The 102,819-nt window shown below is 44.9% G+C and overlaps 1 protein-coding gene across 2 annotated transcripts; it reads left to right on the plus strand.

The window, feature by feature from the left end:
• The first annotated feature begins 13,171 nt into the window (after window positions 1-13,171).
• On the plus strand, window positions 13,172-87,685 carry FMOD (fibromodulin). Of its 2 annotated transcripts, none has more exons than XM_083508677.1 (3): window positions 13,172-13,314; window positions 76,332-77,343; window positions 85,608-87,685. In XM_083508677.1, the coding sequence occupies exons 1-3, from the start codon at window positions 13,312-13,314 to the stop codon at window positions 85,757-85,759; spliced, it is 1,167 nt and encodes a 388-aa protein (XP_083364803.1). In that variant the 5' UTR covers window positions 13,172-13,311; the 3' UTR covers window positions 85,760-87,685. The 2 variants fall into 2 exon arrangements, with proteins under 2 accessions (XP_083364803.1, XP_083364804.1); XM_083508678.1 differs by lacking the exon at window positions 13,172-13,314 and adding an exon at window positions 72,639-73,305.
• The last annotated feature ends 15,134 nt before the right edge of the window (window positions 87,686-102,819 follow it).

A 102,819-nucleotide genomic window follows, 5' to 3' on the forward strand; every position in this document is an offset into this window, starting at 1 on the left:
CTGCCCTGGGAGTTCAGAAGGGTGGCAATTTAATACTCCTAGAAGACCAGGATAAAGGCGCCAGGGCTAAACCACAGAAGCTGCAGGAAGTGCAAAATGCCACTGTAAAAATAAAGTCTAATATAGTTGGAGTGGAGGGGGTATCACGTTGCTCTTTCTGCTCATAGGAATCAGTTCAGACAACATGTCACCCACCATGTGCAGAGTGCAAAGTGAAATCCAGACAAGCTAAAAAAAAGAAAAGGAAAGGAAAAGCAGCCTGTTAGTTGGAACCAGATTTTAAAACAGTTGGCACACATTTATTACTGAATTTATATCCCACCTTTTCTCCTGAAGGAGCCTAGGGCAGCAAACAGAAAATGTGCAATTTGACAATAAAAAACCAAAGCAAAAACTTTCTAAAATAGTTACAACGTTCAATAAACAATTACAATTGAAACCATCTGAAAGCAGCTGCAGTTAAAAATGTTCTAGAAGCAGTTCAAAACATTATTCCATCCAGTGATCTGAGGGTTGCCAGGATCCGTATGCTTCAGCCACCAAAGCCTGGGTAAACAGGAATGTTTTCAAATCCTCCTGAAAGTTAATAATTATGGAGACAGGTGTATCTCCCTAGGGAAGGCATTCCACAACTGGGGAACCACCACTGAAAAGGCCCTGCAATGGGTCATTGCACTCTTTGGGAATGGGAATTGCACTCTTTCAGGTAATTGGGTCCCAAGCCAATCAGAGCTTTCTATAGAACCATAGAATCATACAATTGTAGAGTTGGAAGGGACCCTGATGCGAATACTAACACCTTAAATTGGGACCTTTCTTGCTGAATTCAATCCTTTGCATAGTAACTCAGCTGGTAGAGCCAGAGACTCTTAATCTCAGGGTTGTGGGTTCCAGCCCCACATCAGGCAAAAGATTCTTGCATTGCAGGGGGTTGATCCTAGTGGTCCCTTCCAACTCTGCAATTCTACAATTCTATAAAATCAAATGGCCGTACTTCTGAACAAACTTCTGTAGGGTTGCAAAGCACGGACCTGGAAAGTGTGGTGCAAAAGGAAGTTTGGATGAGCCTAGAGTTACCTGCTCCCCCCCCCCTTTAATGAAAAGCCGTGCTACTGGGAGTAGAAGTGCCATGGAGGAGGGCCTGCTAACCCCTTCTTCTTCCTGCCAATTGTTGCTCCGTATTGCCTCACTCCAGCTGCTTCTTCACCAATGCGGGGAAAGATCCTCACAGCGAGAAAAATGAGTTGGGGGTTCATTTTTAGCAGGTGAATAGCAGTAGGAGAAAGGATTAAGAAACAACTCCCTGCCACTTTTTCATTTCTATATGTAGTCTCCCAAGGCTGTTTTTCTTTTACAGGAAAAGGGGGAAAGGGACACGGACCATTGTGTCACACAGCTATTTTGGTCTTAAAGCCTAGCTGTCTTATTTTTCCCAGCACACGGGGTTCTAAATAAAGAGGTATCGGTAGCAGTAGAAGTTTCTGATCACAGTAATGTATCTATCCTTTTCGGGAAGCGAGAGGGATGGAAAAGCTGAAGGGATCCAGTTGCACTGCCACAGAAGTAAACACTTGTCAAGCCTAGAAACACAGTCAATTATTGATCTTGGCTTCTGCCAAATGGAAAAATGCAAAATCAGTAGGAAACTAAGATCCCATTTTGCAAGATGAATCTTTTAATTGATCCAAATACATCACTGTCAGAGCACCAAAAGAAAAAGTAATGAGGGTGAATCACCCACTAGCTTGCTCACTGAGTCTCTGTGCATGATGCTGTCCATAGAAAGGTAATGTAACATAAAGCCAGGAGCCAAAACTCCTTTTGCTTTTACCCGATAACATGGACTGCAAATGATGATTTCTGTATTAAAGCTCAGTCCAGAGTAACCTGTCCAGGCATTCAACTAATGTATCAAGCCAGGAAGTGCATAGAGGGCATGCGCTGTGCTGCCCACAACACCCTCGCTTGATCCACCCCAAACAGTCCACAGTAGGAAGATTTAGAGGGGGCTTTCAAGCATGTTTGGCTGAATGCATTTAGAAGTCTGCCCACAATCTGGAACCCTTATAATGTGATGCTGTCAGTCACAGGAAGCCTTCTGAGCACATTCAGCTGAACATGCTTAGAAATCTCCTTCACGTAGTGGAGCAGGCGCAGACAAGGACACCGGCGGTACAGGGGTGATGTATGTGCCCCAGCTTCCCTACATATGTTGAATGCCCATTTTGTCCATTGCAAAAGACTTCCAAGACCATAACACTCCACAAAATGGGCACCCTGCATTACAAAATTAGTTTTGAAATTGTGATACATCTGTCCAGGATCACCTCTAAGAATGTGATGTACTTATGTTAGCCTGTTAGAAACAGAGGAAGGAGAAATTAACTTAACAAAAATTAGGACAATCCAGAGCTTTGTGTCCCAGGATATGGATTCAGATCTTACTACATAAAACATAGCTTGGCAAACACACAAACTGATAGCTTAGCAAATATTTATTCCCCTTGATTAACCAGAAATATTAATAATATCCAGGTCCTAAAATATAGATCCTGGTGGTGCATGATTCAATTGAAGTTAAATATTTTGGGGTTCCATTGATTTCAGTAGGAAAGCACCCACGGTTTTATCAAGTTGGGAAAATTGAGCAGTAATTGCAGTTGTTTATTCACAAGGATGAGTTGCTGTTAAGGCATCCATTTTGTACACACAGAGAACTTCACTGCCAAAAGTGAATCATTCTCTGGACTCAAAAACATAGAAGGAACAGTTGTTGGGACACCCTGAACTCAGATGGAATAACGTACTGGCCCCTTTTGCCATTTTCGCACAATTCAGCATTTCTCTGGGGATTTCAATGGGTCTCATAAATATGAAGGGAAGAAGACAAGACTGAGAACAGGGAATGCTAGCTGGAGAGCCGGTATCAATATTTCTCCTCTTCTCTCACACTGTGATTCTTCTCTTTAGCAATCCCATAGCAAATATTCCTTTGTAGTGCAAATAGCCTTAAATAATTGGAATGGGAGAACATGGACTGGCTGGTAGTGAAAAGCAGCTAGCTCCCTAAGAAAAGTGATTGCTTTGTCAATGAGCTTTTTCTCCCTTTCTTTTACGCATCATGTTGAAATCTAGTTGCCCCTAATGAGTTCTTTGGCACCTTGTCCTCCAGGAAACTAAAATACATTCCTGTGGGATTGTCCTTGCAGCTTTATATAACTTGCGTCCCATTGGCTTTGATCATTTCCCCAAAGAACTGGCAAGATCTCCTTCTGTTGGCAACTTTCCCTTCCTCTCCTTTGGAACTAAGGCTGTCATCTAAGTCCCACATACGTGGGAGTAAGCCCCATTGAATTCAACAGGACTTACTTCTGAGTAGACATGCTTAGGATTGTGCTGTAAGCATGTTGCTGTAGGAGACAGTTCATACCAACCATTGGATCAAATTCTCCCTCTGAGCTTCTGCTAGCTAATGAAGTCTCTAATCCACAGTTGGGCAGACAACAGGCTTGTTGGTTCTACTACTTTATATTTGAACCCTAATATCTCCCAACCAGAGCCAGGGGCAAAAGACAGACAGTAGAACAGCATGCATGCATACATACCGTATTTTTTGCTCTATAATACTCACTTTTTCCCTCCTAAAAAGTAAGGGGAAATGTGTGTGCGTCTTATGGAGCGAATGCAGGCTCTGCAGCTATCCCAGAATAGCAAGAGGGGTTGCTGCTTTAACTGCGCAGCGATCCCTCTTGCTGTTCTGGCTTCTGAGATTCAGAATATTTTTCTTCTTCTTTTTCTCCTCCAAAAACTAGGTGCGTCTTGTGGTCTGGTGCATCTTATAGAGCGAAAAATACGGTGATTTCATTTGTATGCCACCTTTCCACAGTTCAAACCATGCTCAAGGCAGTTTACAAAATGAAAAAATACAAAACTTCAACATAACAAAAGCAGTCGTAAACAACAAATAAAACATTTAAAGAATACACAACCAAATTGAACAATTTCCATGCAAGTCACAACAAGATCTAAAACCAAGATATAAAATACTAACAGCAACAACAACACCAATCTCCTCAACCAAACAAAGAAATTCCAGCCCATCCAGCAGCCTTAGCTTTTGTAGCTGGAGTCAGTCAGGGCTTTGTGCTCCCAGGCCAGGGGGAGAAAGGCCTGTAAAGCAGGGAGCAGGTCTTCCAGGACTCACAGTCAAAATGGAATTAAAGAACAGTGTGCCTTTAAGCACCTTCTGACTGACTGACTGACTGAGCTAAGGAATTTGTTTTTAGTACCAGAACTGAAGTGAACTCGCAGAAAAATTCCTCTCCTGGTTAGCATTCTTCAGTTCAGCAGCCAAGCTGAGGTGGGAAAAGTCATTTTTGTTGGGAGCCAGAAACCCTGCAAATTATCAAGAGATCTACTAGTAGATCCTAATCCACCTTCTGCCTAACAGTGATCTAGCCCAACCCTTCTGATTACTGTAATTAGTACACGTGACTTGTTTGGTACATCTATTTCAAGTGTCCACCTCTCACACACTGAGTGTCAGTGAACTGAAAATGCCTTACACACAATGGAGAAATGGAGCTGTGCAATTATAATGTGTATGATATAATATATGAAAAGGGGGCTTGTACATTGATCTGATCTGAAGTGGAAGGTCTTCTGGCATCCCCATCATGTACATGGCATTTCCATTTCTTGACTCTGTGATCTGTGAACCTTGAGCTAGAATGGACATTTTGTTCACCCGCTGAATATTGGCTGAATATTTGGCCCATACATAGATCTCATTTCTCTCCCAATAAGCTGCTGGAGGAAACATGAAGTGCAAAAAGCCACAAAGAAAACTCTGAAGTTTTTTGTGTTTGTATAAATGACTTTCTGATTGCTTAGTCTACTGATAAATGTTAGGTGGTGGTGCTCCAAAATCTGGGTCACATACAAGTTCCTCCATTAGCTTCGCCTACAAGCTTCTCAGGAAATAACATTTTGTTTGCAAAATGTATTTGCCTTTTCAAAAAGCAATGCTTTCTCCAAAAGCTTTGGGACTGTAGTGAAAAACTGCTATTCAGAAAAAATTTATTCCAAGTGAAAAGATCAAATGTATAACTACCAAATTATTTATTTATAGTCTGTAACTGCTACTGATACAACTTTTACAGCTACTACTACTACTACTGTCAACTAAGATCCCAAATAACACCAATCACTGTATATATAACAGGTTAAAACCTCACTGTTGCTTGCCTGTTAACTATGTCTTTGAACTTCCAGCTTTTTTCACCCAAAGAATCACTTAAATGGCTATTCGTCTTTAGAAAATAAACAATTTGAAAGCAGAATAATGCAACACAGAGTTTAAAATAAATTTGTTATGTGTGGACCGGATTGGTTGAGCTGCTAAGTGGGAAAACAATAAACCTCCTGCTGTTTGTATTATTCTTTTTTTGGAGAGGGAAATATGGAGAGTAGCTGAGAGAATGAAGTGACCTAATTATATCAGAATTAGAGAAGGTTAACAACAAACAGATTTGTAGGGAAATGAGTGTTAGTTAGTTATTCAATATTGGAGTGCGAAGCATAATGATAATATCCTTTCCCTATGTGATTCTGGCTTGTATCTAAATAATAGTCACAGATATGCATCGCTACATAAATTATATTCTGCCAGCATTTCCTGATGAATAAAGCAAATCACCTACCTTCCCTTGAGACATCTAAAAATAAAGCATTGCATCTCAAGGCTCCACTAATTTACCATGGATTTCAAGAGAGTTCGGGTGTCACATACTGTAGGGGCCAATCTCTCACCAGGGCCAAGCCTTCTTAGGGAGAGAATGATAGACCTAGAGCAGCCTTTGCCAACCTGGTGCCTTGTAGATGTTTTAGACCACAAGTCCCACCTGGTGAACTGAACTGGGGCTGATGGGAGTTGTAGTCTTGAACATCTGGAGGGCCAGGCTGACCTGGACCTTTTTAGGGAAGGGCCTTCCCCAAGAAAACCATGTGTTCAAATTGATGGAAAAGATGAAAATATAGGTTGGAGGGGTATGCTGAGGTCACTTCCTGAAACGTAGTTCAGGCCAAGCAATTGGGTGCAGGAAGAGGAGCTGATATTCAGCCTGGCTGACGGGAACAAAAAATCAGGGTGAGGTTTGTAGGGCCAGAGAGCAACGAAGGAATTTGCAAGGGTAAAACAAGGGATGGAGCCTGTGATCAAGAGCTTTGCTGTAAAGAATAAGGTCTGCTAAAAATGAAGGGGAAGTAAGTTTATACAGTGACAGGGAAGGGCAGTGATCAGTTATAGTGGGGAGTAGTGGAGAAAAGCAGAGCCTAGCAAAGTTACTTGGACCCCAGGTGATCTATGGTTTTCTGCAGCAGCTCAGGGAGTAGATCTCTAGCTTAGCTCAAAAAAAAAAAAAAGAACTTTGGGACTACAAGGGGCTGGTGACCCTGCTAGAGGATCCCCATCTCAGTACACAATACAGTGACCTTTGACTGATGCTCTTCCTAGAAGGACAGCCATCTGACTTGGTTGAAACACTTATAACTATAGAGCATGTGAGGTGCAGGAGTACCATCATCCACTATCAGATGGATCATTGTGAAGCAGGAAAGAGCTTATGAGTTGCTCAGAGGGGATATTAAATAGCTTGTGGAAACACACATTCACTGTTCTGTACAACCACCACTGCTGGAATATAGAACAGGCACAGGCAGCTGAAATAAACATGCCAGAGTCATGCGGCAAGGTATGCCTCCCAGTGTGAACTACTCACTTCCCATATGTTCATACCTCCCCTTCTCATTCTTTCTCATCACAACCACAGTTGTGGCATGTGAATTCTGTAGCACTTCAGAAAGAACCCTAAAGCATCGCCAGTTTTTCCACTGGGCTCCCTAGAAGCTGCCCCATGGAGGTAGGCATCAAATTAATGCTTAATCTAGGCAAGGAAGCTGGCCCAGGATGACACCCACTGTGCCCACTCATGGCAACTGTGAATGCATCACATGCAAAGTATCATGTCCCTTCAGATTTTAAACTGATTTATCTGAAATTTGGGCACCCTGTATGCCTCACCCAAGAGGTCTTCCCTGCCCATGTCATATCAATAGGACAAAGCACCTTGATTTACACAAGAACTGCCATGGTTTCAGTAGAGACTGTGGCATGCATAACTGCCAAGCGACTTCCACCCACCCACATGTTCATGCACTCGCATTGATCCAGTTGGGAGTATATCTGTTTCATAAAGTAGGAACACATCTTGTAAGCAGAGCCATCACAGATAGTTTAATGAAGTGAAGGCGACAAAATCCATTCATTTGGTGACAGTGAGTCCCCAGATGAAAATATGCTCATACACACCCAACCTTTGTAGACTATTGCCCACTCTGTGTGACACCACATGTGATGTAATTATTACCACTTATACACAATTTTTGTTCAATCCAGGGATGCAGGGTCAAATCTGTCAATGAATTCCTCGTGTTCTACCCACCCACAAAACATCTGTTGCTAAGATATAAAGATTTGCAGGCTGGAAACAGACTGTCCCTAAAGGATGGCTATTCACCTACTGGCTTCTCTGTATTGCTATAACCAATTTATGTTCAGTTTGTCCTATGAAAACCATGACAGAAGAAGATTGTTGGTGAGTGAGGGGATCAATCAGCTTCCCTGGGCCCTGAGATCTTCAGATTAGCCCTTTATTGTTGTCCTACCAATGAACCTAGTCCTTTTGTGATGACACAAGAAAGGGCCTTTTCTGTGGTGGCACACCATTAATGGAACTCCCTCCCCCTTAGAAATGCAGACAATGCCCTCATAATTTGAAGTTTTGAAGAGCCACATTTTCATCCAGGCCCATGGGAAAAACTGAACATGTTTAGGCAATCCAAGAAGAAAGTAAAGCTATCAATCAGCTGCAGTATTATGATTTGTTTTAATTGCATAGTTGTATTAATTGTTTGAAGCATTGTTTAATTACTGGTTTTACTGTTGTTTAAATTTAACAAAAAAAACCCTGGAAACTTTAGTTCATTAAAGATGCTGGAAACTGTAGGCATGTGAGGTCTAAACTATACTTCCCATGATTTTTTGAGGTAAGATATGTGCTTTAAATGTGCTGCATTGAATGTGATTTAAATGTATAGTCCAGATGTGACCTGGGTCTAGTTGAGAAAGAGGAGCACCTGGAAGAGCTGGCAGGACAGTTCCTTCAGGTGTATGGATCTTCCAAGCTTTCTCTGAGGGCTCAGTAAAAATAAGAGCCAGCTCTTTCCCAATAATTCTCTGAGGAAGCTTGTAAGGCTAATTACAGCATTCACCAGTGAAACCTCGGCCATCCCTAAGTGCCTCATAGCCATAGAAACATGATTTCTTTCCCCTGCCTGCCTGCTTGCCTTAAGTGATGTCCCACAGAAACAGCTTTTGGTGGCTTCCACACATGGACTTCCATGTAAGAAAATATTATTATGGGACGCTCCTACTGTTGGGAGCCTTCAACAGAACATTCCATCAGCACAGAGGTTTGAATCGCAAAATTAAGTGGCTGTGACCAAGGGATGCTTCTGTGTTGCTTTTAATTTATTTCCATTGGCAACAGATTCCGTCATCTGAAAAATCAGAGCCAAGGCAAGGGAACGGCAGAGCAGAGGGGATGGGCCAATACATGAACTCGCCTCAAGTCTTTCTGCCCACTACAGAAGTCAGGCTCCTCTTGTTCCCCCATAATTGGCCCTGCCCATCACAAAGCACCTTGGTCAGGACAGTCCCAGCTTATAAATGTCCTTATTTCCCCTCCCCACCTCATCATGTGGCCTGGGATGTTCTGTTTTCCCTGTTCTTTACAGGACGGGGTGGGGAGTGGTGCTGCTTAAGGAACTGGAAAGAGTGAGGTCACACTGAGAGAATGCGACTTCTGCTTCTTGTTGGATCCAGCCAGGTGCTGAAAGCAACAAAGGGGAACACATGTTTTGAACGTTCCTTGGATACTTTGGTCATTAAATCCACGGACAAACTTCCCCCAGGAGAAATCAGAAAAATAGATGAGCCCTGTCCAGCGCTGGGGCAAATGAAGCAATGGAAAGAACTGGGCAAGCCCATCAAGGCTTATAAAGCTTGCACTCAATATACAGCTCATTCTCCTCTGCTTGGGTTATTACCTCCTTCTGGCACCTGCTGAAAGCCTTTTGGATCTGGCAACCCTAAAATAGAAGAGGAAAAACAAGGCAGGGCAAAGTAATTTCATACCAAAGTGGTGCTGCTCCCTTTCTTATAGTATTATTTTTGTTGTTGTTGTTTTTATTTGGGTAAAAAAAACCCATAGTTAACCATCTGCTCAGATCCCAGCAAAGATGGAAAGCAAATCCATCTGTCTCAGATCCTTGAACTTGTGTTGATGAGAACTAGATTATCTCTATGTGCTGCTTTTCCTATGTTCACATCCGCACTACACATTTAAACACATAGTTTCCTCAAAAGAATCCTGGGAAGTGTAGTTTGTTAAGAGCGTTGGGAACTGTAGCTCTGTGAGGGGTAAACTAAAGTTCCCAGGATCCTCTGGGAGAAGGCGTGCATTTTAAATATGCTTTATATTATTAGCAGAGCTCATGCACCCTGGGTTCTGTCACTTCATTGCATACGTGTCCAAGGTTTTTCAGAGTATGGCCCCAAGGAAATCTACTTAGAAAAACTGCTACAGACTGGACTGAATTGTATTGGCAAGTCACCATTAAGGAAAACACACAGTAAAATTCCTTTGATAGGGATTTTAATGGGCTTTCTCTCCATTGCTGTTACTCTACCCAGCTCCCACAATTCCTCTTGCACACTGATTGACTCTGCACTGGCATGGGAGCCAGAGTCTTTGTTAGACTCTCTCTTTCTCTCTGTGTGCCTTTGTGGTGTTGCAGAGACTGCTTGGGAGGTCTGGACTACAAGGGGATAATCTCATTTGCTATGGAGGCTGGAACACTCTGCTCCACCCACACATCCACGGCTGCTTTTGTGGCGCTTTTAAGTACAGAGAGAAAAGAAGTATTTTGCTAGGTTTCACATTTCTCCAGTATGAAATCATCCAAATAGTTATCTGAAGTTAAAACCGAATTTCACCATCAGTTGTTGTAGTAGGATTGGTGTTCCACACCCACATATTAGCTCTCGGCCTGCCATACTAAGCCCCTTTCAGACCTTCCACCTTTGGTGAATGAATGAACACGCAGGGGGAACAGGATTTATTCACCCCTCTGCACATCCATATGCAGGTCACAACAGAGCCCTGTGCACACATGTGTGTAAGTTCTGTTTCAGGGGCAGCCAACATGGTGCCATCCAGATGATGTAGGAAGCCAGCTGCCATCATCTCTGACCATTGGCCATGCTGGCTGGGTCTGATGAGAGTTGGAGTCCAGCAACATCTGGAGAGCATGCTGTTGGCTAGCCCTGCTCTGTTCTGACTTTTAAATGCATTCACATAGTTCAGTAGTGAGGTCTCCCATTGAGATCCTGCTTCCTCATCACCATATGTGTCTATTTGCCATACATTGTAAGTCTGAAAAGTGTGCTTTCCACTCAAAACCAAGGTCTCTGCTGGATACACCTCTTCTGGCTTATGATCAAATCCAGTGAGCTATACCACAAAGCCCACTCAAAACAAGGGCTAACAAGGCCATTTAAGGAAGAATGTATAAGTGACTGTATGTGCTCTAATACCAGAAGCAGAGACATCACCTTGCTAACAAAGGTCCGATAGTTAAAGCTATGGTTTTCCCAGTAGTGATGTATGGAAGTGAGAGCTGGACCATAAAGAAGGCTGATCGCCAAAGAATCAATGCTTTTGAATTATGGTGCCGGAGGAGACTCTTGAGACTGCAAGAAGATCCTATCCATTCTTAAGGAAATCAGCCCTGAGTGCTCACTGGAAGGACAGATCCTGAAGCTGAGGCTCCAATACTTTGGCCACCTCATGAGAAGAGAAGACTCCCTGGAAAAGCCCCTGATGTTGGGAAAGATTGAGGGCACAAGGAGAAGGGGACGACAGAGGATGAGATGGTTGGATAGTGTTCTTGAAGCTACCAGCATGAGTTTGACCAAACTGCGGGAGGCAGTGGAAGACAGGAGTGTCTGGCATGCTCTGGTCCATGGGGTTATGAAGAGTCGGACACGACTAAATGACTGAACAAACAAAGAAACAAACAAACAAACATGTGCTCTAATACCACCCTCTGGAATGCCATCACTTGTGCTCCAGTGAGATCAAAGTTTCAAAATAGATCTTGAGATTGAAAAAACAGTAGCTCCAATATTTCATACTGAGAATGCCCTGGAAGTGGTAGTTTATGGCGCAAGGATAGTTGTGCGCCATATGTACCATTGAAAAATGAGAGTGTGCCCCTTTAGAAGAGAATAGGGAGAAAGACATTCATGTAACAAAAGTTTTCTGAAGGATTCTAATGACTGCAGGTCTTTGGACAAGCTGGAGGGGGTGGGAAGTTTGCTGAAAGTATAGTGACTATGAATCCTTCCTATGGTAGATCTCATCACACAATCTTGATAAATCTTCTAGGATAAAACTGGGAAAAAATGAGTGGAACAGAGATTGTCTACATCTTTATGACCATCTTTATTTTGAAAACATCCATTTTTGGATAAGTCATGGGATAAAGTCCAGAGTAGTTTGTAGATATTCAGAACTCTGTCCGTCCTGAAGCAGCATCCAATAGGTGCAAGTGTCATGGTTTCAGCTGCCCTGCCAAGAGAACACATTATATATAAGTCTTGCCAGATCAACCAAATTTCCAGGGGGTTTAGTCTCCTGTTTCTCCACAATGGCCAATAAGATGCCTCTGCTAAACAGCAGCGCCCCTCCTTGAATCACAAAGCAGGCATGGGTAATACTTGGAAAGTGTGTCATGCCCTGACTGCTCTTAAACCTCCACAGCACAGCATTTTTCGTAATTGCCTGGTTAATAGGCAGGCACCTATGGTGGTCTGGATAAATGAGTTCAAAAGATGCTAGGCTTTTTATTCACCATCCCTTTAGTTTGTTAAAATGTTCTCCTATTTCTCAAGCTGCGATGTTGACAACTCATCGTGCTGGGGGTTGTCTTCTCAATTCCTTCTGCAAAACCACCCCCTTTTGCAATCCTTCCAAATGTGCCATCTCCAAGGATGTCTTGTCACTGCCGCACTGTGAGAAATAAAATGTTTACATTAATTAATAACAATTTGGATGACATGTTAAATGTAGCAACACAACAAAGCAATGCCAAATTATTGCCCCCAATGGCGTGGTGGGAAAGCAAGTGAGGGTTTGTGCTTATTTACATAAAAAGGGATCAAAGTCTTTCTGCAGACTGACAACTAGTCCTCAATTCTCCAAGCACATAGGGTACTTCATGAGGATACTAGGGTAAATAAAGAAGATCAGCCCATTCACAGGATTAGAAATCGGGTCCTCTGCCTCTTGAAAATAAAACCTTCAAAATTCAAGTGTAGCAAACACCAGAGCCTGAATTATGAGGGATACTTCATAGCCTGCTGAGTGTTTTGACATGTGAGTGGTACTTATTGCAGCATTCTTCATTGCCAGTGGATATGTTTTTCATATTCTTAACATCTACTGTGATTTAATGGGTTGTCTAATCCACTGGTATACTCTGTCAGTCAAGTGTTTAAAGCTTTTGGGATGGTCTTAAGGGAGGGATTTCCGTATCTTGTTCTGATAGCCTCAGTTGTTGTGAGTGCTCTCTGTCTCTCATGTGGGAATAATGATGTAGCTGGATAGATGCAGGGAATAGCTCACGGAATGAATGGAAAGCAGAGACCTAAATATTATCTGCTGATGTGTACAATGATACTTGCTCAGTGACATAACTCTGGTCTTTCAACTGCTGCTGGTGGGAAAATGCCTGGGATGATAACTGAGGCTGTGACTTCAGCTTCCTGCAGCCACTTATCATGTAGTGAGATGAGTCTAGCCATGAGTGTTTGGCTGCAGACTCTTTATGGTCCAGAGATAACTTCTGAATGAACTATTAGCAGGCTCTGATTCTCATTATAGACCTCTGGTTCTGATTTTGATTATCTGGAAAGTATCTTATCAATGCAAGGAGCTTACATAATACCCTTTTTTATGTACTGAATATCCCATTTCAATTCCAAATTTGAAAACAGCAATGTTGAAGCCCTTTTTCACTGCCACTGTTTCTCCTGCATTCTGCTCTTCTCTGGATTAGTCATGGTGATGTTGTGCAGAGCTAGAAAAGAGAGGTGTTTTCTGACAGAGCTGATAAGGTTCCTGAGAAATGGTAAGTAGATTTGGCTCAGCCACTATATACATTCCAATATTTCTTGGGGCCTTTCTGGTAGGTAAAAAGAATGTTAAGGAAAAAACAGAAATATGGGGGCATTTAAGTACAACCATTAATACCAGCATGTCCAAGGATCTCATGAGCTCCTGTCCTGCTCACATATGCAGAAATCAAATGATCTCCAGTCCCATGTGGTATAACTCCTGTAGGTGGGGGCAAATAAAACAGGTTTACTAAGGTGTGAGCCTGCTTCTGTTTCCTTGCCAGATTGATAGAACCCTCTACTGCAAGATGCTGTTTGGGGGGTGTCAAATTGGAGTAGTGAATGCAGGGGGAACTAATCCATTACATCACTCCCACTGTAACTGCACAGATTGTGAAGGGAAAATGCATTGCAACCTATATATTGGGTGTCATATAGCAAGGTAGCTTTAACACATGTTTGACAGAGTGCCATCCCTTATTCCTGCTCACACCTTACTTTGTGGCAGGAGGAGGTCTGCCATAGAATCCCATGCTTGGATGAAGGACACAGAACACATTTGTAGAACAGAAGCTTTTTCACACTGAATATTTTTTTCAAGGTGATGATTATATTGGTTGGCTTGCCAGCAACTTCATGCAACCACACAGAGCCTTTGATGAGAGCTATTACTGTGAAGCATTCACTAGAGCTATGGAAGTCATAGCTCAAACATGCTGCATCTGGTATTCATAGGGCTGAAGGAGTTCCAGAAGTCTCTGGAAAAATCAGTACCCAAAACCGTTTCCCAGGGTTTTTAAAGCTTCCAAAGCCAGTAAGTATGAAAAAGGATACATGTGACTATACACACCTCTCCATCCTCCATCAGTCAAGTGAGAGTGATTATCACAGTTCAGGAGGGTGTGGAGCAGTGCTGGTGAGGTGTGTGGCCTGGGGTGAGTCCTGAAGGCCATATAGAGAGTTCCAGTCCTCAGTCTAGGGACTCAGCTACACAGCTGCAAATAAAACGTTTTAAATGTGTTGTAAAGTGCAATATACAAATGTGACACTAGATGGCAACAGTGAGCTATGTAAAATTCAATGTATTTTTCAAAGTGTTTTAAAAAACCCATTTTTACAGTGTTTTTTTATATGTGTGTAGATTCCACCCAGGAGCCAAATTAGTCAACCTCTGAGAAAGGCTGCTTTCCAAAGCACTCTGGTTGGTACACACTCCCAGGTAAGTACCCTCTTAATGCTAAGTAGAAATGATGGAGAGATCCTCAACCCAAAGAGACTGAGCTGATCTATTTCTCTGTTGGACTTCTCTCTGACATCTTCTGATATAGCCCAATAGCTTCTTGGGGGCGATCCACGGGATTCTTTCAGACAGTGCTATTCTCCATTCCCCACAATATAAAGTTACCTTTCCTCCTTTCCAGGAGCTGGAGCTTTCCTGCTAGTCTGGAGGAAAGAGAGATCCCATCTGCTTAAAACATGAGAGCTCACTTTATCCTCTATAAAGTTATCTATGGTGGGAAAGGGGGCAGAGCATGATATTAATTAGCTCTGTGTTTCACAGAACCAGAATCAATGCTGGAAAGAATCCAACTTCTGTGATCCTACTGTGGAAATATGAGATAGTTCTTTATTCAAAGGCATTGTGTTTCTTTCCTCCCCATGTGTTCCTTCAGCTGCCTCCAAAACTGTGCCCTGGTGTAGTCAATTTCACATCTCCTTTGAATTTTGTGGTACTAAGGGTTGAGGCTGCAGTGAGGTAAACACAGCAAACTGGATCCCCACCTTCAGTGAAGCTCCACAGTTATCAGTGCTGGGTCATGACTGAAGAGGGAATTGTCCTTATTGCTCAAGAAGAAAAACAACCCATCTGTACACCACCCAACCCACAGCTGTTCTTATCTCCCACACATTCTTCAGATACTGTTTATTCACCACTGACATTAAGGCAGACTGGAAAAGGAAAGTAATCCTCTTCTTCTAGATTCATTCATATACAGTTAGTCCACATCCCCTGGCACTAATCCTAATGATCACCATCTTCCATTAAAGAATGAAGGCTGTGCCAGAAATGACAGCTGGTGCCACTTGTTGGAAATCTGTCTTATGGCCACATCAGCATAAGTGGATGAAACAGGGGCTGTGAGGTCCTTGCAATGTGATGGGCAGCCAGCACTGGCTCACACACAAACAACATGGATGTTTTTCAATGGAAATTCAAAGGTCACACACATCCCTAAAAGGAAAAGGTTGCTGACTCAATACCCTGGTGGTTCATCGGACTCATTGACACATGACATTACCAAGTCCAGGAGCTAAGGAGGGGTCTTTTTCAACTAAATTGTTATCACAGCAGAAGCCAGTGCAAAGATGCCTGTTAGGGCAACAGGACTTTCCATGCTGCCCTCCCCCCTGTGCCCCTGCCCCTCTAGGGTTGGGAGAACCCCCTGAATAGTGGAGGAGGGATGGAGATCATTCCACTAGGCAAGCAGAAATCTCCATGGTGCTATGCTGAATACAACTCAAAGACTGAACAATAGCAGTGAGTAGGTGTGCAAAATGAATGCCAAGCACATTAACAACTACAGTAATCATGACAATAAATGTACCGTATTTTTCGCCCTATAAGGCACACTTTTTCCCCTCCAAAAATGAAGGGGAAATGTGTGTGTGTCTTATGGGGCGAATGCAGGCTTTCGCTGAAGCCTGGAGAGCGAGGGGGGTCGGTACGCACCGACCCCTCTCGCTCTCCAGGCTTCAGGAAGCTATCCGCTAGCTGTGGGAGACCCAGCTCTCCCACGGCTAGCGGAGAGCTTGCCTGCACCCAGAAGCTTGGGGCGCGCTGAGCTCCGCACGCCCCAAGCTTCGGGATTAGCGCAGCGCTCCGCTAGCCCTGGGAGAGCCGCGGGGCTCTCCCACGGCTAGCGGAGACCTTGCCGGCACCCAGAAACTTGGGGCGCGCTGAGCTCCGCACGCCCCAAGCTTCAGGATTAGCGCATCACTCCGCTAGCCCTGGGAGAGCCGCGCGGCTCTCCCAGGGCTAGCGGACTGCTTGCCGGCACCCAGAAGCTTGGGGCGCGCTGAGCTCCGCACGCCCCAAGCTTCTGGATTAGCGCAGGGGTCCGCTAGCCCTGGGAGAGCCGCGCGGCTCTCCCAGGGCTAGCGGACTGCTTGCCGGCACCCAGAAGCTTGGGGCGCGCTGAGCTCTGCACGCCCCAAGCTTCGGGATTAGCGCAGCGGTCCGCTAGCCCTGGGAGAGCCGCGCGGCTCTCCCAGGGCTAGCGGACGGCTTGCCGGCACCCAGAAGCTTGGGGCGCGCTGAGCTCCGCACGCCCCAAGCTTCTGGATTAGTGCAGCGCACCTGGGGGGGGGAATAAATTTTTCCCCCTTTATTTCCCCCCCAAAAAACTAGGTGCTTCCTATGGGCCGGTGCGTCTTATGGGGCGAAAAATACGGTAGATTTCTTCCCTCCTTCTCTTTCCCTCCTTTATTTAACATGATATAAAGAACTATAACGAATATTACAAGCACCATACAAATCTCATCCATTCTGCAACACAGATGGCGTAAATACTTGTATTTCTGCTTTTTTATATACCTTATTTAAATTATTAATCATGATTGTTGGAAAGCCCATTGCATTTTTGGATATATTGAACTACTTTTATAATAACAAAACATAACAAAATTTCCTCTGGTTTATCTCATCCTTGATTTCCTTCTTCATTCTGTTTTGATTGATAGGAGCTTGAGATAGTGAGTTCATTTGATCCAAGTATGTTGCAAAGGTTTAGATTATCTCCTCTAGATCATCTCCTCTGCAATTGCTTTATAGGTCGTTAAAGAATCAAGTCCTTCCCACTGCCTGACAGTGCTTTCATATGAAGTAATATGAACAGGCCATGTAGCGTCTCCTTTGTTGTATTCATAGATACAACACTCATTTGAGCACATGCAATGAATGGATGGTGCAATGACTTAATGTTTTGATTACTGTCCAATAACTACATACCCTGAAGTGATGCGCTGAGTGACCTCTGTTCCTTTATTGTGGGGAAATGTTAATCCTAAAGTGTCCTGTGTCTAGCTTGCTTCTTGCTGACCTTGACCAGCACCTTGACTACATGTTGTGTGCTACGGTTTCCATGATGACTAACCTGCATTACTATCCATGCTGCCTAATAATATGTCCTAGTGAACAAAATGGGGACTACGCCTGTAGACATACATAGGATTGCATTGTTAGGCTGCAATCACTTGAGAGTAAATCATTTCTAATTCTAATTAGACATGTATTGTGCTGTTAACCTTTCAAGAGGAAGGTTCCAAACAAAAACAACCTTGGCAAGTTATTTCTGTATTGATTGTGCTAGTTATTAGTATGACCATATTTATTAAAATTTCACGTGTTGAGTAAACGCTTGCTGGCTGATTGTCTCCAAAATAAATGTTTTGTAATAATCTTCTCCGACTAAAGCAATATACCACTGCTGAGGCAGCCAAAAATAGTCCCTTGCCACCAATTAAAAAGCATTTCATTAGGTAATTTAATGAAACACTAATTATTAAACCCACATGGGTCTTTATGATCCTCTCCCAGAAACTTGTTTACAAAGAAAACTATAACCAGCCCAGTGATCTTTAATATTTCAGCCATTGGACTGAACTTCAGATTAAGTGACCCAGATCAAGAGTAATCACGTTCTTCCAGCTGAGATTATTTTACCATTATTTATTTTGGGTGTTTATAATATTTCTTTTGAGTCATTAAAAGAAAAGTGCAACTGGCATTTCATCTTGTGCTGCTGTTGCTTTCTACGTAGCTGTTGATGCGGGCAGATATTATCAGCTACAATCTCAGTTAAAGCATCCATGACTGATGGCTATTCAATCTCTGCTTAAAAACCTCCAAGGAAGGAGAGTCCACATGTGCATAAAACAAAAAACACCCCCCCCCAAAAAATGCACTCTTATTCCAAGGAAAACATGTCCAAGTAGCACTGCCCCCAAAAACCCCACTGCTCAGGGAAGTATCGGGCATGCAACTGTATTAGTTCAGTGGTGGCCAGACCAGATCTGGGTGAAAGTGAGCAAGACACTGTTCCCCAGCCCCTCATCCCAAATACGAACCATAACAAAGCTATCCACAGTTTGAGTGTTCTTATTCTGGCTCTAATTTGTTATTTGTCGGTCTTTTCCAACCTCAACCTCAATTCATCTGTGAAAAGAAAGAATGTCAAGCTCCAGAGCCATTCATAAAAAATGTTAATTGAGACCATACCTAAATATCCACCCATCCTAGCCCGCTAAACTTGGCTCGCATCAGTTCCATCTACTGCTGCATCCTGTGCCTCTCAGCTTGTGTTTCCAATCCACAGGATAACATCAATTTCCACACCAGCAGGAATTCATCTCAAAGGCAGAGCTTTTGCATGGCTTCCCAGTCTTAAAGCCCAATCAAATCGAAAATTTATAAGGGTATTTTAAATAACAGAAAACACCTCTTTGACAAAACAAAAGGCATCTGTTTAAAGGGACGCTTTATCCTCTTCCAGCTTTCAGTCAGAGGCACTATAAACTCAGCCAGGACATGCTTGTGTTCAGGTGATGGGGTGGAGGATGGAATAGTATGAATCAACCACACCTCCAGTTCAGCCATTTTAATAGCTTTTTTCAGTACAGTATTCCCACTCAGGGTTGGAGGGGGTCATTCTCTCTGTTTGAATTAACATGTCAGTAGTGATTTAGCAAGAGCATTTCTAAGGAGATCCTGTCTCAGCCACAGAGCAAATGGAGCACGCGGGGCACCTTTGTAGCACAGCTCCAGAGGCCCTCTTTGCTGTTATTGACATTTCTTTGAATTTAACAAAGCAGAGGTTAATAATGACTAAAGAGAATAGTTCAGACACAGGTTTGCATTTCGCTCTTTGCTTTTCTCTGCGTTTCCTTAGAGACGGGTAGGAAAGATCAAGAGATCCCTTTTGCTTGAATTGTCTTCCTTGTGCTTGCTGTAGCCTTAAATAATGACACCCGCCCCCGTTTCGTTAAGGTCCTGCTGTTGGAATTCGCAGAAACAGCAGCTTGGGGGGTATATTCTGCTTGGAACTGCTGCATTTTACAGCATGCAAGTAACTACTGCCTTAGCAAGGGAGACTGTTTAAGCACTGACATGCCTTCTCCTCAATATGGTCCTGAAAGTCTTTACTGGCCCCAAACTGTGCTTAGTGCTCTACAAATAAACTCTCTATAATCCTTTTCCCCAAAATGTAGGAGACTGCCTCCATCTAAAAGACTGCAAATGAAGAAATAAATGGTTACCAGGGGTGTCTGTGCCAAAAAAGGATGTCTAAATGGGATAGTATGTGTAAACATAATGGGCTGGATTCAACTAAAGAGCTGTGCTAACAGGAGCCAGCATGAGGCTTGCTAGTGCAGTGGGGTTTCCCTCTTTCTCCCTTCACAACTCCATGCCTCCTAAAATTGGCTTGTGGGGAAGGGGTCAGAAGAAACCCCGGAACATAGAATGATAGAATTGTAGAGTTGGAAGGGACCACAAGGTTCATCTAGTCTAACCTCTTTCAGTGCAGGAATCTTTTGCCCAATGTGGGGCTTAACCCACAATCGTGACATTAAGAGACTCATGTTCTACTTGAAAATGATTTACAGATGGTATTTAACTCCAAGCAGGCTTGGATGTATAAGACTGAAATAGATAAGTGCTGGAGATGCCAAGAGAGAGAGGGAACGTTCTATCATATGTGGTGGACTTGTAAAAGGGTAAAAGAATATTGGGAAATGATCCATAATGAATGGGGGGGAGGATGTTTAAAAGTACTTTCCCCACAAAAACAGAGTCCTTTCTGTTGGGGATTATTCAGACTGAAATTCCCAGGTATCAAAAAAGCTTATTTATGTATGCTACTACTACGGCCCATGTTTTGTTAGCCCCAAAATGGAAAACGAGTGAGGTCCCAACCAAAGAAGAATGGCAACTTAAGTTGACAGAATATACACATTGGTATAGTTTTTGTAAAATATGCAGGGATTTATGATATGTAAAATGAACCATGGAAAGAGAAGAAGGGAAGTCATTGACATCTTAAGGATGTATAAATATAAATGAGTACTTTAAATTGTAAAATAGAATATATATATATATATATATATATATATATATATATATATATATATACCGGTATATATATGAATGAGTCTCATGTTCTACTAACTGAGCTTGGGGAGAGGGGAGGCAAAAGCATTCCCTCATGCAAGCAGAAGTGATTGAGCTGACAGAGCCATTCATTTAGCACTCCTTTGCATTCCACCTTGGGTATTTTCCAGGGGCTCAATATGCTCTCTCTACACATCTAGCCCTGGTAATCCACAGGCTCCAGCACTTGCCCCATGACCATCAGAACTGCAGACACTGGCACTCGTGGACCCAACGTGCATCATCCAAAATGTCATGCTATCATAGTCATCTCCCATGCACCATTATTTAGTTTTTTTAAATTAAATGTATATCCCATCTTTCCTTCAAAAGGGGCCCCAGAATGGCAGACAACAAGTAACAAAAATAAACAGAAAACATCTCAAAAACAATTCCAGTACAGATGCAGGCTGGGAAAGAGCTCTGCTTAAAAGGCTTGGTGGAAGAGGACCGTCTTCAGTAGGCAGCAGAGACAACAAGGGATGGAACATGTCTAATGCTTAAGAGGAGGGTATTCCAAAGGGTAGATGCCACCACACTGAAGACCCAATTCCTACATTGTGTGGAACAGGCTTTCTGGTAAGATGGTGTCTGCAGGAGATTCTCCCCTGTAGAGCACAGTGATTGATTGGGTATAAAAGAGATGAGATCTTTCAGGTATTCTGACCGCAAGTTGTATACATCAAAACTTAAGTAGACATTTACCAGTAAGTCCAGTGTCTAATTGACAATCAGTGCAATTTTTTCAGCAGCCAGTGCAATACTTTCTTATCTAGAAGCAATGACTAATGGAGGGAAATGGCTTTGAAAATGAGGGTCTGGAAATCTTTGGGGTTAATGCTATAAACCTGCAAAAAAACAACCCAAAAATCGTACAGCTGTCCCATGAGTCATGCCACCGTCACATCTAGTCATAACCTGAATTGTGTCCATAAAGTGATAATAGAGCACAGATGGACATCTGTGGCCCTCCAGATGTTAATGGACTCCAGCTCCCATCAGTGTTGTTTGGCATGGCCAATGCTCAGAGATGAAGAGAGGTGAAGTCCAACAACAACTGGAGGTTCACAGGTTTCCCAGCCCTGTAACAGAGCATTTATAGTACAATACTCTTGGTGACTCATCAATTTCAGGAGGAAGGCACCTGTGTTTTATCCAGCCTGAATTTTCTGGACACTCCTGATCAGATATAGGAAACACAAGCTTTCAAATAATTTAAAGGCTATCTGGAGCTTCCCATCATGCAGAGAAGGTGGAGCATGAGAAAAGCACTACTGGCTGACTCTGCGCTGTGTGACCATAGGGAGACCTGCATCATGGTTGGGGAATGAACTGGGCTGCAGTTTATAATTCTGCCAAGCCTTTCACCTTCTCAAGCTCCAACATTCAATAACAAATCTTTTCTGAATTACACAGATGGAAAATAAATGCCTCTCCAAGTCTGAGGACTCCAGATATTTTAATTTTGAGAATTTATTTATTTTTTTGCTTTCAAAAGAAATGCACTGGAAGGAAAGAAGGAGGCAAACGAGAATCATTGCCAAGGTAGTAAAACCAGCTGTCAAAAGTATTCCCAGAACATACTGCAGGAGCACCAATCACGGCCGCCTGAGGCCACTGCTGTGTTTGTTGTGGAGAGTTTTACTGCGGGATTGGAGGCTGGCCAGTTCAGGCAACTCTGTGGGACAGGAGGCCCAGCATTTAGGGAACCTAAGACCAACCCTCTTCCAAAAAAACCCCTCGTATTAAACTTTCACCCCAGTCCTAGCCAGTATAGCAACTGTTAGCTCATATATCACTCTCCGTATTAAGAAGGGCATCCTATAAACTTTTCAGTAAAACTGAACAGCTGTTGCCATGGAAAGGGCTTGCCTTTTTTGTTGGAAAGAAGCAGCTTCCATCTCTGGGTTTACAAGCAGGAAAGAAATCTGTTAGAGCAGAGATGGGGAAGAGGCATCCTTCTAGATGTTGTTGGACTTGCCCTCCAACAAGTCTACAACCTTTGTCATGCTGGCTCATGCTGATGGAACCCATCAACAACTTATGATCATCCAGATGTTGCCAGACCACAACCTAGACCACCACTCTCATCTCACAAAGGCCGATCTAGGCACAGCACTGAAAGGAGAGCCTATCCTCTCCTCTTGCTTTTTCTTCTTGCTTTTTCTTACTGCAGTTCCTATTTTCTATATGTTTAAAATATTACAGAGCCAAGTGTGCCTGTTCAAGCCCTCTGACCTATTCTGTAATAAGCAATCTGTGTGATGAACCTGAGTTTCCACTTTTGCTTAGCAACAGAAGGGAAAACCATGTGGGATCAGAGCGAGGCCCACCTAATGTGGTATAGTGGTTAGTGTCAGACTAGGACCTGAGAGAGCAAGGTTCAAATCCCCACGAAGCTCACTGTACAGTGGTACCTCAGGTTAAGTACTTAATACGTTCTGGAGGTCTGTTTTTAACCTGAAACTGTTCTTAACCTGAAGCACCACTTTAGCTAATGGGGCCTCCTGCTGCTGCTGCGCCGCCGCACGATTTCTGTTCTTATCCTGAAGCAAAGTTCTTAACCTGAAGCACTATTTCTGGGATAGTGGAGTCTGTAACCTGAAGCGCATGTAACCTGAAGAGCATGTAACCTGAGGTACCACTGTACAGCTTTAGGTCGGTCTCTCTCTCTCTTAGTCTCACTACCTCTCAGGGCTGTAGTGAGGAAACATGAGGGGAGAATCGTGTATGCTACCGTGAGCATTCTAGAATATAAGGTAGGATATAAATATAATACAAAATAATAGTACAATAATAAAAAATAGCTTATTACCAGCTCCTTATCTCCAAGGTCCATGCACCATCTACAGCAATGAAAACACAACATTAAAAAGAGTTTAAAACAATTTGCACTATAGTCTAGCATTATTTGTGAGAATCTTAGCTAATCAGCAAGGGCTAAATAACCCACTAGAAACTGACCTGCAGTCCACCAGTGGAATATGGACTACATTTTGTCCAGCCTGGCTGTACATGATTCATAAGTGACATATGATATACACAGAGGAAAATCATCAGAGAATATGCTATATTCATTGCTGGGACTTCCAAACAAGTTAGAAGTTACTGTTTCGCAGCCTTTCCTCAGTTAGCAATCAGAGGTCTGCCCTCTGACCAAACTCTAAACACTGTGCCCTAAAATGGAAACTTGTCTGGGCTTGATAAAGCAGACAGAAACAATTTTGGGAGCCAAAAAAGACTTTGCCTTTAATCACAATTGTATGATTCAGCATCCCTGGTGCCCATAATTCATTGTAATATCTGGATAAGCACACACTATGAGAGAGGATTGTGGGGGTAAAGTAAAGGAATGAGAAGGAGGCAGTGTATGGGTGTCCACGCACAAAAGCTGAATAAATGGTTTATCTGTTGATGCAGGCTGGGCCTGGAAAGTTTATCTTTGTGAAAGAGTTCTGTTTTTCATAGAGGAAATGAGACAGCGAGAGTTTAATAGGAAATAAAAACACATAAAGAGAAACTAAGGAGGCCGGCCTGGAAAAATCCTATCCGTCCAGCTGTCTGGCCAGCTGTCCCAGACATGAGGAACAATTCCTGCAGCTGCTTTGCCATCACTGGTATCTCAAGTCTCCCTCCCCTCAACACGGAAAGGTGAAAATAAGGAGGTTTTGTATCACCATCTGCAATTGCATGCCTGTCTTGACAATCTCTCCTTTCTTGACAATCTGGTGTAGACAGAAAACAGCTGCTCTGATTCACACCAGAACTGGTTGTGGAATAGACAAGAACCATGACAAGAGCTCATCAGAGTTATATGGTTTCCAAATAGCGAAGCGAGACACAGAAGGCTCCTAAACCTTTAAGAGCAGTATAAAATAGAGGTGGGTAACCACTCTGTGCTGGGATCAAATAGTGAGGCATGGCAGGGTGATTTTATCCCTCCCTTCGGCTGAACTACAATATCAGCAAAGTGTCCTGAGTTAAGTCAGGGCGCCCACAAACCTGCTTTGCTACCCTACAAAATCTATCAGCTTTGCAAAACGAGGCTGTCTAAATGCTAGCTATAGAGGTCTGGATGAGAAAAGGGAAAGCTTTGTTTAACATTTAAAAAAATGGACACTGCTCTTATGTTACACACATAAGTAAGCATCATTCTGGTGAGAATTATCAAAGCCCTCCACTGGTAACACAGGCCACCTGCTAATGTGCAATAAAGTATTATCCTTTTAGCTGCATGAGTCTGTCTAAGGCAGGGATGGGGAATCTGTGGCTCTTCAGATGTTGCTGGATCTATCTATCTCTCTATCTATCATCTATCATCTATCATCTATCATCTATCATCTATCATCTATCATCATCTATCTAATCTATCTATCTATCTCAATAATAATAATAATAATAATAATAATAATAATAATAATAATAATTTATTATTTGTACCCCACCCATCTGGCTGGGTTTCCCCAGCCACTCTGGGCGGCTTCCATAGAAACCAAAAAACACTAAAATATCATACATTAAAAACTTCCCTGAACAGGGCTGCCTTAAGATGTCTTCTGAATGTCAGGTAGTTGTTTATCATTTTGACATCTGATGGGAGGGCGTTCCACAGGGCGGGCGCCACTACCGAAGGGCCCTCTGCCTGGTTCCCTGTAGCTTTGCTTCTCGCAATGAGGGAACCACCAGAAGGGCCTCGGCGCTGGACCTCAGCGTCCGGGCAGAACGATGGGGGTGGAGATGCTCCTTCAGGTATACTGGGCGGAAGCCGTTTAGGGCTTTAAAGGTCAACACCAGCACTTTGAATTGTGCTCGGAAACGTACTGGGAGCCAATGTAGGTCTTTCAAGACCGGTGTTATGTGGTCTCGGCAGCCGCCCCCAGTCACCAGTCTAGCTGCCACATTCTGGATTAGCTGTAGTTATCATCTATCTATCTATATATCTATCTATCTATCTATCTATCTATCATCTATCATCATCATCTATATTTATACACCACCTTTCCTTCCGAGAAGTTTAAGGTGATGTGCATTGTTATGTGCTGAAGATCTCACCCTGGGCCAGCAGGGGGATACTGTAGATACTTTTCACTCAGGTCCACATATGCAAATAAGGAATGGAAAGTGACGTTCAGTGATTGGATAGTTACAGAAAGTGGTTACTGTTGCTTTGTAGTCGACCTCTATATAAGCAGGTTGGCTGAACCCTTCAGCCCAGTTCTGTTCTGGCCTGTGAATAAACAAGAGCTGTTTGAAGAATTCCTGTGTTGTCTGATATGTTCACCCACAAGCTAACATGCATGGTTCTCCTCCTCCCCATTTTATCCCCACAGCAACCCTGTGAGTTAAGTTAGGCTGAGAGATGTTGACTGCCCCAAGGCCACCTATGGCTGAGTTGGGATTTGAACACTGGTCTCCACTCCCAAGTCCTAGTAAAACACGCTAACCATTACACCACACTGGCTTGTGTGCATGCTTGGCTGGGGCAGATGGGAGCTGGAGACCAACAACATCTAGAAGGTCACAAGTTCCCAATCTGTGCCAAAAAGATACATACTCTGGTGCTTTTTTGGGACATGGCCACCATGTTGCTATTTTTGGTAATGAACGTGCATTAAAGTAGGTTGGGGATACAATACAAAAACCTGGACTTCAGAAGTAAAAGTACAAACCTACAGACTTTTGAGTGTACTCTTGCTTAAGAACTCTATTATTAAACTTATTGTGCATTTAAACACATACACACACCAAACACCCTGTTTTTAAATACCAGCCATCTCTGAATATTTAGTTTACAATAATGAAGCAATTCCTTTAAAATGATGCAACACTAGAGAATAGACTTGTGCTAAGGAAAAACTTCCCGTGACTGAAATTGACTCAGAATTTCTGGCTTCTAAACACATACTTGGCACATATCAGCAAATCATCTATAGCAATTTTCCATTTGTATCTGTGAGAAAAATGTTGCGCTCTTCATTATGCTCCACATTTCAAATTGTCACTTTCCCTGGTGGGTGGGAGAAGGGTCACTGTTCCTCATTTCAACAGACAAGCTGTGCATATATATCTATGCAAAGCAGAGGTGGGAGAAGACAGCCTCTGAGAAATTTCATCAGCTCAAAAGTCAAAGAGCATCATTGGGCTGAAATCTGATAAGCTAATGAGTCTGAACACAAAGTGCGGTATTTTGTTTATATTTTCCACTACGCTCTTGCTTTTTCTTTCTGAGGGGGTAAACCAAGGCAGCTAACACAACACTATCAACAACAATTTGTAAGATGACAATTCAGACTCACAGAAACAGGATCAGGATGCCATATGATTACAATCTGGCAATTAGGCGCAAAATCTTTAATAGCTGGAAACACAGCTTAAAGCTAGCAGTACACTGGCCCAATTCACACTCATTGTAACCCATACTTAGTTGTTTACTGCTCTAGCTCTCAGAAGAAACAAGCATTTATCCCTATATTCTAATTGGGCCATGGTTTGTTTTGCTCAAACCGTTTTCAGTAAGCCAAGAACAAACTCTGGAAACCATCTAGAAGTTGTGGTTTGTTTGGAGTGTGACAAACCACAGTCCCCACTATGGTTAACCATGATGTGTGAATGAGGCCACTGTCTAATACTACAGCTGCCTTTTACTGAGCAAAACTATTGATCCAACCAACGGGATGTGTATAGATGCCAGAAGAGGATATATTTGTTAGATATTATCCTTCCTCCCTCATGTTTGTGAGTTCAGAGCCAGTGTGGTGTAGTGGTTAAGAGCGGTAGTCACGTAATCTGGGAAACCGGGTTCGCGTCTCCGCTCCTCCACATGCAGCTGCTGGGTGACCTTGGGCCAGTCACACTTCTGTGAAGTCTCTCAGCCCCACTCACCTCACAGAGTGTTTGTTGTGGGGGAGGAAGGGCAAGGAGAATGTTAGCCGCTTTGGGACTCCTGAAGGGGAGTGAAAGGCGGGATATCAAATCCAAACTCTTCTTCTTCTTCTTCTTCAACAGAGTGTCATCCCTTTGCAGCTTAAAGGGAAACTTAGATAGGTTAGTTTTAGCCTTTTTAGTTTAAGTAATCCAGAATGCTTTAAGGCAGACTGGATTTTCCTGTTATTTCCCCCTTTTCTTCCCCTTAAAACAATAATCACACAAACAATCTTGTGTGCCCAGGCAGGTAGAAGATTATAGGGTTGCCATATTTTGAAGACCAAAAAAGAGAGGACAGATTTGCCAGTGGGAGAGGGGCATGTCCAGGAAAACCAAGACGTTTGGCAATCCTAGTATATAGCTATGCCTTCCCGCTGTCGGGGCACAGTGGGAGTGTCTTTCAGAGAGTCCTCTCTAGCAATCTCACATGAAAACACTGGGAGCTTCACCTCTTATCATGTGCCTATCTAGCAAAACATGAATTGTTGGTTTGACTGCATTTACATATCCCACACTAAGCCAGATCTATCTTTGCCTATTCTGGTAGCTGTCAGACCAGTCTTTCCAGCCCTACCACTTGGGACTCTTAGCTGGCCATACCGGGATCTGAACCTAGGACCTTCTGCATACACAGTTTGCACTTTACCCATGACCCATGTACCTGCAGGTGTCCCACAGGCATCTGGTTGGCCACTGTGAGTCCAGGATGCTGGTTTGATGGCCTGATCCAGCAGATTCTTCTGATGTCCCTATGATTTACAAAACAAACCTTTACACGCTGAGCACAGTGTCCAAGCATCCCTATCTTCTGGTAAATTGCTGCCTCTCTTTTGTCCTTATTTTTGCCTGTAGGAGATAACATCTTGGAATTTTGTTAGTATGAGTTGCTAAAGTTGCCATTCTGCAGTGTTTGGCTCCCTCCCCAGGATCTCTGGAAGTTAAATTTCTGAGTGGGTATTGATAATAGAAGGCTCTTATCTCTATTTATATGCAGAAGCATATAAATGTGCGCACACAAACACTTAATCACCATTCAGTGCACAACCTGCTATTGCTAAAAGAAAAAGAAAAAAAGAGGTATATCGTAGATTACTCTAGGTAGCACAAACTGCATGACAAGTAAGTCTGTAGATTACATATGGCATGGCAATTTATCAGGGGGTCAGGAGGAAGGTGGAGGATCTTACCAGCATTTCCTTGTCATGATCAAAGCATCTCCCATTAAGATTAGGTTGACAGTGACTTCCACCCTCTGCAGAGGCTGGATCCACCAACCTTCAGAGCATGATGGATCCAGTTGCTTTCCAGACAGCACTGGGGACTTTTCCTGCTGACAGGTCTGGTAATTCTATTGAAGCCCTGTTTGCTCTGTAGAACATGGAAGTGTTCCATGGTAAAATTCAGTGACTGAATGTTCCACATGATAATAGGAGTTCTGCTTGCCAGATGGAACAATCTCCTCCCACCTGTGCACACTGTGCTGTGGGTTCTCCTGCCCCCCAGAATCACCTACAGTAGCACCACCTTGAGCACTTCTGCTGCCTTGGGAAGCTGCTTCTCCACACAAGTGGAGGAAGACTCTACTGACGCCTTGGTGTCTTGTTCAGCAGAGCCTCACAGGGGGATATCAGACTGTTTACATGCTGGTCCAAAGGAACTGATGGAACTTTTAGTAGCTCACCATGATTTATTACATAGCATTTTGAGGATAAAATTGCCTGTTGAAGGAGGTCAGTTTCCATCAGTGGTCAGAGTGCTGTGCTGTCTGGTCAGATTACATGGTGCTTTAATATGATTAATATATTGTCACAGTTACAGGTATTCACGGGCTGTACATGTTGCAAAGTTATTTTACAGCAGGGAAGTGACTCCTTAACAAAATGCAAAATTAGTGTATGTGGCAGCAAAACTGCTTACCGCAAATAGTTACATCACTGTAGTGAAGGAATTTACTGCATCCCTTAAAAAACACACACAAGAAAACAAAGAGGAATAAAAGGGGGTGAGAGAGCTATAGAGCTTAATGTCTAACCACATGACTTATTGAGATCTGAACAGTTTGTGTGATTAGACTGCAGTTAAGGCTTCAAACCTGTTTGCAGCATTTCTTCACTGAAAGCAAATTCCCCAGAATGTTACTTCTTGCAGAAGAGTGTAACAGGACAGTGTCTTGTCAAACTGTGTTTCAAGACATTGATTATGTTCATCTCCACAGCTGGGCTCCAAAAAAACTTTTTTGGTGTGCCAAAATTGTCTTCTCCCCTGTTTTGGAAAGAGGGCTCCTCAACCATGTCCCAAAATCTTTTTTTGGAAGTCCCCACCATATGGCAGTGAGGACTGTTGTTCGAGGAGCCCAACCCCTGACCCCCCCCCCCCATGGTCAGATCCAAATCTAGATCAGATCTAGAGTTGCATGGCTCTTTATTGCCCTACCAACATATATAACTAACGCTGCAATCCCATCAGAGGCATACTTAGGGGAGCACAACCAATTCACTCACACTAGGCGCCTAGCCAAGAGGATGCTGCAGCAGTGATGTAGAATGGAAGATGAGAGGTGGGAGGCACTGAATTTTAGAGTCACACAGGTTGCTGCTGAGATTTGAAAGCCCAAGATCCACCACTGATCCTATACCCATTTACCTGGGAGTAAGCACCACTCAACTAAGCAGAGCTTACTTTCAAGTAGACATGTATAAGCTTTCACTGACATACAAAGAGAAAAGCTGGCCTTTTCAGAAGTCCATTCATCTATCAAGCCTACCTCCCACTTTGGAGCTACGCTACTGTTGATCCCAAAACTGCCTCATGCCCAATTCATGTCTGCTGTTTGTTTTCCCCCTCTGTTATATTAGGGATCTTTTTTCAGTTGGTCATTTGACCTCCTTTACAAGTTTCTTTCTTTCTTCATCAGCGCTTAGTCCCATGGTGTCACACCCAGCTATGCTATGAGAGTGAAGGGAGGAGTGTGGCCAAGACCAGCGAACAGAGCAGGAAATGGCTTTGAGCCAGATGAAAATAAGAGCGGAAAAGGAAACTGGGAATGACTGAGAGATGATCATGCATCTGGCATAAAATCAAAGGCAGTGTTGCTGAAATCTAGACTCTGATCAAATCCCAGCATAATCCTTTTGATCAATGTGTAAGCTGTGACCCAGTCCTGTTCCTGGATTTATTGCCTCAGTTCCTCTGGGAAAGATTTTCAACTGCTCCGTATCCAAAATCAGAGTCAGATGTTGCTGAAGGATTTGGATTTTATTTAGGCACCAACCTATAGCATTTTCCACTGTTTCCATGGCTTGGGAAATTTGAGATCCATCCTGTTCCCTCTAGTCTATGCTGGATATGGCACCTTAGCAGGATCTTTGGGATTCCCTCCACCCATCAGTGGCATGAAATGAGGAGGAGACACAAGGCCACTTGGCTTATCTAGTCACCACAAAGCAACCCAGTGGCTCCAGATTAAAATGTTTCATTTGGGGTTACAGATAGGTTAAGCTGAAGCAGATATACAGAATGAAAACTTAAAAGTTTTAAGTTCTAAATAGTCGATGCAGAGTATTCTAAGCAACATGTTCATCTCAACTTTTTATTAAAACTAAACAAAATTAATTTTAACTGTTTGTTTTTAAATCAATGGGTGTACATCTTTTTTAAAAAGGAAGAAAAGAAACAAGAAAAACAACAAAATACACATCATGGTCATTGTAGGTATACAAAAGAAGAACAGCAGCATAGAGATTTTACAATTGTGTGTGTGTATCTGTGTGTAAATCAGTGAAAGAGCATTAACATCAAATTGTAAGGAAGCATTAGAGGGGAAATAGACAAATGAGGTAAGTCCTGGGTGAGGAAAACAAATGGGAAAAATACTAGTCAAAACGACTGCCAGGTGAATTCATAATTTGTGAGGACTATATTAACATAGGACTGATTCTTAAGGTCCATCATAAAGATCCATCAAATACCAACATAATCTTCAGGTTCTGCAGTTCCCTACAGCACACACAGATTATAAGTAATTTTTTTCAGTTGCTGGAATATATACTACCTTTTTGAGCCAATAACCAATTGTAAAATTTGAACCATCTTTCCACTCCTGGCCTATTTAATGGAAGGCTACCTCTAGCAGTGGTGTCCAAACTTTTTTCAAAGAGGGCCAGATCTGATGAAGTGAAGGGCCGTAAAGGCCGACCAAAGGGCCAACCAAAGTTGTTGACCTTTTTTTTAGAATTGAAGTTGTTGAGGGTTTTTTTTTTAGGATTTTACCCCAGGAAATAAACTGCCACAGGAGCTGGATTAAACTGACCAGCAGACCAGATTAGGCCCCCGAAACAGACTTTGGACATGTCTGCTACAGGATAAAGGACAAGTGGTTTTAATGTTACTGATGAGTTGATGTCTTGAAATACAGAGAGCCAGATCTGGCTGGATTCAGTTACCAAGACTGCTCCTAATTTCCCCCATAACTGCAGTCCAGAAAGTATGGGGCCAATAGGCAGGTCCACCATAGGTGCCAATAAGTCCCTATGGCTCCACAGTGCCACCATCAGGATTTATTCCACACAAGCAACAGGACTTTTCCCCTCTCCTCCTGCCAATCTGCATTAGGGGGTTGTGGGAAACCCCAGAACACATATGGGGACACCCACGAGATGTCCCATTTTGTGAGTGGACACTCTTCCCTTCATACATATGCCAATCAGCATTATGTTGCGTTCCAGCTTGAACAATTAGTATCCACTCTCACCACTAATAAATTGACAAGTTGCTGAAAAGCTCTGCCCAGAAACTCCGAAGGTTTATTTTGTGACTTTCACATTTTGACATTTTGTGTTCTGGTTGGATTTTCATTTGCATGTATTTATTATGTCTACGTTTGGGAAATGGCCCTGAAATAATTGCCGAAACTATTTCCTCGTTGTTGAACAGGCATGCTGTTATATCCACAAACTACTTGGATTCTTAGCAGATTTATTATCTAAGTGTTGCCAAACAGCTCTTTGATGACGAGGCCACAAGTGATCTTGGATGGATTTGAACTGGTAGCATAAAGCATTTCTGAGCATTGTTAGAGCCCTTTAGAGACTTTACTTTGATACACGGCAGGGTTTTAATGTGGCTTAGATGGTAAGCCTGCCACAAACCCGGCTCCATAAATCAGCCTCATTTTGTGCTTGCAGTGTGTTCCAGCTAGCTGATTCTATTCTACGACTGCTCATCCATTTCTGTTCCTTGCCCTTGTCTTGAAGTCTTTGCCTTTTGCTCCATCAAGCTGAGACCTCTGGGAGAGGCAGCTTTCTGCTTTTCTATGCTGTTTTTTGAGATCCGCTTATGCTCCCAGTTCTTTCTGCCCATCAAGCAAGTCTGGCATACTCCTTAAATTATGGATTCACTGGGATACAACTAGGACCAGAGTTTGATGTTCAGTTTTTTTGGGGGGAGGGGGTTTAAGCCAGTATGCTTTGACTGACCAAAATGCTTCCTGCCACACCCTAGCTCTGGCATGATTTAGGGTGTTCTAAGCAAACCACAAGAGTCTATATGTTAAAATGAGTAATATTACCATTTCATACATGGAAAAATATTCCATGGATATTGGCCTGAGCTTCAGACACTGTGAAGCTGCTATATACAAAACAAGTCTCTGGGAAATAAAAAAATGATATTTATAGGGGGAGCAGATAGAGAATACTGGTTGAGCCTTGAAAAAGTTACAGCTGCAATGAATCTGCTCCCAAAAATTCTCCACAATATTCTCCTTTGTGCATTAGCTGTTCTCCGGGTGCTCCGTGTATGCTTGAATTTTGTCTAAATATTTGCTGTCTGTAACTTGACATATGTTATTTCAATATTTAATGTCTGGCCATTTATATTTTGCAATATTTGAAAGCTGGATTGGTTTTAGCATTTGACAGGACGCAGTATAGATAGCTGATATGCAATCATATATCACAGTGGTTAGCAAATCATATACTTTCAGGGTACATATTCTACATTGGCATCTACCAAGAAACATCTGCATGGCTGCCACAGGATTCTGGAGCTTATTCTAGGGTCATTTTGATTTCATGGAGTAGTGGGGAGAAAGCAGTATAGAAGCTCCTCTCCATGTCCACTGTGACCTGAAAGTGTTCCAAAAACACATCCAACTTACTTTTTTAACGTGTGGCCATTGGGGAAGAACAGTAGCGGTTATCAAGCTGTCTTTCAGCTGTACTTCTCATAGTGGGACCCTTGATAAACTTCCGAAGAACCCAGGGTTCCCAAGAAGACAGCTTGCCAACTGCTGGCATGTCATGTTTGACAGCATTTGATGGCTGGCATGCAACAGAAGTTAATATTAGATGGCATTTGATAGTTAGCACATAGGAAAAATACAGCATTTGATGGATATACATGATCATTGACAGCTTATGATATTTCATATTCAAAGCCTCCATAAATCAAAGCAGCAATGAAATGTCAAGTAGTCTAAAGTTCTTCTATCTTAAAATCAGAGATTCAAACTTTGGGGGAGGAATTCAATGTAGTGCTAAGCAGATTGTTCCACCAGTGCAAGCATTTCTGTGCTCTGCCCTCTCCCCAGCACCCAACAAACACACACCTGGTCAATTTTTGTGGTCTTCTGATAATGGGGCTCATTAGTTGACATCCAGTGCTCATCAGCCCCAGGTGGTATGCATGTGCAGGAGTGCAGGATTTGGCTCTGCCAATGCATTTGCACTGCACCAACCTCCCCACCCAGTGAATTGTTTCTGTTTGGAGCACCCCAGATTTCCCATCTCTGCTTAAGACCATAGTGGGTATGTCAAAGAGATCTATCACATGGGAGAATATTTCCTGGGTGATCAAAACATGCAGCCATACTCTGTGGAGTAAGCAGAGGGGTTGACAGGAGGGGAAGTAATCTTCCAAGGTTTGACAAGTAGGCACCTGGAGATCAGCTACTGACACATTTCCAACTCAGGCAATTAGAAATAAACAGGTGACACAACTAAGAGGATTTTCACATTCCTTCTTGTTAAAATGTGTGGGTTTTGATGGATGCATAGCACCTGAGCAGTCTGCCAGCAGGAAACGGAGTAGGTACCGTAGCCCATTGGCAGATATAGGGATTCTTATAGTGGCAGGCTCAGCCCATTTCAACATAGAGGTACAGATGTGTTCCTAGAAAGGGAGTAGGGAAATACTAAAATTTTCAAACTTTGAGGCAAGAATCTCATCTATCCTGAAGATTATCTCACAAGCCACTGGCCTTCCCACCTCCACCGTTGTCTTGCACCTCAAAAAAATGTGCTGTCTGTATTTGATGCTCAATTATTATTCTGACTTGAGAATTTTTTTTTACTTAGGCAGATCAAATCCTTCTGTGGTCCCCTGCCCCATGCGAAGAAACCATCACATTTTTGCATGCAACTCAAACTCCACCTGCCTCTCTAGTTCTGGAGGATGACACAGCAGCTACAGAAGTAACATGGTGGGGAGGGTAAGACAGGTGCTTCTCATCTTTATGAGAAAAGGGGCCAGAGACCTGTCAGGGAAATAACCTGATAGTTCTGTGAAAGCCAGGCAGAAAGGGAAAGAACAGACCAAAGTAAAAAAACGATTCAGAAATGAACTTTGCAGCTGTCTTCCCCAACAAAAGCCCTTTAGTCCTTGGGCTCCAGGCTCTGCAAATGGAGCCAACGGCAACATTTGGGGATATGAGCTAGAAGCGAGTTATGTTTATTTTTTAGCACAGCCTCTGAAACAGTACACACATGTGAGCATAGCTGGGAGACACCCGAGCCAGAAGTACAGCTGGCATGCAAAAATGCAGAAAACCAAAAGGGAAAACTGTGTTGGAAGGAGAGAGGGGGGTTGATTTGCATCAGACTGAGGATCTAACCCAAGGAAACCTATGCAAGCTAACTTTCTTTCCCAAACTCTGAAATAATTCTGCAGGGCAGGGCAGGGCCATAGCTAGGGGGTGGTGAGGTGGGCTCCCGCCAGGGGCGCAGATAGGGAGGCGCAAAATTGGCTAAAATATGTCTATAAATAAAAATAACAATTATCACCTCATAAGAAAAGGTTTTGAATAGAGGGTCATTATATGATATGCAGGGGCCCTATTTTCCCTGGGGGGGTTTTCTGTACCACATTCCCTAGGGGGAGCAATCTGGACGGTTCTGCCAGGGGCGCAAGATCACTTAGCTACGACTCTGGAGCCGGGCCACATTTTGCAACACATTCAACATTTCTGGTGCCCTGTTCACCACCTCTCTTCTATCCTGGGGTGAGTTATTTGAATAGTAAAGTCTGGTTTGGTCATCAGCCTAAATAGCCGTCTAGCTCAGAAATCCTGTTTCCAACAGTTGGTATATCCAGATACCTCTGAGAATTCCACAAACAGGGCATGAAGGCTGTAAGCAGCAGGGTTGTGCTGCCCTCAGTCCCACTCACAAGCATTTGAGCAGGGCTGCTCATTTTTGTTAGCACCTCTAGATCAGGGGCGGAGGAAGGGGGTGCAGTGGAGGCGGTTTGCCCCAGGTGTCACCACTGAGGGGGTGACAAAATGCCAGGCAGCACTCACCGTGGGGCCTGCAGCATGCTGGAGCCACGCGTCTCTCCTGGGAGAGACGTGGTAGCTTATGTGCGCAGGCCCTGCGCTTCCCCCAAACGGTCCGCCTGCCGCCTCCCCCTCAGCTGTAGGGCGGCTGAGTGGGAGGAGGCAGGAAGACTCCTCGGAGGCCCCACGGAGCATCCTGCCCCGGCTTGCCCCACTCTGTGGGTGGCTGGCCCTGCCCCTAGGCACAGGGCATGCCCGCTGCCCCAGGCGCCCAATCGGCTTGCTCCGCCACTGCTCTGGATTGGCTCCAACAAGTCTCACAAGATCTGGACTTTTGCTATAGATGCACAGAGAATGGCACCGGGAAATAGGTTTGCATAAACATACTGACACATTGTTTATCATAGACCCATGAACTCTAAAGGGTTAGAATCCGGCCCCCCGCCCCAGTAAACTACCTGCATTTCACTCACCTACTATCACCTGTAAATATCAGCTGAAAGTTTTATTTTACAATTAGAGTGTTTCAAATAGTAATAAATTCCCTTTAAATGAAGAGAATATTTAAAATTCATTTGTTAATATAAAATAATCAATTAAAAATATATCTAGAACAACAAATGCAATATGTCAGAGGTGTTGTCAAGCAGGTGCTGGGTGGAACTGGAAGTATGTGGATGTTTTCTGGAAAAGTCTTGTAAACATTACGGAAGATATTAATGGGTACAAATGTAAATTAGATTCTATTATACTTCCAACATGCTGGAAGAATGAAGTTTTGGGGGGATTGACTGGAATCTACTAGCAAACTTATCAATTGCTGCCTATAACTTGCTTGCAAATTATTACTAATAAGTCCCATAACAGAAGACTGGACAAGGAGAAGTTGGCATACAATGTTGATGAATAGCCTCATGCGTTATATAAGACTCTGGAAAGGCTCAAGAAATGTAGGCGTGTTGCTTTTGGAACAGCGGTGCCCTTTTTTAGTTACTCTCTGTTCATGTAAGACAGGATGTTTGGCTTCTGCTTAACGTTCTACAGTATTGTATGTTAAATATAGTTTAACTGCAAAACAACATCTTTACTGAAGTATGATGACTATGATTCTTTAAAGAAAAGTTGTGATTATCACTGCCTTTAAAGGAATATTAGATAAATTCATGGATGTCAGGTTTATTAATAGGTTTTAGTGATAATAACAAAATGGAGCCCCTCTGTCAGCCTTCCCCAACATGGTGTCCTCCAGATGTTTTGGGACTAAAATTCCCAGCAGCCTCAGACAGCACGATACTGTTGACCTGTTCTAGCAGGGCTATTCTTATGAGCGTTATCTGCATTTTGCCCTCAGATCACTGCACCCAGTCACAAATATGTTTCCTGGGACTTGGCTCAGGCTCTACGTCACATCTGCAGGTGTAGCAGTGGATGTGATAGAACCTTCGTTGTCTTGCCTCGCTAATGGACTGGATGAGAGCCAACAAACTGAAGCTCAATACAGATAAGACTGAGGCACTTTTAGTGGGCAGTTCCCTAGACCAGATGGATGGGAGGTTACCTGCTCTTGGTGGGGTTATACTCCTTCTGAAGGAGCAGGTATGCAACTTGGAGTCCTTCTGTATCCTTGGCTGTCACTTGAGGCTCAAGCAGCCTCAGTGATGAGGAGTGCCTCCTTCCATCAGTTTTGGTTGTTGTCCCAGTTGCACCCCTATTTGAACAGGGATAGCCTAAATTCTGTTGTCTATGCTCTGGCAACCTCTAGGTTAGATTACTGCAACACGTTATACATAGGGCTGCCTCTGAAGACAGTTTGGAAATTTCAGCTGGCACAGAATTCAGCAGCCAGATTGCTAACTGGGGCAAGGTGGTTTGAACATTTTACACCAATCCTGGCCCAATTGCACTGGCTGCTGATTAGTTTCTGGGCCCAATTCAAAGTGCTGGGTTTGACCTATAAAGCTTTAAACAGCTCAGGACCTCAGGACCACAACACTTCAAAGTCCACCTCTCTCCATATGAACCTACCCAGACCCTGAGATCATCATCTGAGACCCTTCTTTGTGTGTCTCCTCCATGAGAGGTCCAGAGGGTGGCAACACAAGAATGGGCCTTGTCTGCAATGGCTCCCCATTTGTGGAATGCTTTCCCCAAGGAGGTTTGGCTGGCACCTTCATTATACACCTTCAGGCGCCAGGCAAAAACAGGCCTGCACCCAATCTTGTTTCTGTACATTCTTGCTTGTTCTCAGTAACCAAAAACATATTATCAACATATACAAGGGGGAAATTTTTCCTTCATTTGCAAGGAATCGTAAAAAACATAGTGGCACTAATAAAGAAAAGTTCCAGGGTGGCAACAGAAAGCAAATTAAAAATGCTTTTGCAGTTCATCAAAACTATCCAGCAATATCAAGTTATAGGAAAACTGGTGCTATTAACAGTAACCCTAGTTGGTTAATTGATTCGGCAACTTCCATGCACATGACGTCTGATGCTAATCCCCCCCCCCAAGAGTTAATTGAGATTCAGGTGAGGGTCATATGCCTTGTCAATCCCAGCAGGTATAGAACAGGAAGACCCGATGGCCTGCCCAGGCCAATAAGAAGGAGCTATTTTGGCAGCAGATTCTTGCTGCCAATTGGTTTGGAAAAAGTCAACAAGAGTGCCTGGCCTGTTCTGGACAACCTTTGAATCAAGATTATAGGCAGTATTTGGCAGAATAAGTTCATGAGCAGAGCAATTTCCACTTCTGCAGTGGGACTTTCCTTCCTCTCTTCCAACCCTGCACTGTCCCTGAATCTGGGTTTGGGGAAACCCATACAAAGGATTTAGGGGGATCACAGGGGGAAGAGAGGGAGGAAAGTCCCATTGTGGTCCTTGAAAAGCATAGCTGCAATGGCCGCTTGAAAAGCACAGCTACAATGCCTTGGGCAGAAGGTGGAATATTTCAAAATCATAGGCCATCCACAACCAGTAGCATTTGGTGGGGGGAGGCACTTAGCATATCTCCCAACGCTGACATCACTGTGGCTTACAAGAAGGTAGAGGAGAAAGGAGGTGAGGTTGATGTGGTGTGAACACACTGGCATGAGCACCAGTTTGGCTGCACCGGTGTGTTTGCACTGTGCCAACCTTACTCAACCCTGCCAGCACCAGCAATGTCAGTAGTGGGAGGTCGTGTAAGTGCCAGGACCTTACCCTGCCGACAGTGCTAGCTGCAACCCAACTTGGAAACCCTATGCATAATCCTACTAAATCTAGTTGGTTTAATAACAGTATTAAGCTAGCAAGATCTTGTGAGATCTTCCTGAAATCTCACAAGATCTCATGAGCTCTGTAAGATCTTGTGAGATCTTGCAAGATCTCACCAGAATCTGCCATTGCTGCTGCCAGGCACCACTGCACAATCCAGGTAAGGGAGGCTTGGGCGGTGGTGAAATTCTCAGCATGGTGTACGCTGAAAGAAAATTATATGAAAATGATGTACCGGTGGTATTTGACTCCTAGTAAGCTTGCATAAATATATAAGACAAGTGCAAATATCTGCTGGAAATGTAAGCAAGAGGAAGGCACCTTCTGTCATATGTGGTGGACCTGTAAGGTTTTAAAAGCATTCTGGGAAATGATATACCGGTATATGCCTTTGATTGAAGCAATGGAAACAGCAATGGCACCAAGCCCTTCTTGCGAGTAGCCTAGTAGCATCGGGCTGGTCACTGGTAGAGTGCTGTGCCAGGCAGGTCTTTGATCGGATCTTACAAAACTATTCTTAAATACCCAAGCTGGTTTGTGGTTGCATAATTTGAGGATGGAATTCAAGACTCTGTAGCTTCATTATTCTACTTTCTTTGTTGCTTCATGTTTGTTTGTTTGTTTGGGTTTTTTTTTTCTTGTTATTGAATTCCCCCTCTTCCTTCCTCACCCAGCTGGATCTTCACAGCTATTTGTTGTAGCCGCTAGGGGTCAAGCTTTCACATCTGTTCTTAATTGTCTACAGCTTTGGATAGAACATGACTTGCTTGCTGTCTCTTCTCCTCCCCTAGCAAATCATTATTTTAACCCATAGTATTCTGGCTTAGAGTCTGCTAGTTGTGATCCATAAGCTCTGGGGCTGAGGCTTCCCCTACCCCACCTTTAATACACACACACACACACACACACACACACACACACACACATGTTCTGATCAACATCAGGTAGCCAGATCAGGAAGTCCAATTTAAGTTTCCTCAACACCCATGACACAGCATCCTGGATGCAGCAAATCAGATCCTACTGTTGCTATGAGATCAGGTGAAAAAGCAGGTCTCTTGTACATTTGGGACATGGGTGGCGCTGTGGGTTAAACCACAGAGCCTAGGACTTGCCAATCAGAAGGTTGGCGGTTTGGATCCCCACGATGGGGTGAGCTCCCATTGCTCGGTCCCTGCTCCTGCCAACCTAGCAGTCTGAAAGCACGCTGGTTTGCCAGAAGCAGCTTAGTCATGCTGGCCACATGACCCGGAAGCTGTACGCCGGCTCCCTCGGCCAATAAAGCGAGATGGCCACCACTGGACCTAATGGTCAGGGGTCCCTTTACCTTTACTTGTACATTTATGATGGGAGGCGCAGATGAGAGAATTTCAGTTCATGCCAAACACTGTGCAGAGGGTGGCGGTTGTTTTTGTTTGTTACTATAGTGTGTGTTTTTGTGTTTTTTATATTGAAAACTGCCCTGTGATCCTTGGATGAAGGGCAGTTCATAAATTTAATAAATAATAATAAATGAATAGTGATACCTGCTGACATTCCCTTTTCCATACAACTATTACAGGTGCAGGAGGCAGTCTGGAGGCACCCATAGCTGTGCTTTAAAACAAATTAGGATGACACATCAAAGAAAGAAGTAAACAACACAGGATTGCAACGGTGTGAGAGAAACAGGGTGGGATCTCGGGAATAAGTTGTCAAAAGGTGTCACTGGCTGAAGTAAAGGCAAGTGTGGAAGTCCCAAAACAACAGCAGACACGACAGACCTCTGGACCACTGAAGAGCATCCTTTCTGGTTGGCTCCTTTGACCACCTCTGCCTCCTTGCTGCAAACTGAGACTGAAACTGCATCTGGGTTTTAAGGCAGATATTCCCCAAATAATAAAATGACCATTTTCTGTAGACTACTTAAATTTCAAAAACTGTGATCTCCTCCTGCATAAAGCAACAAAGGGGTGAGCACATTTCGGGGATATTTTTAATGTTTTAGGGGAGCTACCAAAGACTATTCCTTTTTGCTTGGGCCTTAAAACTTTGGGGCTTGTGTTTTACAGATATCGGGAGCCAATCAGATCATCTATTCTTGTGACAGAATTTAGAGTCTTTAATATATTGTCCTTTCCTTACATATCAGTTTCTAATGCCACTGTCTGGTGACAATGGATTCCCAAAGGGCCACCACCTTCCCACTTATATTTCCTCTCCATTCCTCACACTGTGAGATTAATATTCTCTGTCCCATTAATTTTGACATGCTTTTCTGTATCTGAAGAAAAATAAACCATTTCCATTCTTTTATAGGAGCCCATTTCAGTTTAACACACATAGGCTTGGCTCCTAAGATGAGTTTGTTTAAGGAACTTCAAGGCAGGGCGTTTCCTAACCTCTCCTCCTCTGGCACCTCACATCATTCAGGAAGAACCCCAACTCTCTAGAGAAGCTTTTCAGGGGTTGTAGAGAGTGGACAAGATGAGAAACTTTCCTTCCTTAAGTTCATTTATTTTAGGATCAAAACCCAATTTGGGGTGATTATTTCCTCTTTGTTGGGGCTGAGTGATGAGTAGCAGCCCAAATTGGGAACCAGGAGCTACAAAGTAGGTCAGATGTAATTAGAGAAGCAGGACAAACCTGGAAGCAGAACCAAAGAACAAGCCAACACAAAGGAACGCCCAAGGCTCAGAAAGACTTTGTTGCTCAGGCAAGGCTTAACTAAAGAAAATAGGTTCTTATGCTACTTCTTGTTCAGAAAAATCCAGGGGTCAGCCTGGATGGGCAGAGTTGGCATGGAAGGTACTTCATCAAGAAGGCTGTTATCTGCAGTTCAGTGGTTCATCACTTAGGAGTGGCCACATACATGTTCTAGGAGCTCCTGACATCTCGCCAGCAGACTCTCATTCCACATGACCCCTGAACCTCCATAAAGGAATCATACATAGCCCATACACGAAGTATATGCAGTGCAGAAGTTAAAACTTGATGCCTGTGGGCTGGCTTTGGTCCTGCAAATACAGCTTTAACTGCTCTTCGTGTTAAAGATTTCCATCCACTTTGGGTTGTTGTTTTTAATCAGGCCTGCATTCATTGCAGCATCTGTTTGCAGCATGGGATGAATAGAGGGAGGATGAAGGCAAAGGAGATGTGCTTTTTGACCTGAATAATAAGCCAGGGTTGTGTGAAGCACACTGGAAAGAGGACAAATCAACAGGAAATACTGATTGCTTTAAAGACAACCCAAACAACCAAGAGGATTCAGAATGTAGAATTAGGTCGCTACTGAAAGTATGTGAGCAAGAAAAGGAAAACAGTGTTTCTGAGATGGAGGACTTGGAATGCTCCTGGAAGGCCATCATCTTCTAAAAATAGAAGGAATGGAACATTGTAAACACCCAGCCTCCCTTCTCTCTGACGCCGACTGTGTCTCCGCCATGCTGTATTTAGTTACGGGGCCATGGCAGCAGACTGGACAGCAAGTGTGTAAGTAGAGAAGCTGAAGAGTAATGCAACCACTACTCTTCTCAAAGAGCTACAAACATATAGCCAGCCCAGAGCAGTAGGCGGCATAAGGCTTCAAGGGGAACAGAGTTTGCACAGTTCAACTCTTATTATAGAGTGGTATGCTCACAGTTTGGGGGCATCCATTTCACCTGTAACCTGCTCTTATGAAATATTTGGGGATCATGCAACCTCTCCTGCACTCTCATTGATTTATGACCTCTCTTTAAGAACACAAGAAGACCCCTGACGGATCAATCCAGTGGTCCATGTAGTCCAGTGTTTCCCAAACTTGAATTTCCAACTGTTTTTGGACTAAAATTCCCATCATCCTTGGCCACTGGTCTTGCTAGCTAGGGATGATCGGAGTTGCAGTCCCAAAACAGCTGGAGACCCAAGTCTGGGAAACACTGATCTAGTCCAACATCCTGTTCAACCAGGTGCCCGTGGGAAGCCCACAAGCAAGACCTGAGTTCAGGAGCAATTTCTCCACTTGTGATTCACAGAAACTGACATTCTGAGGCATGCTTCCTCCAATAGGGAAGCTAGATGACACACAACCAGCATGGCTAGTACCCACTGATAGTCTTATCTTATATGAATTTGTCTAATTTTCTTTTAAAGTCATTCACATTCGTAGCTATCTTTGCATCTCACACATTACATAGCTTAAGTATATACTGTGTGAAGAAATAGTTACTTTCATCTGTTCTGGATCTTCTATCATTGTATATTTACAACAAAGACAGGGAAGGTGTGGCACTCCAAATGTTGTCAGACTCCAACACACATCAACCTGACAATATTTGGAGGCCATGGGCCTTATACAGGGATTGGAATGCTCCTGGATGATGGGAGATGGAGCCCGCAAGACGAATGCCTCGCAAGACGGAAAACTCGCTAGACAAAAGAGTTTTCTGTTTTGGAGGTGCTTCGCAAAACGAATCTCCTATGGGCTTGCTTCGCAAGACGACAATGTCTTGCGAGTTCCTGCTGGTTTTTTTTCCTCCCCCCCCCCTTTTTCTAAGCCGCTAAGCCGCTTATCAGCTGATCCGATCAGCAGATAAGCCACTAAAAGCCTCTAAAAGCTGCTAATAGCGCTAATAGCGCTAATCCGCTAATCCTTCAATGGGCTTGCTTCGCAAGACGAAAAAAACCGCTAGACGAAGAGAATCACAGAACGGATTCTTTTCGTCTTGCGAGGCACCACTGTATACAAAATAAACAAGTTAACCAAGTAGGGCGCAGGCAGTCTTAAAGCAGCTTCAGTCAATCACCCTAAGATCCTATTTTTAAAAAACTTGTCAGAAATATCTCTTGGTATTTATTCTCAAAATGAAAGGCAGTATATAAAGCAGCAGCAGCATATATTAGAAAACATTCTCAAAACTCAAAAGAATTTTTGCTTTCTATAGCCAAATGCACATTGTACATAACTATTCCTTTTAGCCTGACCTAACATGGCTCCAGGTACAATAGGCTTTTAGAGAAAGATTAGCCTGATGAGTCATTTGTGGCTCAAAACTTCCTGGAAGGAAGAAAAATAAGTGAGGCTTGGTCAAAAGGGTCAGCCTCTTTTCTTTGGCCTTAGCCCCACCCTCGGCTGGCAGTCCATTGTCCTCTCTGGCTGAGGGCAGGTCAAAGGCTAACCCAAGCAGGTAGGAGGCACCCGTCCAGGTGAGCCCCTGCTCAGTGCCACAAACCCTGCCCACCTGTAGGGAAGGGAGGGTGGAAATTGTTCACCACAAAGAAGAACAACCTCCATTGTTTTCAGCAGGAATGGTCAAGGATGATGGGAGATGGAGCCCATTAACACTTGGAGGATCTGTGGAATAGGATTAATGAACAGTTGAACCTTTTTTTTTGCAAGTGGTGCTGAAAAGCCTTTGGGAACAGGAGGTGTTTTTGACACTGCTGAAAATGTTCCCAGGAAATGGTGATTCGCTTTGGCTCTGTCTAAAAAAACAAAAGGAATAAAACTGTTCTGGAGAGGACATACCATTGAAGGAAGTCTCCCCCTGTCACCCTAGAATGAAAGCAGCCTTGCTATTGCCTACAAATCAGCAAAGGGATGTGGAGACTTAGCACTGGCTACAGGACACACTTTTCCTCCTTGTTTTAAACTGGTTTCAGTTGTTTCAATTGCTGTTTAATTTGCTTGTTTTGTTGTGTATTTTAATTGATGATGTTTTAATTGACCGACTGAATTTTTATTATGAATTTTAATTATGTATGTATTTTTATAATTATTATTTAAAGAGGATTGGAGAAATTCATGAAGGATAAGGCCATTGATGGCTGTGAGATGACTTCATGGTTGGAGGCAATTATGCTTCTGAATACCCAGTTGCTGCAAACCATAAGGGAAGAGAGTGCCCTTGTCCTGCCTGTGAATTTCCCACAGGCATCTGGTTGGCCACTAGGAAAAGAGGATGCCAGACCAGATGGGCCATTGGCCTGATCCAGCAGGTTCTGCTTATGTTTCATCCTAAACTACTTAGAAGTCATTTTGGCATATAAGAAGTTCATTGTTGAGTTTTCCGAACTGAATCACCCATGAGCGAATCATTGGCAGAACCAAGATTTCTAGGACCCAGATAATACTGATGAATGTTTCTTCTCACTTTGGAGCTTGAGAATCAGGCTGTGATGAGTGCAAGATGAATGGGCGCAGGTGAGCTTAGCACACTGTGAAGAGTTCCCTTCCCAGGCATTCCCTTAAGCAATTCCACTTCTGTGCTTGTGTAGCTGAACAGGGCTTTAAAAAGAAAGATCTCATGCATCAGCCTTCAGGAATCATGCCAAGGACAGATGCAGTCACTAAGGAGCTCCATTTACTTTTGTATCTGTTTTCTCCCACCTCATCCCATAGATTCTCCCTGGACTGATAATTAGCTCCATTTCCTTGAATGGAGGAAGCCATTCAGCTGTGAAAGTGCTCAAAGGAAGCCCCTCCCCCCCAAGCTAACTCTCCTCTGACTGTGCTGCATCTATTATTATTTTATTTTAGACCATTGATTCCAATAAAGCCCTGCAGTGCTCCTTCTTTTCTTTCTCCCTCCCTCCCTCTCTCTCACATAAGCCAACAATGAGCATAGCAGAAATGTAAGTGCTGGATTCTATAGGAAACGCTGACATTCTTTTGCTGGCTGCTTGGGGTTTTTATTTCCAGCCATAGAGAACCTGGGGAGCCAAAGAGACCCAGAGTTTACACATCAGCACAGCACGGTCCTAATCCTTTTAATTCTTTCTGGTGCTCGGGAGGGGAGGAGGAAATCCAACCACATGCTTCCTCTTCCAAATTCGGTCCCACCCTTGTTCCAAAAAAAAAACCAGGAGTGGATGCTGTTGATAGGAGCTGGGTTTCATTAGCAGAGAAAGGGTGAGGGCCAATATGCACGCAGGAATAAATAGCACTCTTCCCTGATTTCTCAGAGGCAGAGGGAGGGTGATGGGTGGGAAGCACGAAGGAAGGAAAGCTGTGGACCTGTTCCTGAGCTGGTCTACTGGCATGCTTATGCTGTCACACAGACTAGCCTCGCAAAACTTCAGTGTATAGGCAAGGCAAAACTCCATGCTGCTTTGATTCAGTTAAAGTAAAAGGTCTGATGGTCAGAAGGAGGATAACCTCATCTCTCCTTTTCCAGATTCCCCAGACAATAAACCAGGAAGCTCTAGGTACCATCTCCAGCGCAGAAGCTACTGCATCACTTGTCTCTGTGTTATTATGCTGGCTAGTCAGCCATAGCAGGCACATATTTCCCTGTGCAGGCCCACTTGCCATCTGTGCATCAACAGAAGCTCTAATTATCAGCGCCTGAGGACAAACAGGTTGAGCAAGTGGGCAGCAATCTTCGTATCACCGAGGAGCTGCCTCTGAGCCAGCTGCCCACATGTCCTCCCCACTAACCCAGTGCAAGGACTGGCAGAGTAGAAGCCAGGAGGGGAGGCGGCTTCTCCACACTTTTTATTTGCTTTTAATATTGCTTCTCTATATTGATAGAGCTTCATCAGCTAAATTCCTACCTGTTCTGTGGGTGTTAAAGGCAATAGAAGCCCCGCACAATAGTTTGCTTATTTCTGTGTGCACACCTGTATATTTTGTGTGTGTGTGTCTTCCCTGGAAGTGGGATGCTCCTCTGTGGTATGCACCCATGCTGACATCGCCCTTGTACAATAGTCTCCTACAGGAAAGGTACTATTCAGAGCTGTGCACACCAGAGGTGGCATGCAAATTGAACTTGGTTTAAGTTCTCATGACAAATTGAAGCTGGATCAAAATGAAGTATTGCATTAGAAAGAACAGGATAGATATGGAATTAATTAATTTCATGTGTACTCTGCTTCTCAAAGCAGTGGTGGAAGCACACTGGAAGCACAGTAAAAAGGAGTGCATTTACAAGTAGGGTTTACATGCATTGAAGGTACATGAAATTAAGGCTTATGTGCTCTTTTATAGTGACTGAATGCAATATACTCTGTCAATTTAGTTCAGCAATTGCAGTTCTAACCTCTGATATCTTCCAGGCAGAAAACCTCCGCAGCAGCAGCAGCAGCTGACAGAGTGCTTTCACTTGTACTTGGCTGTGCTAGGGTTTCTGTTGGGGTTTTTTTAAGGCAAAGAGACAAATTACACTGACAGCTTGTACAGAGCTCTGAGGAGTGTAAAAAACACTTTAGTACAAGAAGGAAAAGAAGAAAAATAATAATAATAATAATAGAAGGCTACATTTTCCAGTTGTCCTCCATACAGGTGGATTAAAAATGGGCCTAGTTTTGAGTGAATGAAAGACATGATATTTGCAATGACGTGTGCTACATTTTGAGAGGAAGTGATAATTCTTTCCCAGATCAGGCAAGCTGCTGCCAATCTGAAGCAAATGTGATGAATCTGGGTGTGAATGCATTCAAGACAGTTGATAATGATAGTCCTGATTAGAGTTGCCACCTTATTAGAGAGGGAAGACCCATGCCCATAGAGCTGCCAAATAGGCTGGAACCAGTTGGTGAAGGTTTCTGAGCACAGAAATTTCATGAAGGGGAATGCTAGACTCGGAGAAGTTTTGCACAACATGCAGTTATGAAAGGTACAGAATCTGTGGTAGGAAAAAAAAGGGCTGGAACAAGATCTGCCTTCCAGTATTTATCAGGAAAAGAATCAATAATATATTTTGCTTACGTTGAGGAAGAGAGTAGCTGTTTGCAGTGCAAGGAAGACCAAGCCGTGTGAGCAAGCCAAAGGAGCCCCACCACCATGAGGCAAGATAAGAATAATTTGGGGCACCATTAAGGGCAGGAGATCCACATTGGAAAGGCAGAGCACATTATTTGCATTTGACTGGTCTCAAAGATTCCGCACTTCGTCTGAATCTGATGCCAAATGGTAAGACCCACTATCCCATTTCCAAAAATGTTTGATCAGGTGTGGAGGTATGGCAATGTTCTTCTCACCACCTAACAGCATAGTATAGACAACTCGCTTACCAAGTGGCTATGCGTCCACTATGGCAAATAAATATTTTGTCAAAACTAGTCATCTTATTCACCTAAATCAGAGAGATTGCAATGCACTTTGCCTGAGGTGCATTCCTCTGAAAAGAACTATTCTTGGCCCCTTATAGCAGATGTGAAACATCTGCTAAGAAGAAGAACAAAACATCAACAAAGTAGAAGCACTTTAGAAGATTGTCAATGCTATGTACAAAGGCTTTTTATGGGGGATTGTTAGACAGCCTTCCTAAGTTCCACCGGCATCCATTATTTAGAAATAGTTCCTAAAACTCCTATTTACTCTCCTGGTACAGTGGTACCTTGGTTTAAGAACTTAATTCTTTCTGGAGGTCCATTCTTAACCTGAAACTGTTCTTAACCTGAGGTACCACTTTAGCTAATGGGGCCTCCCGCTGCCGCCGCGCCGCTGCTGTTCTCATCCTGAAGCAAAGTTCTTAACCCAAGGTACTATTTCTGGGTTAGTGAAGTCTGTAACCTGAGGTACCACTGTATTGTGCTGCTGGAGAAAAGGTGGACAGCCTTATGCCTAGAGGCCAAATTCAGCCCTCCAGACTTTTCTCTCTGGCCTTCAGATTCTCCCCAGGCCATATCCTTCACTGGCCCTGCTTTGCATTTTGGGTAGCGGTGGCTGTTTGCCTGGCCAGCTGGCATATCCCTCTGATAATGCCTCTTGCTTGTCTAGCTAGAGGATAGAGGAGGGCGTACATAGAAACTACCATATAAACCGTATAAAGATAGAAATGTACATTCATTGCATTTTTGCATCTTGCCTCAACCACCATGGGCATATGGACCTCAGAAGGTTGTCTGGAAAGGTCTGGGGCCTTTAAGCTGTAAACAGTTCCCCACCACTATGCACAAGAGCACAGCCTGGTATAAATCTCTGCTTTCTTTCCCAGAACTGGATTCTGTTTAGTTTGTAGCACAGTTCTGCTGTTACACATTTTGTGGTTTTATCAGATGGGCATTTGCAGTCCCAGGTCTCAAAGCTGAGCACTGCGGTATTTCGCCAGCGTACTACCCTTGACACAAGAAGGCCCCCAGATTTATGTGTTTTCAAATTAAGTATCAAATTATCAGAGGAAATCTTCGTTAGAATAATAGGTATTGGCTTAATTCTTAAGGCTAGCAGTGCCTGCAATTAATGAATAGGTATGGACAACACCCCAGGATCTATGCCTTGGTACATAATTAATGGGAATATAGGCACAAGCTAGCCAATGTGTCTCTGAAGTATTGCCCTCTGTTGAGTGGAACCTCTCTTGGATCAAGCCATACCAGTCTTGTTGCTTCCAATCAAAACTCAATACAGTGCTGATATTTAAAGGGGAAATGTTATATGGAACAAGGCAAGATTTGGAGATGTTTCATCAGAAATGGCTGCTACACTACATGGTAGTTTTGATACACCTTGCTTATCCCAGAGGTTGTGCAAATGTTTGCATGCTCCTGTTGCTTGAGAGCCAGACAAACTATGGCACACAGTCATGTGTGACTTTCCCCAGATTCTTGTTTGTGAGTTTTAATGGTGGGGTAAGGGGAGTTGTTTAAGGCTTTGGCTATTTTCCTGCTTAAAATCACCCCCACAAGCTGATTTCCCACATAAGGGAGAATGGGATATTTTACCTTATAGGTAGAAAAACAGATAGGAAGGAGACACTTCTGAGCAGAAAATTCTTGTGTGAAGACTGACCTTACCATTTTGGGGTAGGTAAAGAACAAATCATGTAACCCCCCTTTAGTGTCTTGTGAGTTGTCCGAAAACTGGTGACATGAGGGGATGTCCCTGGGCAATAAGCCCACAACTTGCACACATGTAACTTGTGCACATTCAGCTTTCTGCACTTGGCAAAAATGAATAAATAAATAAATAAAATAAAAAGGGAGCAGGTGTCTGGGGGGGAAGACTTTGACAACCCCCCTCGCCATTGAATCCAATGTGTTTTGATTATGCACCTTTTTTTCAAGGTGCAATCTCCGGAACGTAACCCCCACATAAGTTTTGAGCTTACTGTAATAGGCTGGCAATGAGCAATGTGACTGGAAGCTGACTTAATGGACAATCAGGCTTAGTTGAAGGTAGAGGAAAGTACCAGACCTAAAGGGGAAAGGGATAAAACTTCAATAAAAATATAAATAATACTTGGCAGCAAGAATTCAGCATAATGAATCACAGGTACCCTGAAACTGAAAAGAGGCAAATGGGACTCTGAACAAGCAAACCAAAGCTGGGAGAAAAACAACTGGAAATGAAGAAAAGGCATCGCGTGCACACACTGCAAGTTTTCACATAGCTGGAAAAAAATAAGAGAAAACAAATAGAAGGAAAAACAAATAAATTAGGTGTTCGTCATTGGAAAACAGACAGGAATTAAAATGAAAGTAGCAAATAAATTGCACGAAAAGCCTTATTAGTGAACTGAAGGAGGGGGACAGTGGAGTAGCCCTTTCCTGAGCTCTCCTGAAAGTTTGAAGACTCAAAAGAAAACTAACACAAAGCAAAAGGAAATGAAAAACAAAAATCCCAGCAGAATGAAAACAAATTGACTGAAGTATTGATTTTGAGTGGTTTGTTAGGAAACAGAAAACAACTGGGAAAGATGCCAAGAGTCCACCTCTCTACTTTCCCAGGCAGAACTCACAAGAGAACAACCACGTGAAAAGTAAAAGCTTTCTATTCACTTCAACATCCCTCCCCCAAATTACTGAGACTGGAGTTCCCTGGGAAAATAATTCACTGTGATTAAAACCTAGACCTGCTCATCAGAACAAAAATCGCCCCCCACCTCTTGCCCACTCTCTTCCCCCCACTTGAGCACAGGCTGTTTCACCAGCCAGTTTGGTTTTTGCTTTAAAAAATAACAATGCAGAGGCCCCTTTATTTTAAATGGCAAAATAATGCAGCATTTTTGTGCACCCAGCACACAGAGTGACTCAGAACATTAGGCAGCCCCTGACTGAGATGCCCTGTGAATGGTGCAATCTGACCCCTGGCACATGAAAACTTCATCCAAATCATCCTTATCCACCTTGTAGTTTTGGCTGCATGCATAGCTGGTGCACAGCCCTTTGATATATCATGGAGCTCATGACTTTTTCCTATTTTAATGCCATTAACTGCCCTGAGATCTTTGGAGGAAAGGTGGTATACATATTAAATGAATGAATGAATGAATGAATGACTCAGTCAAAATCATGTAAGAACTACAAGCTTTGTGAGCAATGTGCATTAAACATTTGCTTGAGCTCTGCAACATTTTGCCACCATTCCATACTATGCAGACTATTTGGTGGATGTCAAAACAGCCAGAAGTGCTGGTGTCTCTAATCACAGAAGTAATGATCCACCCATTGAAAACCTTGTAATTCTGTGACTATGTTGGGGATGCAAACTCTTCAGTCTTCTGTAGCCCTATGATTATATGTGCTTGGATTTTGAATGCTCTCAACCTGAAACGTCTTTGCACACCACCACAAGGGCGCATTTAGGTGGCTTTGATGGAGGACAGAAATAGTCAGTGCCAACTGCTTCATCCTACTGGTCTGTTGAAAACAATGAGTTTCCATGTACTCAAGTTGAAAGTACCTACGGTGTGACAAAGAGTCAGGTAAATCGGTCCCCAAACAGTAGAGATTCTTTGTGGTCTTCCAGATCTTACTGGACAAGAAATCCCCCTTTTCAGGTCCTGAGAATCCTCGGAGCCCCAGAGACAGACTGGTGGAACCCTTACCACTAGGGCTTGGAATCCCTTTTCCTTATAGGGCTTTTCTACCTACACTGGTATCTATTTCTGTGCAGTGTATTGCTTTCCTTCACCCACCCACACTATGGTAGGATAAGGAGTGGTAACCTGGGAGTGGGCCTCAGTTATCCTGTGTGCTGAGGAATAAAGTTCTGAGCCAGGGATGAAACATTTTCCATCAGGATGCTTTTCAGGACACCAGAACCCTGTCTGAGGGAAAATCTGTTAAGTCTAATATGGCTGGAACCTAAATTTACTTAAGTATTTTGCAGTGAATTAGTGGAATCTTTGAGGCATAACCAGCTTTGAGGCTGAAAGCTTTACAGGAGAAACTTACTCTGTCAGCTGTCAACAAATCACATATTGCATAAATTGAAGAGGATTCATGTACTCCACACATGCAAACACACACAAACTTTGCAAGGGAAAAGTTTAATAAATACTTTACAAATAGGAACATAGGAAGCTGCCTTATACAAAGTCAGACCATTGGCTCATCTAGCCCAGTGTTGTCCATGTTGGCTGGCAGAAGTTCTCCAGGGTTTGAGGCAAGGTTCAATTCCTTGGGGAAACGGATATGTTGGGGATTGAACCTGTGAGCTTCTGCATGCAAAGCAGATGCTCAACCACTGAGCGACTGCCTTGCACCACTAGATTTGGTTTCCTTCGGATAACAGAGGAGTGGAGTCTTGCATATCAGAAGAAAGCAAACTCCTAGCACATCTGCTAACTCTGCATCAGATTCCCTCAGACAGCCCCTGAGCCCTGAGGGTGCTCCACCTTCAGCCAATCCACAAGCCTCTCTTGCCTGCTTCCTTATTCTGTCTGTAAAAACTAGTGCTAGGACAAAAATATTTTAACATTTTCCTTCTATTAAAGGGGAACTCAATTACATGCAAACATTATCAAAGTGGAGAGAAAATTTTGGTGAAATTCTCATGGGCAGGGTTGTTTGTTTGTTTGTTTGTTTTTGGTCTCAGTGGCTTTATTTTTGAGATGGCTGAGAGGTGTTTGTGAATGTCCTTTCTTTCATTCTAAGGTAAAAAGGTAGGTAAAGGACCCCTGGATGGTTAAGTCCAGTCGAAGGTGACTCTGGAGTTGCAGTGCTCATCTCGCTTTCAGGTCGAGGGAGCCAGTGTTTGTCCACAGACAGCTTTCCGGGTCATGTGGCCAGCAAGACTAAACCATTTCTGGCACAACAGAACACAGTGACGGAAACCAGAGCGCACAGAAACTCTGTTTACCTTCCCGCCGCAGCGGTACCTATTTATCTACTTGCACTGCCGTGCTTTCGAACTGCTAGGTTGGCAGGAGCTGGGACAGAGCAACAGGAGCTCACCCCATCGCAGGGATTCGAACCACCAATCTTCTGATCGGCAAGCCCAAGAGGCTCAGTGGTTTAGACCACAGCGCCACCCATGTCCCCCTCTTTCATTCTACAGATCATCTCACCAGTGGTGTGCACTCTGCAGCCTTCCCAGCTCCATGTGCTTCATTTAAAGCCCAGGGGAAGATGTAACCCATGAGGTAACGATTTCCTATAGAGCGCTTTGAGATCAGGAAGTGCAGTTAGGCAGAAAGGCTACAGAATGCTGAAAGAAAGAAAGGAGAGAGAGAGAGAGAGAGAGAGAGAGAGAGAGAGAGAGAGAGAATGAGAATTATTGGCCATCTTGCAGCAATAAGAACATTTGAAGAGCCTGCTGGAGCAAGCCAATGGCCCACGTGGTCCATCATCATAGGGACCAACTAAACACCTGACCTGTGGTAAACCAGCAATCAGGACCCAAGCACAAGTGTACTTTCCCCTCTTCCACCCTGTTTATCCCCACAGCTCTCTAGGAGCTAAACATTTTCTTCCTTAAAGTGGTGTGGTGCCCCTCTGTGTGTGAAGTGTGTCTATGAGCAGTTGAGCTGGGATCTGAATGAGGAGGAGAAACTGGCATTATTGGTAGGTTCACGGTGCACTCTGGCTGTTTACTGAACTCAAGAGAAGCAATATGAGAAATTAGGTGATTGACGCCAGGACAGGAAGACACTTCAAAGACATTTTATTTGGCTATTTTGTTTGTTTTAACTATTAAACAGGTGATCGTCAGGCACTGTGGAATTCTAATAGCTTTCCCAGATACCTGGTGTTTTTCTTCATGTCATATCTCAGACACGTTTAAGAGGAGAGACGTCTACCCTCCCTCCACCCCATTTGGGAGCCAAGTTCCGTCCAGTTGATGTTCTGTGCTGTGTGTTTTTCCCCAAATCTGCCAAGTAGATTCATTCCAAAGTAATGGAAACTGGAAAAGCTATTTGGCTTTGAGGGACAGCAAGACATTCCACAAGTTTCATGGCCTGAAGTGCCCATCAACCTGAGCTATGGATTGCAGGCTGCCTGTGAAGTTGACAGATTAAACCTAAGGACTAGGAGGCCTAGATCCCAAAAGGACACCTTTAGTCAGATATTGTTGTAATTTTAGGGAGTTGGACAGGAGATAGTTAATAGAACTGGAAGGTCTGCTTAAAGAAGTTCAAGCTTGATGGGCAGGTCTGTTTATGCCTACCTTTCGTTAGAGAGATTGCTGGCTAAAAGGCCAGCAGATATTCTCTGAACGGCTGGAAAATGCTTGGAAGGCCCTCAGAAGGGGCATACTTTTCTCTCCTCCTCCACTTGCTTCTGGCCACAGGTTATGTAATAATTCTCTGTGTGAAAAGAAACAGTAGATATTTCAGCTTGACTTGGGAAGTAAGACAGATTGAGTGAGAGATGCAAAGGCAAAGCTGAGCTGAGTTTGGGGTTTTATAAGCTTTGGAAAGTGTCTTTTTTGTGAGGGTTTGTTTCCTTCTGGAGATCTGATGTGCAATGGAATCATCAGCTGTTCCTCTGCCTATGCTTAACCCCTATATTTAAAATACCAATAAGCCTCCAATATTCCCTTTCCAAGATAAACCAAACCTGGGCAAGCAAACCTGTGCCGCTCGAATATCCATACTGCTCAGAGCAGTAGGGCAAGTGTAACCATATTTAAGAGCCACAGCACTAGAGGGCAGTTCAATCAGAAGGACACCTGGTCCAATGGAAAGAACACAGGCAACCAGAAGAGTTTTACTACATAGTTTTGATAGGCCTTTTATAAAGTCCCTTCTATTTTCTAAAAGCACATTTTTGTTCCCAACCTCCTTATGGTGAGTTACAGGATTTCAAAATACCAATGCATGAGCCATTCTTATAGTATACTTCCTTCCTTCTCCTGATCAAAAAGGCTTTTTAATAAAGGTAAATAGTCCTCATCTACTGAGGCATAGCAGCTGCTCTGGAAAATCTACTCATGAGCTTCAAGAAATTGCTATGGACCTTTATAGTATCACTGTCAGGTAGAGGCGAGATGCCGGTGAGTATGACCAGGGGAAGCAGGCTGGAGTCTGTCTCGGAAGAGGGGGTTAGTGATTTGTGGGGAACTGTACCAGCAAGGAGGCAAGGGTGGGAGAAAGTAGACGCTTCAGAGCTGGAGGGTGGAGCAAAGGATGCGTCAGAAGAAGAGGAGGAAGAGGCAGGTCAGGCAAGTGAAGGGCCAGATGCTTCCCCACCCCTCTCCTCCCGGAACCAGGAGTGGATTGAAAAGGGAGGAGCAGAGGAAGTTGCCATGCAAGCGCAGTCTCTGGCTGCGTGAGTGGAGGCCATTGGGGGAAGGTACCTAAACTGGTGGAGGAGGAGTGGTCCCCAACTGTTGCAACTGCTTAATAGATTTCAAACTTCAGGATAGCCACTTAGATGCTAGATTGGTGTACGTAGGTACAGAGGCATAGCTGGGGGGCGGGTACACTGGGCACCACACCGCAGGGGCAGCACTTACCGCAGGGCCTGCAGCGCACCTGTCAGTGAAGGAACATCTCTCCTGGGAGTGACGCGGTGGCTCAAGCGCCTGCAGGCTCCGTGCTGCCCCAAACAGCAGCATGGGGCTACAGCTGAGGGGGAGGCAGTGGGAGGATTCCCTGCAGGCTCTGCGCTGCTTGAAAATGCAACACGGGCCTGCATGGCACCAGAGCAGAACACAGCTTAGGCACTGGGATTCCGGTGCCCCCCGCCCCATGGCACCTCGCCCCACCCTCCGTGCGTGGTGCCCAAGCAGCTAGCTACATCACTGCGTAGGTATCCAGAGCTGTAGAAGCACCAGTGTTATCTTTGGCAATAAAGTGTTAACTGTCTGGAACGTACATATGGGATTCCCCCAACACACATTATTTAAGAGGCAAGGATCACAGAGGTGGGGTTTATCACATGCTGGAGTGTATTGCCTCCATAATGCACCGCATGATCACAATATGTAGCCAGCAGCAGTAAATGAATGTTCAGCCTCGTCGTGTACTTGTTTTATTTAAGATGTAAGTATTCTCAGAGGCAAGGAATCCTGTTGTTCCTTGTAAATGCTCAGAATACTTGAAAGGGTTCTGCTGAAGTGAAAACCAGCAGGATATGAATGGGTGCTCTGCACGTCACAGAAGAGACCTCCAAAGCTCACAGAACTTTCTGTTGGTTTTGCCTTCCAGTGTCTTCTCAGATGGCTGCCAATAGGATGGAAATGAGTTTCCTTCCCTCGTCTGTTTGTTTAGGATTATAAGCAGGCTTCTGAGGAGTGTGAGATATTCAAAGGCTCCTTGAAAACACGGAGGGGAAAATGGTGACTAGGGAAATACAACATTTCCCCTCCTTTCTTCTCTTCTTGGACAGCTGTTGGCACTTCTGACCAAGCTTGGTGCCACAAAGAGAAAGCAAGAGACATCCATGGCTGCCTGTTGTTGTGGATGCAGCACACAAAAGGAGAGGAAGACTCCCAAGGCACTGGGTGAAAGCTGCCCAATAAAGGCTGGACTGTGCAGGTGGCAGGATTTGAAAATCTTGTCACCTGGCACTTTTTCATGTCCTCTTTCAGCAGAGATAATGCGTGCTAAGCTTGCAAATCCCAAAGAGGAATTAGGGATGAGAGGAGAAATACATCTGGTTGACATTTTAATGCAAACATTCCCAATTTATACTTCCTGAGCCAAGATGCAAATTGAAATGCTGCAGTCATTCAAAATTCACACTTTATTGAATCTTGTGGCAAAGTTCTTCAGACAAAACAGTATAGGAAATGCCTATATTAGGGCACAGAGTAAACAAGAAATGCCTATATTATTGGCAATATGCTCTCAGATGTATATTTCTCCTAATATATGTGTTATGATATGCTATTTTCAATTATATATGTATTTTAGGAAGCCATTTCCCCTGATTTAATACATTTTAATACATTATTTCTCAGCAGATTTAAAAAGAGGTAAACCACTCAATAGATAGATAGATAGATAGATAGATAGATAGATAGATAGATAGATTTGTAGATATCTGAAGGTAGCAGCGGCGTAGCGTGGGTTATCAGCACCCGGGGCAAGGCAAGTAATTTGCGCCCCATAATCTGGGGCAAGGCAATTAATTTGCGCCCCCTAACCTGGGGCAAGGCAAGTACAGTAATTTACTCTCCCAAGCAGCAGCAGCGAGGCTTCTCTTTCCCCCGCGCTCTCCTGGAGCTGCCTCTTTTCTTTCCTTTTTTCCCTTTCTCCAAGGCTTTTCGCTTTCTCTCCTTAATTGATTCCTCCTCCACACCGCAGCGTTTCCTGGCTGCTTCCCCCCCTTCCCCTCTCTCTCCTCCTCGCTCTGCTTGCCTTGCCCTGCCCTGCCTGAGGGCGCCCTGAGGAGACTCCGCTCTCCTTTTTGACCAGGCGAGGTGGAAAAGTCTCTTCCCGCCCCCTCGCCAGACTCCCTGCTCGGCTCGGCTCACTACCCAGGCGGCCAGTGGAGAGAGAGCCGCAATTACCATAAAGCTCCTCTCCCTCCGCTTCGCCAAGCTGTCAAAGCCCGGCAGCAGCGGCAACGGCAGCAGCAGGCGCAGCCAGACCCCCGCCAGCCAGCCAGCCCGCCTGCCCGCCCGGCTTCCTCTCCTTTTTTTGTCCGCGGCAGAAGGCTTCGCTCTCCCCCTTCCGCGACCTCCTCACCAAGCCGAGCGAGCGCGGGCTCCCTAACCCGTGGATTTTAGTAGGGGCAGAGAGCTGCTAGTGCGAGCGTGCCCCCCGCCCATGTTGCGCCCGGTGCGGCCGGCCCCCCTGGCACCCCCCACGCTACGCCACTGGAAGGTAGCCCTGTTTCAGGAAGCTTTTAATGTGGTAGTTTTGTGCTTTTTTCTTTTTCTTTATTTATATTTTTGTTGGAAGCTGCCCAGAATGACTGCTGCAACCCAGTTAGATGGAGTATAAGAAATAAATTATCATTATCATTACTACTATTATTATGCCATAAAATATGTTAGTGTTTAACAGGCCATGAGACTCTGTTTGCTTTTCCAGGCATCATTGTAAATATCACTAGTTCCCCTTCATTTGTATTTGCTAGTTTCTATGTGGGTGGAAGAGCAAATTGATTTTATTCCACACACCAAAGTGAGAAAACACCTGCCTATAAATCAAGATCATAGGTTTTTAGTGTAGTAAAACCATATATTGGGCACTGAAGGGCTGAAGTTATTAAATGTGGACTGCTGTGTTGTGCTATTGCAGACTTGCCACTGATGTCCTCATAAGTCAAATAAAAAGAGCCATGGAAACAATCTAGCCTTATTTTTAAAAACTGCAATCATAAGACACCTACTTAATGTATAGTACTTCAACCTAACTACCCCATGAACCTATTTTACAGTGTAATACTGTACACATCTGCTCAGAAGTAAGACCTTTTCAATGGGATTTATTCCCAGATCAGTGTGAATACGGGATCAGGTTACCAAATCTGATGGATTGATCCAAATTAGTTGTGTATATATGAAAACGTCATTCCTTGCATGTTCCCTCTGCCTTGACTTTTGCACATACAACACTGAAGTTCAAGGCAAAACCTCCTTGCATGGCACTATCAGTATTGCTTTGATTCCTGTTTTGTGGTGTACACACAATTATACCATGCATATGTGGCAAATAATAATAATAATAATAATAATAATAATAATAATAATAATAATAATAATAATAATAATATAATTTTATTATTTATACCCTACCCATCTGACTGGGTTTCCCCAACCACTCTGGGTGGCTTACAACACATAAAAAAATGTAAAATATCAGACATTAAATTTTTCCCGATACAGGACTGCCTTCACCTTATATTCCATTCCATGGATTCTGCAATATCCTAGTGAATACAGCAAGATCTGAAACACTGAGCTCTACTATCATGCAGACCATCATGCTTCTTGTATTGCTATAGCTTTAGAAGCTGTATTTTACCTTTCATCTCAGCTGGAAGTCTTCAGACCAAATTATTCACTGCTCACTCTTTATGCAGGCACAGAACTGGGTGATAAATTCTGAATGAAGAACTGGCAGTAATTATGGAATACCCTACTAAAGAGGGGCCACACTGCCGCTTTCCCCTCCCTTGTGAATGGATCAATGGCAGCCACAGAGGTTCTTCAAAGATTGTAGAGATGTTGCTTTTATGAAAAGGGCTTTGAGTGACAGATTCAAAAAAACCTCAAGTCTCTATGGAAAGAACTTTTTTTTTTTTTTTTTGCTTATTCAGCCTCATGTTCCATTAGATCACCTGTATCTTCCTCTGATACTTCTCTAGCCTACCATGAGGCCCTTTCACTGGACTCTCTGCAGCAGGATATTCCAGAATACAGTGGTACCTCGGGTTACATGCGCTTCAGGTTACATATGCTTCAGGTTACAGACTCCGCTAACCCAGAAATAGTACCTCGGATTAAGAACTTTGTTTCAGGATGAGAACAGAAATCGTGCTCCAGCGGCGTGGCGGCAGCAGGAGGCCCCATTAGCTAAAGTGGTGCTTCAGGTTAAGAACAGTTTCAGGTTAAGAACGGACCTCCGGAACGAATTAAGTACTTAACCCAAGGTACCACTGTACAACAGTCTTGTAGAAAATGATGCCTCTGATCCCATTACAGTTCCATAGAATATGGTCATTGGTTGCCAGACATCACTGCATCAAGAAGCCCTGGAGTAGATGAAAGCCATGCTCCATGCCACTTCTCTTATTGGACCACACTGCAATGCAGTTGAGTCTGAAAATAGAGCCTATTTTCTTTCTGGATCCAATATATTTTAAGGATTGGGAAGCCAATTGTAATTTGGATGCCCATACATTCTGTGCGAAACAACAAACCTACAGCTAGGAGCATACACCGAGGAAAGCTGTTCTTAAAAGCAACAGCATGTTTACATCAAAAGAAGTGAGGGGAAGTGAAGAGGAAGGGGGGACACACGGAGATTGTACAATTCTAGGAATCATTCTTCCACTTTCATAACCTTTGTTATGTTAAGATACAGTGTGAATGATTGAAGCCTTGGGCATGCCTACACACAAACATCCATTACATGCAATCTAAAAGCTGTAATGCGTCAAGAAGGGCATAGAAGAAGCATGGAAGAAGAACCTTTTGTTACCCATTTTTAAGGTCTCTGGAGAATACACATTCTCAATGGCTCATGTCAACCTTACCCCTTGATGAGATCCTAGACCTGTCATTAGTGAACTGTGATCCTGGTTTCCCCAGCATCTAATCAATCTGAAAGTAGACAGTGTTAATTACTGTTGGCTCCATAGTCCATGAGTTGACCTATAATTAAGATGGGACAGCTCAGAGCATCCATGAGCAAACTAGTTTCTCACCACTTGGAGAATGGTGGCTGGTTGTCATTTCCTTCCCCAAATAAACTTTTCAGCTCATTGAGAAACGCTTTGTGGTGCCTGCAGGTTCCCAACTACCAACTTTATAACTTGCTCAGCTTTGGCTTAGGTTTCCCTTGCAGCTCTGATTGTTTGCCACATCACAAGTGCTTGGAGCAGAGGTGGGAAATATGTGGACCTCCAGATCTTGGTGGACTCCAACTCCCGCCCATTGCTTACCATTGGCTGTGCCGGCTGGAGCTGATGTAAGTTGGAGCCCAGCAACATATGAAAGGCCACAGTTTAGCCACCTCTGGCTTAGAGGTTTCCATGGTTTTTTTCCTCAATGATACCAGAACCCAGAGGGGAGCGACTTCTGCAGGATAACTTAGAAACAGCATGTAACCACTCCATGCTAACATGACTATTATTATTATTATTATTATTATTATTATTATTATTATTAATTCCACCCTTCACCCCAAGGTCCCAGGGCAGGCTACAACAATTAAAGTTCAATACATAACTTAAAATACAAATAATTTTGCATACAAACCCGGTGGCATTGCATGGGGGAGGGCAGGGGGTGGTGGCCCCGGATGCAAAATTCTGAGAGGTGCCCACATGACAGGCTGCCTCATCGAGGCCATGTGACTGAGTTCCTGCCAGATTCCAGAGCCACAGGGAGACACTTGCTTTGCCCCGGCCACCAGCAACTACACTATGCCACTGGACAAGCAGAAAACCTTTCCAGATGCATACTTTCAAGGGAGAAGCAGAAGTGTGGACAAACCCATTAGCAGCAGTGCAAGCATCCCTAAAGCATCTGGAGCCATTGCATCCCACAGTATCTCTCTGAGGCCCTTCCTCAGACTGAGGCATTGTGGGTGAGGTAGCCCCAAGGACAGCAAATACTGTTTAAAGTTTTCTTCTAGGAAGCCTAAAACAATATTTGCGGCAACAACAGATAATCCTGTTTAAGGCTCCACAGTAGTAAACCTTGCCCACAGTGACTCACTCTGAAGAAGGACCTTTCTTCAGAGCCTAGGCATCAAGAAAGACTTAGGGAACACTTTAGGAGTATTGCCACCATTTTGGAACAGTGGCAAAGTGGTGGTGATGCTCACAGAGGCCCACTGAACAACAGGCAAGTGGCAGGCTGGTAGGCAGGCAGACGGAGGCATTGCTGGATGGGCTAGGGGGCACCTCTCCCAGTCCTCTACCTGAGATCATGGGCTTGCCTTGCCTACTGAAAAGACCATCCCTTACCAACACCTTACCTGTGCTATGGCTTCCTGTGGGAGCCATAGGACTCTAAAAATCTAGACAACTAATGTGGTTACACATTCTTATTAATACACAGGAGGCATTTATTGAAAGGGGGGTGGATACCCTGTTTGAATTCAGAATTTCCAGTGTTATAATGGAAATGACGTCTGAACTGTAGCCACCTTGTCTTGGGGAATTTGTTGGTTTTTTTTTTTAAAAAAAAACTGAAATCTTGTCTCAAGAATGTGGCTTGAATTGGTAAAAAAGCCCGTTAGTGGGAAAATTGAGGTCATGAATGAAAAGAATCCAAAAGGAAACTCTCCAACTACAGTCCTGACCTTTGAATTTCCCAGTAAATTGGTCAATAAGCCACTGTGTGCAGACAGTTTACCTAAACCAGGACAGTGTCTCCTTTGCAGAATGTCTAAAAATGTTTTACATATTTCATCTCCATTAACTTTACAGCAACTCCATGAGGTTGGAGTTGCTGTAAAATATTGCTTGTGGAGTTTCTGTAAAGTTCCCATGTTACGTATTGGGCAGTGCAGAGCTGGGGCTAGAAGATAGTGGCTGGATTGAGGCTCTGTATGGTTGAGCTGGAAAGGACGCGGGTGGCACTGTGGGTTAAACCACAGAGCCTAGGACTTGCCGATCAGAAGGTCGGTGGTTTGAATCCCCGCGACGGGGTGAGCTCCCGCTGCTCGGTCCCTGCTCCTGCCAACCTAGTAGTTTGAAAGCACATCAAAGTGCAAGTAGATCATAGAATCATAGAATCATAGAGTTGGAATAGACCACAAGGGCCATCGAGTCCAACCCCCTGCCAAGCAGGAAACACCTTCAGAGCACTCCTGACATATGGTTGTCAAGCCTCTGCTTAAAGACCTCCAAAGGAGGAGACTCCACCACACTCCTTGGCAGCAAATTCCACTGTCAAACAGCTCTTACTGTCAGGAAGTTCTTCCTAATGTTTAGGTGGAATCTTCTTTCTTGTAGTTTGGATCCATTGCTCCGTGTCCGCTTCTCTGGAGCAGCAGAAAACAACCTTTCTCCCTCCTCTATATGACATCCTTTTATATATTTGAATATGGCTATCATATCACCCCTTAACCTCCTCTTCTCCAGGCTAAACATGTCCAGCTCCCTTAGCCGTTCCTCATAAGGCATCGTTTCCGGGCCTTTGACCATTTTGGTTGCCCTCCTCTGGACACGTTCCAGTTTGTCAGTGTCCTTCTTGAACTGTGGTGCCCAGAACTGGACACAGTACTCCAGGTGAGGTCTGACCAGAGCAGAATACAGTGGCACTATTACTTCCCTTGATCTAGATGCTATACTCCTATTGATGCAGCCCAGAATTGCATTGGCTTTTTTAGCTGCCGTGTCACACTGTTGGCTCATGTCAAGTTTGTGGTCAACCAAGACTCCTAGATGAGATAAATAGGTACCGCTCCGATGGGAAGGTAAATGGTGTTTCGTGCGCTGCTCTGGTTCTCCAGAAGCGGCTTAGTCATGCTAACCACATGACTGTATATTTTATTTATTAAGTTTTATTTTGAATGTATTGTTTTTGGTACTTTGTTGTCTGCTTTGGGAGGAGGGATGATGATGATGATGATGATGATGATGTCTACAGTTTCATTTAAGCAGCCTCATGATGGTCTGCAGAGTAGACCTCTGCAGAAACTGACTTTCACCATTTATTCAGTGAGCTCAAGTGATTCAAATGTATTTGGAAAAGGACACTTTCTGCCAGTGTCAATATGAGGAGAGTTTCTGTATTTCAAAGACGACGGAGAGAAGCAGAACTGGCAGGAAGGAGTCTGCACGGATGAAAACATTTAGACAAGCCAGCCAGGAAACATGAGGCCTGTTATCCACAGTCCTGCATGGAACTGTCTGCAGAGCCTGAAGCTAATTAGTCTTGCTTTTCTTTTTCCTCCTGAAATCCTCCAGATCTGATGCTGTTTGTTCTGGTCGCTTCTTGGTTGCATCCAATATGTCTGTCTAGGCATGTTCATAGTTTATTGTTTATATATCATACACAGATAAACAGGTACAGATAGGTAGCCGTGTTGGTCTGCCATAGTCAAAATAAAAAAATTAAGGTGCTACTGGAAGGATTTTTTTTATTTTGACAGATAAACAGGAATCTTGTTGCAGAAATGATGAGACGTTCCTCATTTCCCAAAGGAAATAGGTCCCTCTGAGCATCCGCAAAAATTAATTTACGTAACTGTATGCAAAGATATACATGTATGTATGCACATAGCCTGACATTCATTTCCTCGCATAGTCTCAAGGAATGTTTGGCTATTTGGTATCTCTATGTGAGGAATTTCATTGTGGCTTGCATTTCACCCTTTCCTCGAAAGGAGATGCCTAGTCTTTGCCACAGCTAGAACCTATAACTTGGAAGCACACTTCTAGAAAGAGAAAGAATGGTGTTCATGTGTCTTTGGCACAATACCAAGTTTGGGATTTGAACTTGCACTTCCTCTAGCATTGGGATGGGAAAATCTTTGGCCTTCTAGATGTTGTTAGGCTGTAGTTCAAATCACCCCAAACCATTGGCCATCCTGGCTGGGCTTGATGTAATTTGGAGTCCAACAACATACAGAGGGCCACAGGTTTCCCATCTCTGCTCTAGCAAGTTTATGTGTCCTCTGAGAACCAGTGCAACTGTTTGTGCTGCCTGTAAGAACAAGGGCTTGCCAACCATGGGCTTGCAAAGTTCTCATTGAAATGTATTTATAGGCTCAAGCTCTAATGCTTCCAAGCAATAGGTGGGGTAGGTTTAGCCAGCAGGGCTAAGGGACATTTATCTTTTCAAGGCTGCTGGTTTCTAACTCAGAAATACATTCTGTAAATCCTCCTTTGAAGTAAAAGACAGAGAAGCCCAATCTTCTCCCACCTCTCTCTCTTTCTTTCTTTCTTTCTTTCTTTCCCCTGATCCTTTTGTCCGCCTCCCTCCTTTTCCTGCACTAAGATGGACTTCAGGCATGCCACTCAGTTGGGAGAGTGGTGGATGAGTAAGGAATGAGAGAGAAACATACAAGAAAAATCATGGCTGCTTCATCCTTCCCTTTGTTGGAGGATGTGAAGGTAAAAAACAAATGTCCAGGTTGCAACTTGGCATCTGTATATCTTTCCTATTTGAAACACCTCTCCAAAAATGCTGAAATGGGATAGTAGCGGTGTTGATCATGAGTCAACCTTTGATCAAGGCTTGGCTGAATGTCTTCCCATTGGGTTAGGTAAAAAGCCCAGTGTGTCTTTATTTCTCAAAGCTGACATTTACGTGCTCAATTTCCTGTAACTTAGTTGGCTACAATGCCAGTAAATAAGAAAACCAAGGCAGGGACTTAGTGGCTGAGCTTGCAAGTCAGAAACCAGGAGATCAAGAGGCAGGCTAGACTGGCACAGAAGTCAAAGAGGAAGATTCAGCTAGAGGAGGGGGCTGCAACCCGCGGCTCCGGAGCCGCATGTGGCTCTTTTACACCTTTCCCGTGGCTCCGGGGCAGATACTAGCGAGGGGAGAAGGTGCATTGTGCGCCCCGACACTCCCCACTGTGGCGGGCGCTGTACTGGCTGTGACGTTGCATGGGGGTGATGCGTGCGTTAGTCCCGACGTCACCTTCCCGCCCGCTGTCAGATCGCGGCTCTGGAGATATATTTGTTTTAAATGTCGCAATGGTTTTGCGGCTCCCAGTTTTTTTTTCCTTCGGAAACGTGTCCAAGTGGCTCTTTTTGTCTTAAAGGTTGCAGACCCCTGAGCTAGAGGATGGTTATTGTTAAGCTTTCCTACTTTTGTATAGGAATAATCTGTCTGTTCACATCTAAAAGTGGAGCTGGAACACTTGAAAATAGTTGCCACATTTCGGGGGTGATTTAAAATGTCCCTGTGACAGCTTCCTTAAATGTTGAAGAATAAAAGGTTCTGAACTGAAGGTTCCAAAACTCTATACATGGCGACAAACTAAGCAACCACCGTGGGGAGCAATTCAAAGCAACTGTTTTATGCATACAGAGCTAAAACTGCCCATTTTCTAGCATTGAAGGCAAGCTTGAAACAAACTAAATTAACCAGGATGCAATGTAAAAGATTCAGATTGGGTTGAAATTGCTGGACAGCACCTTTGAGTAATACAGGTTTCATGAGGAAGCTTTATTTGGTTTCTGCCTGATGGACTCTTCAGCAGCCCAGTTCTATATGGATTTTACCACTAAGGTGACTGAATAAAATATCTCATTATGATGGCCCCCATTGATCTAATTTATTTTCTTTGCTTTGAACATAATTGTCTGGGGTCCAAATTGTATATGATGGCAACAGGTTTGCCCCAACCATGTCTACCATTACTTATTGTTGAACAAAAAGCTTAATGGGGGGGGGGACTCCTGTAAGATGTGGTTCATCCAGTTCCATCTAGTTCTAATAACTTCTACTAATTAGGTACAATGTTTCAGCACTTCCTAAGCCCCTCAGTTCAGAAATATGTCCATCTCTGATGGCCTGCAGAGTTTACAGGTCAGATACAGCACAACTGGCTACTTGCACTAACCACAGTAATGTTACAGGGCAATAGTGATGCACATTCATTCCAGCTCATTTCCTGCACGGCAGTGCCCAACTCGGCTCATGCTCCAAGGCTCATGCTCCAAGAAGGTTAAGCAAATAACTTCTTGCTATTTATTTGCAGCTTATTTAGAAATCTCTTGACTTGTTTTGGCTAGTTACTCTCCAACACCAATGGGCTATAATATTATAATAACCCGAACGCAACTCCATCTCTTTCAATGAATGCCCACGTCATACACCCCATACATTTATATCAAATTGGTGGACATTGTAGAGCAGCCTTTCTCAACCTGTGGGTCCCCAGGCCAGAGCTCAGGGATGATGGGAGTTGTAGTCCAACAACATCTGGGGACCCACAGGTTGAGAACCGCTGTATGTAGAGCAATGGCTTAACCAAAAATAAATAAAATCTAACCCACCCAGAACACTTTCTGCATTGACACATCTGCCAAGACACTCCTGTAGCTCCCGAAGGCCCTGCAAGCCTGAACATGTGAGCAGTCATTCTAGGGTGCACGGCCAATTTATACAGATCATTAAGTTTTGCACCCAGTGCCCTGTATGAGCTGAGAGTATGACCCAAAACACACCCAGCCAGAGGAGGCTGGTGCCCATTGGAACTGGTAGGGCACAATAAGTGGAGGCAGAGGCAATGACGGGCAAAATCAACTCATTCTGGTTTTGTCCATATCACCCCCCCCCCCCCCCGCTGAACTCAACAGGGGAAACTCTGACACTAAAGTGGAAGGGGGTGAAAGGAAGTGCCACCCACTGGACTTCAGGCAGGCAGGCAGGGTCTGGCTGAGGGTAGACTGAGGTTGGTGGAGCAGTGCTCCATTAGCCTCCACTGCACCCCAACTCTCCTGCAGTTGCAAATTGCAGAGGAAGAGTGGTAGTGTCTGACAAGCTGCCTTTAGTAGGAGCTTAAATCACCATTATTGAACTTCTCTTTGGAGAACCCCTAGTATGCTTCCAAAGAACCCCCAAAACCGTCTGGAAACCACTAAGTGAAGTGATAGGAGGAAGCCACCAACATGTCTGTTCTAAAGTTTCGTGGATTTTGAAGAGTCTGGGAAAACAGTATTAGTTTTACAAGAGCTATGTGGATCAAGACTTCTTAATTCTCAGAGCATTTCAAAGGGATTTGGGTGGTCAGACTCTTTGAAGAAAGCCTTAGAGCAAAGAGCACAGATATGACTGGGATTCATTGGTATTTAGACCTTTCTATTTTCAGGATCAAAGATTTTGTTTTTTAGAGTGCCAACAGTTTTGTCTTGGAGCTTTAAAAATATTGCATATATTATTATGCGTGCGGAAGGCAATAGCCTTGGACTGTGAACTCCACTGCTTATCCTGGGCAGGCTGGAGGGAAATGGAACGGAATTTGGGAGAGGCCTGGACGGATGGAGCCTGCGGTACAGATAAACAATAACACCAGATTTCTCTCAAGCAGAAGTTCTCAAACCTTGACATTCCAAGGCTCCCAAAATAATACCAATAACAACAATAAAGGCAAAAACAATGAAGAAGCATCTAAGGGTTGTGAGCTCAAGACAATGACCTTCTTCTTCAGCCTTTGTCAGATTCCTGCTCACGGCAAAAGGGTCATTTCATTGGATTCGCCATGGATACAAGTTGCCAGTTGTGGAAGCCATCCCAAGTCGGTTTGGGTAACACATGAGGTGGGGTGAAGCAGTTGCCTCAGGTGGTGGAACTGCAAGAGGTGCTGTCCCCACAAGTGTCCTAACCACCTCAGGGAGAGGGAGGCATTCCAGATATGCTTGCAGAGTTTGCCTCCCCCCTGTTGGTGAGGCTTTGCAAGGTGAGGCTTTCCTTGAGGGGAAGCCCTTGCAGAGCCTCATGTGGACCCCTCCATATCACAGGGGCTGCAGTGGGACATTTTGCCTTAGGCCCCAAAGCGTCTTCAGTCAGTCAGTTAGTATTAAGAAGGTATACGTATCTGCAACCTGATTAGCTTTGTCACCTAGTGACTGGCAAAGAGAAGCAACCGGTCTTTTTCCTGTCCGCTTCCAGCTGCTTTGTCATTGCCTCATCTGCATTGTCCCATCTTTTTATCTATCCAGTTATTTTTGGAGTTTATTTGGGAATGGTCCCCTGCTGTTTTGGGATCCTCAAAGCAGGACCAGCAACCACAGAGCAAGAATGGAAGGTGAAGGGCATCAAAATGACCTGAATATTTGGGGCACCCAGGGCTGCGTTAGGAAGTGTTAGGGGGAAAGAATGGTCATTAGGTGGGTTGGATAGTTGGCTGAACTGATTGCTGCACACCCCTCCCCGATACAACTGGTGGAATAAAAGAGCTAAAACTTCACTAACCTGAGACTTCCATCTACAGGAGGAGCTGAAAATGAGGCATGTTGCTAATATCACTTATGGGAAGGAGCGGAGAATTTTGTAGAATTCTTTGCTGGTTTATTTGGGAGTAGGATTTGGGTCTGGTCTGGTGTGAGCTGGCAACTGATCTCACTTGCTGAGTTGCTGAATGCTAGTGGCTAAGTGCCACCTTGGCAGCTGAACATCAAAGACAGCACAGACCCCCTGCCAGTGCGCCATGGGTAAGCAGTTCTTCCACCCATCCAAAGAGAAGATTTTATTTCAGGGGGAGGGTGTTAAAGGCCCTGGAAGTTACATCCATTTATGTGGCTAATAATTTTCAGCTCCACATTTCTAAGAGTTGGGGGCCTTTCTTGCATTACCCCCATGTGCTGAGCAACAATTCCTTTTATCTACAGGAAACTACGTTATCTGATCTGCTTTTTCTATTAATGTTTAATCATTTTTAATTATTCCTCCCTAGGTTTTTAGCTGTTCTTATTTTATTTGTTGGCTGCCTTGAGTCCCAGTCAGGGAAAAGGGCAGGGAATGACTGAATGAATGAATGAATGAATGAATGAACAAGCAAACTTAGAAATTATTATCCAGACATTGTTTTCTCTTTTTCCTCACACTACTCCAGAACAAGAATCAAGTCTTTTGCATTTGGCAAGTGGAGAAGAACTGCCTTCCAAACACTCCACAATATTGGGGTTCCTAGATTTTGGGGTGTACCTGTGCCAAATTACTATAATTACTCTACATGGTGTTAATGGCAGAAAGATTACATACCCATATACATGCACATGTCTTCAGATACAGTGACAGATGAAGTTAGTTCACTTTTTGATATTCAATGAGAATTCAAAGAGCACATACTAGCCTAACTTCTTGTTGTGATGAGGAGGACCCTAAGAAAGGAAAGGTAGGATATAAATTTAATTTAATTTAACTTCATAAGTAATAGAAATATTTGCAGGAGCACAAAAACGATTACTGGGGCACTGATGATGAATTAAAAGAAGTAACCCACAGAGAGAGAATTACTTAAAAATAAAGGAATGGGTTGTTTGAGCGTCCTCAGCAGAGACAGTATAAATATAGTTCAGCTGATATTGGTCAGTCCCACCTCCACAGGGCGCAAAGAGATCAAAGAAGACACCCATTCTGAAAGAGAGAGAGTGTGTGCACTTAAATTCCTCAAGGGGAGATCTCCAGAAGAGAATAAAGCACTTTAAAATCCTTCCAACCCTGCTAACATCTACTGAAGGAAGAAAACACAGCACCAAGGATTGAGCTGTCCAGCGAGGCAAGTCAATCAGCCATCCACCTCTTTGATCAGTCCAAAGGTACAGCTAAAGAGAGAGGTGTGTGTAATTAGAGGCGAACTGAATGTCCAGTGGGAGGCAAGTCTCACACTTTGAAAATCCTGGCTTTAGAAAGCATCATGACAGATGAGGACATTTAGCACTAAGAAATGGGTTGTTTTTGTTTTACCTTACTGTGCTGGTTAATATAGCAGTTGAGTTTGTTAAGCATTTACCTTAGACATTAGTGTATTGGAATGTTTATAACAAGGCTGCAAGCTTTAATCTATGGAAAGAATGCTATCAGGTTGTGTGTCAGCAAGAAAAGATGGCAATTTCTTCCAGCTTCTGTATAGGTTGCTAGTAAAAGATGCTTGCTGAGTGGACTTGGATGGCCAGTTTTTGCAATCCAGAGCGAAACTGCTTTACCATTTGAAATGTGGCTAGTAAAAGAGACAAGACTTCATTTTTGCAGCTGCAAAGGCATGCTATTGCTTTTGGGGAACTGGTGCTGCTTTAAAGATTAGCCCGGTCTTAAGCACCAGCTGCTTGCAACTCCCTCACTGTGCTCAGCTGAGATGTTTGTAGATAAACAGAAATGCCATTAAGGCTATGTACACATCAGCAGCTTGAAACGCATTAACATTTCAAGTCACATTCTTAAGTTACTTGTACAGACCCGCGAAGAGGTAGATGTCTTCATTTGATACTCATTACATGATTTGTTTCCCCTGCACCACACTCCAATTCACTGAAGTGGTCGTCTGCATGTGTGCAATGGTTGCCTGAGGTATACACATCTCTGCTTAACTGGCTTCCATTTTCAAATTGGAATGAACCTGATTTGAGGGAAAGCCCATCAAACAGGAGTAGTTCTCAAGGAGCCACAGAATAATCATGGATTGTGGCTAATGTTATATCGACTCAGCTTCAAATACCAGCAGTGAGAGTATGCTGGAGTAAGCCGTAATGTGTACACAGCATAAGGGCTTATCCATAAGGGCTTATTCACTTCTTCTTCTTCTTCTTCTTCTTCTTCTTCTTCTTATTCTTATTATTATTATTATTATTATTATTATTATTATTTGCTCCAGAGCTTTCTCAATGAAAACCCACTCTTTAAATCTGAATTGGAGCAAACAACAAGCCACAGAAAACCTGAATTGCTGTTTGTTGCGCTTCAGCTTTAAATAGTGGGGGGGGGGAGGTTTGTGGGGAAAGCTCTGGAGCAACAACAAAAGTGAGCTTAGACATGGAGCTTCAAAGTGCAAACCTGTGCCTGGAAAGAGGAGGACAAAATGTAAGTGTGGATAAGCCCTATGGCTCTTCTCGGAAGGGAACAGCCATCTAAAAGGCTGCTACTCAAACTTCCTTACCACTTGAGGAAAGGTGGAGAGCAAAACACTGTTAATCAGTACAATTGAGTTACAGGTTAAAATACACTTATGTCCCAATTACCGGTAATTACTGGAGCTTATATAAGGTGCCCTGGGCCTTGGGGTTCCAGTATGCAGACCTCAAAAATGCCCCAGCTCCATCCTATCTGGGCCAACTCTGGTGAATAAAAGGGAGAAGCTGATTTTCCTTTCTGTTCCTTAAATGTATCTACTGTAAATTAGCAGGTATTTGGACATGGAAAATATTTTACACATACGTGAAATGGCCCTCCTCCTTCAGAAACATAATTTATGGGGAAATATATAATATTTACATTTATATTGGTGTTATCAGGTTACATTAAAGTAGAAAGGTAGTTGGTTACGTCCACACACTGATGAGGTGTTGTGATGAATAAACAAAGTTAATGCAAAACCGTTCTTTGGATGGATCACAACGTCACAAAATAGAAGCAAGCTTTTGATTCTCCAGAAACCTTCAAGCCAGATGTTACAAAAAGCAGTAACAAACAAAACAAATTGACCTGGTGTTAGAGCTATAAGATCTGAATTTAGATGGGAATTACAGACGAGAGTGGCACACTTGCCATGCAAGCTACACTTTCTGAAATTCCTTCTTTTGCACAGCTCTTAAAAGTGCTGGAACCCTGATTTCTTTTGCATCTGGCCTCCGTGGTGCATTGTGGCCAGGTGGCAACATAGAGCACTCTGAAGGATGCTCATGTGATTCTTTGACAGCATGACTAGCATTATTAGGCCCAGTAACACTGCTGCCAACTAGGATGAAAGGCAGATCTGGCATTGTGTTATATTCAGGGCTTGGTTCTTAGATGTTATTTGTCTGTTGGGTGGTTTACTGCTCTGGCTGATTCAATATGCTGTCTGAAAGCAAAGACCACTTTTTCTGCTACCACAAAGAGCTATTATTTTCTGGGTTAACTAAAGAATTTGCTACAGAACATTTGAATAGAGACCGGTCTGGAGTAGCGATAGCCAGTGTGGCAAAGAGTTGGGAGAATCTAAGGTCAGGAATAGTGTTGTGTATGTCATGGGGAGATCACGTGAAACTGTTGGGTCTTGGGACATTACAACCTGTAGCTGTAGGCATTTTCTTGAGAAATGTTAATACTGAAATGCCAGATTCTGCTGCATATTTTCCCCCAAATACATTGCCACTTGCAGAACTACAGGTTTCTGTAGCTTTAGCCTCTATTTGCATGGGTGAAAAGAGACTTCATTTCTAAACAGCACAATTTATTTTCACATTTTCGGCTCCATCCCCAAATCTAGATATATATTTTTTCATTCCAACTTCTTTGCATCTTCTTGATGGGAAATACAGGCAGCAATAGCAAGAGTCTGTTAAAAACAACAACCAGGGTTCCACTAACTTGTTAAACAGAAAGAGAGACTAGAAGTGCCAAACCCTGTGCGAGGAAAAAGGAGAGAGAGAGAGAGAGAGAGAGAGAGAGAGAGAGAGAGAGAGAGAGATGTAGTTATTTATAACGCCAAGCAGCTTTAAGGTCTTTTCACTCTGCTTTGCAAACTGCCTGCTGCTTGGAGGTCACTCCAAAAAACATCACAGCAGAGCCCATGGTCTTCCAGCACAATATTTGATCAGGAATCTGGGCGGGTACCAACCTTGGCAAGTTGAAACTTGCACCTACATGCTCCATAATACACAAGAGGATCACACAGGCAAACTCTGAAGCTGTGGGAAAAGGTGTCTCTGAATCTAGGTGAGTTGATTTCTGAATTGCATATTTTGTGAGAGGATGTTTCAGCAATCCCTGGTACAAATGGGCCAAATGCAATGGCAGCATTGTGCTAACTTAGGAGGTCAGCATGTGAGCAGCTCATGCAATAGGATGAGTAGCAAGGGTACAGACCTGTTTTGATTATTGGGGAAGGGAACATTTTGACCTCATTAATCATGACTTCTCTTCCTCCATAATTTGTGAAATTCTTGGCAGTGGGAGGCAAGATGAGACACACACACACACCATCTTGCCAGATCCTTTTGCCTCCCTCCAGTTTATGCCCGGGACACTGTGTACCTGGCTGCATCATTTGCATCAAAGTGTAGTGCATATTGGTGAAAATGAAACCAGGGGGAGGAAATAAGAATTGTTAACTCTGAATTATGACTAGTATGTGAAGATTATCACTGAGACATCAACTCTGCAATGTTCTACCTAAGGGATCAGAATCTCAGTTCAGAGGATTGAAAAAAATTAAATGTGTTCCTTTAGTTTAATGACTATTATGAGTCTTCCTTAGCCAGTGTGGTTGTGGAAGGACACCTAGAAAGTGTGCAGCCGATGGAAATGAATTTCCCAGAAATGTGGCTCTTAAGCAGAACCATCAGGCAAGAGCTAACCTCTAGGAGCACCCTGGTGGAACAGAGACCTTTCCAGAGCTGCTTATAAAGATGGGCATTCAATAGTGGAGTGGTAGACAGTTGATTTTTTGATGGAGAGAGATGTGGAATGTGTCCGTTTTCCAAGCAAGGCGAGGGATGTTTTATTTTTTCAGGCAAAGTGACACTGGGTGGTATGAGTGGTGCTTTCTGAAGAGCTGCCTGCATGCCAAACTTCTCCAGTGTACAGAATCTAAACGCTCTTTGTAATTTTCCAAATACAGTTGCAGGTGCTCACGTACATGCAAATAAAAGGAAGGTCTTTCCATTCAGTGTTTGCCTGAGTGTGTGTATATAGCAAATAGATAGTCGGTATTCAGAAACTGATTGGGATTCTTCCAAGTAGATACTTCTTTTGTAGGGATATTTTTTGCCCGCTCAGAACTCAACGAGTAATATATATATTTTTTTGCTTGGAAAATGCCCACCCCTCCCTCCTAGCAAGTTCATCTATGTGAGTGGCGTGTGGAAAGTGGCTGCATAAATATTGTAGGCATTGATTGGCAAGTAGCCCTTTTCACTGCCATTTTATGGCGCTCTCTCTCTCTCTCTCTCTCTCTGTGTGTGTGTGTGTGTGTAATTTTCTCCTTCTTCATTGTAAACATTTTATTTTTATTCTTCCATTTCTCTTTTAAAGATCAAATCAGGTATGGACCTTCTCTTTATTGGGGGTGGGAATCCTCACAGGGCACAATTGATTAAGCAGAAAGGGGAGAGCTGTAGGGGAAGGGATGAGGAGGGCGTGCAGAGACATCCCATTCCCCATAATAACCTGGTGTGATGCCAGCACATAGGAGGAGGAGGAAAACAGGGTTATGTCCCATTGGAGAATTCTCAGGGTCTGAATGCTTTGCGCACATGAAGAACCTTGTACCCTTCACTGCTTTACTGCGATTCTTTTGAACTTCTTTAGAGGCTTAGTGCTCCCTAATGTACTGCTCATGCATAGAGTATTAGAACTTAAACTGGTTGAAGCTTACAATTTCCTACAGCTGTTGAATGGGAATCAAAGTATTATTAGTATGCTATTATGGCAAATCTTACTGTCTAATAATAAACTTAATAATGATGATGGCGATGATGTAGTGTACAGAACTGGGAAACCTTTCTTATAAGTTTTTACATACTTGAGCAAATTATTCAAAAGATCTATCCGTTGGAAGCCTAAAATATGTTATAGCATATATAACTGTACAGAGGCTGATTTTGGTTATATAGCACTAAGATAATAATTTATTTGTAACTGTATTTTAAAGAAAACCAATTTTCAATATATAAAGAATTCTGTGGACTTATACAGTGGGACTTGTGTCATTAGGACTGAAAAGCTCCCTTAGGCTTTTCATTTGAAGATGCCCTTATAGCTCTGCCACCGGGGCTTCCATCCTTGTTTCTTGCAGTGGGAATGCTATGCCAGGGAGCCAGCACACCGGCTGAGGAATGGATCATAGAAGCCAGTAGACTATAGCTTCTTTGTCTCCTGTGCCAGGATTTTAAAGCAAGAAGCTACAAACACACGTCAGTAGCAGGCCACAGGATTGTACATCAAAATAAGCATGGAAATAAGCAGGATTGTACACTATAGAAGCATGGAAACCATTCTGTGAGGTTCTATGGACAATCGCTGGACTCTGCAGAGTTAGCAACATGAAACTTAAAGTGGCTGCTGTTTCAGACATTGTAATCCAAATGCTAGAAGTACTATATGGGCTTGAAGGCTCAGTCACGTCACAAATGTGTCTCTTCTACTTTTAAGTGACCCCCCCCCCCAAACATTTCACTGCAAGGTCCACATTCTGAATTCTGTTTCTGCTGGGCTAGTCATCTGTTCTATGGCCTTGGGCAAGTCCTTCGGTCATTGTCTTGCTCACCTGGGTCCACTGAAAATTAGTCTCCCTTCTATGGTGTCAGAGGCAGCTTCCACACCCAGCAGAATGAAGTGGTGACGCTTTCTTGGGCTGCATCATTTCAGGGCAGGGTTGAATGCTCCCCCATGAAGGGAGGAAAACTTCCTGGTAGGTATAAAGCTAGCACCTAAAACTTTTGAGCCTTTGCTGTGAGTAGGGGAAGGAGGAATATGTAAGCATGCAATTCTGCCTGTTAAATAGCTGTGTATTATATACATATATACCTGCAGCCTGACCTGAAAAGCTTTACTGCTTGATTATCTTGATTGCATAAACTGGCCCTGTGCAGAAATCAATGGAAATCAATCATGCTTAATACATGTGTGAAGCCTCAGCCCCCTTAACATACGTTTGTGACTGCTATTTAATTTGTGTATCCCTGAGTTAACATTTTCTGTGGTTGATTTTTCCCTCTTCCTTGTTGCACCTTTTTCTTTAGGTTGGTCCAAAGCTTGTGGCAATAATGCACTGGGCTTCTGTTCTGATTATAGTTGGCCTCTGCCGAGTGTCCTTGAGCCAGTACGACGATCAGTATGAGGACATGGCCTGGCTACAGCACTATTTACGCAGCCAATCCTCTTCTTACAGCTATTCTCCATATTATGAAGATGAGGTTCCCCCATATTCTTCTTACTCTTATGTGCCAGCTGGGTCCTCTGTTGGGGAGCCTGTCCCTGAACCACCTGTTTCCAGGGAATGCCCCCAAGAATGCGAATGCCCACCCAACTTCTCTTCTGCTATGTATTGTGACTCTCGCAACCTCAGATATCTTCCTTTTGTGCCTTCCCGGATGAAATACGCCTACTTCCAGAACAACCAAATTGGGGCTATCCAAGAGGGAGCCTTTGACAATGCTACCAACCTTGAGTGGCTTGCGTTGCACGGCAATCAAATAACCAGTGAGAAAATGGGAAAGAAGGTCTTTGCCAAGCTCAAGAACCTAGAGAGGCTATACCTTGACCACAACAACTTGACCAAGATGCCTACCCCTTTACCACGGTCACTGCGAGAGCTTCACCTGGCTTATAATCAAATCTCCAAGGTGCCATCCAATGCTCTTGAAGGCCTAGAGAACCTCACCGCCCTCTATCTCAGCCACAACCAGATCCATGAAATTGGTTCAAACCTCAAGGGGTTGAAGTCTTTGATTCTTGCAGACCTGAGCTATAACCAGCTCAGGAGAGTCCCCGATGGCCTTCCGATTGCCTTGGAGCAGCTGTATCTGGAGTATAATCACATACAAACTATCCCCGATGATTTCTTCAAAGTCTCCCCCAAGTTGCTCTATGTACGTCTTTCTCATAATAGCCTGACAAATGAAGGAGTCTCCCCCAATGCTTTTAATGCAAGTAACCTCCTGGAGCTAGATCTCTCGTACAACAGGCTTCAGAAGATACCACGAGTCAGTACAAGCCTCGAGAATCTCTATCTCCAAGGAAACAAAATAAATGGTGAGCAACAGCATTCTGGATGTTGAGTGATTTTAGAGTTGCATTTTAGTGATTTTAAAGTTGTATTGGAACACAATATGCAAGCTATTTTTTAATGGCTAAAACAGAGCAAAGTGATTTGGAGAGTCTAGATTAGGGACCAGTGTCTCTCTGGATGTTGCTGAATGACATCTGCCACATTCCCTGACCACTGGCCATGGTTGATGGGGCTGGTGGAAGTTGGAGTCCAACATCTGGAGGACCACAGATTCCCCACCCCTGGCCTGCCCTCTGCCCTCTTGGCTCTTTGGGAAAACAGTGTCATTGTTAAATCACAAAATGAGAGCAGAGTAGTTGAAACCAAGAACAGTGAGTTTTGTTCCTGTCTCTGGATTCCTAGGTCACATGGTACAGTGTGTGTGTGTGTCTGTCAAAGGGCATCCCCACATTTCCAAAGCCCCTAGATCCTCAAGCAGGTTACAGCAGAAGCAGAAGGCAGAGAGAGGAACTGTTTGGGAACCAGTAGCCCTGCCATGGAGGAGCAGACAGGCAGATATTTGTTCCCTGCCACCTTCCCATCAACCAGTTCTCATGATTCCAAGAGAACCACCTCATGGGTAATGGACTGGCAAGGGCCCCAAGAAGTGGACACAGCTGAAAAGAAATGAATAAAAGGCGTGGAAAGGGGCCCTCTAAGAGAAAGGGGCTACATGGGGTGGGGGGAATAACAGAGAGGTGAGTCAGGGGCTAGGAGAGAGGCAGGGAGAGAAAACCAAACCAGGGGACCTTTAGAATCATAGAATTGTAGAGTTGGAAGGGACCCCAAGGGTCATCTAGTCCAATCCCGTGCAATGCTGGGATCTCAGCTAAAGCATCCATGACTTGCTCAGTCCAAGGGCCACATTGTCTTCTGGGCAACCTTCTGAGGGCCACATGCCAGTGGTGGGCAGAGGCAAAAGTGAGCAGAGTAACCAATGTGAATCTTACCTACGTGCTGTAAGCTAGCTTCTACACACTTACAAACACCCCTCTATTGTCTATCCAGGCAAGCAAGAAGCAATATCTGTGTTCAAGGGCACATTCCAGCCAGGGAAAGCATTCAAGGAGGGTGCAAAGGAGGGCCAGTGAGGTGTGTGGCCTGGGTAGAAAGGATATGGCTGAGATTGGGGCCGGGGGTCTTGGGGTAAGTCCCAAGGGCCAGATTGAAAGGACAGGAGGGCCACATTTGGTCGCTGGGCCTGAGCTTCTCCATCCCTGGTCTAAGGACTCAGCTTCATTAGTAAAGAGAATGCATTTTATATGCGTTATAACCCTGTGACACCATATGGCGCTGTGGAGTCCAGTTTTTTGCCAATGTGATTTCTCCAGTCTAGGAGAAGGAACAGACTGGGGAGTAACCTCACTCCCTGTGGTTGAGGCCAAAAAGACCAAAACCTTCCCCTGTTCCACCCCATCCCTTCCTCACACATATATGGCCTGCCTTTGCCCACAGTGTTTCCTTTCCATATGCATTTTCCTACCATGCTGTGATCAATACAAGAAAGAATATGGTTCCAACACCAAGTGGCAACTTCCTTTTAGGTGGGGCTCATTGCTGCGTTATTATTAATTTTTAACATCTAGCATATGATTGTTCAACATGGTGCCAGTCATCATAGATGCCAGGGACATGCTCATGTTTCAAGGAGAAATGAGCATATGGAAAAAAGAGCCATGCAATAGGTGAAATATAATGGGTGGTATTCTGCTCCCAAGTGCACATGGGTGTCTTAAAATGATGACCACAAAAAAGGAGCAAAATAAGTAAGTTTGTGTAATGCAGATTAGATAGAGAGCAAAACAACTTCTTCAACTTAAAATGAAGATTAATTTGTCACATAAGAATCAATTCCATTTTTGATTGACCTAGCTTTGCATATCTGTTGAAGGATCATGGTGTTAAGCCTTCAGACCAATTATTGGTTTTGCTTCATTCTCCAGGACTTGAGAAGTACTGCTGTGCATTTTTATTCAGAAGTAATCCGCAGTGTAATAAGAATTCCTTCAAAATAAATGTACATAGGACTGCAGCTCTAGCTGCCTTTAATCTTTCATCTACATTGGAATTCTCATCAAATGGTTAACATTTTATACCCTTCCTACAACAGGGTTCTTGTAGAACCATTAGCCCCATAGAATCAGAGTCCTAGAGCAGGTGAAAAAGAATAATTTTGTATGGGAGAAAAGTCTGAAAGCGGAATTTGTATGCCACTTTCAGCTGTGTTTAGGTGCTGCTAAAATGGCCACATCTGGAAGAGTCCGTAATTAGTTGGATATCTTAGTTTGTACATATCAGAGGTTCTATATTCACACGAAATAGGAAATTACAGTGTGTTACATACTGTGAGCAAATGCTTCAAATTTACTTCTATTGCATGTGAAGAGGAAATGTGAGAACCTGGAAGCTGATACAATAAACCATGGTTTAGTATTATGTCCGAATGTAGCCCATGCAAAGAAATAACCTTAGCAACTGTCGATCTCACTTGCAATTATTATTGACTACTATCCTTGGAGAGTTAGAGGGTGTGATCTTAAGTTATGTGGAGATGGCATGTTTTTATAGCATGAGTCCACAAATGGCTACTAGTACTTACAGTTATTTACTTACAAAGCTCTTTTATTTGGAGATCCTTTGCAGATGAGTCTGGGTACTGCATGAAGAAAACTGATGCTTTCAAGAGTGATGGCATTTCTAAAATTAATCAGTTTTCTTTACATCATTTTGTTATTTAGCTCCAGATTTGCATGGAGTCCAAACCGCATACAAATCAACTGGACGTATTTTGAAAAACCACATGTCTAGAACAGGGAGTGGGGAGCCTGTGTCCCTCCAGATATTTTTAGATGCCATATCCCACCAGCCCCAGCCAGCAAAGCCAATTGTCAGGGCTGATGATAGTTTGATTAAACAACACTCAGATGGACACAGGTTCACCACCCCTGGTCTGAAGAGAATGACCGCTCCCCGCTTAAAACGGGGGGCGCCCTTTGCATGGACGCATGCAGCCCCTAGATCTGGAGCGGCCCCAACAGCATAGGCTTGGCTTTGCCTTCCCTCAGGTGGGATACCTGGAGGTCTCCGCCTACCTCAGTCAGTTGTCCAATCCCACCTGGGGGAAGCGTTGCCAAGGAGACCAGGCCAGGTAGGGGAGGGATTACCTGCCCACACAATAGAGGGAGGATCTTACCTAGGAATCCTCACTTGGCTTGAGTCGTTATTCCACATGACGGGGGGACCGTGCAGGATCTGGGGACTCCGCCTGTCCACGCAAATACATTCCCTATTGGTTGGTTCGCACCTGTTGAACTTGCCAAGACTTAGGCTCCTCACAAAAAAGGCTGACTCTGCTCTGTTTAATCAAACAGTGGTGCCATCAGTTTTGGGAAGGGAGAGGCACAGCTTTGCACTTGGAACAGCTTGACAAGTATTGCACTTGTCTCAGTGTTTTGCTTCAAATCTGTGTGGCAACGAGGCAATCTCTCTGGATTTCTCTTTATTTATTCACTCATTTTTCAAACCATTCTGTAGCTGACCTTTAAAGTTTTTTAATGAGTTTCTCAGAAGACCTTTGCTTTTTTCCATAGTAAATGAGGAATGCTGCAGAGCTAAAAGACTCAGTAGCTGAGTTTGTTTATATATATATATATATATATATATATATATATATATATATATATATATATATATATATATAAACAAACTCAGCTACTGGTATATATAGCCCTGGTAGCTGCTGGGCTTTTAAGCTGATGGTGTCTTTATGTCTTGGCCAGAATGCTGTTCTTTTGAGGCACATCTCAGATGAAGAATAGTCATTTGTCTTTCTCCAGCTCCCTTTCATCTGAAAATCTGAAAGAGGTTCACAACCTCTACACACTTCTGCTTAGGCAGAAACTGGGCAGCGGCTAGGAGACAAGACTGGAAGTTGAAGGCAGTTTGAAATAAGGGACACTGCTCCTGTTGTGTACATTCTGCCACTTTTGAATCTGGTAATTAGGTTTTGCAGGGATTTGTTTTGTTTCAGAAATCTACTAGGACTGTTTCAATGCAGGCAACATAGCATGGCAAAAGAGATATGTCTGCATGGGAAGTGAAGCCTCACACAAACTCCTTTCAACTCCCTTGAAAAATATTGGCTATCTCCAGCCTAGAGATGTTGGAACATTCAGATGAAAATAGAAACAAGAGTGTAAATTGGCGATGTTTGCTAATTTGTCTCATGTCTAGAATAGAAATCAACCCAACAAATACAATCAGTATTCACTGTTGTTGTTGTTTTCAGTCTGCAAATGATGTATAACAACATGTAATTGATGACTACCCCTGTCCCGATTTACAATGTGTTTCATTTCCATTGGAAATGAATGGGGAAATGTAATGATAATGTAATTCATGGCTGCATATACAACTTCACCATAGCAGACGGCAAGATGACTAACATATTTTTGTCAGAACCTGAACTGCAGCTGAATGGAAACAGCACTGCCAAATGCAGAGCAGAGCAGAAACCAATGCCTTCTTAAACCCCTGTACCAGCCCCATATCCTTTCCTACATATCCCATACGTTATATGATGACTGTGAACTTGCCCCATGGTCATGATGTTTAACAGCTCATAATATCAGTGAGCCTCCCTCCTTTCGCTGCATGCAGTTATTAAACCAGGTGTGCAGGGCAAGGGAAGGATGTGACCTGGGGAGAGTCCTGAGGGCCAGGTAGAGATGCCTGGAGGGCCACATCCAGGCCCTAGACCTGAGGGCCACCCCCCATTAAACAGATAACAATACATTTGTTAATGCCCATGTGATTTAGGTTTCCTTTTCAAAAGTGTCAGAATCTGTGCAAACAAGCCTGTGCACTGAGGGTAGTGATCCTAAATACACCTATAGGGCAGGAGTGGGAATCTAGGGCCCGAAATGAGTAGTATGGACCCCAGACGCAGCAGGGTTGACTTGCCATATTTTGAATCAAGTGAAGCAATACACAGGGGGCCCCGTAAGCCCATTAAGTCTGGAGCCTCAAGTTACCTAACTGCACCACTGCTAATGGATGCTAAAAATGACTCCAACTAGCATATGCTCTGCTCAGCACCCCCACCAGAAAAAAATTGTAACAAAAGTGAACTAAACCATATGCAAACTTACTGTTGTAAAAGACGTGAAGAGTTAGGGGAGAGATTATTTAGATTTGCTACTGATATACTACTATATAGTGCCATCAGTGTGTGTGATGCTTTATAAAACAGAAGATGGCATATGGTTGTCAAGCAGAGGCTTGACAACCATATGTCAGGAGTGCTCTGATGATGTTTCCTGCTTGGCAGGGGGTTGGACTCGATGGCCCTTGTGGTCTATTCCAACTCTATGATTCTATTCTATGACAGGTCCCTGCCCCAAGGAGCTTACAATCTAAGATATTTAGAAGGTAACAATCAGTGTGAACATGACACTATTCACACACAGTATCTGCAACTTGGGATTATCCACTAATTTTCAACACACTAAAGGAATTACTTTTCGCCAATACAATAATTCACTTGGGAGATTTATTGTCAAAAGATGTTTGTTCAGCCATGAGAGTAAATGTATTTGCAAATGATTCTGCGAGTGCATGGAGAAGCGTGCACTTTGCTTCATGCTAGCCAAAAGGTCAGTCACCAGGTTCCAAGAGAGTGTGGTCTGAAGGCACATGGGATTTGCTGAAGGTAAGCAAATCAGTACCTGGATTGTAGAGCTCCTGTGAACCATAAATTACACCACCATGGGTCTCACGGTGGAAGAAAGGCAGGATATAAACCTGGGAAATCAAATAAGGTATATATTTAGCAACCAATAAAAGATGGATCTCATGCCTAGGCAGCAAGCTTGCATATGGCATCAGTCAGGCAACTGTGGGAAGCCAGAATGCTTTCATGTGGACTGCTGGCCTGACTCAGCCAGCATGGCAGCTTGCAATGGCCTTGCATACTTCTGCTCTTCCCCAATCATCCAAGGCATATCTGGCCCAGCCAGCAGCCTTCCCCTTCCTCAACAAAGTATGAAAGATGGACTCTTGCATTTCCAAATCTGTCCAGTGTTATACTGCCCTTACAGCATATGCAGTTTTTTCCCCCGGTTTTAAAGCGGGAGCAGCTGTTTCAAGGAAATGTATAAATTTGCTGCCAAGTTCTAGACTTTGGTTGCCCTCTGGCTGCTTATAAGAAGCATTGCAGCAGGACGCACAACTCCATTAATCCATTTCCCCGCACTGAAGGATTAGGGGTGCTTCTATTTAAAAAACAACAACAGAGAGGGATGCTAGAGCTTGGGTCTAGTATTCTGCATGGTCTCCTTGTATTCTCTTGACAGCAGGGAATCCTTTTCCCAGAGATATTTCAGCTTCCATGAAGCATTGCTGTCCTTCATATAGTGCCCATCGAGATGCAAAGCACTTTATGGAGTAAACAACAAAAAGGCTGGGTCCATTGACAGGAGAAAGGCAATCAATGAATGGAAGGAAGATGGAAAAGAGAGTAAGCAATAAAATAATATACTAATAATATTAGTTCATTTACACAAAGGCTAAATTGCACACCATACATATGAAGCGCATTTAAAGCACATAACTCTCCCCAAGGAATCCTGAAAATGGTAGTTTCTCATAAAGCTATAATTCCCACCACCCTTGACCAATTACAATTCCCAAAATTCTTTAGGGGAAGTAGCGTGCTTTAAATGTGTGGCTTGTATGCAACCATTGTGTTAACTAGCAGCAGTGCTATTTCTCTAGAAAAAGAGGTGGCTTCCTTGTTCTCTTTTAAGGGCAATGGCGCCCCCCTGAGAGGTGCCGGAACTGAGTTCTGGTGAGTTCTGGCTGGGGGATAAGCCCTGATTAATAGTAAGAATACTTTTTAACCCTTCTTTAAGCTTCTAGATGCAGATCTCAAAGTAGCATATTGCATGCGAGAGAGCCTAAAGATGGCCCCAGACTGTCACAATTTTATGGGAGGGATTCAAGTGTATCGGAACTTTTGATTTGCACAAGTAGAACTCTGCCATCCTAGCACAAGAAATCTACCTTTAAAAGGTCCTGACTTTTTGTGGTTTGGAAACAGATGAGGAAATGCTTTGAAAATTGTGGGACAAATAAATGATTAAGAGGAAGACATGTAAACACCCCACAAGCCAATCAGGATTAATACTCAGTGGCATATAACCACTGTAAACAAATAGGGGAGGGGAGCTCAAAAAAGACTAGACATAGACTAACTACCATGCAAACTTTGTGCAAGCAAATCTGGTTGAATGCTTAATAAACACCCCGGGAAGAATTGCTGGGGTGCTTCCAGGGGTGGATTATTTAACAACACTGTCATTGCTGTTCAGCTTTAAGCTACAATAACCACTCTGTCTATCATAGAATTGTAGAGTTGCAATGCAGGGATCTCAACTAGACCATACATGATAGATGCCCCCCACCCAACCTCTGCTTAAAAACCTCCAAAGTTAAGTTTTCTGGACTACTAACATTCTGTAGCCAAGTGGACAGTCCCGACTTTCCTCAGCCGTGAACGTTGGGAGAAGGCAGGGGTGGGGGGCAATTCCAGAAGAAATTACAGGACGAACAGTGTGTACTGCTGTAACTGACCCTTTATTTTCTGGATCCCAGTTCCTCTGGGGAGGAGGAAAAACCACCTCTCAGTCTAAAAGATGGAACTGAGTTGAATTCAGAATGCAAAAATGCTACAGTGTATAAAATGTCCCTAATCCCTGGTATTTGTGATTCTTCATGGAATAGGGTGCAATTTAAACTGTGATTTCTCTATCATCCATGAAAATGGCCTAAAACGTTAGGCCTTCAAAAATATTAAATCCTCCAGCAGCTCCTGCTGCGTCAGCTTTATGGCAGGAGCTCAGCAGACTAGCTAAAGAAAATCTGCTCTTTACTCAGGCTTCATCCTCGCGGAGACGTCAAAGGTCAGTGTGCTGAATTTCCAGCAAATTACCATGATAATTTTACATATGGTACCTTTTCTTCTGCAAAGCAGGTGGTGAAAACGCTACTCTTGGGGTGTATACAGTTTTAGGATAACTGCAGCTCCTCAGGAACCGGCTCATTCCTGAATTGGGAATTAGATACTCATGCGGTTGTTTGCCTGTGTGTGCATATAGTTCATATTAACACTTGAAAAGCACTAATCCAGACATTTGGTTAAAAGAGCAGAAGTGATGCGAGATTCCTTTCTTCTTCTTCTTCTTCCCAGAATTCACCATCAGCAGCTTCTGCACCATCGTAGACATCATGAATTTTTCCAGGCTACAAGTTTTGAGGTTGGACGGGAATGAGCTCCGTCGGAATAACCTGCCCTCCGACGCCCCACTCTGCCTGCGATGGGCGAGCGTAATAGAGATTTAGCCATTGCTCCAGATCCTTTCCTTAACCCCTTCCCTCCTTACAAGGCCAGACCCCTCCTGCGATCACACGGGAGAGCAGAGGCCGACATTCTCAATTTTAACGCTGCTTCATTTGACTCAGCTTCTGCATTTGTATAATGTCAGTGGGGTTGATAAGCTAGATCCAACAGATGCTGCCCCATTATTAGCCAGTCAGGTGACAACAACTATGCAGGCAAAAAAAATAATATTATTTTTTTGCCCACCTTCTTTCAGTCTCCTGTTCTTCAGCAACTAATCAGTTATCTGGTCTTCATGCTGTCAGGCAGCGTGTATCTCTCCATTTAGGTGGGTGGTAAGGCAAGCTTTTGTTTCATTTCACATGTATAGCTTTAGAAGTTTGGTGCCAGCTGGAATGCCTTTGGGATTTGTTTTTCCTTGTAGGAGGGTCGCCATGAGAGAAAGAGTGTGCACACGGTGGGGGCGGATGAGATTGAATCCAAACAAAATGAAAACAGATTAAACAGTTGCCCACACAGCAAGGAGCAATTAGAGACAAGAGGGTGGGGAAATGGGGAGAAGAGAAAAGGAGAGAGAAAATTACTAACACGAGAGGATCCAGGTCTTTAGCTGGTTTTCAAAGATGAATAGAGCTCCCCTGGTGATGACTTGGTTTTTTCTCCCCCTCTTTTCACTTTATTTGGTTTTCTATGCTGATTAAAAGTCCTACAAATAAATGCAATAATGTAAGTTATCTAATCTTAGCAAACTAATATCATCCACAATGTGTTCACAATTTAGCCTGGAAAGATACAAATGTATTCTGATATTCTTGCAGTTCCAGAGGGAGCAACTTCCCCATTCTTTACCATCCTTACATTTTCTCCAATTTAACAACCATGTATTATTCTCCTTATTGATTTTTAATTCTTATTTCTTCCAGTTTTGTGCAATCTGTAATAACAGAAAGATTTAATCCAGCGGGGATTTTGACACTGTTGCATTTAGATAAATAGCAGCCATTGGATCAAATAATAAAAGGGTACCCACAATCTGATATAGCTTTTATTGTTTATACGTGTAGGTCCATCATACATGTAGAAAATTTCCTCTGTCTGTACCATAATTGTATGAGGAAAAATGCTTTCATTTTCAGAGGAAATAATTTTTTATGGATTTGTAAATTTTTGATAGCATTAAGCCTCAGTTGGGGCTTCGAACACACTGCATATCATTAATCTTTTCCAACCCAGACAGGAAAGTTTTTTTCCACCCTCTGCTATAATGCAGTTCAGTTTATTAGCCAGTGCTTGCAGAAGACATATTACTTTCCATGCACTCCTTGGGTGCATATAAAGAATGCTGCAGTTATTGAAGCAACATTCCTGGCCTGTTATAAAATACAACATGAGCCAAGTTGGCATTAAAATACCTGGCAAGACTCACCATCATTCAGTAAAGCAGATGACTTGACTTGCCAGCATAGCATGAGAAACTGGGGGCTTTATAATTGTACTGCTCTGCAAGTGCCCATTCAGGTATTGCAGTTCAATAAAAGTTGTATCCCAGATTGTTTTGTACAACAGAATCCCATTCTAGCGTCCCATGTGTTTCATTGCATTTGTTGTAACTTGTTTGCTTGGCTATAGAGTCGTCTCAGCTGAATTTCATACACATGGCAGCACCAAGTCTTGCTCTAAGAATGTATGCGTCTTTCGTCTCGAGGTTCTCCCCCCATAGTCACTGAATCCTTTCATTTGTGTGTGGCTCACGGAGGAGAAGAGACGTAGAAGGAGGAGCAAGTGAGTTTTAAGGGGATCTTGGGAAGCTCAAAATGCCATCGAAACTGCCTTGTGTTTAAAGTGTATGCTGATAATATAAAAGAAATATATAAAAGCATGAATTGTAGATATCATTACTGATCAATAAAACCCTTTTTGTAATTGCATGGGATGCCTTCGAAACTACCATTTACCAGGTTAGATCTGAAATATCTGACGTGATCAAGGAAACAAATGAAGCCTCCCTTGGATGATTGGAAGAGATTAAAGTGGAATCTGAAAATGCTTTAAAGTTTTTAAAAATACATTGAATCTTCCATAAGGCTCACCATCGCTATCTAGTGTCACATTTTATATTGCACTTAAAACACACTTAAAATGTTTGATTTGCAGCTGTATAGTTGAGTCCTGAACTTGTTTCTTCATAGGACATTTGGGGAATCAGATACTTATATTTAGTTACTGTGTCCCTTCTCCGCATGCCCAGCCACACACGAGCCCCAGCTCAGCAGTCCCGGCATGAGCATGATCAGTGTAGACCATGCAGACAAAGGAGGGAGATCTCGCTAGGAAACTTCTCATATCGCATTTTATTCTCTAGGAAAGGGGTCTGGTACTGCATTGCAAACTTCTTGCTTTAATGTTTATGGCTAGACTGGAAGTGCAGCAAGATGCAAAGACAGACACACCTTTAAAAGGGTCTGGCGATCACTGTGGTTATAAAAATATGTTTCTTCACAAAATATCCTCCTGTTTAGATTATCTCTAATCAGTATTCACACTGGAAAATTTCCACTTTAGAAACTGAGCCAGGATAGGGAGGTATTGCACTGTGTGAATTGCCTTATCACTGCACCCATTCGTCTGAAATTTGTCAGGCGTCATCTAATGCAGCTGCAAATTGCATCCAATCCTGTCAAAATGTAAAAGAATTACAGCTATGACAAAATAATAATAATAATAATGGAAAATACAACACTTCAGCTGAAGAAAAGAAGTGAATTATTTCCAGATAAGTGTGCACAGGAATGCAACATAAGGCACCTTGAAGTGAATAGCAACTCGTTTCACACGCAGCAGCTGGCAAACTTTGCCTTCAACTGTTAAGTATGGTGACATTCCCCACTTTACCAAATGGGCCACTGCTATTTGCAGTTTGGAAGAGAAAGCACAGAGACATGTGCTGCTTTGTGATATCAGATAGAGAACATAGATGGAGGCAACTGGATACACACTCCTACCAGGCAATAGAGATGCTATCCACCAGAGAAATATACCTGCACCCTACTCCCAGATGCCTCCAGCTACAGCCCTCTGCCTGTGTCTTCTGGTCTCTGCCTGCCCCTGCAAAACACTGCTGCTTCTGTTGCCTCACACACAGAGACTTTATGTCCCTCTCCTCCTCCCAGCAAGGGTGAGGGGAAAAGGTTCACTGTTAGCCCCACCCATTCAGATCACTCCAAGTCCTTCAGCTATTTCCTGACCTTTTAAATTGGTTTGTAAACATCAGCTGTAAGGTTTAGGATAGGGCTGCCATATTTCAAAAACTCAAAAGTTGTTGAGCCAAAAAAAAACGTTTCTTGCCTTTCGAAAATTCCTCCCAGATGTCAGTTCCGCCTTTGAAATCCCAAATGTATGGCAGCCCTGTTTAAGAATACAATATATACAGTAAGCAGAGCTTTCAGCAATCTGCAACACTGGCAAGTGAAGACTCTATCAGTACTGCTTAATTAATTTCTAGAAGCTCAGGTTCATATGTGTCTGAAAGGAATATCCTCTGATCTAGAAATCTGCAGACTTTATCTGCATACTAAATGGTGGTTTAAATGCATTCTGATTTTGTTCAGGGGTGTTTTAAATGCTTCAGATATTCCTGGATTAAGCCTTGGCATTGAAACAAGATGCCAAAACTGAGCTTGGCACAGATTCCACCATGCCCAGTAGCCATTCTTGGTGTGGGAATAAGGGTGCTGCAAGGAACCAAAAGCAACCTTACTTTTATTTCTGAAACACTGGGAGGTATGCAATTAATCAGCAACAGAAATCATGTGATCTAGTTTTGCCCTCTAGTGGCAGAAACTTGGCACTTGCAGCAAAATATTAAACGCTTCAACATTGAATAAATCAAGTTTGTTTTCTTATATGCCACAACCCTACAAGTTAACATACCTACTCTTCAGCCTCTTTTTGAACAGTACCACATGTCTGGGTTGCTGCCAGTGGAATTGTGTGTGTTCTCCCAGCTGCGTCAACTGAAATATAGTGTCCTGGTCAAGGTAAGTAATAATACCACTCTATTCTGCCTTGGTCAGACCACACCTAGAATACTGTGTCCAGTTCTGGGCACCACAATTTAAGAAGGATATTGACAAGCTGGAACGTGTGCAGAGGAAGGCAACCAAGATGATAAAGGGTCTGAAAACCAAGCCTTATGAGGAAAAGCTGAGGGAATTGGGTATGTTTAAGCCTGGATAAGAGGAGAGAGATATGAGATATGATAGCTATCTTCAAACATTTAAAGGGTCATCACATAGAAGATGGAGCAAGCTTGAAGACACTGTCTACTTTAGCTGGGCAGCTGCATCATGGGTCACAGCACTGAATAAGTCAGTGAAATTATCTGTGCCTTGCCTCACTTCCTCTCCTTAAAGGAGGGAACATTGCTTCATCTCACCTTAGCTGGGCAATCTCAGCTGAGATGAAGTGGCCAGGGATAGAGATGGAGGAGAAATAAAAGTAGCATTTAAAGGTGAAATTAGCAAGTTTGTATTTTATTTTACAATACACAAACTGAAACACAGGCATCCTTCCAAATTTGCACTTCTCCGAATCTTGCAGTGCAGTTTCTCACCCAAGTAGGTGTACATATGCCAGGGCAAAGTGGCCACCAAAAAGCCTATATAAGTGAAAACAACATCCAAAACACAATATATTAAAGGATATTGCCTTGCAAAAATGTGCATATTAATCCAAAGAGCACACTAAACTGTTTATTAGAAGAAATTTTCATTTTAAAAATATATATATTACAGATAGTTGCAGAAATGTCGAGAACTAAACAAATCAGTCTGAATAAAACAGGTTGTCTGGAAAATCCCCCCATCTTAACCCCAAGCATGCTCACTAGGCCGAGCCTAAAATACCCCATTCTCTTACCATTCCTGCTATAGGTTGGGGCTAGCTAATGTTTAGTTTTTCCCTCCCCACCTGCTGACTAAAAAGCCATGAGGGCATTGGTGAAAATCCTTTATAAACAGGTCATACCCTTTAACAGACAGGTTGATCCCATTATCCCTATAGAACTGAGCAGTTGAAAGCTTAATCCCTCCTGGAAGGGCAACAGGAGCTTCAGGGGCGCCGACTTATAAAAAATATTGGGGGAGCCCGCGAAAGCTCATGAATAATAAATAAGCTCATGAATATGCAGATAAAGTGGCGCCGCCTCCTCGTGAGCGAATAGGGGAGAGCGTGCTGCGCCTATTAATCAGCTCCGAAGGAAATTGGGTGGAGCTTTTGCTCGGGAGGGAGGGCAGGAGGCATGCAGCCCGACCCTGTGCATTTTGGGCTGGGGGAGGGGCGGTGGTGGCGCTCTGCTGGGCGCCTGAGATTATTGGGGGGCGGAGCCCCCCCAAACGAATTTTTGAGGGGGCTCGGGCCCCCTCAGGCCCCATGGAGTCGGCGCCTATGAGGAGCTTCCCTAAATCCCGCTTAACTCTCCATCTATCTCTGTCATCTTTTTTAGGGCACTGAACCCCTTTCCAAACCCACCTCTGCAGCATTCCAAAGAAAAATGACATTTTCAGTGCCCAAGTCCTTCCCACCTCTAAATTGTGGCCTCACCTGGTGGCTCATGGACAGTCTTGTCCTCAGGACTTCGGGGAAAGACCAGGTGACACAAGGTGGGCAGCAGTTGATCCTAAAACACCTGCCATCACCTCCCACTTCCACTCTGGCCCACCTGCCAAACCCCAGTTGCATTCCAGTTAGCGATGGATGAACCTGTCAGTTTCAGTTCCTCTCATTTCCTCCTTTTTCCAATCTTAAATTCAGTTTGCCCAATTTCCTCAACAGTTTGCAAAAAAATAAAAATAAAATAAAGTCCTCACAAAAACCAATATTCATTTTCATACACATTTTTCCTAACAGTACATTTTTGTACACAATTTTTCCTAATATAGCTATTTTTGCCTTCTGTTCCCCCTAACATAATGCATTTGGCAGTGATTTCATTAATATACACATTTTGTGGTCACTCTTTTCCCTGATATATACATTTTTGCATTGTTGTTGTTGTTACTACAGTGGTACCTCTAGTTACAAATTTAATTGGTTCCGGAGGTCCATTCTTAACCTGCAACTGTTCTTAACTAGAGGCATGCTTTCGCTAATGGGACCTCTTGCTGCCAATGCACCGCCGGCACACGATTTCTGTTCTCATCCTAGGGCAAAGTTCTCAACTCAAAGTAACTCTTCCAGCTTAGTGGAGTTTATAGCCTGAAACATTTGTAACCTGAGGCATTTGCAACTCGAGGTACCACTGTATTATTCTTTTAGTCTGCTTGCCACTCCCAACCCAGACAGCCACTCCAGAAGATTGCCATGGTTGATAGTATTGAAGACCTCTGAGAAATCAAGGAAAAGCAACATGAACATACTCACTGTCCCTGTCTCCCAACAGAGATCATCATGCAGGGTGACCAAGGCAGTTTTCATGCCAAAACCAGACCTAAACCCCAAATGAAATGGAACTAGAAAACTGGCTTCATCCAAGAAAGCTGGATGGAAAGCTGCATTGTGAAATTCAGAAACACGTGTATTTTTGAAGGATAGCTGTGTTTTGATTCACAAGTCAGGATGTGTGCATTCAACAGGCTCACATTAAAACAGAAACTGAACGGATTTCTCCCCCACCCCAGTTTTAGTGCTGGAGTAGCTTACACACTTGTTCACCCAAAAGACAATAGAATGGCCACATATGAAACCGAGTAGAAGCTGTCAGCAAACACTGGTTGAAGAGAACACAGTGTTATCTTCTGTAAATAACAGAGGGCCATGTGCCCTCACCTAGGCAACTCATGATGCTCTAGAGCTGCCTGGTCACCTCTTATAATAATAATAATAATAATTTATTATTTGTACCCCGCCCATCTGGCTGGGTTTCCCCAGCCACTCTGGGCGGCTTCCACAGAAACCAAAAAACACTAAAATATCATACATTAAAAGCTTCCCTGAATAGGGCCGCCTTAAGATGTTTTCTGAATGTCAGGTAGTTGTCCATCACCTTGACATCCGATGGGAGGGCATTCCACAGGGCGGGCGCCACCACCGAAAAGGCCCTCTGCCTGGTTCCCTGTAGCTTCGCTTCTCGCAATGAGGGAACCGCCAGAAGGCCCTCGGCGCTGGACCTCAGTGTCCGGGCAGAATGATGGGGGTGGAGACGCTCCTTCAGGTATACTGGGCCGAAGCCGTTTAGGGCTTTAAAGGTCAACACCAACACTTTGAATTGTGCTCAGAAACGTACTGGGAGCCAATGTAGGTCTTTCAAGACCGGTGTTATGTGGTCTCGGCGGCCGCCCCCAGTCACCAGTCTAGCTGCCGCATTCTGGATTAGTTGTAGTTTCCGAGTCACCTTCAAAGGTAGCCCCACGTAGAGCGCATTGCAGTAGTCCAAGCGGGAGATAACTAGAGCATGCACCACTCTGGCCAGACAGTCAGCGGGCAGGTAGGGTCTCAGCCTGCGTACCAGGTGGAGTTGGTAGACAGCTGCCCTGGATACAGAATTGACCTGTGCCTCCATGGACAGCTGTGAGTCCAAAATGACTCCCAGGCTACGCACCTGGTCCTTCAGGGGCACAGTTACCCCATTCAGGACCAGGGAGTCCTCCACACCAGCCCGCCCCCTGTCCCCCAAAAACAGTACTTCTGTCTTGTCAGGATTCAACTTCAATCCATTAGCCGCCATCCATCCTCCAACCGCCTCCAGGCACTCACACAGGACCTTCACCGCCTTCACTGGTTCTGATTTGAAAGAAAGGTAGAGCTGGGTATCATCTGCATATTGATGGACACCCAGTCCAAACCCCCTGATGATCTCTCCCAGCGGCTTCATATAGATGTTAAAAAGCATGGGGGAGAGGACGGAACCCTGAGGCACCCCACAAGTGAGGGCCCAAGGGTCTGAACACTCATCCCCCACCACCACTTTCTGAACATGGCCCAGGAGAAAGGAGCGAAACCACTGTATAACAGTGCCCCCAGCTCCCAACCCCTCTAGACGGTCCAGAAGGATGTTATGGTCGATTGTATCAAAGGCCGCTGAGAGATCCAGCAGAACTAGGAAACAACTCTCACCTTTGTCCCTAGCTCGCCGGAGATCATCAACCAGTGCGACCAAGGCAGTTTCAGTCCCATGATGAGGCCTGAACCCTGATTGGAAGGGATCCAAATGGTCCGCATCCTCCAGGCGTGCCTGGAGTTGTTCAGCAACCACACGCTCAATCACCTTGCCCAAGAATGGAAGGTTTGAGACTGGGCGATAGTTGGCCATACTGGCCGGGTCTAAAGATGGTTTTTTAAGAAGCGGTTTAATGACCGCCTCTTTCAGCGGATCTGGGAATGTTCCCTCACAGAGGGAAGCATTCACCACCCCGCAGAGCCCATCGCCCAGCCCTTCCCGGCTAGCTTTTATAAGCCAGGATGGGCAAGGATCAAGGAGACAGGTGGTTGGTTTCACTCGTCCAAGCAGCCTGTCCACATCCTCGGGGGTAACGGATTGAAATTGATTCCATGCAACTTGACCAGACAGGGCTCTAGCACTCTCCCGCCCCAGCCCTGCTCCCACGGTGGTGTCTAGCTCCTTCCGAATATGAATGATTTTATCTGCAAAAAACTTTGCAAAATCGTTGCAGGAGATCTTGGGGTCTTTACAAGGCCCCGATGGTAAAGTTGGTTCCGTTAAATTGCGGACCACCTGAAAGAGTCTCCTGCTACTATTTTCTGCAGATGCAATAGAGGCGGTGAAGAAAGTCTTCTTCGCCGTCGCTATCGCCACTTGGTAGGCTCGACGTTGAGCTCTAACCTGTGTCCGTGTGCTGGTCCCGGGGGTAAGGTACCGTGAGTGTAGCAGAGTCCACACGAAGAGGGGCGAGGTCCGATGCAGAGAGCCGGGCAGGGAACAGGAACGCTGGAACAGAAGGCTGAGCAGGTAACAGGAACACCGGATGGTCGGGAACAGGAGGCCGAGCAGGGAACAGGAGTACTGGATAGTCAGGAACAGGAAGCCGAGCAGGGATCAAGAACACAGGAAGGTCCGTAGCCAACAACGACGTTGCTCCCGCAACCTGGGGCCGGCCTGACTGGGCTTTTATCCTCTTCTAAGGTCAGGGGCGGTCCCGACCCCCAGGAGCCCCGCCTCCTCTGGCCTTAAGGCGAGCACTCCTCCTGGGGGCAACCAGTTCCCTTCGCCTCTCTGCCCTAAGCCTCTGCAGATCAGGAGAGGCCGAAGGGTTACTGGGCCCTGGAGGAGGCTCACCTGTGGCCACTGAGTCATCAAGCCCCTCTGGGGCCAGAAGGGCTTCACCTGGGGCCAGCTCCTGATGCACTGCCACAGGTGCAGGCTCCTCAGCATCTAGGCCTTGCCCCAGTTCAGCCGGCCCTGGAGGCGGGGACTCCTGTGCAGGCTGGGATTCCTCTGTTTCATCCTCCGAATCGGAATCCCAGGCCATCACACCATCCCCCCTCCCAGGCCCCCCCCTCAACCGAGGGTCCGGACCCGGCTTGCCGGGGTACGTCGCATGGAACTCTCGGAGGCAGGCAGGTGCATGGACGTTGGCCGCTGGTTCCCAGGAACGGTCCTCCGGTCCGTACCCCTTCCAGTCAATGAGATACTGCAGCTTTCCCCTGCGGTATCGGGAGTCCAGGATGCGTTCCACCTCGTACTCAGGCTCTCCCCGAACCAACACTGGCTGCGGTCGGGGACGGTTCGGGTGGAACTCGTCGGGTGGGGCCACCGGACTCAAAAGGGACCTGTGGAAGACCGGGTGAACCTTCAGGGTTGCGGGTAACCGGAGACGGAATGCCACAGGAGAGACTTGGTCTACGATAGGGAACGGGCCGGTGAAGCGGGCGTCCAACTTCCGCGAAGGTCGAGAGGGGTGGAGATGGCGAGTGGAGAGCCAAACCAGGTCACCGACGCGAAGTTCCGGCCCCACCTGGCGGTGGCGGTCGGCCTGGGCTTTGTACGCTTCCTTGGCCTGGTGCAGTTGCTCCACCAAAAGCTGTTGCTGGGACTGGAGCTCTTGAAGCCACTCCGTCACCGCCGGGACCGCGGATGCCGGCAGCACCTCTGGAAACAGCCGTGGATGATAACCATAACTGGCCTGGAACGGGGTCTGCTGGGTGGACGCATTCACCGCGTTGTTATAGGCGAACTCCGCCAATGCCAGGTGGTCGACCCAGTCATCCTGCTGGTAGCTGCAGTAACACCGGAGGTACTGCTCCAGCACCGCGTTCGCCCGTTCCGTCTGGCCATCGGTCTGTGGGTGGTAGGCTGACGAGAGGCAGACCTCTGTCCCGAGGGTCTGGTGTAATGCTCGCCAGAACCGGGATGTGAACTGAACTCCCCGGTCGGACACCACGCGCTCAGGTAGTCCATGCAGGCGGAAGACATGCTGAAGGTACAGCTGAGCAGTTTCCTTGGCTGTGGGTACAGATGGACAGGGAGCGCAGTGTACCATCTTGGTGAAATGGTCGGAGAAAACCAGAAGGCAGGTACAGCCACGAGACGAGGGTAAGTCCACTACAAAGTCCAACGAAACCGTGTGCCAAGGGCGCGGTGGAACTGGCAATGGCTGAAGTAGGCCGGGGGGTCGCCCGGTAGGACCCTTGGCGCGACGGCAGACATCACAACCAGCAACGTAGCGAGCCACGTCAGCCTTCAGGCGGGGCCACCAAAACTCACGACTGACCAGATGGGTGGTCCGATACCGTCCAAAGTGCCCCGCTGCTGGGGCATCATGGGCTATCTGGAGAACCTCCAGCCGTAGTGGCCCTGGCGGGACGTACAGACGACCGTGGTGCAGCAGAAGGCCCTGATGCAGGACCAGCCCCGGATACTGTGGGCTGGACCCTGCAGCCAGCTCCCGGAGACGATCCTGGGCCCAAGCGTCGACCCGCTGCTGTTCCCGCACCCGAACCTGCAGTGGCTGCGCCTCCTGGGTGGCCAGGAATGCAGCCGGAGGTAGGATCGTGGTGGGTTCTGCTTGCTGTACCGTGTCTGCGTTGTCTTCAGGTTTCCGGGACAGGGCATCCGCCTTCTGATTCTGAGAGCTAGGGATGTAGCGGATCCGAAACTGGAACCGGGAAAAGAACAACGCCCACCGGATCTGTCTTTGGTTCAGCTTGCGGGTGGTCTGGAGGTACTCCAGGTTCCGGTGGTCGGTTCTCACCTCCACCGGATGCCGTGCCCCCTCAAGATGATGGCGCCAGACCTCAAAGGCTACCTTGATGGCCAGTAGTTCCCGCTCCCACACAGTATAGTTACGCTCCGCTGGTAGGAGCTGGCGGGAATAGAAGGCACAGGGTAAGAGTGGCGCTTCAGGACCAATCTGTTGAGACAAGACGGCACCGAGAGCCGTACTGGAGGCGTCGGTCTCCACCACAAAGGGTCGAGAGGGGTCAGGATGTTGTAAGATTGGTGCCCTCTGGAAACAGGCCTTCAACCCCTGAAACGCCTCCTCTGCCTCCTTGTCCCAGGAAAACGGCGTCTTTGGGCGCAGTAGCCGGGTCAACGGGGTGGTGCGATGAGCATAATCAGCGATGAAGGTCCGGTAGTAATTGGCGAACCCCAGGAAACGTTGTAGGTCCTTGCGGTTCCGGGGTGCCGCCCATTCTTGAACCGCTGTCACCTTCCCCGGGTCCATTTGCACCCCATCCGGAGAGAGCCGGTGACCAAGGAAGTCCACAGTCCGCTGATGGAACTCGCACTTGCTGAGCTTTGCGTACAAACGGTGCTCACGCAAGCGTTGCAGCACGGTCCGGACATGTCCCTCATGGCGAGCCGGGTCACGGGAGTAAATCAGTATGTCATCCAAATACACCACCACGTACTTGTCTAACAAGTCCTGAAACACGTGGTTGATGTAGCGTTGGAACACAGCAGGCGCGTTGCACAAACCGAACAGCATAACCAAATATTCGAACTGCCCGTACCGGGTCCCAAACGCTGTCTTCCACTCATCCCCGGCTCGGATCCGAATCAAGTTGTAGGCCCCCCGGAGGTCCAGCTTGGTGAACACCTGTGCCCCTTGCACCCGCTCCAGCAGCTCCGAGATAAGGGGCAAGGGGTACCGGTCTGGGACGGTAATTTTGTTCAGGGCTCGGTAATCATGGCAAGGGCGGAGTTCCCCACATTTCTTCTTAACGAAAAGCACTGGTGCCGCGGTAGGCGAGGTGGAAGGCCTAATGAACCCACGCTCCAGGTTCTTGCGCAAGAAGTCCTGCAAAGCCTCGCGCTCTGGCTCTGTTAGAGAATATAAGCGACTCACTGGTAAAGGCGCTCCGGGTTGGAGGTCTATGCCGCAGTCAAAAGGCCGATGCGGCGGCAGCTGGTCTGCCCCCCGTTCCTCGAACACGTCCTGGTAGTCCTGATACACGGCTGGGAGCGTGGGTGCTGCCTCCTCTGAGGGCGCGGCCGCCAGCGTCCCGGATTGAGCATGGGAACATGGGTCTGGGAAGTGCACGGTCCGTTTGACCCAGTCAATCTGAACGTTGTGGGCTTCCAGCCAGTCCATCCCGAGCACCAGGGGGAAGCGGGGCATAGAGGCAATGTCCAAAGTTCGCAACTCCCGGTGCTGCTGGAAACACAGGACCAGGGGCTGGGTCTCCTGAGTAACGGCACCTGAACACAGAAGTCGTCCGCCAATCGCTTCCACCTGGACCGGTACTGGCTTGTTCCGAAGTGGCACCTGATGATGGGCGGCAAAAGCAGCGTCCATATAGGAGCGGGTTGCCCCTGAATCTACCAAAGCATGGGTGTGGATCCAGGGCCCACCTGGAGGGTATAAACGTACCGAAACCATAAGATGTTGCAAGTCCATTGGTGCAGGCCCATTCTGCGCGGTTTGGGACCCCCGGTAGCTAGGGCCATCAGCTACTGGGGTTGGCGGTTTCCCCTGCGGCTGGCGTTTCTCCGGGCAAGACCGAGCGAAGTGTCCACTTCCGCCACAGTAAAGACAGAGATTTCCCTCCCGACGCCGCGCCTTCTCTGCGGGGGAAAGGCGTGGCCGCACTGCCCCGAGCTGCATAGGCTCCTCCGTTAAATCAGTTGTGACCGTGGGGCTGCCGGAAAAAGCTGGTGCCGTGAACTGGAAGTGTCGGCGACCCCGGGCCTGACGACGATCCTCCAACCGGTCGTCTATTTGTAGACTCCGTTGAATGAGAGTGTCTAGCGTGGTAGGGCGTTCCATTGTGGCCAACTGGTCCAGTACCTCGTCCGAAAGCCCTTCGAGATACTGGTCCCGCAGTGCCGAATCATTCCAGGTCAAGTCCTGTGCCAACAGCCGAAACTCCGTGGTATATGCGGCCACCGTGGACTTGCCCTGTTTCAAACGCCGAATCGCCCGGTTGGCTTGACTCCCTTTCTGGGGGTTGCCGAACGCGGCCTCCAAACGATTACAAAACCCCGTATAGTCTGCCAGCAAGGGGGAGTCTTGCCTGAGTAGCGGCAACGCCCACTTGGCCGCCTGGTCCTTTAACAAACTAATCAAAAAGTGCACCTTGGTGCGGTCGTCAGGAAAGTTCCGGGCTCGCCCCTGAATATACAGCTTGGCCTGGGCCAGGAACATGGGAAAGCTGGCCGGGGCTCCATCAAATTTCTCAGGCAAAGCCACTGGGTACTTGCCAGGAGCCGGGGCGTCGGCCCCAGGAGCCGGTAGGGCTTCCAAGCGTTGCTGAAGTGCCACAACCGCGTCACTGAGCTGCTGCACGGTGTGAGTCAAGGCCTGGTTCTCCTGGGCCAAAGTCACCAGTGCAGCCGCCTGGTCAGCCATGGCCTCTGGCTCTTCCCGAACGCACCCCTACGAAGGGGGAGTGCGGGTGTGGCGGGAGCAAACTGTGCTGGTCCCGGGGGTAAGGTACCGTGAGTGTAGCAGAGTCCACACGAAGAGGGGCGAGGTCCGATGCAGAGAGCCGGGCGGGGAACAGGAACGCTGGAACAGAAGGCTGAGCAGGTAACAGGAACGCCGGATGGTCGGGAACAGGAGGCCGAGCAGGGAACAGGAGTACTGGATAGTCAGGAACAGGAAGCCGAGCAGGGATCAAGAACACAGGAAGGTCCGTAGCCAACAACGACGTTGCTCCCGCAACCTGGGGCCGGCCTGACTGGGCTTTTATCCTCTTCTAAGGTCAGGGGCGGTCCCGACCCCCAGGAGCCCCGCCTCCTCTGGCCTTAAGGCGAGCACTCCTCCTGGGGGCAACCAGTTCCCTTCGCCTCTCTGCCCTAAGCCTCTGCAGATCAGGAGAGGCCGAAGGGTTACTGGGCCCTGGAGGAGGCTCACCTGTGGCCACTGAGTCATCAAGCCCCTCTGGGGCCAGAAGGGCTTCACCTGGGGCCAGCTCCTGATGCACTGCCACAGGTGCAGGCTCCTCAGCATCTAGGCCTTGCCCCAGTTCAGCCGGCCCTGGAGGCGGGGACTCCTGTGCAGGCTGGGATTCCTCTGTTTCATCCTCCGAATCGGAATCCCAGGCCATCACAGTCCGGTCAGATTCGGAGTGAGTTTTCTGCCACCGACGCTCTAGCCGTCTCAGCGATTGTTTCATCGCCCTCAGCTCCGAAGAAAACCACGGGGCTGTCCGGGCTCCATGCAATCGGAGAGGGCGCTTCGGAGCCAGACAGTCGATAGCCCTGGTTAACTCCGCATTCCAGCGGGCCACCAGGGAATCAGCTGAAAGGCCATCAACATGGGATAAAGCATCCCCTACCACTCTCTGGAAACCATTTGGATCCATTAAGTGGCGGGGGCGGACCATCCGAATTGGTCCCACCTCCCTGCAGAGGGGAAGGGTCGCGGAGAAGTCCAGTTGCACCAGGAAGTGATCTGACCATGGCACTTCTTTGGTTTCATTTTTACTTAGTGTCAGATCACCCACGTCACTAGAGGTGAATACCAGGTCTAAGGCATGTCCATGACTATGAGTTGGGCCCAACTTATTCAGGGACAGCCCCATGGAGGCCATGCTTTCCACGAAGTCCCGAGCGGCCCCTTGTAAGGTCGTGTCGGCGTGGATGTTAAAATCCCCTAGGACAACCAAACTAGGTGTCTCCAGGAGAACATCTGCCACGACCTGAAGCAGCTCGGACAGGGAATCCTTGGTGCAGCGGGGAGGTCGGTACACCAAAAGGAATCCTGTACTGCCCCTATTGCCCAACTTCCAGAACATGCACTCAGAAAACTGGGTCTTCCCAGTAGGACGCCTGGTGCAGACTAATGACTTCCTAAAAATCACTGCAACCCCCCCTCCCCGCCCACATGACCTGGGTTGCTGTGCGTAAGAGAAACCTGGTGGGCAAGCGGCAGCAAGGACGGGCCCATCTGTCTCATTCAACCAGGTCTCTGTCACACAAGCCAGGTCAAATCCTCCATCCACAATCAGGTCGTGGATGGCAGTGGTTTTATTCACCATTGACCTGGCATTACACAGCAACACCTTCAGGTTATGTGGGTTTCCCCTGTTGATTCCAGTATCCATCTGGTCAAGGCCAGACCCGGAGGCAGGGATAGTCTTCAAACAACGACTAAACCTGCCTCCTCGGTAATGACATGGTCTGGTCTTAGCGTAACTCCGCCTCCTGCCCATGATCACCGAGATCGGATGTCCCAGTGCTTCCCCCCCTGTGGAACTTGTCCCAGCCATCGTGTTGGCTGGGGCCTCACTCCCAGGCAGCCCTGATCCCACCCCTTAAAAACAAAACACAAACTATACAGAACCAATAAAACAACAGAAAACAAAAACAGAACAATTACACTAAAATTAATCCCCAACCAAATATCCATTACACCCACCCACCCCCAGCAAGAGAAAAAAGGAAAAAAAGAAATACAAATTTAAATTGCCACCGACTGCTTGAGGACATTTTAAAACACATTGGAACAGGGAAGCAATTGCAAAACACTTCCCAGCTTCCCCAAAGGTTTGTTCCAAATAAGGGCCTGGGCCACGCCCCCTGGGCCAGTTGGAGAAGGCCCTGGAAGGGAGCAGGCCCTGCAGTCCTCACCCAGCCGATGGTCCGAGGCTTCCCTGCAGCAGGAGTCCCTTTATAGCCGGGAGAAAGGGCCTGGGCCACGCCCCCTGGGCCAGTTGGAAAAGGCCCTGGAAGGGAGCAGGCCCTGCAGTCCTCACCCAGCCGATGGTCCGAGGCTTCCCTGCAGCAGGAGTCCCTTTATAGCCGGGAGAAAGGGCCTGGGCCACGCCCCCTGGGCCAGTTGGAAAAGGCCCTGGAAGGGAGCAGGCCCTGCAGTCCTCACCCAGCCGATGGTCCGAGGCTTCCCTGCAGCAGGAGTCCCTTTATAGCCGGGAGAAAGGGCCTGGGCCACGCCCCCTGGGCCAGTTGGAAAAGGCCCTGGAAGGGAGCAGGCCCTGCAGTCCTCACCCAGCCGATGGTCCGAGGCTTCCCTGCAGCAGGAGTCCCTTTATAGCCGGGAGAAAGGGCCTGGGCCACGCCCCCTGGGCCAGTTGGAAAAGGCCCTGGAAGGGAGCAGGCCCTGCAGTCCTCACCCAGCCGATGGTCCTCAAGATGGTTCTCAAGATTGTCATGGGCATAAGCTTTGGAAGGCTACAGAGTCCCACCTGCCAATGTGTTTGATGCCCCACTCTCTAAGGTCTGCCTGCACTACTGAAGTGGTGGCCCAAGACCCCAAAACTATTTGGGCCAAGCATCTCAGCAACCAGGGCAGACCAGATCACTGCCCAAAACTGGTATCAAGTTAGAAGCCCACCTTTCTTTCTTTCTTTCTTTCTTTCTTTCTTTCTTTCTTTCTTTCTTTCTTTCTTTTGCTTTGCTCACCCAACTTGACTTTGTAAAGCTTGAGTGCTAGCACCAGGCTAAGGCGATCACAAATACTACACTTAAGTAGGATATTATTCCACCTGCTAGGGTTGCCATATTTCAAAAAGTAAAAGCCAGGACAATTTTAGGAAGACCCCCAAATTGTTGAGCTTTTTAAAGGAAGATATGAAAGTTGTTGAGCCTTTTTTTTAACAAAAACGCCAAAAAGACACAATTTTTCAATTGACTACGAGGCTC

The sequence above is a fragment of the Podarcis liolepis genome (genome assembly GCF_965112155.1).
Source record: "Podarcis liolepis genome assembly, chromosome: 6".
Lineage (NCBI taxonomy): Eukaryota > Metazoa > Chordata > Lepidosauria > Squamata > Lacertidae > Podarcis > Podarcis liolepis.

What these genes read in the sequence shown, in the direction of transcription:
- FMOD (XM_083508677.1), top strand. An exon ending in CCAAGGAAACAAAATAAATG is followed by an intron (nt 77,344 to 85,607) that starts GTGAGCAACAGC and finishes TCTTCTTCCCAG; the next exon opens with AATTCACCATCAGCAGCTTC.